At 42.8% G+C, this 114319-nt stretch overlaps 1 protein-coding gene, 1 non-coding gene and 5 pseudogenes across 2 annotated transcripts; 3 read left to right on the top strand and 4 right to left on the bottom strand.

Moving 5' to 3' along the window:
* The first annotated feature begins 14904 nt into the window (after positions 1-14904).
* On the top strand, positions 14905-15566 carry LOC129472159 (cytochrome c oxidase subunit 2-like; annotated as a pseudogene).
* Positions 15567-15805: 239 nt separating this feature from the next.
* On the top strand, positions 15806-16475 carry LOC129472101 (ATP synthase subunit a-like; annotated as a pseudogene).
* Positions 16476-27918: 11443 nt separating this feature from the next.
* LOC129472158 (sterile alpha motif domain-containing protein 1-like) lies at positions 27919-29034 on the bottom strand (annotated as a pseudogene).
* Positions 29035-48295: 19261 nt separating this feature from the next.
* Positions 48296-66168, bottom strand: LOC129472157 (fatty acyl-CoA reductase 2-like; annotated as a pseudogene).
* LOC129472691 (Krueppel-like factor 2) lies at positions 57596-59241 on the top strand (annotated as a pseudogene).
* Positions 66169-89999: 23831 nt separating the features above from the next.
* LOC129472156 (POTE ankyrin domain family member G-like) lies at positions 90000-114087 on the bottom strand. The gene is made up of 11 exons (XM_055261570.1): positions 113299-114087; positions 108562-108676; positions 108228-108401; positions 105365-105471; positions 103920-104057; positions 101066-101136; positions 95332-95402; positions 93612-93656; positions 93080-93264; positions 91947-92070; positions 90000-90446 (listed from the first exon to the last, which is right to left on the bottom strand). The coding sequence occupies exons 1-11, from the start codon at positions 113868-113870 to the stop codon at positions 90000-90002; spliced, it is 2049 nt and encodes a 682-aa protein (XP_055117545.1). The 5' UTR covers positions 113871-114087.
* Positions 102257-102363, bottom strand: LOC129472822 (U6 spliceosomal RNA). Its single transcript, XR_008654093.1, has one exon. It is a non-coding gene; the product is annotated as a U6 spliceosomal RNA (small nuclear RNA).
* Positions 114088-114319: the final 232 nt, after the last annotated feature.

Genomic DNA, 114319 nt, shown 5'->3' with positions numbered 1-114319 from the left:
AACAAGAAAGTTAAAAAAAAATTGTGCCAAGGCCTGTGCTGAGAAAGAAGGTGGACACACCACCATCCTCAGGGAGCCACTTCTGAACACTCCTGGCAGAGTTAAACAGTCACTGTCAGTGATCAGATTAACAATTACTTCATTATAATAACTGGACTTGTACCCTCCTCAGCCCTCCTCCTTTGTGAATGCAATCCAGTTCCTGGACTTGCCTCACTGCCTACAAAGAAAACAAAAACGACAACCACCTCCAAGTCCCCCACTGGGTACAACATGCGCTCTGCAGCTTGGCTTTCTGAAATCACACAGGAAGGCACCTGCATGCATGTTTTTCTAGAGACACAGCCCATGGCTTTCCTTAGGTTTCCCAAAAGATCTGTGACCTGACCCCAAAGGTTCAGAATCACTACTTTTTAAAACACCCATTTGTGAGTATGTACAGGAATGTTGTTCCTTCTCTTTTCTTCTTTGTATGTTTGCAATTGTCAGTGATGAAAAAAAATACGGTTTCTAAGGAAAAAAAATGATCCATATTCTCTAACGCGGAGTGTTAAAGGAGACCCCCCAGAGATTAGGACGGCAATGAGGGACCATGTGTGAAGCTGACAGTTGGATGCTGTCCACCAGCATGGGGCCAACACTGACAATCACAGCAGGAAGGCTTCCCCAGGAGAACTCCCTTCATCTCTAACTCCTCCCATACATGCAAACTCCCAATGACAGCTGCCCAGAATCCTGCTTCAAGGCTATAGTGGATGCCGTGGTTGACCCTTTCCTTTCCAGCCCTGACAACTCTGCTGTCACCTTACAATGTGGGGCATGGGGGTGGTATGGAGCAAACCTGACCTCAGCTCCAGGTGTGGACCCTGATGGGTTCAATTTGTCTCCCCTGCCCGTAGTCACTGGTTCAAATGATCCAGGCTTAACCTGATGAAAAGTTGGCAAAGTCCTGGACAAAGAGATTGGTTTAGCTTTGAACATGGGGCTCAGTTTGGGCCAATGGGACTTAAGGGGAGGGGTATGGGAAAGGGGGTTTTACAATGGGAAACAGGAAGTGTTTGGCATGTGAGACTGAACCTACTGCAGCCATGTGCCCATGCTCCAGGAAGCCAGACTCAGGATGAAGTCAACACTGAGACAAGCAGAATCACAAAATTCAAAGAAACTGAGGTCTCAGTGATACTGTGGAACCACTGGTCAAACTGACCCTAAACCTGTTCTGCTTCTCATCCTTTAAGTTATCTGAACCCAGAAACGTCCTCCACTGTTTACCCAGGTGGAAGTGGTTTCCTATCATTCACAAAGGAGCCACAAACAATATGAAGTCCTAACTAATACAGAAAGGACGTTTGTGTTAAAACACAAAGTTGAGGCCGGGCATGGTGGCTGATGCCTGTAATCACAGCACTTTGGGAGGCTGAGGTGGGTGAATCACTTGAGGTCGGGAGTTCGAGACCAACCTGGCCAACATGGGGAAACCCCGTCTCTACTAAAAGTACAAAAAAAGTATCTGGGCGTGGTGGCGGGCGCCTGAAATCCCAGCTACTGGGAGGCTGAGGCAGGAGACTTGCTTGAACCAGGGATGCGGAGGTTACGGTGAGCCGAGATCGTGCTACTGCACTGCAGCCTGGGCGACAGAACGAGACTCCGTCGCAAAAACAAACAAACAAACAAACCCACAAAGTTGATGCTTTTCCCTACAGCCACGCCAAAAGGAACTAAAGAAAAATATGGAACTAACGTGTATTTAGCGCATAAAAGCTCAACAGTAACGCCCTGCCCTGTGTTGATAGAAGTGAATCCAGCTGTCAGATGAGTGGCTTGGCTGGAAACCCTTATGACTGCTTCTCCTCAAGACATTTTTAAGATAGTGTATTAAAAAATACCCCAACAACTAACCTTACACGAAATGAATCTTTTCCACTAAAAAGACTTAAAAGCGGCACATTAAAGTGAATAAGATTCTGTAATAGAAAACTATTATGACCACCATTTGGGGGCAATTCATAATCTTCCTACTCCTGAACAGTTTTGCTTTTTATCCTATACCACACCCAGAATGGATGCAGTGATGAAACTAAAATTTTCCCTCAACAAACCATTTCAGTTGGGTGCATGATAAAAAGCCTGCCAATAGCCACTTTGGCTACATTTAAAAACTTTTGTACACAGGTCCCGAACCTAATTCTCAATTGGTTGGGTCTTTTTGGTTTGGGGTTTTCTCCCACATTGGGAATCTCTCTATCCTGAGACATTTTCAAACACCTGACAGTGGCCTGGCTTCCCAATGCTCCATTCTCCTAAACACGGCTGACTCGGCTTGGCATCCTGTCCCCTTCTCCCTCCTCACCAGGCAGCTAGACGGATGGTAGCCTGCGTCCTCCAGAAATCATCAGTAGCATTTGTTGAGTACCTACTAGGTACCTACTGGAGAAACATCACTAATCCTTCCAGAAATAGATTCTCTCAGCTTTATGGATATGGAAACTGAGGTCCGAGGTCTCACCTGGCAAGTAGAAGAGCCAGCTTCAACCCTGGCTTCTCTGACTCCTCTACTCAGCTCTCTGCCAAGCAAAGTGCAGGAAAACAGCTGCACAGGGAAACACCCAGGCAGCCACCCCGAGCAGCATTTTGAAACAGTCCAGATGCTCCCAGGCACAGGCAACGTGCAGAGGGGTCCCAAATGGCAATCGTGCACTTCCAGAATGGCCTCGATGTCAAGTAGCCTCACACATTAGGAACTCCTTTAAAATAAATGGAAATGGGTGGAAAACATCCATGAATATGTACATTGGAAATAACAGGCAGGACAGACACAGCACCTGTGCCGGGCTGTAGGGTGGGTGGGAAAGCCAGGCCTGGGTCCCAGCCTAAGGGGCAGTTCACCCCACAGAGATCTTGAGAAGCCAGGAGATGGCTCTGCTGCCTCCCGAGCAGGAGAGGGTTCACTGCATGCCTGGCAGTGGGAGAAAGGGGTGTGCAGGGCCTGTCGCTGTGAAAACAGGCTTGGGGCACTTCTCAGAACTGCAAAGAAGACTTTCAGCTGCTCCCCTGCCCTGTGTCTGACACGTGGCTGCTGGCATAGGGTCCAGCCTCCCCAGTGAACTCCCCTGGGACTTGCTTATGTGGTTGTTTTCCAGCGCCCCAAGGCAGCCACCTCTCCTGCTTCCTAACCACCTCCTCTTCCTGGGTCTGTAACGCGGATTTGCATGAAGGTTCCAGGCCCTCTGCCCTCCTTTCCCTGCACATTCCATCCCGGCTCCATTGTCTCCCATGATAATTACCTCTTCCCTGTTGGCAGCTCCCTGATTTCCAGCTCCAACCCCGAAACCCAGCTCCACTCTAGCAGCCACCTGCTGGCAGCTGTGAGGTGTCTTCCACTCCAGAACCCTCTCTCACCCTTTCCTGGGGTACCCACTCCTGGCTCAAACCTGATTTTTGATCCCTTGCACTTCTCTAATTCCAAATTCTACAGATTCTTCCCCAAAACCTTCTAAACGAATCCATCCCCAGATATGAAAAGATGACCTAACGGCAGGAATCAGGGGTGAGCCACAGGCAGCAGTGGCCTCCAGAATCACAGAAGGGTGCACATTCCATACCCCCCTCAGCACAGAGAAGCTCATCCACAGACAAAAACACCATGCTGGCCAATCAGGATACAAGCCACAGTTTTCAACCTCTGCTCAAAAAAGTCGAATCCAAACTCCCTAGCCTGTCATTTAAAAAATTTTCCATGAGCTGGTCTCACCTTAAATTTCAGTCCTTGCTTCTCCACTGGGAGCGTCTGATCTGGTGAGACTGGACAAGGAATTTTCCCTCATGCTGGGGGCACCATCTTTTCTTCCCACCACCTGCATCTGCCCGTTCTTTGAGGGCAGTTGAAATGCCGCTTGCTCCCTGAGCCTGCAGTGCCAGCGCTCTCCTTTGACAGCACCCATGAGAGCCACCTGGCCAGGCTGTTGGGACACGTTCCTCACTCATCTCCCTTCTCCATCAGTGGCCTTCAGGGAAAAATACAGCAGTGTGGGAACCCCACCTGTGGTGGTGACACAGGCCCCATGACCCAGGGCCCTTCACTGGGTGGGGACAGGTCCCTGAGCTCAGGGCTGCAGGTTACCTAGCTGGGTCCTGCCTTGCCCCCTTTAGAAACCATGCTCGCAGCCAAGACCCCATCCCGGGTGGAAGAGCAGCCCAGCCCTGCCCTGCAGCTGCACTCACTCCCAGCTGTTCCAGGGCCTGTGCAAAGCAATTGCCTCCTGAGCCGGGGCTGCAGCTGCAAGCACACATGTGGGAGGAAAGGAGGCGGGGGCCAAGCAGCAGATGAGGCTGTAGCCTGCAATTACAGTGGGCCAGTGGGCCAGCTCGAGTATGGCTGGGCAGAGGAGGCGGGGCTGGGGGCTGATGTGGTTCTCGTGTCTCTTGGCCTAAGAACCTACGTCTGGGCGCTGAGGGACAGGGCAGTGCCGCAGGGGCACAGAGCGGGTGTCCCAAGGGCTGGGAATTTATGCTGCTGCTAGTGTGGAGGCTTGGGTCCCACTGTCTGTAGGATGCGGGAAGGGCTGAGTGTGGATGGGGCCCACACTTGTGACGCTTCCTGAATGCCTGTATTGCACACTAAGCTCTTGCATCCAGCCCTGGACTCGGGCGTTCAGAAGCTTCCACAGTGGCACTGGGTCTGAGGAGCCAGGATCCCATCCCTGGTGCTCAGCGGCCCCCGGGTCCTTCTGCATGGTGACCCTTGGTGAGCGAGGCCTGAGGCTCAAGGCTGTCGGGGTTCTCATGGGCAGGCTGCTGCAGGGCCAAAGGGGCAGCTCCATCGCATCCCCTGATATGGAGACACCATCTTCACATAAAATCACACTCAGAGGCTCTGAGCAGATGTGACTTTGGAAAACACTTCAGCCAAGGACAAACACCAACTTCAGGAGGGGCAGCTGCCCGGGGCAGCCCAGCTTGACTCACATCAAGGCCTGGCAGACCCAGGGGGCACATTCCTCCTCTATGCAGTGGAGCCTCAGGCAACTTCCTTGGGAAGTCTCTGATGTGGGTTCTCCTGTGCCTGGGACCAGTCAAAGAGGGAGCTGCTCCCCGTCCTTGGAGAGGGTGCGCTAGGCCCTAGCATGGGGCCTGGTGCTGGCAGGGGAGGGTTTCAGAGCCAGAGGAAGGTGTGTGGGCTGAAGGTGGCAGCGCTGGGGTGGCAATGGGTTCGGCAGAGAGCATAGGGTGGGGGGATGTGGGTGCCAAGGCCCAGAAGCCAGGAGGAGGCAGGAGGGACAGTATTGTGCCTAGAACCTGGGAAGAGACAGAGGGGATCCCCAAGGTGGGTCCCCAGTTTAAAGTCGCAGGTGGCCTCTGCTGTGGCCACAGATGGCCAGGGAATTGGAAAACCCCACTGCATGGAGTTGGCCCAGGCAGGGCTGGACACCCATCGGGAGCACCCCAAGTGCAGGGTGGGTGACTGGGAGCTGGCCTGGGGGTACAGCTGCTGCCTGGCTGACAAAAATTCACCAATGGTTGCCGTGGTTCAGATGTCCCTCTCATGGCCATGGCTGGGGAACACAGTGGAGAATGGGCACAGGCTCACAGGTCAGTGAGGACAGTGCAGGTGTTGGGGACTTGAGGGAGGGGAGTAGCACTGGGCAGGCCCCTGGCCAAGCCTGGATGACGGGGCAGGTGGAAGGGCAGGGAGTACCATGTGCCTGGCCGTGCACTGTGGACACGGGGGCTTCCCTGCTCCCTTCCTGGTGGCCAGAGTGAGGATGTTCTATGCTCCTTCAAGGATATCAACCACCTCCCCTTCCTGGGACCTTGGACAAGACGCACTGTCCAGGTTCCCCCCACCGGCCTCACAGGGTCTGGTGAGTATGGCAGTGAGACAGGGCCATTCTTGGCCCAGGCTGCAGTGAGTACTCAGCCAACCTGGCCACAGTCTGGTCACTGGGGACTTGGTGTCTGCTGCCCACAGGCCTAAGGACACCAACACCCATCCCAGCCCAGGCTCCCCAAGGCTGGGCAGACGAGGTTGAGAGGCCCCTGTTCACTGGGACCCATTCTTGACAGGCTGGGCTGGGCTGTGCAGGGGCACACCTGCTCTGGGGGGATGTGGGGTGGGGACACTCCTGGGCCTGGTTCTGTTGGCCCCAAGGACAGACATGGCATCCCTGGCAACAGCTACACCAGAGGCTTAGGAGCCAAGACACAGAGCCGAGGCCGACCAGGCCCCTACTGGGGATCAGTTACAGGGGCTGCAGATGTGGAGGGACTCTCTTGGGGGGGTCAGCACCAGGGGATAGACAGGGGCTGCAGTCCCCCCAACCCCAGGCTGGGACAGAGGATGAGCCAGCCCCCACCCTTCCCTACCCAGCATTCCCCAGGGGCTGCTGTCACCCTGCACACAAGAAGCTATCCCAGGCTGTCACCATCTGACACTGCCCAGGCTCTCCCCTTGGAATCCCTGATTAGCAACTATGGCCACCTTTGTCTCTCCCACTAACCTTGGGCAGAGCACAGGGACCCTGATCCCACCTGCACTGCTGCCCACCTCCACCCCCAGTATGGTGCATAACTGGTCTGGGGGGGGATCCCAGGACGGTGCATGCTTGGGGAGCCCCAGCACCCAGGCAGTGGAATGCCAGGGAGGAGCCATCCCTGCTGGTCATAGCACGGTCACTGCAGACCATGGGTGGGCCTCAGCGCTGAGGACCCACCAGCACACAGAAGGTGTTCAGTAAATGCTGGAGGAGTAAGTGAGGGTCCACGTGGTGTGAAACTCCTGTGCCCTGGAACCCTATCCAGACTCCAGCACTGTGACATTTATTTCTCCCACCCAAAGCCCCCCTCAGTGACACCCTGGGACCCTTAACAAATGCCTTTTTCTTCCAGGGTCCATCTGGACCTCAGGGCCCTCTAGGATACCCAGGACCTCCAGGTGTCAAGGTAACTGACCACCAGGCTGGGGATAAAGGACTTTGTTGAAGGGAGTGAGATGGGGTCTCAGGAGCTCGCTCCTTCCAACCCACCTCCATTCCCTGGCCACTCTGTCATCCTCTAATTTCAGGGTGCAGATGGAATTCGGGGTCTGAAGGGCCATAAGATGCAAAGGTGAGTGGGACTACCCAGCACCTCACTCCTGCCATCGCTGCTCCTCAGCCTGCCCCTGGCTGCCCTCCAGCTCCTGAGCCCACCCTTCCACCCATGTTCTCAGAATCCTCCATTAGAGCCCCCGGCCCTCTGTCATCTGTGGGGTCATCTCACCTCCACCTTTCTCAGGGGATGGCTTTCTGAGGTTCAAAGGTGACATAGATGTGAAAGGCGTCAGGCTGAGTAGAGACGCCACACTGGCCCCAACTCCATGTCCTGATGATTCTCCACTCTGGAGCCCCCAAGCGCCAGTTCATTCCCCGGAGGCCCCGGGCTCCGCAATTCCAGTGCTGTGCATCCTTGGGGGCCTGGTCCCTGCAGGACGGCAAACCCACGATCTGCATCACGCTGGCCCTGGATCACCACACTCTCTATACCCCACAGGCTCCCTCTCCTGCAACAGCTCCTGGGATCCACCAGCCCCACTCGGCCTCACTGGTGCCCCTTTCTCCTCTGGCCACAGATCTCATCCCCAGGCCTCCACACCCACCTCTCCCACTCTCTCACTCATGGTGAGGCTGGAGCCCTGGTTCCAGAGGAGAGGATGGTCCCAAGGAGCAAAAGGAACACAATGAACTGACTAGAGATCCTGGGCTTCCCAGGGCTTGCAGGCAAGGTGATGATGGGAAGAGAGGTCTGTGCCCGGACCCTCTAGGGATGTGGGCACTAGGTCAGGGCGGGCATGGGGGGTGCCTGCAGCTGACATCAGCCAGTCAATTGAAGATGGCCATGCATTAATTATGCTCCTCTCTCTATAAATGGCACCTTCTGGCTGCTGATGGGTTGAGGAGCGTATAGGAGAAGTCAAGGAAAAGCCGCTGTTGTGAAGAGTTGATTGGAGACGAGGCACAGAGTGGCTGCAGGTCCCAGGCAAAGTGAACATGCCGAGACTCAGAGCGGCGGCAGCTTCGAAAAGGGAGTGTCAAACAGCAGTGAGACCTGTGGCCTCCAGGGCTGACTCCCCCTAGCCCTCGCCATGTGGAGGCACTGTGCTAAGGTGTCCTCTCCATCCTGTGAGGTGGGCGTGGATGGTCCTGTTCTGCAGATGAGACTCTCCAGAGGCACACGAAGGCACACCGGCAGTGACGGGCAGGCCAGGGGCTGAGTCAGGGCAGTCTGGCTGCAGAATTGCTGCTTCCAACCCTTGCTCTGGGCAGGAGGAGCCCTGGAGCATCAGGAGGAAGGAGACAGGTTGGGGAGTTGGGGTGTTGTGCCACGTGGGCAAAGGGCAGAGGACCTGCAGGGTGACTGGTCTTGGTGGATGGAGCAGGAGTGGGTGTTGGGGCAGATGGTACTGAGGTCGGCAGGTGGGCTGCAGCTGGACCACAGTGACCCTGACGACTTGACAGGGCTGCAGGCACAGGGAAGCGGGGTCCCAGCACTAGAGTTGCGGAAAATTCACCCTCTGGAAGGAGAGACTGCAAAAGGTGGCCATGGGGCAGGAGAGAAGGGGCTAGGAGTTGGGGTGTGTGGGTGCATTGCGGGATGGGGCATGGCCCTCACATGGGAGGGTCGGGGGCTCCAGGGAGTAGCACCTGGGCCTCCTCTCACTCCTAATTGCTCCCTGTCCCTCCACAGGGCAAGCTGGGTGTTCCTGGTCTGCCTGGTTACCCTGGATGCCAGGAACTCAGGGTGACACCGGTGTGTGCCCCTCCTCCTTTTCACTTCCCTGACTTTGATTCCAGGGAGTGCAGACTAGCAGAGCAGTGGGGGGCCCTCAAGAGTGTTTAGCGGCCCCCAATCTACAGATGAGAGGAGGCTGAGAGCAGCAGGGGTTTGTCCCCGGCCACCTCGTTTTTGGCAGGATCCGGGTCTCCACATCGCTGCCTGCATGGCCTCTGCTGGCCCCCTCTGCCCCTTCCCGAGCCTGGCCTCTCATAACTTCTCAATTTCCCCGTTTCTCCTTCCTCACCAGGGGCTCCTGGGATTTCCTGGCTTTCCTGGAGTCAGTAGAGAGAACGGAGCCTGGGGAAGCTGGGGGTAGGGAGAAGGTGTGGAGGGAAAGGCTGGAGGGGTGTGGAGGGGCTCTGTGGGGAGTCACACCCTGGGGGATGTCCACTCCATTCCCACCAGGGCCTGTCAAGGAAGTCAGGGCCTCGAGGAGAATGGGGCCTCATAAGTGCAAGGGAGAGAAACGGGGGGCTCAAGGTCCAAGTGGGTTTGGGTTTTTCTGACAACAACACTCCCCTCTCTAGGGTCCACAGGGTCAGTGGGGTCCCCGAATTGCCACTGGGAAGTCTGGAGCTAAGGTGAGTGGTCTCTGCAGGGCTCCACCTGCCCCCTGCCCACTGAGCCCCAGCTCTCCCTCAACCGCCTGACCTTGGCGACAACTGAGGAGCAGCTCCTCCCACTCTGTTTCCCCCATAGGGAACATCGGGGGTGAAGGCCTCCATGGGCCCCCCAGAGAGAGGGTGTGTGTGGCATGAGTGTCCTCTCTCTCCACGCTCCCAGGGAGCCTGAGTGAGCCAGCTCCTTCCTCACCCCAGCGAGGACCGCAGCTCCTGCCCCCATTCTCCCGACTCAGCCCACCTCTCTCCCTAGGGTCTTCCTGATTAATGTGTCTGGTCCTCTGCCTCCCTTTTTGCAGGCCATAAACTCTAGTCTTGTCTCAGGGGCCAAGAGAAGCCCCTTCCCCCGGGAGGCCTTCACTGTCTCACTGTAGTGACCTTGGAGCACTTATCCTGGCCTCTGCCCCAGAAATGGGCCCACCTCCCTAAGCAATGAGCCCTATTTCTGCTCCTCCTTCAGGGCCCACAAAGCGCCCCAGGAGGCATTGGGAACCTGGGTGCCCCTGGAGAGATGGTCACTGGGAAGGGGGTGAATGGACAAGTATTTCAACTGAGGGATGAAAGTTGGTTTTCTGCCAATTTTGATTGGGGAGACATAAAAGAATAAGATGTGGGGAATACCAGGATTTTTTGAGAGGGCAAATAGGTTTTTGACCTCAATCTCTTTGCAGGGGGAGCCAGGAGATTCAGGATCTCCAGGGATCCAGGGTGAGACAGGTGTCAAGCAGAGCGACAGCTCCAGGGCCCTACTTTCCAACCCCCTTCACCCTCCTCACTGCACCCCACTTTTCCTGTGACCTCTTTGAGCTGGAGCTCCTCTGAGGCCAGGAGTATCTGCTTTGGACCATACTCTGAATTAGCCCTTCCCCTCTTACCTCCAAGGGAAAGAGACCAGGGTCTCCCCTTATAGGCTGGACTTTCTGTGTCTGTCACATTGTCCCTGAGGGCAGTAGGGGGTGGCTCTGAAGGTGTCTCAGAAGTAGACGCTGCATCCCTGATCTTCAAGACCCCCCAGACCATCTGTGCCCTTCACTTGTTCTGCAGCACCCATGTGGGGAGCATGGGGAGAATACAGTAGAGTTGGGGCAGCTGGGAGAGGCGGGACCACCAGGGCCTAAAGGACACTAGGGTCAGGTGACAGCCCCAAAGGGAACCCTGCGATTTTGGGGGCATGGAGGCTGAGGCCTCTCAGCCCTTGTGAATGACAGCCCTGGGATTATGGGTGTCTGCGAGCAAGGATCTTGGAGTGTGGGGATCTCAGGAGTGGGGGGATGCCTGGAAGGGAGGCTCTGGGAATGGGATCTCCTGGGAGGACTCATGGGGTCTGGGATCCAAAGAGAAAGTGTGAAAGGCCCTGTGGCTAATACCCTGAAGCATTAGATGGCATGCAGTGAGTGCATGAAGTGGAGAGGGGGCACTTCGATAAAATCACCTTTCACCCTTCCTATAAAGTCAAAGATATCCTAGGTTTAATTTTTCTCCTCCTCCTTTTAATAATGCTAGTACTATCTTCACCTGACCTCCTGAGCGACTCAGATAATTACACCTTAGCCAGCCCCTCAGAATAGCCATCTACTTTATTTTATTATCAGGATGAGAAACCTATTCAAACTATGACTAATCGGCACGTTACAAACCATCGCCTAATTTCATATGAAGTTACCCTAGCCATCAGCCTATTATCAGTTCTACTGATAAGCAGCTCATTCAATTTATACATACTTATCACAACAGAAGACTCCCTCTGACTACTCCTACCATCATGACCCCGAGCCATAATATTATTTATGTCTATATTAGCAGAAACTAACCAAGCCCCTTTTGACCTAACAGAAGGAGAATCAGTTAGTCTCAGGTTTCAACATCGAATATGCCACAGGTCCATTTGGCCTCTTCTTTATGGCAGAATACATGAATATTATAATAATAAATTCCCTAACTACTACAATTTTCCTAGGAACAATTGTACTCTATGTATTCACCAGAACTCTATACTACATATTTCATTACCAAGATCCTCCTCTTAACCTCCCCATTTTTATGAATTCGAACAGCCTATCCCCAATTCTGCTATGATTAACTTACACATCTCCTATGAAAAAACTTTCTACCACTTACACTAGCATTCTGTGTATGATATATCTCAATACCCATCATAATCTCCAGCATCCCACCCGAAACGTAAGAAATATATCTGACAAAAGAATTACTTTGATAAGAGTAAACAATAGAGGTTAAAATCCTCATATTTCTAGAACTACAGGAATTGAACACATCCCTGAGAATCCAAAATTCTCCGTGCTACCTATCACACCACGTCCCAGCTAAATAAGCTATCAGGCCCATACCCCAAAAATGTTGGTTACATCCATCCCATACTAATTAACCTATTAGCTCAAGTTACCATCTACTTTACTGTTTCTGCCGGTACCCTTATCACAATGCTAGCCTCACACTGATTTTTTTGTCTGAACAGCCTTAGAAATAAATATACTAGCCCTCATCCCAATCTTAATTAAAAAATAAATCCCTGCTCCACAGAAGCAGCCACTAAATATTTCCTTATACAAGCAACCGCATCTATAGTCCTCATAATCGGGATTCTCTCCAATAATCTGTTATCTGGACAGTGAACAACAATAAATACTGTTAATCAGTTTTCATCCCTAATAATAATATTAGCCTTAGTAATAAAATTAGGAAGAACCCCCTTTCACTTCTGAGTTTCAGAAGTAACCCAAGGAAATTCTCCAACATCTGGCATACTTCTCCTCACATGACAAAAACTAGCCCCTATTTCAATTCAATTCAATCAAATTTTTCCATCAGTAAATACGAGTATTCTCCTATCTATCTATTTGAGTGGGCAGTTGAGGAGGACTCAACCAAACTCAACTATGTAAAATTTGAGCCTCCTCCTCAATCACTCACTAGACTGAATCATAGCAGTACTAATGTATAACCCAAACATTACCATTTTTAACCTAATTACCTATTTCATCCCAACAATTACTGCATTCCAAGTACTCAACCTGAATTCAAGCACCACAACCTTATCACTATCTCACATCTGAAACAAATTAACATGATTAATATCTATAATCCTATCAATTTTATTATCCCTGGGAGGCTTACCCGCATTAACAGGATTCCTACCTAAATGAATTATTATCCAAGAGTTTACAAAAAATAACAGTCTTATTATCCCAACCATCATAGCCATCATAACTTTACTCAACCTATATTTTTATATATGCTTAACTTACTCCACTTCAGTGACAATATTCCCCACATCCAATAATATAAAAAGAAAATGACAGTTTCCTCCCCCGACTCATCATCTTCTCTACCTTCCTCCTACCAATATCTCCACTGACACTATTTATAATCTAGAAATGTAGGTTAAGTAAGACCAAGAGCCTTCAAAGCTCTTAGCAAGTAAATTATACTTAAGTTCTGCAAAAACCTAAGGACTGCAAAATTCTACTCCGTATCAATTGAACGCAAATCAATCACTTTAATTAAGCTAAGCCCTTACTAGATTGATGGGACTTAAATCCATGAAAATTTAATTAACAGCTGAACACCCTAATCAACTGGCTTCAATCTACTTCTCCTGCTGTTGGGGGAGAAAGGTGGGAGAAGCCCTGGCAAGATTGAAGCTGCTTCTTTGAATTTGCAATTCAACATGAAAATCACCTCGGGGCTGGTAAAAAGAGGTCTTGACCTCTGTGTTTAGATTACAGTCTAATGCTTACTCAGCCATTTCACCTTTTTCTCACTTCACTTATGTTCACCAACTGTTGACTGTTATCAACCAACCATAAAGGTATCGGGACATCTATCTACTATTCAGCGCATGAGCAGGGATAGTGGGTACAGCTTCAAGCCTCCTTATTCAAGCTGAACTGGGCCAACCAGGTACTCTTTTAGGAGATGATCAAATTTATAATGTCATCGTTACAGTTCATGCATTTGTCATAATTTTCTTTATAGTAATACCAATTATAATTGGAGGCTTCGGCAACTGATTAGTTCCTCTGATAATTGCCTCCCCCCCCATATAGCATTTTCCTGCATAAATAATAGGAGTTTCTGACTCCTCTCACCCTCTTTCCTACTATTACTTGCATCCACTATAGTAGAGGCAGGCGCTGGAACGAGCTGAACAGTCTACCCCACTACCCCTTAGCAGGAAATCTAACACATGCGAGAGCCTCTGTAGATTTAACCATCTTTCCACTCCATTTGGCAGGTGTTTCTTCTATTTTAGGGGCTATTAACTTTATTACCACAATTATTAATATAAACCCCCCGCCATGTCCCAATATCACACACCCCTCTTCATCTGATCAGTCTTAATTACAGCAGTTCTTCTACTCCTTTCTCTCCCAGTCCTAGCTGCCGGTATTACTATATTGCTAACTGACTGCAATCTTAATACTACTTTTTTCAACCCAGCTAGTGGAGGTGATCCTATCTTACATCAGCATTTATTCTGATTCTTTGGTCACCCTGAAGTGTACATCCTCATCTTACTGGGCTTAGGATAATTTCCCATATCGTAACATATTATTCCGGAAAAAAAAGAACCATTTGGGTATATGGGCAGAGTATGAGCCATAATATCAATTGGCTTCTTAGGGTTTATCGTATGGGCCCACCACATATTTACAGTAGGAATAGATGTAGATACATGAACATATTTCACCTCTGCTACTATAATTATTGCTATTCCTGCTGGCGTTAAAGTCTTTAGCTGGCTAGCTACACTTCACAGCAGTAGTTATCAAATGATCCCCTGCAATGCTCTGAGCCCCGGGATTTATTTTCCTTTTTACAATAGGAGGCCTAACGGGCATTGTACTAGCCAGTTCATCACTGGATATTGTACTACATGATACATATTATGTTGTAGCCCCTTTACATTATGTCTTATCAAAATGAGCCGTATTTGCCATTATGGGAGGCTTTGTTCACTGATTCCGCCTATTTTCAGGTTATACACTCAATCAAATCTATGCTAAAACTCACTTTGCTATTATATTTGTAATGTGAATTTAACTTTTTTCCCACAGCACTTCCTTGGCCTACCTGGTATGCCTCGACGTTACTCCAGTTATCCTGACGCGTACACCACATGAAATATTATTTCATCTGTAGGCTCATTTATTTCCCTAACAGCAGTAATACTAATAATTTTCGTGGTCTGAGAAGCCTTCACTTCAAAATGAAAAGTTAATAGTTGAGCAACCATCTACCAACTTAGAGACTATATGACTGTCCACCAACCCATCACACATTCGAAGAACCAACCTACATGAAGACCTAAGTGAAAAAGGAAGGAATCAAACCTCCCAGAGCCTGGTTTCAAGCCAATCCCATAACCTCTATGACCTTCTCAATAAGATATTAGTAAAATTATTTCATAACTTGTCAAAGTTAAGTTATAGGTTAAGCTGTATATCTCTTAATGGCCCATCCGGTTCAATTAGGTCTTCAAGATGCTTCATCTCCTATTATAGAAGAACTACTTACCTTCCATGACCACACCCTTATAATTGTTTTCCTAATTAGTTCCCTGGTTCTATACATTATTTTTCTAATACTCACAACAAAACTGACCAACAATAGCACCATAGATGCCCAAGAAATAGAGACCGTCTGAATTATCTTGCCTGCTGTCATTTTAATCTTAACTGCCCTCCCATCCCTACGTATGTTATAACAAATGAAGTCAATAAGCCTTCTCTCACCATTAAAACAATTGGACATCAATGGTATTGAAGCTACGAGTATACACATTATGAAGAGTTAAGCTTTGATTCTTATATGCTTCCAACAGCAGACCTAAAACCAGAAGAACGTAGACTCCTTGAAGTCGATAACCGAACAATCCTCCCAATAGAAATTCCCATCTGCAAGTTAACCTCATCTGAAGATGTCCTGCACTCATGAACTATTCCCTCATTAGGTTTAAAAACAGATGCAGTCCCTGGACGCTTAAACCAATTTACCTTAACCACTACACAACCAGGCCTCTACTATGGACAATGCTCAGAAATGTGTGGATCTAATCACAGTTTTATACCTATTGTTCTAGAATTAGTTCCATTAAAAACTTTTGAAACTTGATCTGTATCCACACCATAATATCACTGTAAAGTTACCCCAGTGTTAACCTTTTAAAGACCAAGAGAAATCATACCTCTCTAGAGTGAATGCCTCAGCTAGATACTTCCACATGACCTATTATTTTATCAATAATTGTAACTTTATTTTCCATTATTCAATTAAAAATATCAAATTTCATCTACCATACACCCCCTTCACCAAAAATAAAGTACAAAAACATAACAACCCTTGAGAACTAAATGAACAAAAATCTGTTCACCTCATTTATTGCCCCAAGGGTTACCCACAGCAGCACTAATCATCTTGTTCCCCTCCACACTCCTTCCAACCTCCAACTATCTAATCAATAACTGATTAATTTCTATTCAACAATGACTAGTTCAACTTATCCTAATACAAATAATTATACATAACATTAAAGGACAAGCCTGATCCCTTATACTGATATCTCTAACTCTCTTTATTGCCTTAACCAATCTCCTTGGACTCCTACCGGACTCATTTACACCAACTACCCAACCATCAGTAAATCTAGCTATAGCAATCCCCTTATAAGCAGGCACAGTAATCACGGGCTTCCGCTTTAAAACTAATAACTCCTTAGCTCACTTCCTACCACAAAGCACACGCATACCACTTATTCCTATACCAGTATTCCTCAAAACCATTAGTCTATTTATTCAACCAATAGCACTAGCTGTACATCTAACAGCCAACATTACAGCCAGTCACTTACTCATGCACTTAATTGGAGGAATCACACTAGTATTATCAACTATTAACCTTCCCACAGCTTCAATCACCTTTATTATTCTAATTCTGTTAGCCATGCTCGAATCTGCTGTGGCCCTTATCCAAGCTTATGTCTTTACGCTTTTAGTAAGCCTTTATTTATATGACAATACATAATGACCCACCAAACACACGCCTATCATTTAGTCAAACCCAGCCCTTGACTGTTAGCAGGGGCTCTCTCAGCTCTCCTAATAACATCCGGCCTAGCTATATGATTTCACTTTAACTCTATTACTCTTTTAACCCTAGGCCTACTAACCAATACATTGACTGTATATCAATGGTGATGTGACATTATCCGAGAAAGTACATTTCAAGGCCATCATATGACAACTGTTCAAAAAGGCCTCCGATATGGAATAGTCCTATTTATTATCTCAGAAGTATTTTTCTTTGCTGGATTCTTTTGAGCATTCTACCATTCTAGTCTAGCCCCAACTCCAGAATTAGGAGGACACTGACCTCCAACAGGCATTTCTCCCCTCAACCCCCTGGAAGTACCCTCCTGAACACATTTCAATTACTTGAGCCCATCACAGCCTAATAGAAAATAATTGAAAACAAGTAATTCAAGCACTACTTTTCACAATTATCTTAGGCATTTGCTTCACCCTCCTACAAGTCTCAGAATACTTAGAGGCTCCCTTTGCTATTTCTGATGGAATTTATGGCCCAACATTTTGTATAGCTACAGGCTTTTATGGGCTTCACGTCATTATTGGATCAACATTCCTTACTATCTGCCTTCTCCACCAATTAAAATGCCACTTTACATCTAGCCATCATTTTGGCTTTGAAGCCACCGCCTGATATTGACACTTTGTAGATGTAGTATGACTATGCTTGTATATTTCTATCTACTGATGAGGGTCTTACTCTTTTAGTACAAACAGTACCACTGACTTCCAACCAATTAGTTTCGATGGTATCTGAAAAAGAGTAATTGGCCGGGCGCGGTGGCTCACGCTTGTAATCCCAGCACTTTGGGAGGCCGAGGCGGGCGGATCATGACGTCAGGAGATTGAGACCACGGTGAAACCCCGTCTCTACTAAAAATACAAAAAATTAGCCGGGCGTGGTGGCGAGCGCCTGTAGTCCCAGCTCCTCGGAGAGGCTGAGGCAGGAGAATGGCGTGAACCCGGGAGGCGGAGCTTGTAGTGAGCCGAGATTGCGCCACTGCACTCCAGCCTGGGCGACAGAGACTCCGTCTCAAAAAAATAAAAAATAAAAAATAAATAAATAAGAGTAATTAACCTAACGCTAGCCCTAGTAATCAACACCCTACTAGTCCTGTCACTTACAGCTGTTACATTCTGACTCCCATAACTTAATATTTATACAGAAAAATCCAGCCCCTACGAATGCGGATTTGGCTCGTTATCCTCCACCCGCCTTCCTTTCTCCATAAAATCATTTCTAGTAGCCATCACATTCCTCCTATTTGACTTAGAAATCGCCCTACTACTACCCTTACCATGAGCCCTTCAAACAAGTAACCTGACACTAACAATTAGTACATCCCTTATGCTAGTTATCATTTTAATCCCAGGGTTAACTTATGAATGAACTCAAAAAGGATTAGACTGAACTGAATTGGTAACTAGTTTAAGCCAAAATAAATGATTTTGACTCATTAGTTATGACAGAACATGTTTACCAGATGCTCCCTATTTACATAAATATTATATTCGCATATACCATATCACTTCTGGGGGTATTAATCTATCGATCCCACCTAATATCAGCAGTTCTTCTACTCCTTTCTCTCCCAGTCTTAGCTGCCAGCATTACTATATATAAATACTACTTTTTTCCTACTATGCCTAGAGGGATAATATTATAATTATTCATCATAAATACCCTTATAACCTTAAATATACATTTTACCCTAACAAACGTAGTACCCATCACCCTACTAGTATTTGCTGCCTGCAAAACCGCAGTGGGCCTTGCCTTACTAGTTTCAATTTCCAACACATATGGCTTAGACTATGTGCATAACCTAAATTTACTTCAATGCTAAAAATTATCATTCTAACAATCATACTGCTACCAATAACATGACTCTCTAAAAATCCTATACTCAGAATTAATATAACCACTCACAGCCTAATTATCAGCTTTATTGCCCGATTATTCTTTAATCAATTCAACGACAATCTATTCAACTTCTCATCAACTTTCTCCTCTGATCCCCTAACACCACACCTTCTAATCTTAAGAGCCTGGCCATTACCTCTTATAATTATAGCAAGCCAATATCACCTCTCCGGTGAATCACTCCCATGGAAAAAGCTCTATATTTCCATATTGATCTCCCTACAGGTTTTTCTAATTACAGCATTACAGCCACAGAACTAATCATATTTTATATTCTCTTTGAAACTACACTTATCCCCACCTTAATTATTATTACCCGCTGGGGCAACCAGAACGCCTCAATGCAAGCACATATTTCTTACTTTATACACTAGTAGGATCTCTCCCCCTACTTATTATACTTACTTACACCCAAAATATCCTAGGCTCACTGAGCATAATAACATTTAATACCCAAGAACTATTAATTTCCTGATCCAACAACTTTATATGGTGTGTATAATGGCTTTTATGGTAAAAATACCCCTATACGGACTTCACCTATGACTTCCTAAAGCCCGTGTAGAAACCCCTATTGCCGGCTCAATAGTACTTGCAGCAGGACTCCTAAAACTAGGCGGCTGCGGCCTAATACGACTCAACCCTTATCCTCAGCCCCCTGACAGAATATATAGTCTATCCCTTCCTCATGTTATCCTTATGAGGTATAGTTATGACGAGCTCTATCTGTCTATGACAAACTGAGCTAAAGTCACTTATTGCATATTCCTCCGTAAGCCATATGGCACTTGTTATTATGGCCATCCTTATTCCAATCCCCTGAAGCTTTACCGGTGCAATTATCCTCATAATTGCCCACGGACTTACTTCGTCCCTACTTTGCTGCCTAGCAAATTCAAACTACAAGTGAATCCACAGACGAATCATATTACTCTCTCGAGGGCTTCAAACATTATTTCCACTAATAGCCTTTTGATGGCTTATAGCAAATCTTACTAACCCTGCCTTACCCCCCTCCACTAATCTAATAGGAGAGCTCCTCGTAATAGTGGCTTCATTCTCCTGATCAAATATTACCATTATGCTTATAGGACATAATATATTAATTACAGCCCTTTATTTCCTTCACATGCTTGTCACAACACAACGACGAACACTTACTTATTATATAACAGTATTAAGCCCTCCTTTACATGAGAAACTGTATTAATATTTATACACCTTTCACCTATTCTCCTATTATCTCTAAACCCTAAAACTATTATACAGTCTATACCCTACAAATACAGTTTAATCAAAACGTTAGATTATGGATCTAATAGTAGAAGTCTGCTGCTTCTTATTTACCGAGAAAGTGTGCAAGAACTGCTAACTCATGCCCCCATGCCTAACAACATGGCGTTCTCAACTTTTAGAGGATGAGAGCTATCTGTTGGTCCTAGGAACCAAAAATATTGGTGGAACTCCAAACAAAAGTAATAATCACGTATTACCATAATAACCTTAATCTCCTTAACTTTCCAATTATTATTACCTTCATCAACCCTTACAAGAAGAACTCGTACCCATATTACGTAAAAATAGCTATTGCATGCACCTTCACCATTAGCCTCATACCCACAACAATGTTTATATATACAGACCAATAACCCATCATCTCAAACTGATATTGAATAACAATCCAAACCCTTAAACTCTCATTAAGCTTCAAACTAGACTACTTCTCGGTAATGTTTATTCCAGTAGCACATAAAATGTGCTATGTGCTATGTTATTCAATCACATAAAATGTTAGCTCAAATTTATTGTGAGATTAATAAAAATTATACTTTTGTTAAACTATTACTCTCACAAAAAGCACAAAATGATTGTGAAACTTACAGCACACATTACTGACTAGTGAATTGAGTAACCGCCATTGATTGTGAGGCAGTGACTTCTATGTGGCTTCTCCATCTCATTACTTACAAGTCATGTATAAGAGTCTCCTTTGTTCTATAACTTCTCTGACAGTTGTGATTGAAATTTTCAATTTATGTCCAGCTGGCTAATGTAAAACATCATCCTGTTCTATGTTTAATAGCATTTCCCTGATTACCAATATTAAGCATTATATATTGCCTATTCATGTTTTCATATTTTGTGTAATGTCTATATCCTTTGTTCATTATTTAATTGTGTCATTTGTATTATTCTTTATATATTATTCTTTAACACATTGCTGTTTATATGTTGGTCATATTTTACATTTTCTTCTAGTTTATGGGAAGTCTTTTTTTTTTTCCTAAGACAATCTATTGATAAATATAAGCTGTGAATATTAAAGTTATAATTAAAGTTATCAAATGTTTGAGATAAATTTATTCATTAACTCTTTATGAGTTGTTGGTTTTTTTCAGGTTAAATGAAATAACTTCATTTTTTTGTTTTTTCATGTGAAGAACTTGGTGGAGAAATTAAAATTTCAGATGCAGAAAAAGAAGCAAGAAAATTGCTGGAATGACAGGCATGAGTAGATAACAGGTGTGATGGTTAATACTGAGTGTCACCTTGATTGGACTGAAGGATGCAAAGTATTGTTCCTGGGTGTGTCTGTGAGGGTGTCACAAAGGAGATTAACAGTTGATCAGTGGACTGGGAGATGCAGACCCACCCTCAGTCTGGGTGGTCACCCTCTAATCAGCTGCCAGCACAGCTAGGATAAAAGCAGGCAGAGGAACATGGAGCTAGGATAGAGCAGGCAGAGGAACATGGAGCTAGGATAAAAGCAGGCAGAGGAACATGGAGCTAGGATAGAGCAGGCAGAGGAACATGGAGCTAGGATAAAAGCAGGCAGAGGAACATGGAGCTAGGATAGAGCAGACAGAGGAACATGGAGCTAGGATAGAGCAGGCAGAGGAACATGGAAGGGCTCGACTGTCTCCACCTTTCTCCCGTGCTGGTGCCTTCCTGCCCTCCAACATCAAACTCCAAGTTCTTTCAGCTTTTGGACTCTTGGACCTACACCAGGGGTTTGCCAGGGGCTCTCAGGCCTTCAGCCACAGACTGAAGGCTGCACGGTTGGCTTCCCTACTTTTGAGATTTGGGGACTCAGATTGGCTTTCTTGCTCCTCAGCTTGCAGACAGCCTATCGTGCAACTTCACCTTGTGATTGTGTGAGTCAATACTCTTTAATAACTCATTTTATATATACATTTATCCGATTAGTCCTGTCCCCCTAGAGAATCCTAATACAACAAGACACAGCACCTAGTCACAGTAAGAGGGGTGGACATTATTTGGAAGCAAGGACAGTTCACCCATATGAAAAGGAGAGATCACAGAATGTAGGTATAGATGTATAAAGATGAGCAGATGTAGAGACTGGAGATTTTGAAATTCTTGTCAAATGATCACTTTTTTATAAGTGAAATAGAAAATAAAGTCATCAGCAAAGAGCGAAGATGGGAAGGAGAGAAAATAAATATGAACCGTTACTCTGGGAAAGGATGAGAGTGAATGGAGCAGGGAATATTTTTTCTGGGAAACATAAAGACATGACTTTGTGGTCATGAATTTCAGTTGAAACAAATCAACCTGATTCCCTCTTATTCTATTTTAAATTTCAGTTTTATTTATTTAAAAATCTGAACATAATATCCATAATTATTATTATACAGAAGAGTTTCACTGCCCTAAAATTCCTCTGTGCTCCATCTGCTCGTCCCTCTGTCCCCCATAACTCCTGGCAACCATTGATTTTTTTTAACTGTCTCCATAGTTTTGCCTTTCCCAGAATGTCATGTAGCTGGAATCATGCAGTATGTAGCAGTTCCTGATTGGCTTCACTCAGAAACATGCATTTGAGATTGCTTTATGTCTTCTTATGGCTTGATAGGTCATTTCTTTTTAATGCTGAATAACATTTCATTATTTGATGTATTACAGTTTATCCGTTTACCTAATGAAGGACGTCTTGGTTGCTTCCAAGTTTGGCAAGTATGAATTAAGCTGCTATAAACAGTATTGTGCAGGTTTTTGTGGGGACAAGTTTTCAGTTTCTTTGGGTAAACACTAAGGAGCATTATTGCTAGATTATATGATAAGAGTTTGCTTAGTTTTGTAAAAAGCTGACCAACTGTCTTCGTAAGTGGTGTAACATTTGCATTCCTACCAGCATCACCAGCATTTGGTGCTGTCTGCCTTTCGTATTCATCAGGCTTAACCTTCATAATTTTGCTGCACCTACTTTTAAAATGAAAGTCTTCAATTCATCCCCCGCCTTGTTTCTTAAAGAATCTTGAATGAGTTCTTTAAAGTCTAAAAATTTCCAGAAAATAAAACTGTTAACTATTTATTGAGTTGAAGGTTGCAGAGCAAAGGAGTGACACTAAATTGATGATGATATAAAACCTCAGCTGAAAAATTCTAATAGCTAAAGAAGAGGTATGATATTTTCATATATAGTTCCTTCTCATTTACATGTGTAAACTTAAGAGAGTCAGGAGTATGGTATTCTTAGGAAAATCAGAGCACTTCAAAATATTGTTGTTCATAGTGTTTAGAAATTTAGACCCAACATTTTCATGATATAGACTAGAGCAGACTTAGCTAAACAGAACCATTTATTAGTCTGTTGTACGAATTGTTTTAGACATATTTATTATATTATAAACTACAAAAGGAGAATAAAATAGTGTAAAACTACTTTGAGAAGGTATCTAATAAAAATAAGATAATTATGGGATTTCTATTATCCACACTCAATTAAGACTAATATTTTTAATTGAAAAAAAGTTTTTAAAGAAGAATTCCTGAATGGTAATTCATAGTACATTACATTGGTTTTTCTGTTAAAAATACTCGAAGAATAAAAATAATTTCTTCCTGCCTCTATATTACAATCAGCATAATTGAAATAATATGCTTGAATTGTTAGTAAAGTAACATTTATGTTTTGGGATCAATGAAGCTAAGCTAGCACTAAGAATTTTATTACTATTCCTCCACTACATTTCAGAGAGTTATTTCTTCATCCTTAAACATACCACAATAATGAGTCTGCTAGGTCCATTTTAGATGATCAACCCAACCCTAAAAGAAAGATTTCTATTGGTTACACATTTCAGAAGATTGTTGTATCTTTGGAACATCTGCAGTCTCATCTTAATAAATTTCAAACAAGAGCACTGAGACCACAGCCAATAGAACTATCTAATTCAGTATTATTAAGATCCCAAAGATCAATGGCAAAGCATTGGCTATTTTCTGCACTTTGTGCAAGAATTAAAATTTGGCCAGGATTGTTGTTCATAGCAGCAGTCATGAATGGTTTTGTGGTGTTTTATGACATCTGAAGGGCTACATTGAACCTTGTTCTTATATCATGATCTGCTAAGCAATTCACCAACCATACTTCTCTACCTCAGTCCTGACTTTAGCCTCCTTAGGAGAACATTGGAGACATGATTGGTAGTAATGGCCCATTTCTTGAAATTTTTGACCAGCTATAGAGTCCATGCCAGACACACATATATGTGTGTGTGTGTATATATATAGTGTGTGTGTGTGTGTGTGTGTGTTGACTTGCTTAAAGACGTTACAGGGAAGATTATGTTTAAGAACAGTTAGAGGGAAATGTCTTTTTGAGTTTGTTTCCTAAACCCTAAGCCATTCAGCTGACCTTATTATGTCTCTTTACCTTACAGTGTAAAAGTCAAAATGTGTGTGTATAATGGGAAAGGAGAGATGCAGGAGGAGAAGATGAAGGGATTAATATCCATGAGCCTTTTAGTAAGGACCTGCCTTTTACTAGAGACTGAGCACTCCTCATACACTGTCTCATTAAACCAACTCTCCAAAATAGTATCCCTCCTGTTTTATGGAAGGGACAACTCAAAAATTTTGCATCGCCAGTAAGTGATGGAGCTGGAATTTATCTGCTGCAAAGCTTCACAGACTTGCTTTAAAGAAGATGGTATAATTCTATCTCACACCAGTTGGAATGGCGATCATTAAAAAGTCAGGAAACAACAGGTGCTGGAGAGGATGTGGAGAAATAGGAACACTTTTACACTGTTGGTGGGAGTGTAAACTAGTTCAATCATTGTAGAAGACAGTGTGGCGATTCCTCAAGGATCTAGAACTAGAAAAACCATTTGGTCCAGTGATCCCGTTACTGGGTATATACCCAAAGGATTATAAATCATACTACTATAAAGACACATGCACACATATGTTTATTGCTGCACTATTCATAATAGCAATGACTTGGAACCAACTCAAATCTCTATTGATGATAGACTGGATTAAGAAAATGTGGCACATATACACCATGGAGAACTATGCAGCCATAAAAAAGGATGAGTTCATATCCTTTGTAGCGACATGGATGAAACTGGAAACCATCATTCTGAGCAAACTACTGCAAGGACAGAAAACCAAACACCACATGTTCTCACTTATAGGTGGGAATTGAACAATGAGAACACTTAGACACAAGGCGAGGAACACCACACACGGGGGCCTGTCCTAGCATGGAGGCCAGGGGAGGGATAGCATTAGGAGAAGTACCTAATGTAAATGACACGTTAATGGGTGCAGCAAACCAACACGGCACATGTACACATATGTAACAAACCTGCACGTTGTGCACACGTACCCTACAACTTAAACTGTAATAAAAAAAGAAGATAGTATAATTCAAAGTACTTTGAAAAGGACATAGCACTACACTGAGGTTAGAAAAAATAGTTTCCCAAACTGAGATCCTTCTGTGCACTTTGTAACCCTTGTTTACCCTGGCAGTTGCAATACTACCAATTTGACCATTAAGAACATTTGGTATGTTTAAACTATAGTGGGAAAGCCAAGATATGAAACCATCACCCATGAGAATTTTGAGGCTAGAGTAATTAGAAGCTAATTTAAGATCTCCATTCAACTCTAGGACAGTCAGGGTAACTGCCAGAGAAGCTGCATGCTGGGTAAATCCTGATCCCAAAGTGGAATTTTGCCCTAGTATAATGGGTTCATATTTGATTGGCTGCATTTAGCTATAAATCGTGAGGAGGAGAAAGAGGAGGAGGAGGAGGGGAAGGGGAAGAGGAAGAAGAGGAAGAGGGAGAAAGAAGAAGAAGAAGGAGAAGGAGAAGGAGGAGGGGGAGAAACGACATCAGAAAGTAATTGGGCTAGAAGAACTTTAATTTGGAAGCAAAACACAGAATCCAGGTGAGTGGGCTTACTGGGAAAGGGTCATGCCACGTTGCTCCCACAATGGAGGGCCTTATGATGGCGATGGTTAGGTTTCTGCTCTCCTGCTGCACCGCCATTTCTCCCAAGGCCTTGCTGTAGGTGCAAGAATTGGGCGGATCTCTGATCAGCTTGGGTGTGATCTCATCAATAACAACATCATCTAACCACCTAAAAGGTAGTTAGAGTAAAAAGAATTCTAGCAGCCTATCTTAGACAATAGACCAAAAAGAAAATGTGACACACAGATAGTCAAACAAAACTTCCACCTTTTAGCCTTGGTTCTGGAATTCAGAACAGTCACACAATACCAAGTTTGAGTGCATACCTGTTCAAAGCATGCATGAGCTCTTTGCCCTCCACTGCTAAGCCCAATCCCATCAGCCAAATCCTATGCCCTCCCATCTAGAGAGATAGGTAGGTAGATAGACCAATAGAATAAATAGCAATACCACTTTATTATTACTACTAGTATAGGGCTATTAGTACTACTTTATTAGTATGACTTTAGCACCACTATTACTTTATCAATTACTTTATCAATATTATTACTTTATCTGTAGTCGTGCTAATTTGAGGTAATTACATGTAACCTCTTTACTTCCTCTCCAAGAAGCTCGTGAGTACATTTACTGCACACGTTTTTGAGTCCCAGTCCTTCTCCCAGTAGTGTGCTGGAAGCTGTGTTCAGGGAGCTTGAGGCTGTCATCCAAGGTGTTTCAGTGGCAGCCCTGTTCAGTGTTGTCCCATAGAAACCCAGTGCAGTGATCCTGAAGAGTTTAGCTTTACATTTAAAAAATTTCATTCACTGCAAATCAAACCAAAGTGACTACTTGTGGCAGACTGACAATCTCTTTTAGCAAATCTATGTAATGCATTTTGAAGGTCTGTTTAGAGTCTGTGCTAATAACTTGCTAATTATTTCCAGAGATTTCCAATGAATTCTGAAGTTGGTCAAGTGGGGTGATTATAGTACTCTGAAATTGCTTCAAAATCATGAGTATTGAATTCTCCTACTTATAATATGACATGTATCACGAATAACTGAGTTACCATAGCATCAGCCTAATCTTTCTTAAAAATATGTCAGAACTGGCCTGGTGGAGTGGCTCATACCTGTAATCCCAGCACTTTGGGAGGCCGAGGTGGGTGGATGTTGAGGTCAGGAAATCGAGACCATCCTGGTCAACGTGGTGAAACCCCATCGCTACTAAAAATACAAAAATTAGCTGGGCGTGGTGGCACATGCCTGTAATCCCAGCTACTTGAGAGGCTGAGGCAGGAGAATCACTTGAACCCAGGAGTCGGAGGTTGTAATCAGCCAAGATCGCACCACTGCACACCAACCTGGTGACAGAGCAAGATTCCATCTCAAAAAAAAAAAACCATTTGATAAACCCAAAGTCTATCTACATGTCTCTAAGAGAGCAAAACATTATTGTCAATTAAATATGTAACATTTATTCTAGCTGACAGATCTATGTGGTTAAATTATTGATACAGCGTTTTAAAAATTAAGCTGCCATTCTAGCTGGTGTGAGATGGTATCTCATTGCGGTTTTGATGTGCATTTCTGATGGCCAGTGATGGTGAGCATTTTTTCGTGTGTCTGTTGGCTGCATAAATGTCTTCTTTTGAGAAGTGTCTGTTCATATCCTTTGCCCACTTTTTGATGGGGTTGTTTGTTTTTTTTCTTGTAAATTTAAGTTCTTTGTAGATTCTGGATATTAGCCCTTTGTCAGATGGGTAGATTGCAAAAATGTTCTCCCATTCTGTAGGTTGCCTGTTCACTCTGGTGGTAGTTTCTTTTGCTGTGCAGAAGCTCTTTAGTTTAATTAGATCCCATTTGTCTATTTTGGCTTTTGTTGCCATTGCTTGACATAGGAACCCTTTTACACTGTTGGTGGGACTGTAAACTAGTTCAACCATTGTGGAAGACAGTGTAGCGATTCCTCAAGGATCTAGAACTACAAATACCATTTGACCCAGCGATTCCATTACTGGGTATATACCCAAAGGATTATAAATCATGCTACTATAAAGACACATGCACACGTATGTTTATTGGGGCACTATTCACAATAGCAAAAACTTGGAACCAACCCAAATGTCCACCATCAACCATAGACTGGATTAAGAAAATGTGACACATGAGACCGGCGGCAGCGGCGGCAGCAGTGCTGGAGGCGCAGGGGGCGGCGCAGGGGGAGCCGGGCCAGCTCGGGAGCTAGCGGAGAGCCGGCGGCCTTGCGGAAGGCGGCGGCGGCACCCCAGACCGAGCCGGCGCGGGAGGAGTTCCAACGCGATGGGATCATGGCCCGGGCTGCTGCTTTGACAGCTGGAAAGAGCGCGGAGCCAGCGCCTGGTCCGGAGGGAGAGGAGCGAGGCGAGGAGAGCGCCAGCGAGCGGGAGAGCGAGCGAGCGCCTGGGAGGGGGCCGGGAGCCAGGGGCAGCTCGGGAGAGCCGGGGCGGTGGCGGCGGCGGCGAGGCTTGGCGCCCTCTTGCCTGCAAACCATGTTTGCCAAAGGCAAAGGCTCCTTGGTGCCCTCGGACAGGCAGGCTGGGGAAAAGTTAGCTTTATACGTCTACGAATATTTACTGCAGGTGGGAGCACAGAAATCTGCACAGACCTTCTTATCGGAGATTCGCTGGGAAAAAAACATCACGTTGGGAGAACCGCCTGGGTTTTTGCACTCGTGGTGGTGTGTATTTTGGGACCTTTACTGTGCAGCTTCTAAAAGGAGAGACACTTGTGAACATTCACAAGACAGATGCAGAATCAGATTGCCAGAGTATTGCTTCGGTCACTAGCCCAGGGGACGTTTCCCCACCCATAGACCTAGTCAAGAAAGGGCCTTATGGGCTTTCAGGACTGAAAAGAGCTTCTGCTTCTTCTCTCAGATCCATCTCTGCAGCTGAAGGAAACCCGAGCTACAGTGGATCTGTTCAAAGCTTAACTTCTGTAGGTTCCAAGGAGACACCCAAAGCTTCAAACCCAGACCTGCCTCCAAAAATGTGCAGGAGGTTAAGACTAGACACCACCTCAAGCAATGGCTATCAGCGTCCTGGCTCAGTAGTGGCAGCAAAAGCTCAACTGTTTGAAAATGCTGGTTCACCTAAGCCAGTTTCTTCTGGGCACCAAGCCAAAGCCATGTACTCCTGTAAAGCAGAGCACAGCATGAGCTTTCCTTCCCACCAGGAGCGATGTTTTCCAGCGTGGACCCATCAGTGGAACCAGGATGGTTAAAGGAACTTATGAAGGCAAAACGGGACTAGTTCCAGAAAACTATGTTGTCCTCCTCTACTACTATTTAGTGGATGGCAGTATCTTCATGGTACCCATGGTAACAAATAATAAGTTCTATGATTTTATCTGACACAGATACAAGGGGATCAGACCACTAAGTGAAAACAGTCAATTTCTATCAAGTTCTTCCCCAGCAGACTATGTAGCTCCTTATTAATGGAAAAAAAAGGTTTAAAAGGTTGGCCATTCTTTTTTGGTTGGTTTACTTTAAAATTTCTTGCTTCTGAAAAATTTATTTTTGGATAATACGTAACTCTCCAGAATGTCTCTTCCATAGCAATTGTAGAGTTTCAAATACCGTATTAAGTACTATATCCCAGAAATTTGGAAACCAGAAATCTGCTGTATGGATTTTGAGGGGCGTCCTTTACTGCGTGGCATTCTCTGAGGATCTCTGAAACTGTTACTTAAAAATGTTACTGAAAAGCTGGTTACCTGCCCTTTGAGTGCCACAGTCCTGACCTGCTTGTTCTTGACACCTTACCTATTACTTCAGAGTTCCCCACTGTGCAGACTCTCAGGCATCCACTGTATAAAACTTTTTTTTTTTTAATTATACTTTAGGTTTTAGGGTACATGTGCACAATGTGCAGGTTTGTTACATATGTGTCCATGTGCCATGTTGATTTCCTGCACCCATTAACTCGTCATTTAGCATTAGGTATATCTCCTAATGCTGTCCCTCCCCCCTCTCCGCACCCCACAACAGTCCCCGGAGTGTGATGTTCCCCTTCCTGTGTCCATGAGTTCTCATTGTTCAATTCCCACCTATGAGTGAGAACATGCGGTGTTTGGTTTTTTGTCCTTGCGATAGTTTACTGAGAATGATGTTTTCCAGTTTCATCCATGTCCCTACAAAGGACACGAACTCATCATTTTTTATGGCTGCATAGTATTCCATGGTGTACTGTATAAAACTCTTTACATGCTATTATAATCTGTAAAATCGATCTCTTCTACCTTAATGTTTCTAGAATAGGTTAAATACACATACACACACACAACTATGCCTCAGAAAAGTTGTGCTTTTACAAATAAAGAGAATAGATTAGAATTAACAAGTAGGGTGAATAACAGTAGGCAGAGTCAGAATCAGAAATAAATATCAGTGAATCAAAATAAAAGAATGAAAAATATTCTGTAATAAAAATTAGCAATGTAATGTAAAAGTCTGATAAAAGGTTATCTTTTTCTTTTACCTATTACTGTTGACCTCTGTACACTGTAATAAGGTGTTGCTGGATGGAACTTCTTGGTCTAAGTCCTTGGTGACCTTAGTAGTAATAACAGCATTGCTGACACCCTAATTACCCTCTCCTGAAACAGAAGGTAGTTTTTCAATGTACCAGTCCCTTAGTCGATACTTGGTTTAAACATGCTTGCCATCATCTCGTATCCTGTTAGATTAGAACCTCTTAAAAGCAAATTGGTTTTCTTTCAAAGACCAACTTGACTCCAAAGAGAGATTCAGAATCCTACTTCTGCTGCTGCATAAAGAAATCTCAACGTTCATTTTACTTGAACACAGACCAAAGTGTTCCTGCTTCTGAGTTGTGTGTGAGCTAATTCTACGGATGTTCCATTCAGATTTAAAGCTTTTTTATCGCACAGGATGTGGATATGAATCCTAACTCTTGTATCTGATGGCAAGGTGTATGTTGTAGCCACAGTACTGGCTATGGTCTCTTTGCTGAAACAAGCTACAGAAGCACTGATTCAAGCTGTGTTTGTGCTAGAAGTTTTAATCTTGCAGATTTGTGAGGATGGCTCTTTTTCCTTCATAATAGATTACATGTATAAGCAAGTCAGGGCCATATACTGGAGACAGGCTAAAGCTGCTTTTCCCTTAAAGTAAGTTTCCTACAGATAAGGTATTTATGAGCATTGAGAAAGTCAGGACACGTACTCTAAATCACACAGAATGTTAATTCCACAGGAAGGCAATGCCACACATTGGAAGAGGATCACATTCAACTTCTAATAGTCGTTCAATAACAAAACCTTAGCTTTTCAGAAACAATGTTAAGATACGTTAGAATTGCTATATCCATACCTTCTAAACATGCAACCGGTGCACCCTAATCACTGCTTACAGTATAATCAGTATGACGATGAGATTGAGGGGGTCTACATTTATCATCTCCTGTGTTATGTGAAAATATCCCTCAGTACAAAACATTTGTGTATTTCACAGATGACTCTTGTTTTGCCATAACTCTACAAAGTTTATGGAAACTAGTCAACTGAAGGATTTTTCTGTTGTGTGATGTGTAAAGGTCTGAACAGTAAAATCATCTTTGTATTCCTGTAATGTTAACAAAATAATAATCAACATGTCAGATTGTTGGGCTTTTCTTTGCAGCTGTTTTCTAATTCAAAGTTTTTGGTTGTTTGTTTTTGTTTTTTTTAGTTCAAAGTTAATTTGTTTGCCTCTTGAAGATTAATTTGTCTAAGCTTTCTAGGAACTGCCAAACAGTGATATTCTCAAAAGGATTCAATAAACTAGTTCAAAAAATGTTCCTATCTTCTATTGTCTTAAATCTAATCATGTTCTGTGAACTGCAGTCCCAGCGTGTAACCTGGCATGATTTATCACCCAGAGTTCTCCTTTGTATTTCAAAGTTGATTTACCTCAGGAAAACTGAGGGTTTATTGAGTAACTCACATTTTTCCAGAGAAACTGGTTTGAAGTATCCAGTGCAACCTGCCAAGCTCTGTCTTTGTTTATAAACCCACTTACTGGTGACATCATTCAGGGTAGCCCCTCTCTAAAAAGCTTGAATTTTGTCTGATCTTCTCGGATGAGGAATTCTGAACCTGGTACAATCTCATTCTAATTCTTCTCTTACGTACTAAGTACTTATACTATATACCTTACTATAACTTAACAGGAAAAGGCTGACCATTTTTGGTATTCTTTCAGTGACACATTTTTCAGTGTCTAAGCTCACAGTCATTCTTAATTAACTACATGATTTTTAATATAATTTCTACTACTTTGGGTTTTATTTCCCAGGTATAGACATTGTCCTTTAAATGTTTTCTTAAGGAATTATTCAGAGTAGATTATTAACAACTTAAGGTCCTAAACGGATATACATGGGACATGGTTGTTGTAAAAAGAAACAAATCTGTAAGACACTAGGAAATTCAAAATGCTTTCAGGCTTTCTTCGAACTTTACTGCTGAATGATTTATTTGCAACTCATTATCTGGTATAGTGGGGAAGAGCCACTTATGTCTCTTTAAGCCAAGATATATTTAAGATAATAAAGATAAAATATCAATTTCACTATCTAGATTTGATTTTGACACAATGAAAAGCTGATTGGTTCATAATTAAGTGGACAAATTTTCCGTAAGTAAGAGATGAAACTCCTGGCTTGGAAATCCTGGGGGTTGACAGGTTGAAAGTCCTTGGTCTGTGGTGGGCACGTTCACATTTCAACACGAGATCTGGTGTGCTTTCCATAGCAGCTCCTCAGATTTTGTGAAAAACTAGAAGATAATTTTTTAAAAAGCAATGTTGAATACTTAGAATCGTATTTCTAATAAAAATAAGTCAAACTATTTAATTTTGATAAAGTTTCAAAACTAAACATGAACTGAACTTATACTTGATGACATAATTTCGTAAATTCATGATGAATTTCTGTCTTATTCTGATTTATTTCCTATTTTAAAAGATAGGTGTTTCTTTTCTTCCACTGTAAAAGTGTAATGTGTTCATTGTATTTGGAAAATGTGGAAAGTAGATGACTGTTCTTATTTTTTCACTTTTACAGAGGGTAATTTTTTCCACACCACAGAAGTAGAATAATCATACTTCTCATTTGAAAATTTGAAAATGTAAAAAAAAAATTAATCCAAGATCATACCAACACTTAGGGCTAAGAGTTGAGATTATACCTAATATGGTTTTGCACTGAATATATTACAAGCCTTTTTGTCATTTACTATTTGATAAAACATGATTTTTAATGCCTGAATACTTTTCTAACACTTGTATGTATTGTTGTTTATTTAGTCATTCCTCTATTGTGGAACATTCAAATTGGATCCAAGTTTACCATAAGTAATACTACAATAAAAAATACCTATATATATTTGTGATGTCTCTGGTTGTTTTCTTAGAGTGCCACCTTAATTATCTTTGTGAGAAAGTCCTCAAGAATCTTGCCATTAATTTAGATACTTTCCCCACTATTGATATGTCCCTTTAAGAGCTCTGAAAATACTTAAGAAACTTAGTGAGAAGAAAGAAAATTAATCCTCTCTCCTGATTCTTCAGTTCCAATTCTCTGTGGCCACTGGATTTTTAAAAATCCTGTTGTCCAAAGCATCTTCCATTTAATTGTTTCTGACAGCAGGGAAACTGGAAGTCAGAGGTGATACCATAAAAGGAAATGAATGAAGCAGATGTATGAATTTTGATACATACAACAGATGTCTTTTGATCACACTTCCTGGGCAATATAGTAGTAATCAAAGGAAAACTGGTAACATTTTTGGTTACTTTGCTTTAAAGAAAAATTTCTAAGCCTCACAAAGTTGACATAGTTTATTTACCCTCAGGAACACGGTAGTACTTAGGGTAAGTTAGAATCCATTCATTATTATGTGTGACTGGAGATATATTGCTTAAAAAGCTATAACAGGCCCTACTTAGGAACAAGTTACAACTGCATTTAAATCACTCCGTTTATGTCAAAATAGTTACATAGCAGAATCTAGAGGGGGTTCTTGATTAACACGAGATAATAAATATTTGCAGAATCTGATGCCTACCAGAGGAAACTCTAACCCAGGCAGGAAAGTTCTTCAGAGTAAAAATCAAGAAAGGTGAGAGTAGCTGTGCAATAGAAGTAAGCCTTGGCCTGGACCCAGACAAGATCATTGCACAAGAGATTGGTTTTGGAGGTAGATTTGGCTGAGATTAAAGTCTCAAGTGACATGAAGATAATGTTTAAAATGGATCCAAACTCTTCTTTATTGCTTGACACTTTTCCAATCAGCATTGACTTCATTCCTGGCAAGTTGGTGGAGCATGGTGAGTTCTGCCTTATTTCATACTTTATTTGGTTAGAATCTGGGGGAGGGGGCAAAGGTGCAGGTTGGTTATTTCAAATGTGCAGGCGACTTCCACCAATTTTGCAGTATAGTGCTATTACTTAAGGGAATACACCCATAAAACTGATTTCCTAGTAATTCTGCTTTTGTACATTCTTAATTTGAGACTCAGTGAGGGTGAAAGAGTTGTAGATTTGGCAAACACTGCACTATTTTCTCACATTTTTTCGATTTGCTAAAACCAGTAACAAATGTATTACCCCTTTTTTTCCTTTAATTTTTAAATCCATGGCCTTTTCACTGCCTTTACTTTCCATGTGTTGCCAATGTATCCTCCACTGTATCCCCCACATCGGGCCCAGCACTTGACACTTAGTAGGCACTCAACCAATACTTGTTGAATGAACAAGTTTAATGCATTGCAGTTTTTTTAGTTTTTAGATGATGTTGTGCCTAATGCACACTCCTTCCTTCTTTCACTCCTTCATTAATCTTTTTGTTCATGTCTTTTACTTATGCCAAGCTGTCACACTGTGTGCATGAACTGAGGGATTTATTTTTTCTTCCACAGCCCCAGAGCCAGCAAATGACTGACCTTAAACCTAAAAGTGTTAGGAGTTTGGTCAGGGTGGTGGGAAAAGTTGTAAGAAAAGGTTATAGGGAAAGACACAATTCTTGGAAGAATGGGAGGTTTTGCAAAAGCTTCAAAAGAGAATTTAGCTGAAGGCAGTTAAATTCTCTTAAGAGCAAGGGTTAGATAACAAGGGAATGTAAGGAAACTTATCCAGATAAATTGTTCTACTTATATCTCTGGAAACCAAGCTTTGATCATTCACACGCAGGACTGCTCTCGACTCGGGGGTTTGACAATGTTAATTACCCACAAATTGTGTTTGCTCCAAGCCCTTGTCATTAAATCTGTACTAAATAAATTCAAGCAGGGCCAGCTTAGGGGGCTGCACTCCTTTTGGCTGCTGCACTGTCTCATCAGCAGCGCTCAGTGGTGCAGTCTCCTAGCCACACTGTCAGGAAAAATACCTGTGTCAGCGAACTCCTTTCATTCGTCACTTGGCCAGAGTCTGTGGGACAGATCGGCATAAAACACCCATTGGTTTTCACCTTTACTCTTGCAGAATGAGTTATAAAGCCAAAGACCTCAAGAAAAGCACACTCCTTCACAGCCAGTTCAGAGGTGACAGCCAGGGAATAAGAAATAAGAACTTTCCAGAGGATGGAGCCACCACCAAAAATGATGGAAAAGAGGATTCCTCCCAGAGAGTAGATTCAGAGGCTATTTAAGGAATTTCCCATGCCCAGTGTACGGAGCTTCTCACTACTTGCTACTCAGGATCTCCTTATGCTTATACTCTAGGGACTGCTGCTTGCCTGCCTGTCTTCTCTTTCTTGCATAGCAGATTTCTTTATTTTTTTCCTTCAATTATGGTGGTCTTTTCACTGTTCTACCATGACAAGTAGAAGAACAGAGATATTTTTCACCTCTACATGGGAGGCAGAAAATTGGCCTTTTTATTCAAGAATGCCAAACCAGAAGCTGACATATCAGAATCTGATACAGAGGATAGTCTATTCCCCTTTGGACTTTGGACTTTGAACTGGATGCAATAATGGTATGAGACCCTTGGTTAGGAATGAGTGTCTTGCATGTGTGGGAAAGACAGGAAGGCAGATATTTGGTGACCTAAAAAGAAGGCCATGGCAGAACCTCATTAGTTGTTCAACAATCCTATTTTCCTTTCCTCCTGGGCACACAGCTATGTATTTTCCAGGCATCCTCGTACTTAGATGTAGCCCAGTGACACTTCTGAGGGTGGAATATGGACAGATGTGATGGGCACTGTTGTACCTGGATCATAAAATCCTTCCACATGATGTCAGTGCCTCTTTTACCCCACTGGCAGCTGGATATTGTCATCCAGAGAGTTGGATGACTTAGAAGCCATGTGCAGAAGATGGCAACCTTCCATCAGCATGGATCCTTGAGTGACTGTGGAGTGTAACGCCTTCTACCAGTTAGAACTACTGTGATTGACAAATCACATTTGTATTAAGCTACTGATTTGGGGGGTTTATCTCCTTCAGCTCCCACATTAGTACAACTCATGCAGAATGGAGAGTGACTGTGAACACATGTGGCACAGGCTGGTGAAACCTAGGACTTTATAGATGAATTTCTGATTATACTCTCCTTTCTTGCAAAAAGTTTTTTCCAAATTTAATGTTATAATATAAATGTGAATACTTTAATGTCTTTCTAATGAAATGATGACTAACAGTAGAAAAGAAAATGTAGGAATGTATACATCCTTGATAAGAGTGTGAAACTCATGTAGGCAATGTACAGAGTCTTGCTTAGGGATAATGAAGAAAAGAACATACCTGGGTAAAAGAAATGAGAGGTTACTGATAACAAAACTAATATTTATATTGCACAATATAAAACATTGTTTTATACTTAGGATTACATTTGATTTTTGCAAATCCCTGTGAAATAGCTATTATTTTTATACATAATAAAAACAAGACTCATATGGGTTAGCTAACTAGGCTATGGTCTCTCCACCAAGCTCTACTTCTCTGATTGAGGAGACAGTAGTATCTAGAGCTTCAGTGTTCTTTCTACTGCCCTATGCTACCACCTAGTGCAGATGTAAGAACATAACCTACTAGTAAGTGTTTAGACCTTTAGCAACTTTAATCATCCAAAACATAGCTGTGAGAACAAAAAGAGGAAAACAGTTTGCAAAAGACCATATTTATTACACCATGAAAGAGCCAGGTCTGTGAAATGTTGCCTAGAATTTGGGTACTAAACTCAGCAAAATGAATTAACAAATTCAGTGACCTCATTTTCTCCTAAATTACAGTAAATGGAAGATTTAAAAGATGAGAAAAATAAACCCAGAAAACTTCAGTTAACAGGGTAGAGGATGACACATTGAAAGACTGGGTGTCCATGTGTGGTAGGTAAAGGCAGGTCCTAATGGGGGTTTGGCAGGCCTAGGCACGTATTTTCTCTTTTTGTTGTTTGATTCTAAATTTATGACAAATGAAGAACGAGGCCTTTACCTAGTCTGGATCGACTTGTTATGGAGCCCATGTGAAATGAAAATGATTCATAAACAAAACTGATTCATCTCCAGCAACAGCAGAGATGACCATGAACAATTAGCCACCTGAGAATCCTCAACAATTCTTGGGGAATGTCATTAATTACATTTGATTAAAGGGTAGGGATATCCACGCTGACATACGGGTTACAAAGGCAAAGTATAATTTCTTTATGGGTTTTATTAATGTGAAACATAAATTAATAAGCTTTTTGATTTTACTAATACAAACATACCGATCAATTGGTCATCTTCAATTCAGAAATAACTAGAGTTTGAGGGTATCTTAAATCCAAAAAACAAAAACAAAAACCTAACCAGCAGCCATTTGCTGAATTCCCGAGTGCTTAGGACTCTCCATTTCTAGTCCAGCAAACATCTTCCAGCTGCAGTTTTAAACCTTTTCTCCCAGATCTTTCAAGAAACCTCTAATAGTACCAAGTTCAGCACACAAAGCTAGCTTTCTGTAAGCAATCAGTCTCATCTACCCGCCTTTACTTTAGACAGGCTCCTAAAGTCAATCTTTGAATAAAAAGCACTTTTCTTTTGTTATTAAAAGTCTGTTCTCTAGCTAGGTGTGGTGGCCCATACCTGTAATCTCAGCACTTTGTGAGGCTGAGACCAGAAAATTGCTTAAAACCAGGAGTTCGAGACTAGCCTGTACAATGTAGTGAGACCGCCATGTCTACAAAAAAAAAAAAAAATTAGCCGAGCATGGTGTCACACACCTGTGGTCCCAGCTACTTGGGAGGTTGAGGTGGGAGGATCACATGAGCCCAGGAGGTTGAGGCTGCAGTGAACCATGGTCATGCGCTGCCCTCCAGCCTTGGTGATAAGAGCAAGACAGATGTTTCAATAATGTTTTTAAAAAAGTCTGTCCTCTGCCTCAAATGGACTTTGCTGTTATATTAAAACTATTCAAATATGTATAAACCAGGTGTGGTGGCTCACACTTGTAATCCTAGCACTTTCAAGAGGCTGAGGCAGGAGCACTGCTTGAGACCACAAGTTCGAGACCAGCATAAGCAATATAGTAAGACCCCATCTCTACAAAAAATATGAAAACTAGCCAGCTGTGGCTGTGTGTGCCTATATTCCCCGCAACTCAGGAGGCTGAGACAAGAGAATCCCTTGAACCCAAGAATTTGAGGTTACAGTGAGCTGATTGCGAACTGCACTCCAATCTGGGAACCAGAGTGAGAACCTGCCTCAAAAAAAAAAAAAAAAGAAAGAAAGAAAAATAAAAGAAAATATGTATAAATGAATGTTTTAAACTGGAACAATTACTATAGCATCAAAATGTGCATTTGATATGAAAATTTCTTAAGTATTTATCCATTTCTGGTTTATAGCAAAGGCATTATTATACTTCTGTAACTTGTCTTATAGAGTCAGATAGAATCAAGCAAAGTTGGCAGAGCCTAGGCATCTACCTAAAAGAAATGCTCTCTCCCATTTCCATGAATACATTAACTCCTCCTGAGTTCCAGTGGCACTATTTCTGGAGTTCTTTTCAAGGCACATAATCCTAAAGCAGGTGTCACTTGTTAGTCTCTTTCAAAGCGTCTTGCTCTTTTTCTTCACAGTACTTTTCAAAATATTTAATATACATTTATTTCTTATAAAAGTTGTCTACTTCACTGGACTTTAAGATCTATGAGGTTAATCCCATGTCTGTTATATTTTCTACCTTATTGCCCCTGTTCTCCAGGCACAGAGCAATATGTACCTGACATATATTTGGCTCTCAATACACATTTGTCATATTTGTGTGTGTGCTTGTTCAACTTCTCTGTTTGTGTGCAGGTGTGTACTTTCTTGTCGTTTCAGGACACTTAGGAATTTCCTTATTTTGCCTCAAGTTCAGCTATGCATTAAAACTATTTTATAAAAACATATTTTATCTTTTTTTTTTTTTCAGACAGTTTCACTCCGTTGCCCAGTCTGGAGTGCAGTGGTGTGATCTTGGCTCACTGCAGCTTCTGCCTCTTGGATTCAAACCATTCTCCTGCCTCAGCCTCCCAAGTAGCTGGGATTACAGGCAACCGCCACCATGCTCAGCTAATTTTTGTATTTTTGGTAGAGACAGGGTTTCACCATGTTGTCCAGGCTGGTATCGAACTACTTGGGAGGCTGAGATGGGAGGATTCAGCTACCTTGGCCTCCCAAAGTGCTGGGATTACAGGGGTGAGCCGCTGCACCAGGCCTAACATGTTTAGGTGTTTTAGATCAGAAGACATTTTTCTGGTCCTCTATTTCAGGAGTTGGCAAACTTCTGTAAAGGGCCAGATAATATTCTCAGCTTTGCAGGTCACGTGATTTCTGTCCCAACTACTCAACTAACTCACATTTCCTGTCATCATCAGCATCACTTGAGTTCTAATCTTTTATTATTATTTAAGTGGTAGGAAATCTTCTAGCTGTCAAGATACAAAAGACCTTCAATGGGAGTGTCAGACTCTAAAAGATAAAGCTCAAACTCCCTCCCATATTTGAGTATGAATTTAAAGCTAATATTTGCTGGGCGCTTACTGTGGTTCAGGCACTATTCTAAGTGCCTTTCCTATGTTAACTCCTTTACATCACACAACCGTACGAAAGACAATGACCGTTATAATCTCCATTTGGAAACTGAGGCTCAGTTACATAAAGTTATCCACCCAGTGGTGGATAAAGGACACCAACTCAGGTCTGACTCCAGAAACCATGCTCCACTCAGAATGCTAACCCCCTGACACCCAGGCTGCTATCTCTTGATAAGTTCTGAATTATCACGCAGGTATTCGCCCTTCTCCAGTAGCCACCTTGCCTCAGAAACACATAATCTCACCCCAGCTTCAGAGAAAAGCTGATTGATCTCCATGCACTCTTACACTCTAGACAGTGACTGGCTTACATCTGAGGTTTCTCAACAAATTAGCACATGGCATAATCTCAGGACACAGGGGCTGGCCAGAAATGGACAGGTAACCTTAACTAGGCCTGATGCGATGGGAGGGAAATTTGCTGAGGGTTTTTAGAAAACAAGTTTCATCAATCTTGGGAGAAAATCTTGGAAAGGGCCAGCCTCTCTTCATCCGAACATTGTCATATTATGTGTGTAAAGCTTGAAGCTACAGCAAACATCTTATTCATCATGAGGATAAAACCAGAACAAAGTGGCAGAGTTGAGAGACTCAAAGACCAAGGCAGCCAGAGTTCTAGTTGAATCACAGCTGCTCACCACTCTAGTCCTGGATTTTTTCCACTGTAAATCAATACACCACCTTTGTGTTTTAAACCAGTTTCAACTGGGTTTTCATTCAATGGAATGTAACCTGCCTGCAGTTATTTGAAATCTTTCAAGATCTGGCCTCAGCACACCTTTCTAGTCCTTATTTTTACTTGTCTAGGGCTAAACAAATCACCCAGAGTTTCCCAAACACACCACACCGTTCATGGATTTGCAAGCGTGATTCTTTCTGCCTTCATTGTCCTTTGCTCTCCTCTCCCTGGAGAAGTCATGTTGGGTTGCAATCATGTTTTAAATGTCTGTCTCCACCACTTGATTTGGCTACATCATTTTTGTCTTTACACTCTTTGCACTTCTCATGCACTTAAAACATAATAAGCGCTCCAATAAGTGTCTATGAGATTAATAAAAAAGATGGGCAACATGGAAATCTGAATCATAATATAAACTTTCTCTACAAGATACTTGGCCTGGTGCAGTGGCTCATGCCTGTAATCCCAGCACTTTGGGAGGCCAAGGCTGGTGGATCATGAGGTCAGGAGTTCAAGACCAGCCCGGCCAAGATGGTGAAACCCTGTTTCTACTAAAAATAAAAAAATTAGCCGGGTGTGGTGGTGGGCGCCTATAATCTCAGCTACTTGGGAGGCTGAGGCAGAAAATTGCTTGAACCTGGGAGGCAGAGGTTGCAGTGAGCTGAGATTGCACCACTGCACTCCAGTTAAAAAAAAAAACAAAAAACTTAACCATTTAGATCAATGCTGTCTGGTTAAATATTCTGTGATAATGGAAATGTTCTATACCTGCCCTGTCCAATAAAGTAGCCACTAGCCAAGTGTGTCTACCGAGCACTTAAAATGTAGCTAGTATGATGGAAGAATTGAATTTTAAATTTCATTTAATTATAACTGATTAAAAGTTAAGCAGCTAGTGGCTACTATACTGAATACCACAGATGTAGACAACAAATTTTAAAAATTTTCCAAACATGGGAATGGGTCAGCTAAATGATTTTAGGTACCAAGCTACATACAAACACCTGGAGATGGTACTATTTTGACTCTAATAATTTTTTCGTTGAAAGCAATATATATATTATATACACACGCACATATATACACACATATACATATAAATATGTACACATACATATATACAATCTAGAGGTTTCTTTCCTTTCAAAAATACTTCATACCTATAACTTAAAAAATATAATTTTATCTTGCTTGTCTTTATTTTGAATTTCCAGTCATTTCAAATTTAATATGAGCAATAATATCATTTAAAAGTGGGCAAAGGATATGAACAGACACTTCTCAAAAGAAGTTGGCCAACAAACATATGAAAGAAAGCTCAACATCACTGATCATCAGAGAAATGCAAATCAAAACCACAATGAGATACCATCTCATGCCAGTCAGAATGGTGATTATTTAAAAGAGTCAGGATACAATAGATGCTGGCGAGGCTGTGGAGAAAGAGGAATGCTTTTACACTGTTGGTGAGGATATACATTAGTTTAATCATTGTGGAAGACAGCATGGTGATTCCCCAAGTATCTAAAACCAGAAATACCAATTGACCCTGCAATCCCATTACTGGGTATATACCCAAAGGAATATAAATCATTCTATTTATTGCAGCACAATTTACAATAGCAAAGACTGGAACCAACCCAAATGCCCATCAATGATAGACTGGATAAAGAAAATGTTTTACATATACAGCATGGAATACTATGCAGCCATGAAAAATGAATAAGAGCATGTCCTTTGCAGGCACATGGATGAAACTGGAAGCCATCAACCTCGGCAAACTAACACAAGAACAGAAAACCAGACACTGCATGTTCTCATTCAGTGGGAGTTGAACATTGAGAACACATGGACACAGAGAGGGGAACAACATACACCATGGTCTGTTGGGGGATGGGGGTGAGGGGAGGGAACTTAGAGGATGGGTCAATAGGTGCAGCAAACCACCATGGCACACGTATACCTATGCAACAAACCTGCACATTCTGTACATGTATCCTCTTTCTAGAAGCAGCAATAAAGAAAAATAAATGATCGCTTCATTTCAGGAGGTAGAGTTTTCCTCAAAGTTTTTCAGATTTTTATCTCAAGGGTTTGGCTTTTTATGCATCTCACTACATGTAATTTGCAGTTAATACATCAATGCCTTCTGCTCTTCTTGCTTCTCTCCTTAAAACAGTACATCCTTTTGGTTAACTAAAGTGGTGACTATTTTTTTTTTATCAGTTCATATTGCATTTTTCCACTTCACACTCTAGTATTATAACCTGACACAGAGAACGTTTGTCTCAAAAAAAAAAAAACTGGAAAAACAATGTTTTTCCAGTATAGATGAATTCTGTACTCTTGGCTTTTCCTGATGTATCCAAATTGTTCTATGTAACCAGGAAATTTCACATGCTCTTTTTCTAAAAGCCATCCATTCCCCCTGGTGGAGGTACTACTTGTGTGTGTGTATGTATGTGTGTACTATTATTCTGTAATATGGTTTACTTGTAAACCTTAGACACACATTCTTCCAGTGTCTAATTGAATTAAAGTAGTTTTTCATGGGGTTTAATTTCCAGCTTATTCAAAAGGGCATATACTAAGAGAAATGGTCACACTACAAAAGGTTTTCTCTCTCTCTCTCTCTCTCTCTCTCTAAGTAATCCACCTAACAAGCAGATATTTTATGTTTTAAGATAGCTTCTTGTGGTTTGCGATGGCTTTATTCGGGTTTTGACCAGCCGAAAAAACTAAGTCATCTCTAATACAGGTCTAAGTATTTTTTTTCTCTTGACTATGTAACCTTTGAATTTGTTTTTGAAGTCTTTCCATTATTACTCTGGTTAAATAAGTGACCATTATCTCTCAAGGATATGTAATTCTACTTTAATTAAATATTTTTAGGCTTTTTGCATCCAAACAAATGACAAACTTCCCCAGAATCAAATTTAAGTCTTTTTCACCTAAAATTGACTAAGGGATTTTCTAGTTGGGCTCCTGGGAAGTCTCAAAAGATTTGTCTCCCATTAGGCTTGTTTGACCAGCTCCCAAAATCTTCTCTAGTGTCCAGCCGTGAGCTTTCTTTCAAAACAGTATGTAGCATTTCCCTTGCTAGTAAACCCCCAATCTTCTCTTTGTCCTTCACACATATAGAAGACCACCGTGGTTTTCAGTTTTGTTCAGAACTACAATTCTGTGATTCCCAAATAAATTGTATAATTTAGAGATCCATCTTTATTTTGACTTCACTAGTGGTGATAAATTCTGATATAATATTCAAGAATATGTTTTATAACAATACTAAGTCAATTTAGAAATGCATTTTACTGTGATATAAACTCCTTAATTTTTCTCTTCCACTGACATTATGTATGATTTTGTTATTAATTTATGAGCACTTAAAAATTCTTTATTTTACATAAGGTTTATATTAGATATAATTTTGTGAGGAAAATAAAAGGTCGGTTTTCTATTTGCATTGTGCTAATTCAGACTGCACTTGGTTCTTCATGCACACTGGTATAAGCTAAAGTTTAGACAAATTATTGTAAAAACTGACACACATATAGACCATTACAGTGTTATTTGTAAAAGCACAAGAAACTAAAAGATCCCAAGGAGATTACAGCAAATGAATCTTCATATTCATTACCTCAATGAAATTAAAATTTAACTCTAGTTTCAATGTCTTTTTTTCCAAAAGACTAATTTTTAAGTGAAAGCTTCAGATCTTTGAAAGTAATAGAATTAAAGATAAAGATAGAAAAGATACATAGTTTATTTCAGCAGTTTTCTGAGAAATACCACATTTTCCAAAATATATATATTCTTATAAGAAGTGGATTCTCTTTAGGCTACTAGAATATCAATCGTCTACAAGAGGCCAATTTTCAAAGCACTAGGCCTATGTTCACTCAACCAGTCTCATGAAGCAAAAACTGAATTAAGATATTCCATTTATTTTATTCCACATCTTTATCAAGCAAAGAAACTATGGAACAAAGACTCTTTCTTGCTGAAGTTGCTGGGATTTCCATGGTGCTTAATGCATATTTTTTTAAATTGTGAGATCAAAGAACACAAATCTTGAGCCATTGTATATGTTACCTGGGTAAAAAAATTAAACTTGATCTTTTCAAATATCTAATGGAATCCCAGGCATAGTGATTTATTAAAATATGAAGTTAAATATTTAAGAGAAAATTAATCACTAATAATGAAATGAGGTGATTTTCTAAGAAAAGCAAGTATGTAATTAAGAAATCATTAGCAGACACTCTCAAAACCATTACAACATTTAAAAGCAATCAACATTACAACTCTTAGGGTGTGTTTTAAATTCCTCATAACCTAAACATATGCATTCACTAATTATTCACTTGCCATGATCAACAATGAAAGATGAGTTAGAAAAACCAGAGGTTTTAATTCAAAAATGACAATCCTTGGTACTGCAGCAAGGAAATAACTAGCTGGTGAAATGAATGACTCCACCTGGCTTTATCTCGGCAATGTTCTGAAATACATGCAATGAACAACTTGACATTGTTTGATGTTCTTAATTCTTTACAGCCATCTCTATGGGTGGTCATAATAAGATCAATCAGAAATGATCATATTATGAAACGTAAATCACTTCACATGACTTATCTGGAAAATGTGCTTGTACTTACTTGCACCATCTCAAGTTCCAACAGCCAAAAACATACACATGCTCATGGAGGAGAATTTCCTTTCTGATTTTAGAACAGTCTGAAATGGGGTGAAAAAATGAAAAAGAAGGGGGAGCTTACAAATGACAAAAATGTATATCCCAAATGAAAATTAGAATTTCTATGGAACTAGGAGCAGTAACAACAGTAGACAAAAGATAGGATGCAGATGTTAAGAAGATGTCTACAAGGGAAGCACAAGACTCCAAATGTTCTTGCTACTAAAACGCAGATTCGAAGTTTACCATCTGTAATATTCTGCTGCCAAGTACATCTGTGGCCACTGGTACTGTCTAAAATGAGGGTATATATTAAGAAATTATCAAAAAGGACTGCATAGCAGAAACTTTCCTGGTATCAAGGGATCAACTTAACTACAATTCTATACAAGTGCCAATTTCCTCTGGAGTAAACTACCACACTGGGCCTCATGTACCAGTTAGATAATCCAGGCCAGCCTTTATTGCACTGGACTCTACATTTTGGCTCCACAGAACTGAGAGAAGAAATGTATAAATAGGATAGTGATATTGCCTTTGTCTATGGGAATTCTTGAGTCTAATAAAAAAATCTGGGAAAAATCTAACTTCATGATTACACTTGGGCACATAGGTGATTAATATGAATGAAGTAACAACCATAAATACAATCATAACCACAAGAACAACAGTAATTCAAATTTTCTCACTTCATAGATGGTCTTACAATGCTTTATTGGTATCTTGTAGGTGCTCTCCCAAAGCCTCAGGTGTTGGTGATGCAAAGGCAAACACCACACTCTCCTCTGTTCCGTGTCCGCCATCCCTGTCTTTTTGGCCTCTGACTCTTCTCTATACTACTATCTATGCACTTGAGATCTTCACTGACATAGCTGGGCTCTGTATTTATTGATAAGAATATCTCTTTTCTCTTAGACTAGACATGACCAAAAGGTTAATCTGGGTTCAAAGATTAATGACAATGACCACTCAGTTTTTATTCAAGATCAATTTTATTTGTTGTAAAAACAAATATGTGTTATGTTCCAGACAAACAGATATAAGTGAGTAGACTTATGCCCTGGTGCCTCCTTGGCTCTTCACAGGATGCAAAAACAAATCCTGCCAGCAGGAGGTGGCAGGTTGCAGAGGTGGCTGGTTGCTCGTTGAGCCAGCTTGGCCTTGTCTGGCATGCACAGGCCCCGGCACAGCAAAACATTCAGGGAGTAAGAGTGTTGCACAAAGGATTTTACCAACCTCTCACATTAAGCAGCATTCAAGGATTTGCTGACCACCACTTAAGCAAATTTTGTGTTATGCTATAGCAATGAACTTACTTGTTCTATTTCTAAACAAAATATTGGGTTCACACACAGGCCTGGACAAAGCTTCCCACTTCTGAACTATTTACTGATCTTCTTATTCTCAAAGAATGCAAGATGAATGATGTGCAATACCATGGCTATGGCATGTGACTTTTCTAGACCTGGATGGTTAGTGTCCCAATATTTAACTGATTTTGGGGGGGGATGAAAATATGCCGTCAGTTCTTCCTTCTATCATCCCCATCACTACCACACATGTAATGACATAATCAGGTCACAGTGTGTCCTCAGAATCACTATTCTTAGCTGAGTATACTAAGGCCTTATATCTAGGTCAGTTCATTGTGTCTGTGTCTCCTCTAAACCCTCCTTCATCATGCCTACCTTGAGGAATTCAGCAAGTGATCATTCACACAAGCTAAAGGATTTTAGCTTTCTCTGCCATAAAGATTATTGCTAAAATACATACCATACAACAAACCAACCCACTTCCCACAAATCTTACTGACATCTCACAGAATACATATGACTTTTATTGTGTCTCTTCCTTCTGTGTTTCTCTTTCCTAACTGAACTTGGTTCTTTATCCATGCCTTCTTCCAATCCTGACATATTTTAAAACCTTTAGCATTTCTGCCTATAATATTTGGGTTTTCTTCTTTTCCTATCTTTATTTGATAAGTCCCATACAAATATTTTCCCCGTAATCATAATGTTTTCTTTCCACTTTGCTCAAGAACTGAGTTATGAGCTGCAAATGAGGTCTGTAAAAATTTGAATAAACTCTACATTGGCTAAGTTTCAGTCATTTGCACTGCTGATAAAGATGACAATTCAACATGCTGAAGACGACTTCCTCCCTTATACAGGGGCTAACACAGAGGGCAACACTGTTCATGCTTCTGATTCTTGATCCCAAGAATTGCTTTAGGCAATTATAATAATGTCTCCTCTGACACATCATATTATTCAAGTGAGACAGAGAAAGAATATGTCCTATGTCACGAAGCTAGGTGGTGACAGCTGCTTTAGCATCAGCACACTGTGTTCCCTCTAATTTCTTCATTCATCTCTAAGTAGCAGTAAATCTGGTCCTGAATACTGACTTTGACACTCAGCTTTCTCCACATCTTTCTTGTCACTTCCTTTGAGACTACTTCAGGTTCTTCCCTTAGCTTCTATTTCTGCATTTGTAAAATTGGGTTGATGAGGGTATCTCCCTTCGGTAGCTGTGACAATAAAAATGGGATCATCATGCATCCTCCTTAGCCCCACAAGTAAGATCCCAGTAAGTGAGGTTGTCATCATTACTGGATATTTAAGATTATCTACCTATTTGAAAAACCCTAGTGACAGAGTCTCAGTTGCTTTTCTTTTTGTGTGAATGATCACTTGCTAAATTCATCACCAGCAAGCTCTTTAACATTTACCTTCCTTTATTATGCTGGAGCATTTTTAATGTAGGAGGCTTCTGTGGCTTCTCACTATGACTGCTTTGTTTGTTCAAAACTTCTACAGGTTAGTATCCTTTATCTGAAGTTCCTGGGTCAGAAGTGTGTCGGGTTTCAACTGTTTGTAGATTTTGGAATATTTCCTTCTGTGTAATGAGGTATCTTGGGAATGGGACCCATGTCTAAACACAAAATTCACTTATGTTTCATACACACTTAGCCACACACACATAACCTGAAGGTCATCTTATACAATATTTTAAATAAATATATGCATGACACAAAGTTTTGAATGTGTTTTGACTGTGACCCATCAAGGAGGTAAGATGTGTGGAATTTTCCACTTGTGGCATCATGTCAGCACTGAAAACATTTTGGACTTTGAAGAATTTCAGATTTTGGATTTTCAGAGTAGGTGTGTTCACTCTGTATATATGGGTCAGATTCAGTTATCTCCTTTAATCCTTGGCTGAAGGAAGCACTAAAGACTTTGGGGCCTCAATCTCCCATATGCAGCGACATTCTCAAAGCCATTGACTCAGCTTCTCACCTGGGTTTCCTTCCAGTGAACCACAAATAGAAGTCATAGATGATGGCAGGGGCCTGGTGGCTGATGGCATTCCAGTACTGGGTTGTGAAGTTGCTGGTGGTGAAATCAGCATACGGCCTCCTCAAAGCTCTCTCAAATGGAATTGGAATTTCAAAGGTTGCCAAGACCTGGAATCCTGGGGGAAAAAAGAGAGTAAGTGCTAGAGGACAATAGGAGAATATAAGCCCATCATAGTGGAAGGTATTTATAATGGGTCACAACAATAAAGACAAAGGATTTGCTGTGTAGAGTCAAGAATCAATTTCTGAGAACAACGTAAAGATTTTTATGGTAGGCAAGTGGTTATCTGCAAAATGAAACAATGTGAATGGGTTAAGAGTTGGATCCTTTATTTGAAACATCTACTCTAAAACAAATTCTTGGGGAAACACATGTAGTCAATAAAAGGGGGTACTGCTCAGAAAAAACATAAATCCACATTTAATTCTAAGGTTATCTAGTCTATTCTGAAAGCCCCAAGACAGAGGCTAGAAACTTTATTTCCCTGGCTGGACCATTACTTTCAGAACCATTTTGAAAGTTTCTTAACATTTTATTTGAATCTTTATTAAAAGTTAAACTAAAAAACTCTAAAGGCAAGATTTTCTTGTGTTAGCTTACTTTAAATATTTCTCTGGGAATATGTCAGACTCAATGATCCACTCTGGTATCCAGGGTTTTATTCATAATAGTGTTTTTCTTTTTATATTAATACTTAGATTAAGCTTAATTAAGAACTTTTTACGTACATTTGTGAATTCAGTAGTTCTTTCGAAAAGATACTCATTTGAATTCAATTTTATTTAAGGTATGTAGGTTTTGCAAAGCATATGCCTAAGCTCATTATTTATGATGTCAGTTATTATAGTAATACAATTATTGCCCTACTTAAAAAAATGCCGGCTAAAAATCTATCTGAAAAATATAACTCCTCTTCAGAGAAGATTCTCAAGAATCATCTGGTCCGTAGGGATTTATACTTTAAAAAGATGGTAGTAAATAAAAAAGTTATGTACAGGTTGATAGCATAAGAGATTCTGATCTCAACACTGATGTTCTGATCTATATATCCATATACTTGTTCAACATTTCCACCTGGAGGTGTAATAGACATTCACATTTAACAGCTCTAAAATGGGCCTCCTGATACACCCACTGCTAACCACCCCCTTCCCAATACATACACAAACTTGCTATTTCACCAGTCTTCTACCTCTAACCAAATGCTAATTCAATTTGTTTAGTAGTTCAGCCAAAAACTGTGGGGTTATCCTTGATTCTTCTCTTTAACAATCCACACACAATTGAACAAAATCTATCAGCTCTCTGTTTGAAAAGTACCCAGAATCATAATTTCCACCTGCTCTCTCTCTGATCCAAACCACTACTGTAGCCTGGAATGTTGCAATACTGTCCTAAGTGGTCTCTGCCACTACCCTTGTCCCCCTAGTCGGACCTCCATGTAGCAGCCAGAGTGATTCTTGTAAAATGTAACTCAGTCTATTACAGGAACTTCCCCATTCGGAGCCCTTCAATGGAATCTCTTCTCATTTAGAGGCAAAGCCATGTTCTGCAAGGCCTTGCACTCTCTGCATCCTCACTCTCTCTGCCCACCACTCTGACTTCATCTCTTACCTCCCTCCCTCTCAGGGCTTCTGCTGCAGCCATACTGGCCTCCTTGCTGTCCTTGAATATGATTAAAGAACTTCAGCACTTACTGTTTCTTCAACCTGGAATATTTCATCCACATGTCCCTCTGATTTGCCCTTTCACTTCTTTCAGGTCTCTACTAAGATGACACCTTCTCAGAGAGACTTTCTTTGGCCATCACATATCAAATAGCAGCCCTCCCACAATACTATTTACTTCTTTAATCTGTTTTATTTTTCTGCAATCACTTAACCATATCTGACCAACACGGAGAAACCCCATCTCTACTAAAAATACAAAATTAGCCAGGCGTGGTGGCACATGTCTGTAATCCCAGCTACTCTACTCAGGAGGCTGAGGCAGGAGAACTGCTTGAACCTGGGAGGCAGAGGTTGTGGTGAGCCAAGATCATGCCATTGTACTCCAGCCTGGGCAACAAGAGCAAGACTCCATCTCAAAATATATATATATATATATATATATATATATATTTCTCCTTTCTAAGATTTAAGTACCATAACCAAATTTTGTGTTTTGTTTGAACCTATACAGTACCTTGAAAAGTGGCTGACAGGTAATCAGTGCCTAATAAACATTTATTGACTAAACGAATGAATAAATATCTCAGCAACATACACCTACTTTCCTTTTCCTAAATCTATATCAATCCTTCCTTTAGTCATTTCAAATATATTTATTTATCATTTAACACTTGCCAGGCACTGTGGTAGATGATGAGGTAAAAAAAATTACATATGATATATTCTTTGTCTTTAAAGAATTGGCGATCTGGTGGGAGATGTGGACAATTCATGATTACAATATTTTGCCTGAGTATTCTGCTAGAGGCCAGTACAATACGCTCTGGAGGAATACAAAAGAAGCATCTAGCTCTGCCAGGAAGGGGAGGGGTGGGGCTGGGTTAGGAAAGGCTTTCTGAGAAAGCTGTCCATATGGTAATAGCAAGCATTTACTAAAATGTTCACTGTTCTAACCACTGTACTAAGCACTTTATCTCACTACATTCTCCCAAGAGCTCTCTAGAATAGGAAAATTATTATTCTCATTGACAGATAAAAAAATTGATCTACAGGGAGAAACTGAGAGACTTTTTCAAACTGATACAACTAATAAGTAGTGGAGTCTACTAAATGGTGGGATGCATACCAGCATATAACATCTATGTGAGCATGGATTTCTGTTTAGTGATATATCGTCAGCACCAAGAATAATGCCTATTTAATGAATACAGGAGTGAGTGAATGAGCTATGATTTGAATCCAAGTGTATTAGATCTCAAAGCCCAAGACTTTTAACCATTAAGCTACTGTCTTTCTGATGTGAGGGACAAGTAGAAACTCATGCACATGTAGAAAATGCAATTTGGCAATTGAAAACTGCACTCTACATCCTCATAGGTCAAAGAAGAAATTCAAATGAAAAATGTTTAAGGATTAGAGAGTAATGATAACACAAACATCATACAACAAAATGTGTGGGATACAGCCAAAGTGGCATTTGAGGGAAATATAAAGCCATAAATGATGTATTAGACAAGCCAAATATTCGTGGGTTAAAGAGAAGAAAAACATAATCAAAGAAAACAGGAGGAAGGGGAAAAAAGACATAAGGCAATACATCTATGCAATAGAAAACAAAGCAGCATAATAAAGAGTCAATAGGCTGGGCACGGTGGCTCATGCCTGTAATCCCAGCACTTTTGCAGGCCGAGGTGGGTAGATCACCTGAGGTCGGGAGTTCAAGACCAGCCTGACCAACATGGAGAAACCCCATCTCTACTAAAAATATAAAATTAGCCAGGCGTGGTGGTGCATGTCTGTAATCCCAGCTACTCTACTCAGGAGGCTGAGGCAGGAGAACTGCTTGAACCCGGGAGGCAGAGGTTGTGGTGAGCCAAGATTATGCCATTGTACTCCAGCCTGGGCAACAAGAGCAAGACTCCATCTCAAAAAAAAAAAAAAAAGAAAAGAAAAGAAAAGAAAAAAGTCAATAAAGCCCGAAGAAGTTGGTTCTTTGAAAAAAAGAAATAAAATAAACCCTTTGGAGACTAGCTGAGAAGAAAAGAGAAGACACACAAATATTATGAATTTAAAAAGAAGCATAATTACAGATACAGTTTAGGACAAAAATATTCATATAAAAAAAGAATGTAAATACATTTTAAAACAGACAAAATCTTAGAAAAAGAGACAAATTTGCTAAAATTGATTGCAGCAGAAAATGAAGCCTGCAAAATTCTTTAACTATGAAAGACACTGAAGCAATAAAAAATCTTCTCACAAAAAATTATAAGTCCAGGTAATTTAAAGGTGCTTTTCCCAAGTTTTCGAGGAATAGATCACTCCACTATTACACAAGCACTTTCAGAGAATAGAAAAAACAACGGCACTATATGATTAGAAAACTGAATTAAACAAAATATAAAAAAAGATAACATGGCATGACCAAGTTGGGTTTATCCTAAAAATGGCAGGCGAGTTTAACATTTGAAGTCTTCTGCTTAAAATTAGCAGCAAGACAACAACACGTACTATTGCCATTTTTATTCACCATTATAGTAGAAGTTCAACAAGAAGCCTGGGCGCAGTGGCTCACGCCTGTAATCCCAGCACTTTGAGAGGCCAAGGCAAGTGGATCATGAGATCAGGAGATCGAGATCATCCTGGCTAACACGGTGAAACCCTGTCTCTACTAAAAATACAAAAATTAGCCAGGCGTGGTGGCGGGTGCCTGTAGTCCCAGCTACTCGGGAGGCTGAGGCAGGAGAATGGTGTGAACCCAGGAGGCAGAGCCTGCAGTGAGTTGAGATGGTGCCATCAACAAGAAGAATAAAGAGCTAAAGCTTGAAAAAATGGGGATAATACTGGTATTTTTGCAGATTAAGTAACTGTCTACATAGGAAATCATGAGGAAATTTTATACAATTTCTAGCAATAATAAGTTTAGCAAGATAGCTGAATATAAGGTCAATATACAAAAATCAATTGCATTTGACATCATCCACAAACAATTAGAAAATATATTTTTACAAAAGACATTTAAATTAGTAAAAAAAAAAAAAAATCAATTACCTAGGCCCTAGGTATAAATCTGATAAAAGATGCTTAAGACCTATATGCAGGAGATTAAAAACTCTTCTTAACGGACACTAAAGGAGACAATTCTGTGGAGAGATGGCCCATGTTCACCCACCCAGCTGTCTATCACTCCTTGTAGTATCACCTGAGACTATATATGCTCAACCTCCTGTTAACATGGCTACTGCTCCCAGTAGGCAGCATTTTTATCCCTCCTAAGAGTCCCCGATAGGAAACACAAATGAGTTTAATTTGAATGCAACATCAAATTAATAGTAATAGCTTCCAGAAATGCTGTGTTAGAAGGGAATCTAGAACAGAGCCTTGGCACAGGGATAACCAATGTCGTATCAGCCCACAGTGTTTGCTACAGGTGTAAGAGGGGTAGAGGAAACATGCCTGCCAGGTATTTTCATTCCTGGAAAAGCATTTTCCAATTCAAAGCCACAATGTATAAATGAGCCACAGTGTCTAGCTGCCCTGCAATAGAACTCTCAGTGTGGTACCATGGCTTACCATTGGAATATGAAGAGCTAGTGGTACCTATGTAACAGGGATAGAAGCGGTGTGTTAGTTAGTAGGTACTAAGAAATCCTACAGAATAGCAAAACTCCCTACTTTTATCTTCTACCATCATTAGATAAGTTGTACTCAAATTGATTTCCATGGTTTTTGTACATTGACCAGATTAAATCCCTTACATTCAGACAAATTAATCGTTTGTATAGTACAGGGTTTCTCAAAGAGCATTTCCCCAAGCAGCAAGAATCATCTAGATGCTTATTAAAAATACAGATTCCTCAGCATCACCCAAGACCTTGGTTCTAGGGTCCAAGGAATCTGGGTGTTGTTTTTATTCTCCCACAGTGATTCCTATTCACTTTTACAAATCACTAGTAGAGTAGCTAATGCACACCCAAGAGAAACAAGTTGCATAAATTAGTGATCAGTATTACACACTCAATAAGGAATAAGATCACCCGACTTTTCTAAATCTCACTGGTCATTGATCACGTCACACTCTCAGTGACATATCAAGAAGGGAAGGGGTGTGTGTATAGGACCCAGTGCCCCAGCAGGGAGGAGTATTTCAGTATTTTATCACTGAGAGTCTTTATAACTGCCAACTTTTGCTTTATTTCATCATTGTTTTTAAAATACAGCCAATGGACCCCCACTGCTTACAATCATGTATGTGCTCCCAATGACTGCTTTCTTTGGTAACCACAGTACATTCTAGTTAACTACCACACATTTACAATTTCCCATTATTTTGTCTCTTTGCTTATTTTTTGTCTTTCTCCTCATGTAGGCTCCAAGCTCCATGACACACTTTGTCTATTTTTTCTCTGTGTCAGACACTAGTAATTATGCAGTTACATGGCTAAAGTACTTACTCATTTTGCCCCAATTGCAGGGATTGAGGTTACCAGATGTACAGTGGTAGACTAACATTGACTTAGGTCTGGAAAATGAAATAAAAATTAAATAAATACAATAGAATGGAAAACTAATGAAAGAAAAATAAGCGAAAATAATATTTAGACAGAGTGGTTTCAATAATTCATCTGATTAAGGTAACCTACACAAGAAGACTTCCGTATTTTTTTCTTTCTTTGGGTTAATAAGCAAAATGGAAGAAGACTAGCAAAGGGGTGTGTGTGTGGGGGATGCATGTGTGTGTGAAAGAGATGTTAAATAGAAGTGACATATTATGAAGCACATATGTGTGAGTTCACATAAGAAAAATTTAATTCTGTTTACCACTTACTAACACAGCCAAATGTAGGAACAACCTGTTTTTTTTTTTCTTGGTACCAGGAACTTCCCCACACATAGTGATTGAACACTTTTGGCATTAACCAGCATTCAATTAAAAAAAAATTCTCTTATTTCATCCACTTCTGTCTCCTTTGCCCTAAAAAAGAAAGCTGAATGTTAAACTACTGAATAGAAACAAAAGCCTTTTGGTTATCAAGAGTTTTATGGTTAAGTGATTTAAATGTTTTATTACTTCGTGAGTAGCCAAGTACTAAACTGTATTTTGAAAACAACTAAATGTATATATGATGGCATATTAGGAACTCTATAAAATACTGAAATAAATACCCTCTCACATTTGGGGTCTTATACAATGAAATGCCTATATTTGGAAAATGTGCCTAATACATTAACCCTCCCCCTCATGAAATCTTTGAAAGCCCACTTGAGCATCCACACCTGTGAACTGCAGTACACCATCCTACAGCTAGTGGGAGACGGATGGCTGTATCAACTGGAATTGGAAGTAAGTCTCCCACAGCCATTGGAGTAGCTTTTATGGCCAGAAGAAACCCTTTCCCAGCCTGCACAGGAAAAAGAACATAAAATGTGAAACCAGGTCTTAAGTAACAGCTGGGGCTAAAGTACGTATCATTTTATCAAACTGATTATACTAGTGCAATAAGTGAAAACAGCTAACATCGATCCACTGCTTACCAGGTTCCTACACTAAGTCTGACTTCGTCAGCCTATTCCAGCTTCCCAGCCAAGCGCATCTTCAGCATTTTCTTTTTTTTTTTTTTTTTTTGAGACGGAGTCTTGCTCTTTCGCCCAGGCTGGAGTGCAGTGGCGCAATCTCGGCTCACTGCAAGCTCCGCGTCCCGGGTTCACGCCATTCTCCTGCCTCAGCCTCTCCGAGTAGCTGGGACTACAGGCGCCCGCCACCACGCCCGGCTAATTTTTTGTATTTTTTAGTAGAGACGGGGTTTCACCGTGGTCTCGATCTCCTGACCTTGTGATCCGCCCGCCTCGGCCTCCCAAAGTGCTGGGATTACAAGCGTGAGCCACCGCGCCCGGCCAATCTTCAGCATTTTCTTGAACTACTCATGTTCCTCACGTTCCTTTAGGGAATAAAATTCCTCATATTTATGAGAGATTAATAAACTTAGTTAATTACCAAACACCAAGAATAAACCTTCACATTTTAAAAATTAAGTCATAAGACACGTTAAGAATTGAGGTTACACAAATTTCCCATTAATGTTTGTTTTCCATTTCCTTAATTATTTTGTTTTCTGCTAGGGCTTATTAACCTACAAGCAATAGTAGGCACTAAAAGTTTAAGAAATTTTCATTTGAAAAAAATTAATTGGTGAAATTCCACAATTAATGACAAAAACTTTTTTGGCTTAGACAAATGGCCTTATTATTTACTTTTTCTTCAGAGTCTCATTTCACCTCACAGATCACTGATGTTATATAGATACAAGAGTTTAGAATTATTTATGTTAATAATTTGTTGAATTTATGAAATTGATTCTTTCTGCTCTGCATGTTTCCCACTTTAATTTGAAATGATTAGCACTTTCTTATGTTACTCAATTCTCTTTTCTTATAACTAGCTCCCCTTCTTTTGGACATAAGAAACCAATTTAGAACATTTTTTAAAATGTAAATAAATATGCAGCTTTGCATATAATGAAAACCGCTTTGGGATCACGTTAAAATAATGATGTTCTAAATCACCAAACGTTCACCCCAACTGAACTTTTTTAGGAGAAGGAGTTGAAGGCAGGTGGGAAACAGAAAGAAAGGGGCTGCTAGAAAAATCCGAAATTCGAAGGAAGGTCTTTGTCACTATCATAATTCATTGTCTCATATTTGTATTTTAATTCAAGTTGAACCTAGCTCTGGGAGGAATAGAGACAGAGTCTGAAGGGCAGTGTGAATCCCTAATAAGATTTAAACTCATTTAGATCACTGATTTCCTATTCATTGTACAAAAGAGTAAAGTGGGGTTTAGGCCCTAAATGCCTCATTGTGAGCTGTGAAGCCCACAGCTCTGCCGGATCAATCTGGACTTCAGGGAGATGCGCACTGAGGGCTGCTTACCTAGAGGAGCCACGTTTCTCCTTGTAAGACATTATTGAAAAGGCGTTGCCGGCACACGTATACCTATGTAACAAACCTGCATGTTGTGCACATGTACCCTGGAACTTAAAATATAATAAAAAATGCCTTTCCTATATTCACTGATGTTTGTATTTGAAATATTTGCTCCAATATTAGTAGTTCTCTTTCTTGTATTCATTAAGAATTATTGATGTATACCTGCTTTCCATACACACACATCAACTCTTGTATGTTTTATAATGACGAATTTAATAATCTTTGAAGATATTTTTACTGCATCCTCAATTCACTGCACTAATTCATGCAATTATAAACTGTAGAAAGGAGGAAATACCCCCATCTTGCGATAAATAAAGCAAAATCCTTGGCAGAACCATGCCCGCCTGCCCGCGCCCCGACCAGCCCTCCCTGGCAGCCACTCACCGGTGTCTGTCTTCCCAGCTCCCCGCCATGTCGCCAAGTGAATCCATCCTGCCGTCCGTCTCCACTTTGCCAGCCCTTACCGCGAGCGCTGCCTGCAGGAGCGCTGACCCCGCGCCAAGCCCGAGGCCAGGGGAACCCACGACCACCTCAACAGCGTGCGGGACTCCATTCGGTCCACAGGGCTGGATGGCCTGGGCCGAGGCCACCCCGAAGCCCCCGCCGACCCCGCCGTCTGCGTCCTATTACCCGAACACTGCACGCCGCTGCCCTAAGGCGCCCCCGAGCTGGACCCGCTGCCAGATGGTCCGCGCTGCTCAGCCGTTTTTTTTTTTTTTTTGAGATGGAGTCTCCCTGTGTCGCCCAGGCTGGAGTGCAGTGGCGCGATCTCGGCTCACTGCAAGCTACATCTCCTGGGTTCACGCCATTCTCCTGCCTCAGCATCCGGAGTAGCTGGGACTACAGGCGCCCGCCAACGCGCCCGGCTAATTGTTTTTTTGTATTTTTAGTAGAGACGGGTTTCACCTGTTAGCCAGAATGTTCTCTATCTCCTGACCTCGTGATCCGCCCGCCTCAGCCTTCCAAAGTGCTGGGACTACAGGCGCCCGCCACTAACGCCAGGCTACTTTTTTTTTGTATGTTTAGTAGAGACGGGGTTTCACCGTGTTAGCCAGGATGGTCTGGATCTCCTGACCCCGTGATCCGCCCGCCTTGGTCTCCCAAAGTGCTGGGATTACAGGCGTGAACCACCGCGCCCGGCCTGCTCAACCGCTTTCTACTGGCGCTGCCCAACCGCCTGGTCAAAGCCCAGCCCCCTGAAGCGGATGGCGGCGGCTACGGCTGCCTACCCAGGTTCAGGCCTGGACGGCGCGGCCTCAAACACTAGGGCGCCCCAGGCCTGCGGCTTCATGCATGCGAGGTCCCGGGTCCCCCCCCCAACGCCGCCCCCGACACCCGCCCCTCAGCCCCTATGGCCAGGGCGCCTCCTTCCCGCTGCCCTTCCGTGGCCCTGGCTTGGGACACCCAGCCCCGCCTTCATGAGACGCCCCCCCGCCCCCGCCCCAGCCCAGCCCCTCCACGCCCCCGTGTTTAGTCTCTGCCGGTGGCCGCCGCCGCCACAGCCCTGGGCCTGGCACCCCCAGTCGCCCGCAGTCTCGTGGTGGCGCCGGCATCCCCGCTGGAGCTGCTGGAGGCCAAGCCCAAGCGTGGCAGCCGCTCCTGGCCCGGGAACCGAAACACCAGGCATACCTATGGGGCTACAGCAAGACCTACGGCAAGAATTCTCACCTGAAGGCACATCTGCGCAGCACACAAGTGACAAGCCTGACCACTGCCACTGGGATGGATGCAGCTGGAAGCGTGCTCACTCAGACAAGCTAACGCTCCACCACCGCAAGCACAGGGCTCACGGGCCATTTCAGGGCCATTGGTGCAACCGCGCCTTCTGGCGCTCTGCCCACCTTGCCCTGCACAGGAAGCGGCACATGCAGCTCAGACGCCTCCGCCCACCTGCGCACGGCCCCCTCCCAAACTGTGACTGGTATTTATTGCACCCAGAGAACCGGGCAGGGCAGTGTGGCTACATAGGGTCTACCTCGACGACGAAGACGACACTGCCGCCCCAGCCCCCATCTTTGACGGAAGACCAGGTGGGAAAAGACCACTATCCGCCTTGATGAGTTCTGTTTTTCAAAATGGTGCAATAATTAAGTGGCATCTTTCCTCCCACCGGGTCATAAGGCTTGATGTCCTTTGAGAAATAAGGGCCTTAATTTGTACTGTCTGCAACATTTTTTATAATATTGTACATAATAACTATGACAAATATTGTATTACTGTACACAGAGTGGCAGGGCTACTTGCTTCATTTTCATAAGACTTTTGCTTGTTTTATTTTTAATTTTTAAAAAAGTTTTTTTAAATAAAAGAAAAATCCTTAATTCTCAGACTTTTCAAAATAGAACTCTTAAATAGTAATTGATAGCACTTTACCTCTGTTTTCCTGATAAAAAATTCTAAAAGAATAAAAATAACTTCATCCTGCCTCCATATTATAACCAGAATAATTGAAATAATATGCTTCAATTGATAGTAAAGTAGCATTTGTTTTTGGTTCAATGAAGCTAAGCCAGCACTAAGAATTTTGTTACTATTCCTCCACTACATTACAGTTACTTCTTCATCCCTATACATACCGCAATAATGAGTCAGCTACATCCATTTAGATTATCAACCCAACGCTAAAAGAAAGAAAATTTCCATTGGTTACACATTTCAGAAAATTGTTGTATCTTTGGAACATCTGCAGTCTAATCTTAATAAATTTCAAACAAGGGCACTGAGACTCCAGCAGATAGAACTATCTAGTTCAGTATTATTAAGATCCCAAAGATCAATGGCAAAGCATTGGCTATTTTCTGCACTTTGTGCAAGAATTAAAATTTGGCCAGGATTGTTGTTCATGGCAGGAGTCATGAATGGTTTTGTGGCATTTTATGACACCTTAAGGGCTACAATGGACCTTGTCCTTATATCATGATCTGCTGAGCAATTCACCAACCATACTTCTCCGCCCCATTCCTGATTTTAGCCTCCTTAGGAGAACATTGAAAACATGATTGGTAGTAATGTGTGTTGACTTGCTTAAAGATGTTACAGGAAAGATTATGCTGAAGAGTAGTTAGAGGGAAATGTCTTTTTGAGTTTGTTTCCTAAGCCCTAAGCCATCTCTTTACCTTACAGTATAAAAGTCGAAATGCGTATAATGGGAGACCAGATATATGGGAGGAGAAGATGAAGGGACTAACATTCGTTGAGCCTTTTATAGGGACCTGCCTTTTACTACAGACTGAGCACTCTTCATACATTGTCTCATCAAACCAACTCTCCAAAGTAGTATCTGTCCTGTTCTATAGAAAGAACAACTCAAAAATGTTGCATTGCCAGTAAGTGGTGGAGCTGGAATTTATCTGCCCCCAAAGCTTCACAGACTTGCTTTGAAGAAGATGGTATAATTCAAAGTACTTTCAAAAGGACATCGCAGTATACTGAGGTTAAAAAAAATTAGTATTCCCAAACTGAGATCCTTCTGTGAGCTTTGTAACCCTGGCAGTTAGTTGCAATACTACCAATTTGGCCATCAAGAACATTCTGGTATGTTTAAGCTACAGTGGGAAAGCCAAGATATGAAAACATCACCCATGGGAATTTTGAGACTAGAGTGGTTTGAAGCTAACTTAAGATCTCCATCCAACTCTAAGATAGGGTAACTGCCAGAAGAGCCGCATGATCCCAAAGTGGAATTTTGCCCTAGTATAATGGGTTAATATTTGATTGGCTGCACTTAGCTATAAATCCTGGGGAGAAGAAGAATGACATCAGAAAATAATTGGGCTAGAAGAACCTTAGTTTGAAAGCAAAACACAGAATCCGGGTGAGTGGGCTTACCGGGAAAAGCTCATGCCACGTTGCTCCCACAATGGAGGGCCTTAGGATGGTGATGGTTAGCTTCCTGCTCTCCTGCTGCACCGCCACTTCTCTCAAGGCCTTGCTATAGGTGTAAGTATTGGGACAATCTCCAATCCGCTTGGGACTGATCTCGTCAATAACAGTGTTGTCTGTACATAAAAGGTAGTCAGAGTAAAAAGAATTCTAGCAACATGTGTTAGACAATAGACCAAAAGGAAAATGTGAGACAGTCAAACAAAACTTCCACCTTTTAGCCTTGGTTCTGGAATTCAGAACAGTCACATGATACCAAGTTTGAGTGTGTACCTGTCCAAAGCATGCATGAGCTCTTTTCTCTTCACTGCTAAGCCCAATCTTAGTCAAATCCTATGCCCTCCCATCCAGACAGGTAGGTAGGTAGACGGATAGAATCAATAGCAATGCCACTTTATTACTACTACTAGTGTAGGGCTATTAGTACTACTTTAGCACTACTATTACTTTATCAGTACTGATTGCTACTTTATCTGTAGTAGTACTAATTTGAGGTAACTACATACAACCTCTTTACTTCTTTTCCAACAAGCTCGTAAGTACGTTCATTGCACACATTTTTGAGTCCCAGTCATTCTCCCAGTAGTGTGCTGGAAGCTGTGTTTCCTCATCCATGGTGTTTCAGTGGCAGCCCTGTTCAGTGTTGTCCCATAGAAACCCAGTGCAGTGATCCTGAAGAGTTTAGCTTTACATTTTAAAAATTTCATTCACTGCCAATCAAACCCAAGTGATTACTTGTGGCAGACTGACAATCTGTTTTACTAAATCTATGTAATGCATTTTGAAGGTCTGTTTAGAGTCTATGATAACAAATTGCTAATTATTTCCAGCGATTTTCAATGAATTCTGCAGTCTGTCAAGTGTGGTGATTATAGTACTCTGAAATGGCTTCAAAATCATGAATATTGAATACTCCTACTTACAAGATGACATGTATCATGAATAACTGAGTTACCATAGCATCAGCCTAATCTTGCTTAAAAATATGTCAGAACTGGCTGGGCACAGTGGCTCACACCTGTAATCCCAGCACTTTGGGAGGCTGTGGTGGGCAGATCATGAGGTCAGGAGATTGAGACCATCCTGGCCAACATGGTGAAACCCCGTCTCTACTAAAAATACAAAAATTAGTTGGGCATGGTGGCGTGCGCCTGTAATCCCAGCTATTCAGGAGGCTGAGGCAGGAGAATAACTTAAACCAGGGAGCAGAGGTTGCAGTAAGCTGAGATCTTGCCACTGCACTCCAGCCTGGTGACAGAGCAAGACCCCATCTCAAAGAAAAGAAAAAGTCAGAACCATTTGATAGCCCCAAAATTTATCTACACCTCTCTGAGACAGCAAAAAAATTATTGTCAATTAAACATGCAACACTTATTCTAGATGACAGATCTATGTGGTTAAATTGTTAAAAATTAAGCTGTCGGAATAGGCTAGGGTGATTTTTCTGATCGATGTGGTACATTTATTTCTATTTTATACAACAGAACATGATACTATTTTGATTGTAGAAAATCTTCACTGTTACCACCTTGCTGACACGACAAATGTTTGAACAACTAAGATGTGCACGAGGTTAAGACTTATTCAGAATCACAACTCCCAGTATTAATGCCTCACTTGATCCTGGGGTAGAACATGGGCACTGACCACTATGTTTCCAGTTTTCTTGCTTCACTTCTGAGTGCTGAGTGTGTTCTGGATACTCAAATGCCTTTTCATTTAAGTTGAATAGAGAAAGACAGGGGTTCTAGAATTAAAATCAACTTAAACTACATAGAAATATCAAGGATATTTTAATTATATGGTCACCTGGAGGCTGTGAAAGAGTGTAGGATGATTCATACACCTCTCAGCCTTAACAATAATCCTACCATTACCTCATTTCATTTCTGTGTCAACAGTGGATTGACTGACCTAAGACCATTTTCCCTCAACTGCAAAACTATACAGTTTATGAAAACCAGGTCTTGAGGGAATAGAGCTTAATTTCAGTAAGTCTGTAAAGAAAAAATTCCTAGAAAACATCAGAGCCCAAAAATGTACTAGGATTGTATGTCACATGGCTAGTACCAGTTGCTGTCATTAATGCTGGGGTACGCAGAAAGGATAATACTTGGAGGGATGGGACCCTTACAAAGCTTAGTGAATTTGCTTGTACTAGAAAATGTTGGGTTTTGGTGTTGTTGTTCTTGTTGTTTGTTGTTGTTGTTGCTGTTTTGAAACGAAGTCTTACTCTTGTCACCCAGGCTGGAGTGCAGTGGCACAATCTTGGCTCACTATAATCTCCACTTCCCGGGTTCAAGCAATTCTCCTGCCTCAGCCTCCTGAGTAGCTGGGATTTCAGGTGCCCACCACCACACCTGGCTAATTTTTGTACTTTTAGTAGAGACGGGGTTTCACCATGTTGGCCAGGCTAGTCTCGAACTCCTCACCTCAGGTAATCTGCCCGCCTTGGGCTCCCCGAGTGCTGGGATTACAGGCACGAAAAAATTTTGGTTTTATAGATTTCTAACAACACACATGGAAGAAATTTTAATATTCTATAGTTGGCTTACCTCTGCTACTCTTAGCTACACCTGTATTCCACTGTTTTATATTCTCATTCCAATTTTACTTGTGAAAATGGCAATAATTATATTCATCCTAAATTCTCAGGTTATTATGAGGGTAAACAAAAAATTCACAACTGCATTTAAGCTCTTTGATAAAACAAAATGAGCCAATAACCCTAAGGCACTCCTATTTTTAAATAAAACAATCGGAGAGCATCATATATCTGCGTACCTAATAGTTGGTTTTAAAATGTCATTTCTGGCTACATGTGGTAGCTCAAACCTGTAATCCCAGCACTTTGAGAGGCCAAGGAAGGAGGATCACTTGAGTCCAGGAGTTTGAGACCAGCCTGGGCAACATAAGAAGACCCAGTCTCTACAAAAAAAGTTTTAAAAATTAGCTGGGCATGGTGGTGTGCACCTGTAGTCCCAGCTACTCAGGAGGCTGAGGCAGGAGGATTGCATGAGCCTGGGAGTTGAAGGCTGCAGTGAGCCATAATTGTGTCACCATACTCCAGCCCGGGTGACAGAGAGAGACCCTGTCTCAAAATGAATGAATGAATGAATGAATGAATGAATGAATAAAACAAAAATAAATTATTATTTATAATACAGCCAGACAGACCATCTGCTAGCTCATTCAGCCACTTCCTAGGTTCAGACAGGAGATTAGTGTAAACATGCACATGCAATGTTTGGGCAAAGCCCTTCTCAGGACTTTACTCAATTCAGGGTTGCTGCTGTTGTTTGTTCTCAATATGTTTTTAAACAGTAAATAAGTTACTATGGATAAAAAACACTATATAAACCAAAATACATGTCTGAAATTAATCTAAATGTTCTTCAGTATACTCAAGAAGATGTTTTGACCCATGGGTCTCAAATTCTAAACTCGAATAGCTTCAGAAGAAGCATAAAGTCATTGAAAATTTCAGAAAGCAATATGTATGTCTATGTATGTACATGCATAGACACATAAACAATTTCTTCTAAAGATTACTATCAATTTTGGTTTCAAACTTATTGAATCAACATGAAGATATCATTAATAGTTTCATTATTTATGTATTTATGGAATGAAATACTAAGAAGCATAAGTACTTCCCCTCCCCTGACCCTCCAATTTTCTTATTCAACAAGTTGGCAAGCCTAGTGGTTTGTGAGGAAATCTGTTAGAGAGTAAGTAGTGGACACACTGTCTTATGATAACGTTTGCTCTTCCTCCAGTCTAAATTATATAATTCACTTGACTGTTGTAGTTATCAAGTTGTATTTGTTCATGTGTCTGTCTCCCCACTGGACAGTGAGTCCAGGAGAGCAGGGATTATGATTTTTATCTCTGTGTCTAATCACTTTTCTGCCCCCAGGAGCCAGCTGCCTTATTCAGTAAATGGATGCTCTTCCACATGGTAATCTTGATTGGCCAATTTCTGTACTATATAAGGTTTTGGGAAGCAGACAAGGACAATGATGAGACAGAGTGGATGTACTCAAAAAAAACAAGGTTGTAGGGAGAATGCAGGAAAGGAAGGAAGGGGGTATCTTTGTAGAGCAGGTAGCAAAATTGGAAGTCAAAGTGTCCAGTGGCAGTGGTGAAAAGTGTTGACCAACCTTGGTTTGATGAAGGTGGCATGAAAGTCAACTTAAACTTTTCACCGGGAAGCAGGATATTTCTGAGCCTAATGCTTATGGAGAATTGGCCTCCGATTTTCACTCCAGACTTTTATGAGGCACCCAGCCTGGCCCAAACATGAGCCAGATGCTGAATGGCCTGCCAATGGTCTGCCAATGTGAAAATTATTCAGTTTGGTTAAGAAACAATTTAATCATATTCTGGTTTGTATCTGATGCCTGCTAATATCAAAGTATACAGAATTTTCAATTTTTATGTCAGCTACTTAGATATCATTTTGAAGCTGTGCCATGATGAAATTAAAAGCACAGGCCGGGCACAATGGCTTATGCCTGTAATCCCAACACTTTGGCAGAGGTCAGGAGTTGAACACCAGCCTGGCCAACATGGCAAAATCCCATCTTTACTAAAAATATAAAAATTAGCCAGGCATGGTTGCCGGTGCCTGTAATCCCAGCTACTTGGGAGGCTGAGGCAGGAGAATTGCTTGAATCCAGGAGGCAGAGGTTGCAGTGAGCTGAGATCATGCATTGCACTCCAGTCTGGGCAACAAGAGCAAGACCCAATCTCAAACAAACAACAAAAAAGCACAAGTGCTAGAGTCAGCTTTCACCATTCCCCTAGAACAGATCATATTTTTCAGTGTTAACAATGTGTTCTATAGCAGGAAGGCAAGACTACTGTCCAATGTCTCACCTCCTTTCATATCTCCCGGAGGGCTGTGATGAGGGCCACTGCTGCTGGCTGTGGGGGTCTCCATTCCCCTGCCTCTCACCCCTGCACCCTCAGGGCACATGTCACCTTTCCTTTTTTACATGGCAGACTAGCTGTGTCTTCTGGTGCCCACGTAGCTTCAGAAGTGTGGTTTTTAGTAGGTACAGATCTACTAGGAACTTTCATTCAATTAAAGCTTCTAGGAACTGAAAGACAACAGGAGACAAAGAGAGCAGGAGAAAGAGGAAGCATGGGGTATTAGAAGATAAATGATCCTCATTTCAAATGCAGACTGCTTAATGAAAAATCTCCTTAAGGCACTATTTCCCAAACTTGCCTGGTTATCAGTGTGAATTACACAGGGCCTCTGGGAAAAATCCAGACTCCTGGGTGCCATTTTAGAACCACTAAATACATCTGCAGAGGTAAGAGTCTGGATAATCTGTATTTTCAATATGACCTGGAAATTCCAACAGTCAGGTAAGTTAGGGAATCACTAATTTAAAAGAAGTCCACTCCATCAACTTAAGTCATTAAGATTTAAATATATCAGGATTAGCTTTCAAAAACACATTGCTTCTTGGAGTAAACATTTCAACAGAATTGAATTTTAAAATTATTAAACCCCCTAATGCTATCCCTCCCCCGTTCCCCTAGCCCCCCACCCACTGACAGGTTCCACTATGTGATGTTCCCCTCCCTGTGTCCATTTGTTCTCATTGTTCAACTCCCACTTATGAGTGAGAACATGCGGTGTTTGGTTTTCTGTTTCTGTGTTCGTTGGCTGAGGATGATGGCTTCCAGCTTCATCTATGTTCCTGCAAAGGACATGAACTCATCCTTTTTTATGGCTGAAGAGTATTCCATGGTGTGTATGTGCCACATTTTCTTTATCCAGTCTATCACTGATGGGGATTTGGGTTGGTTCCAAGTCTTTACTATTGGGAATAGTGCTGCACAAAAACATATGTGTGCATGTGTCTTTATAGTAGAATGATTTATAATCCTTTGGGTATATACCCAGTAATGGGATTGCTGGGTCAAATTGTATTTCTGGTTCTGGATCCTTGAGGAATCACTACACTGTCGTCCACAATGGTTGGACTAATTTACACTCCCACCAACAGTGTAAAAGCGTTCCTATTTCTCCACATCCTAATGTAGCACTGAATGTAGATGAGCAGCTAATGTAGATGAGAGGTTGATGGGTGCAGCAAACTACCATGTCATGTGTATACCTACGTAACAAACCTGCACGTTCTCCACATGTATCCCAGAACTTAAAGTACAATAATAATAAAAAGATTGAAAATTTAAAATGTTAATACAAAGTTAGGCTTTAGTTATTTGCAAAATACACTGTATTTTCAATGTGAAGAACAAAGGGTTACTGTATGTATTATCAATAAAGTTATATAGTTTCTTACAAAAATAACATTAAAAATGGAAAATTCTAAAAGAAAAATAATTAAATTTCTTTTAGGATAATTTAAAAATGTATCTGTCAGTTGTAACATGAAAATTCTCTTACATTTATACATCCCACATTCTAATAAAGACTAATTTTTATGAGCAGTAAAGAAATATGTGTATGCGTGTCTGTATAATTATAGGTATATATCTGTTGCTGTGAAAATATCTCTTTTAGAGTCAGAAAATGTTTGGTCCCAGTTCTTACTAATAATATATGATCTCACTAAAGATACTTAAATTCAATAAACTCAATAAACTTTACTCTTACTGAGGTGAGAATGAGAACACAGGCACAAGCCATGAGCTGGGGTTCCTCTGGCACAGGCCTCAGTGACCCTACCTTTAACATCCTCCTTTCATTCACTTGAGCCTGATAAGAAAGGAGTCTCTTGGGAGACTGTAACAGCAAGCATACACCTTGGGGCCAGACAGCCCACGGTCAAAGTTGAACTCCACCACTGTTGAGCTGTGTGACTTTGGGCAAGTGACTTTTCCTCTCTGATCCTCATGATCCTTTTTGGTAAAAACAGCACAATGACAGGTCTACGATGATTGGAGGAGCTGAAAGAAAAATATGTGTCTTAGTTTACGTTTCCTGGAAGTAGATCCTGAGGCAAAGATTCAAGTATAAAAATTTTATCTGGAGATGACCCTAGGACAGTAATTCTACTGCCAGTTCTTCCTTAGGATACTAATTGCAGGCAACACCAGTAGAGGAGTGGGGAACTGAGAAAGGAATGGAATGTAGCAGTTAAAGGGACCTTCATCAAGAAAGTTTCCACTGTGGGCAGCCAGGACTCAGCCCTGCCAGGTACCTCTGAGAGACAGCATAGAACATGTGCCTCAGAGTCATCCCACCCAGAGCAAGGGAGTTGGGGTATTTATCCACCAATACACACCAGTCACTCCTCAGGGCTTCTTCCAAGGGCATGATTCCTCCAGAATGCCCTGCCTGCACTGCAAGAATGAGACCTGGAGGGTCAATGGCAAGAGCCCTGACAGCGCCTCCAGCAGTGAGCAGGACCACAGCCTGGCGTGTAGAGTTTCAGTCCCTCAGTGACCCCAACACACACACATACACACACACACACATTCTTTCTCTCTCTCTCTCACACACACACACACACACACACTCTCTGTCTCTCTCACACACACACCATACTCCAACACCAACAGAGAACATACATACATACACATACATGCATAGATGACTGTTACCCACTTAGATCCTGGTGAATCCATGGATAGAAGATAAGGTGGGAATCAGAGAGACAGGCGAATTTAAGGGGAGTGAGGGTCTTGGGAACAAAATGCAAATATAGGCAGAAAATCAAGGTGGAAGAGTGGTCTGGACACCAAATGCCTGCTGGCTGGCACCTGCGCTATATACACTGTCAGTCATTCTCCAAGCAGCCTTGTGGGGTAGAAGGAATTCCCCTCAATTTACAGATGGCAGAAATGTAGTTCAGAAAAGAAAACTGATTTTACTAACTGATTTTACTGCTTCTGGGTTCTGCTCTTTTTCTTGCTAGGCAATCATGGCAGAATTGACAAAAACATTTTCCCCCTTCACCAACTGGAGCAGAGCCAATGAGAGGGGCTAGGGAACAGGCCATGAGGCCCTGCACCCACCATTCAATGTCTTCAGGATTAGGACTCTTGCATCATGGGCTGGCAGCACTCCCAATGTCTGGGTGTTTTGTGAGGTTGTACAGGATCCAGTAGAGGCCACTGGCTCTGCTGTCATATCCTAAGAGGAAGCCAGGCAGGCTTGTGTCTCTTGGCTGCTTCAGCACCAGAGGATGAACAGCGCCCATACACCGAGGCTTTCGGGAGAATGGGAGGAGGGAAAGGAAGGGCAGAATGGAGTGATGTAGGGTCCATCCGTCATGTCCCTGGATGGAGAGACCCCTGTTCCCACAGTAGTCCTGCACCAGGACCACCACCAGCACTCATGAATATGCCAGCCTCCATTTATATGTCCTCGTCTGACAACTCCTTCCCATTTTCGTCCTGGAGGCAAGACTGAACTTGCTAGCTCTGAGGGCACCTGTGTGTAAACCGAGACAGTTCCTGAAGACCTTTCATCCAAGCAGAATCCCTCCCTTGCCATCTCCAGACCTGCCCCACAAGCTCCCTCCCTGGTCTCCTGGCTCTTGTTCACTCCTTCCAGGCAGCCTCCTACAGTCATCTCTAAAACATAGCTGACTGTCACTCCTTTATCCAGCACCTTCCATGGCTCCCCAGAGCCCTCCAGATCAAGTTCAAATTCCTTGATCAGACACTTGATCTCAAGCTCCATTCTACCTCCTGAATTAAGATCCCGGAGAAGCCCACCTTGCTCAGCACAAGTGCATCAATGAAGTCCGAAGCCTTGAATGTGGCCTTGGCCTTGAGGAAATCATCAACACCCTGGCTAGTGAGGGTGCGGCGCTGCTGCAGGATGATGGTGCCTGAAGTTGTGCACCAAGTCACAGGCCCTGTAGAAGCATCGCCCCTCAGGAATGGGTAGTACAGGAAGTCCAAGCACAGGCAGATCTGCTGATGCCGTTACACTAAGAGGGCACTGAGCTCCTAGATGTCGGCAATATATTCACTGGCATTCCTGCAGGGTGACGCTGGGGAGAGGAAGCAGCTCCATAACACATGAAACTCTGGAAGCTCTTCCCAGCCAAAATCTCTGGACCACATTACACCCAGAAATGGGTGCCCTCTGAGCACACTTCTCTCTGCCTCCCACTCTGAGCCGCCTCCTGGCCCCACATGCCCCAGCCTGGACCAGGGCTTGGAGCCCAGCAGGTGTTCAGTCCATGGTGTTGACTCATTCCTGGCACAGGAGAGCCCTTGGTAGCTCTGTGACTCCTCCTGTGGAACCCCCGACTCTGCCTCAAGACCTCCCTATTCCCATGGGAAGACCCCAAGGATTGCCCCACCTGCCCAGGGATCCTCCAACCCCATAGGCCTTACTTGATGCCTTATCCCTCCCAGAACATGACATGTTTCTCAGAAGGTGACTTATTTCCAAGGCCATCTGTGGATGTTTGCTGGGGACCTCTTGCTGTTCTCCTTTATGATCTGTAGGGCAGGGCCAAGAGGAGAAACCAGCCCAACCTCAGAACAAACAAAGACTTACTGCCACAAATGGCAACCACCAGTCAGCAGTGCTTCTGGGAGGAAAGGAGGTTTCATTCTGCGCAAAGCTCCTTGTTTGGCTTCTTTCTGAATCTGGGGAGGGGTAGGTACCAAGCCCAGCTTACCTGTGGTGTCTACATTACCATCTGTGCCTAGGATGTGCAAAGGGCCCCTGCTCCCACTGCAGGGTTGATGTTCCCTCCAGCTGGAGACCTGGGCTCCTGACACCGCCTGGCCTGTTTGTCCTGCTCTGGATCAGCGTGGAAAGGCTGTACCTGGTATTTCCCTAGGTCCTTGGTTTCCACCATCTAGACACCCAGCAGGAGTGACCATGCCCAGCACCACACCTGAAAGGGGACTCCCTTGTAGAGCAGCCCAGACATCTACAGATAGAAGAGTGCTCGATGAGACAGGCCACAGGGGTCCCCAGGGAGGATCGGGGGGTGGAGGATTCTGGAGGTTTCCAGCCTTGGGCTCTGTGGTTCCTCAAAGAGGTTAGGTATACCTAGTATCAGGCCTCCCCTCCCACGATTCAAAGAATGGATGAGTGCCCAGCATCAGGAACTCTGTTCTGGGCCTATGTTTTCATTTAGGTCACCAAGGGACAACCCCTAACCCCTGAGCTAGGGATGGTCCAAGCTCTGGCTTGAAATTTTCCTCCAGCAATGTGATGCTTACAGGGACAGGTAGAAAAGCTGGTGACCAGCCCTACTGTCCTCTGGGTAAGCACAGTGTGCCACCCACCCTCTGAGAGGCAGGTGGTGCCAGGCCACAGCACTGGGTGCCTGTACCCATGGCTCTGCAGACAACAGTCATGGAGGTCCCTCCCTCTCCACATTACCTTCTTGCTGCTCCTAGATTTCTTCTAGTCGTTAAGCACTTTGAGTCATTTTTCTGTGCATCCAATTTTACATTTTTGCTCTGAGATGAAACATGATAAAGTATGCTGAGCTGCCAGGATTCCTGGACGGGACCTTGCATGCTGAGTCTTGGGCTCCAGGGCCCCGATGGGACTGAACCAGGAGGAGCCAGGGAAGGATAAACATTGGGGCTGAGCCCCTATGACCCAATGGCCATTGGTGGCCTGGCCTTATGGTCCCAAGACACCTTGTCCTCAGGCCAGAGACACCATGGGCTTTGGTCGGGTCCCAGCCTCCCAGTAGTGTCCTGGCACTAGCAGGGGCTGACCCCTGAGCCACAACCACAGTTCTGGGTTTGGGGTTTGGTAAAACCACCTCAAGGACAGAGTCCTGGGGTCAGGTTTGGCAGGAACCATGGTGCCTCCCAGAGATGGTGTGTCACTTTCACTCGCCACGGAATGTGCACACAGGCTGTCCCCCTGTCCATCCCATCCTGCTGGACAGGATGGAGGAAGTCAGGGAACAGGCAGGGTGGACAGCTGGGGTGCAGGGAGAGGGAGGTACATGCTGGGAGGTCAGACCCTGCGAGGGCTGTGGAGGCATCAGGTGGAGTGGGCTCCAGGTGCACCTTCAGTGCACTGGGCATGTCTCAGGCCAGGATCCCTGGACCCTGGATGTGTGACGTGGTCACTCTCTGGGGGACTGCTGTCAGGTCCCAGCCACTCATCCTGGGCAGCACTGTCTCATCCCAGGACTGGACTTCCTGAGTCCTAAGACAAGACAGTGCTGCCCAGGCCTGACAGCCTGGGAGGACCTGTTAAGTCCTCCATGCCTAGACCAGCCTCCCAACAACAGGGACAGTCTCTTATCTTCAGCTTCAGGGCACTGACTGATCCATCTCACTCTAAGCCAATCAAGGCAGAGCCGAGGCCCTGCACCAGGCCAGGAGCCAGTCCCCTCCCCAAATGGGCCTGAGGGAAGCACCATCCCTGTCCCAATCTGCCACAAGTTTCAGCCCAGGAGACACATGGGGAAGGGAGGACAGGGCCTCCCTGCTCGCTGACACTGGAAAAGTGGGACCTGGGAGAAGAGGGAGCACAAGGCTGGCAGGGGGTGCCCCAGGCCCATGGAGAGCTCAGGCTGCACCATGGGGCTGCCCCTCCTGGGTGGAGGCTGTGCCCTCTACAGGATCTGAGAAAGTCCAGTCCTGAGATGGGACAGCACTGCCCAGCGTGGGTAGCCGGGGCCTGAGAGCAGTCCCCCAGGGAGTGACCACATCACCTGGCTGGGGTCCAGGGAGCCTGGGGTGAGACCCACCCAGCGCACTGAGGGTGCACCTGGAGCCCATCCCACCTGACACCCTCACAGCCCTCACAGGGTCTGATGTCCCACCATGCACCTGCCTCTCCCTGCACCCCACTGCCCATCCTGCCTGTTCCCTGGCTTCCTCCATCCTGTGCAGCTCATAGACTGTGACCATCTCTCCAGCCACTCTGGCCCTTTCTTTACCTTTGTCCTGTCAGAATCTCTGAGCAAGATCTCCCAGGTCCATCCAAAAACCTGCTTTGTCCACTTTTGACTGGGCCATTGGGCACCACTGGGCCATCCCAGCAGTCCACAGGGCCCTCGATAACGCACAATGCACCTGGCTTCTCCAAGCAGCGCTCAGCAGTCCCCACTGACCAGGTTCCTGCTGACCAGACCCCACACATCAGGTCTTCCCTGACCACACCCTCACTGATTAGACCCCCATCACCAGGACCCACTAACCAGACCCCCACTGCCAGGCCCACAATGACCATGACTCCACTGACCAGGTCCTTACTGACAAGGTCTCACGGACAAGACCTCACTGACCAGGACCTTACTGACAAGGCCTCACTGACCAGGACCTTATCAACAAGGCCTCACTGACCAGGACCTTACTGACAAGGCCTCACTGACCAGGTCCTTACTGACAAGGCCTCACTGACCAGGACCTTATTGACAAGGCCTAACTGACAAGGCCTCACGGACCAGGTCCTTACTGACAAGGCCTCACTGACTAGGTCCTTACTGACAAGGCCTCACTGACTAGGTCCTTACTGACAAGGCCTCACTGACAAGGCCTCACTGACCAGGACCTTACTGACAAGGCCTCACGGACCGGGTCCTTATTGACAAGGCCTCACTGACCAGGTCCTTACTGACAAGGCCTCACTGACCAGTTCATTACTGACAAGGCCTCACTGATTAGGTTCCACTGATCACGACTCCAATGCCCGGCCCCACAGATGAGGCCCCACTAACCAGGCCTCCAGGAAACAGGCTGCTACTGATCAGGCCCCTACTAACCAGGCCTGAGGTTACCAGATGCCTCTGACTGGGACCCTAGTGAGTAGGCCCCACTGAACAGGCACCAACTGCTCAGGTCCCTGCTGACGAAGTCACCCCGTAGACCAGTGATACAAAAGCCACCACTGACCAAGTCCTCTCTGACCAGGTCCCCACTGATTAAGTTCCACTGACCAGGCTGCCCTGATCAGGGCCCCACAGACAAGGGCCTCAATGATGAGGACACACCCACCAGGCCCTGCTGACTAGGTCCCATGTGACCAGTCCTCCACTGAATAGCACCCCTTGACCTGGTCACCAGTGACCCAGCCCACGCTGACCAAGCCACCACTGAGCCCAGCTGACCAGGTTGCCACCAGTCAAGCCCCACAGCCCAGGTTTGCACTGACCAGACACCAAACAACTGGCTGCCAATAGGTCCCCACTCGCCAAAACCCCATTATTAGATCCCCCTAATGAGACCCTCTCTAAGCAGACCCCTGCTGGCCAGGCTCCCACTAAACAGGCCTCACTGACCAAGTCCCAACTGACTAGGTCCACTGAGCAGGCCCACACTGATCAGGCCCCTCCTAACCACACCAGAAGGCCAAGCGGAAATGAAATGTTTCATATGTTAGAAATAGGAGCAAGACAGAGAAAGAAAAGAGATGCCACAGCCCATTATACAACCAGATCACATGAGAACTCACTATCAGGAGATCAGCATCAAGAAGATTAACCACTGGTGAAGGATCCACCACACACACCACCGCCCACTGTTTCCAGGCAGAAGCCTCCTGCAGAGGCAGAACCTCTTGGGAAACTTCTACTATGGCAGTGCAGAAGGGAAATATGGGCTTGGCTCCCCATACAGGAGCCACCATCCTCCAGACCCCAGATTCATAAGCAACCAACAGCCCACACCCTCAGTATGGAAAAGCACTCAACACCAGCCCAGCCCATGAGAGCAGCCATGGGGGCTAAAGCCTGCAAAGCCACAGGAGCACTGCCCTAGTAGAGGTTTTCCACGAGGATGTGACTCTGCAGCAGGCTACTCCCCCTCCCTAATACCCACCATCCTCTCACCACCCTACTGACAACCCACTCCTCCCAATACTACCCACTTTTTTTCCTTCCAACCCCAACCCCCTCCCATCCATCGTTAAATCACCTTCCACCAGGCCCCATCTCCAACATTCAAGATTACAATTCCCATGAGTTTTTGTAGGGAAACACAGCCAAACTATATTATTCTGACCCTAACCCCTCCGAATCTCATGTCCTTGTCACAGAGCAAAATACAATCATACCTTTTCAAAAGTTGCCAAAAGTCTTAACTCATTCCAGCATTAACTCAAATGTAAAAGGTTCAACGTCTCATCTGAGACAAGCCTACAGTCCCTTTTGCCTATGAGTCCCTGAATTTAAAAGGGTGTTCTTTTCTTTCAAGATACAATGATGGTACAACCATTGGGTAAGCTTTCTCAGTCCAAAGGGAAGAAATTTCCCAGCAAAATAACACAGATGGGACCACAGGCCCAATGCAAGTCCAAAACCCAGGAGGCCAGTATCCATTCAATCTCACTGCTCCAAAACCATGAAGAGAACTCACCATCACAAGGACAGAAATAAGGAGATTATATCTAATCATTTGTGAAGGATCCACCCGCCACCATCACTTTTCACCCCTCACCCCCAACATAATCTCCCCATTCTCCCTATCTCCCACCTTCCAACTCCCACTCTCCACCATGATTAAATCACCTTCCAGTAGGCCCCAGCTTTCACATTCCCCATTACAATTCCACAAGAATTTTGGCAGGGACACAGGGCTAAATTTTGTTATTCTGTCCCTGGCTCCCCAAATCTCTTGTCCTTCTCACGTTGCAAACTACAATGATAGCTTCCCTACAGTCCCCCAAAGTCTTGTATCATTTCATCATTTATACAAATGTTCAAAGCTTAAAGTCTCAAGTAACACAAGGCTGCAGACCTTTAGGCTCATGAGCCTCTGAAATATAAAGAAAGTTAACTACTTCCAAGGTACAATGCTTATACAGGCACTGGGTAAGCATTTCCAGCCAAAAGGAATAATTTTGTCAGAAAGAACAAAACGCAGAAAGGACTTACAGGCCCCATGAAACTCCAAACACAGAAGGCCAGTCATTCAATCCTACAGCTCCAAAATTACCCTTTTTGAAATCTTGTCCCACATCCAGGGCACAGGGATGTAAGGGCTGGGCTCCCAAGGCTTTGGGCAGCACTGCACCTGTGGCTTTGCAGGGTTCATGCCTCCCGACTGTCTTCATGGGCTGGGCTGGTGTTGAGTGTCTGTAGCTTTTCCCCACTGACGGTACAAGCTGTTGCGGAGTCTATTAATCTGCGGTCTTCATGATGGTGGCCTCCAGCGTGGGGGATCCAACCCCATATTTTCCTTCTGCACTGCCCTAGTAGAGGTTACTTATGAGGTTCTGCCTTTTTGCAAGGCTTTTGCCTGGACACCCAGACATTTCCATACGCCCTCCAAAATCTATACAGAGGATCCCAAGCCTCTAGTCTCCTGCTCTGTCCAACCAGTGGCTTAACACTATGAGGAAGTTCATGAGAACTCACTATCACGAGGTCAGCATCAAGAAGATGGTGCTTAATCACTGGTGAAGGATCCGCCCCAACCCACCTCCACCCCCTACTGTTTCCAGGCAGAAGCCTGAGGCAGAGCCTGAGCCTCCCGGAAAACCTCTACTATGGCCGTGCAGAAGAAAAGTATGGGCTTGGAGCCCATATGCAGGAGGCCACCATCCCCCAGACCCCAGATTCATAGACCCATCAACAGCTTGCACCTTCAGTATGGAAAAGCTACCGGCACTCAACACCAGCCCAGCCCATGAGAGCAGCCATGAGGGCTACACCCTGCAAAGCCACAGGTGCACTGTCCTAGTAGAGGTTTTCCACGAGCCTCTGCTTCTGCAGCAGGCTACTCCTCCTTCCTACTACCCCCACCCTCCCACCACCCTACAGCCAGCTTACTCCTCACCACCCTACCCACCCCTTTTTCCCTCCAACCCCACCCACCTCCCATCCATGATTAGATCACCTCCCACCAGGCTCCACCTCCAACATTCAGGATTGCAATTCCACATGAGTTTTTCTAGGGAAATACAGCCAAACCATATTATTCTGACCTTGACCCCCTCCCCCGAATCTCATGTCATTCTCACAGAGTAAAATGCAGTCATGCCTTTTCAAATGTTTCCAAAAGCCTTAACTCATTCCAACATTAACTCAAATGTAAAAAGTTCAAAGTCTTATCTGATACAAGGCCACAGTCTCTTCTGCCTATGAGTCCCTGAACTTAAAATGGAGTTCTTTAAAGGTACGATGATGGTACAGGCATTGGGTAAGCTTTCTCACTCCAAAGGGAAGAAATTTCCCAGAAAAATAACACAAATGGGACCACAGGCCCAATGTACATCTAAAACCCAGCAGGCCAGTATTCATCCAATCTCAAAGCTCCTAAATCATGAAGCAAACTCACTACCAGAAGGACAGCATTAAAAAGATGGTGTTTAACCATTTGTGAAGAATCTGCCCCCCACCTCTGCCTTTCCCCACAACCCCAACACAATCGCCCCCCATGCTCCCCACCACCCCTACCTTCCAAATTCCACTCTCCACCATGATTAAATCACCTTCCACCAGTCCCCACCTTGAACTTTTCCCATTACAATTCCACATGAGTTTTGGTAGGGACACAGAGCCAAATCATATTATTCTGTCCCTGGTCCCCCAAATCTCCTATCTTTCTCACATTGCAAAATACAATGATACCTTCCCTACAGTCCCCCAAATCTTAAATAATTCCAGTATTTACTCAAAGGTCCAAAGCCCAAAGTCTCAACTGAGACAAGGCTACAGTCCTATCTGCCCCTGAGTTTCTGAATTATAAAGCAAGTTAACTACTTCCAAGGCACAATGATTGTACAGGCAATGGGTAAGCATTCCCAGCCAATAGAAAAAAAAATTGCCACAAAGAAAAACAAAACACAGATGGGACTCACAGGATACATGAACATCCAAAACCCAGCAGGCCAGTCATTCAATCTGACAGCTCCAAAATCATCCTTTTTGAATTCTTGTCCCACATCCATGGCACAGGGCTGTGAGGGCTGGGCTCCCAAGGCCTTGGGCAGATCTGCACCTGTGGCTCTGCAGCATTCAGCACCCACAGCTGCCTCTCATGGACATGGATGTTGTTGAATGCCTGCAGCTTTTCCACACTGAGGGTGCAAGCTGTTGCTGGATCTATGAATCTGGGGTTTGGAGAATGGAGCCTCCCTCTGAGGGGGCTTCAACCCTACATGTCCCTTCTTTGCTGCCCTAGTAGAGGTTTTCCATAAGCCTCTTGGAAAGGCTACTGCCTGGATACCCAGGCTTTTCTGTACATCCTCTGGAGTCCAGACAGAGTCTCCCAAGCCTCTAGTCTCTTGCTCTGTGCACCTGCTGGCTTAACACTATGTGGAAGCCATCAAGGCTTGGAGCCACCTCTGAAGCAGTGGCCCAAGATGTACCTGTGCATCATTCAGCCATGGCTGGAGCTGGGGCTGCAGGGATGCTGGCAGCAGTGTCCTGAGGATGCACACAGCAGCAGGGCCATGGAGCTGGCCCAGGAAACCATTCTTCTCTGCTAGAACCCAGGGCCTGTGACAGCAAGGGCTACTGCAAAGGTCTCTGAAATGCTTTCAAAGCCTTTTACCCTTTCTCTTGGGTACTTGCACTAGGCTCCTTTTTGTGCAAATACTCTAAGCCTTATTGAATTTCCCCCCTGAAAATCAGCTTTTCTTTTTGACCACTTGACTAGGCTGCAAATTTTCCAAACTTTTGAGCTCTGCTTCTCATTTAAATAGAAGTTCCAACTTGAGGTCATTTCTTAGGTCACACATAATAACACAGGCTGTTCGATGCAGACAGGCCACCTCTTGAGCTATGCTGCCTAGATGTTCATTCCACAAGATACATCCTAAATCATCACCCCCAAGTTCGTCGTTTCACAGATCTCCAGGGCAGGGTCACTCTGCAGCCTCTGTTGGGCCAATCAAATGCGACTTTGGCTCCTATTCACAGGAAATTCCTGATTTTCCTCTGAGAACTTTTAAGTCTGGCCTTCACTGTCCATCCTTCTGTCAGCCTTCTGATCACAAGTATATAACAATTCTCTACAGTGGTCCAAGCTTTTCCTCATCTTGCTATCTTTTAAGCTTTCCCAACTCTCCCAACCTCTGTCTTTTTCCCACTTCTGAACCTGCTTCTACATTGTCAGCTATCTGTGCCACAGCCTGGCAATGTGGTAAAAGAAGAAAAGTCCATTTTCAGGGAAAAAATTCACACAGGCTTCAGATATTTGCATGAAAAGAAGCTGAGTGCCGCTTGCCAAGACAATGGGGAAAAGGCCTTGAAGGCATTTCATAGCTCGACTTCACAGTACTAACTTTCTGTATGATCAAAAAGAAAAGAGGTTTCATTGGCTCATGGTTCTGCAGGCTGGAAAGGAAGCATAGTGGCTTCTGCTTCTGGGAGGACTCAGGTGCCTCCCAATTATACTAGAAGGCCAAGGGGCAAGGAGATGTTTCATACAGCAGGAGAACGAGCAAGACAAACAAAGGAAAGAGGTGCCACATCCTGTTATACAAGCAAATCTCATGAGAACTCACTATCATGAGGTCAGCATCAAGAAGACGATGCTTAACCACTGGTGAAGGATTCCACCCTGCAAAACCACCTCCCCGTTTCCAGGTAGAAGCATGCTGCAGAGGCAGAGTCCCTTGGGAAACTTCTGCGAGGGCAGTGCAGCAGGAAAATATGGGCTTGGAGGCCCAAAGCAGGAGCCACCACCCTCCAGACCCCAGAGGCGCCCTTGCAGAGGTGGCTAGTTGGTCTCTGAGCCAACATGGCCTTGCGTGGCATGGAAAGGACCCATCTACTGACATGCTACTCTGAGAAAGCTTCTTCCACCTTGGCCCAAATTCTAAGTCTGGCCAGGGCCACAGAAGGCAGATCTACTGGGTGGTAATCCTGGCTGCTTTCTGCACTTGAATATAAAGTCCTCCCAAAGACCTGTGGTCCGCCTCTTGGCAACCAAGAAGCCTGCAGTGCCATATGACCCGAGGCACGGACTGGAGCCCCAAAGGCAGCGCACACCCTGCTCCTGAGCCTGCTGCTCATTTCCTCTCTGTGGCTCCATTTGTGGCACAGTAGTTGCACTGAGGCTTCTGCATGCCAGGCAAGGCCAAGCTGGCTCAAAGAGGAACCAGCCACGTCTGCAAGGGTGTGCCAGGAGCAGCTGGACCAGCCACCAACCTCACTAACTGCCGGACATGGTACATCAGTTGTTCTACCCTAAAGGTAAGGCCAAGAGGCAGAACACAGGCCGTCTTGAGGAGGGCTTTATGTTCAAGTGCAGAAAGCAGCCAGGATTGCCACCCAGGGGACTCAGCCTTCTGTAGTCTGCAGTGCCATACGAGCTCTGAGGCATGGACTGGTGCCATCTGCTTTATAGAAAAATTAACTTAAGATCCATTAGAGTTAAATGTGCCATCTGGTTTTCCTCAGGCCTCTGCTCCATCAGCCCTCAGGTGGCAGCCACTCAGGCTGTTGTAACCTGGTCATCCCTGCTTCCTTGAGTGAGTAAGGTTGGTGGCTGGTCCCACTGGTCCAGGTGCACCCTTGCAGAGGCGGCTGGTTGCTCTTTCAGCCAGCTTGGCCTTGCCTGGCATGCACAGGCCCCAGGTACTAACACGCTGCTCCGAGTGAGCTTGTCCTGCATTGACACAAATTCTAAGTCTGGCCAGGGCCACAGAAGGTTAAGTCCCCTGGGTGGTAATCCCGGCTGCCTTCTGCACTTGAACATAAAGTCCTCCTCAAAACGGCCTGTGGTCAGCCTCTTGGCAACCAAGAAGCCCGCAGTGACATACGACCCGAGGCATGGACTGGAGCCCCAAAGGCAGCGCACACCCTGCTCCTGAGCCTGCTGCTGGTTTCCTCTCTGTGGCTCCATTTGTAGCACAGTTGTTTCACTGAGGCTTGTGCATGCCGGGCAAGGCCAAGCTGGCTCAAAGAGCAACCAGCCACCTCTGCAGGGGTGTGCCAGGAGCAGGTGCACCAGTCACCCACTAGTGGCCAGACATGGTACATCAGTTCTTCTACCCTAAAGGTGGGCCACAGTGCCATCTGCTTTTCCTAAGACCTCTGCTCCATCAGCAATTAGGTGGCAGCCAAGGCAGGACAAGCTCACTCGGAGCAGCGTGTTAGTACCTGGGGCCTGTGCATGCCAGGGAGGCCAAGCTGGCTCAAAGAGCAACCAGCCACCTCTCCAAGCTCTGGCCAGGGCTACAGAAGGCCAAGTCCCCTGGATGCTAATCCTGGCTGCTTTCTACACTTGAACATGAAGTCCTCCTCAAGACGGCCTGTAGTCCGCCTCTAGGCAACCAAGAAGCCCGCAGTGCTATACGACCCAAGGCATGCACTGGAGCCCCCAAAGGCAGCGCAGCCCCTGCTCCTGAGCCTGCTGCTCATTTCCTCTCTGTGGCTCCATTTGTAGCACAGTTGTTGCACTGAGGCTTCTGCATGCCAGGCAAGGCCAAGCTGGCTCAAAGAGCAACCAGTCACCTTGCAAGGGTGTGGCAGGAGCCAGTGCACCAGCCACCAACCTCACTTGCTGCCGGACATGGCACATCAGTACTTCTACCCTAAAGGTAGGGCCACAGGGCCATCTGCTTTTCCTAAGGCCTCTGGTCCATCAGCCATCTGGAGGCAGCGTTCAAAACTGGCCATCCCAGCTTCCTTGAGTAGCTGAGGAGGCTGGCTGGTCCCCCTGCTCCTGGCTCACCCTTGCAGAGGTGGCTGGTTGCTCTTTGAGCCAGCTTGGCCTTGTCTGGCATGCACAGGCCCCAGGTACTAACACGCTGCTGAGTGAGCTTGTCCTGCCTTGGCACAAATCCTCACTCGCTGCCGGACATGGTACATCAGTTCTTCTACCCTAAAGGTAGGGCCAAGAGGCAGACCACAGGCCATCTTGAGGAGGACTTTATGTTCAAGTGCAGAAAGCAGCCAGGATTGCCACCCAGGGGACTCAGCCTTCTGTGGTCTGCAGTGCCATACGAGCTCTGAGGCATGGACTGGTGCCATCTGCTTTATAGAAAAATTAACTTAAGATCCATTAGAGTTAAATGTGCCATCTGGTTTTCCTCAGGCCTCTGCTCCATCAGCCCTCAGGTGGCAGCCACTCAGGCTGTTGTAACCTGGCCATCCCTGCTTCCTTGAGTGGGTGAGGTTGGTGGCTGGTCCCACTGGTCCAGGTGCACCCTTGCAGAGGCGGCTGGTTGCTCTTTGAGCCAGCTTGGCCTTGCCTGGCAAGCACAGGCCCCAGGTACTAACACGCTGCTCCAAGTGAGCTTGTCCTGCATTGACACAAATTCTAAGTCTGGCCAGGGCCACAGAAGGCTGAGTCCCCTGGGTGGTAATCCTGGCTGCTTTCTGCACTTGAACATAAAGTCCTCCTCAAGACAGCCTGTGGTCAGCCTCTTGGCAACCAAGAAGCCCGCAGTGACATATGACCCGAGGCATGGACTGGAGCCCCAAAGGCAGCGCACACCCTGCTCCTGAGCCTGCTGGTGGTTTCCTCTCTGTGGCTCCATTTGTAGCACAGTTGTTTCACTGAGGCTTGTGCATGCCGGGCAAGGCCAAGCTGGCTCAAAGAGCAACCAGCCACCTCTGCAGGGGTGTGCCAGGAGCAGGTGCACCAGTCACCCCCTAGCGGCCAGACATGGTACATCAGTTCTTCCACCCTAAAGGTGGGCCCCAGTGCCATCTGCTTTTCCTAACACCTCTGCTCCATCAGCAATTAGGTGGCAGCCAAGGCAGGACAAGCTCACTCGGAGCAGCGTGTTGGTACCTGGGGCCTGTGCATGCCAGGGAGGCCAAGCTGGCTCAAAGAGTAACCAGCCACCTCTGCAAGGTCTGGCCAGGGCTACAGAAGGCCGAGTCCCCTGGATGGTAATCCCGGCTGCTTTCTGCACTTGAACGTGAAGTCCTCCTCAAGACGGCCTGTGGTCAGCCTCTTGGCAACCAAGAAGCCCGCAGTGACATACGACCCGAGGCATGGACTGGAGCCCCAAAGGCAGCGCACACCCTGCTCCTGAGCCTGCTGCTGGTTTCCTCTCTGTGGCTCCATTTGTAGCACAGTTGTTTCACTGAGGCTTGTGCATGCCAGGCAAGGCCAAGCTGGCTCAAAGAGCAACCAGCCACCTCTGCAGGGGTGTGCCAGGAGCAGGTGCACCAGTCACCCCCTAGCGGCCAGACATGGTACATCAGTTCTTCTACCCTAAAGGTGGGCCACAGTGCCATCTGCTTTTCCTAAGACCTCTGCTCCATCAGCAATTAGGTGGCAGCCAAGGCAGGACAAGCTCACTCGGAGCAGCGTGTTAGTACCTGGGGCCTGTGCATACCAGGGAGGCCGAGCTGGCTCAAAGAGCAACCAGTCACCTTGCAAGGGTGTGGCAGGAGCCGATGCACCAGCCACCAACCTCACTTGCTGCCGGACATGGCACATCAGTACTTCTACCCTAAAGGTAGGGCCACAGGGCCATCTGCTTTTCCTAAGGCCTCTGGTCCATCAGCCATCAAGAGGCAGCATTGGAAACTGGCCATCCCAGCTTCCTTGAGTAGCTGAGGAGGCTGGCTGGTCCCCCTGCTCCTGGCTCACCCTTGCAGAGGTGGCTGGTTGCTCTTTGAGCCAGCTTGGCCTTGTCTGGCATGCACAGGCCCCAGGTACTAACACGCTGCTGAGTGAGCTTGTCCTGCCTTGGCACAAATCCTCACTCGCTGCCAGACATGGTATATCAGTTCTTCTACCCTAAAGGTAGGGCCAAGAGGCAGATCACAGGCCGTCTTGAGGAGGACTTTATGTTCAAGTGCAGAAAGCAGCCAGGATTGCCACCCAGGGGACTCGGCCTTCTGTGGTCTGCAGTGCCATACAAGCTCTGAGGCATGGACTGCTGCCATCTGCTTTATAGAAAAATTGATTTAAGATCCTTTAAAGAGTTAAACGTGTCATCTGATTTTCCTCAGGCCTCTGCTCCATCAGCCCTCAGGTGGCAGCCACTCAGGCTGTTGTAACCTGGCCATCCCTGTTTAATTGAGTGGGTGAGGTTGGTGGCTGGTCCCACTGGTCCAGGCGCTCCCTTGCAGAGGTGACTGGTTGCTCTTTGAGCCAGCTTGGCCTTGCCTGGCATGCACAGGCCCCAGGTACTAACAGGCTGCTCCGAGTGAGCTGGTCCTGCCTTGACAAAAATTCTAAGTCTGGCCAGGGCCACAGAAGGCTGAGTCCCCTGGGTGGTAATCCCGGCTGCTTTCTGCACTTGAACATAAAGTCCTCCTCAAGATGGCCTGTGGTCTGCCTCTTGGCAACCAAGAAGCCTGCAGTTCTGCATGAGCCCTGAGGCATGGACTGGAGCCCCAAAGGCCGCACACACCCTCCTCTTGAGCCTGCTGCTCGTTTCCTCTCTGTGGCTCCATTTATAGCACAGTTGTTGCACTGAATCTTGTGCATGCCGGGCAAGGCCAAGCTGGCTCAAAGAGCAACCAGCCACGTCTGTAAGGGTCCTCCTGGAGCAGGTGGACCAGCCACCAACCTCACACACTCATGGAAGCAGGGAATGCATGTTTCTACCATGCATTTCACTACAAGTACATTTCCCCTGAGGTTGGTGGCCTAAGTTTTCTTCTACGTTTTTTGCTTTTAGATTTTACGTTTAACTCTTTTATCCTTCTTAATTTTTGTATAAAGTGTAAGGAAGTGGCCCAGTTACAGTTTTCTGCGTATGGCTAGCCAGTTTTCCTAACACCGTTTATTAAATAGGGAATCCTTTCCCCAGCGCTCGCTTTTGTCAGTTTTGTCAAAGATCTGGTGGTTTACATGTGTGGTGTCATTTCTGAGGCCTCTGTTCTGTTCCATCGGTCTATATACCTCGTTTGGTACAAGTACCATGCTGGTTACGTTACTGTGGCCTTGTAGAATAGTTTGAAGTCAGGTACTGTGATGCCTCCAGCTTTGTTCTTTTTGCTTAGGATTGTCTTGGCTATGTGGACTCTTTTTTGGTTCCATATGAAATTTAAAGTAGTTTGTCTAATTTTTTGAAGAAAGTCAATGGTAGCTTGATAGGGATAGCACTGAATCCATAAATCACTTTGGGTGGTATGGCACTCAGGCACAGAAATGTCCTTGTGTTGGGCAATACCATTCAGGACATAGGCATGGGCAGAGACTTCATCACTACAACACCCAAAGCAATGGCAACAAAAGCCAAAATAGACAAGTGGGATCTAATTAAGCTAAAGAGTGTCTGCAGAGCAAAAGAAACTATCATCAGAGTGAACAGGCAACCCACAGAATGGGAGAAAATTTTTGCAATCTATCCATCTGTCAAAGGGCTAATATGCAGCATCTACAAAGCACTTAAACAAATTTACAAGAAAAAAAACAACCCCATCAAAAAGTGGGCAAAGGATATGAACAGACACTTCCCAAAGAAGACATTTATGCAGCCAAAGAACACGTGAAGCAAAGCACATCATCACTGGTCATTAGAGAAATGGAAATCAAAACCACAATGAGATACAATCTCACACCACTTAGAATGGCCATCATTAAAAGATCAGGAAACAACAGATGCTGGAGAGGACATGGGGAAATAGGAATGCTTTTACTCTCCTGGTGGGAGTATAAATTAGTTCAACCATTGTGGAAGACAGTGTGGTGATTCCTCAAGGATCTACAACTAGAAATACATTTGACCCAGCAATCCCATTACTGGGTATATATTGAAAAAATAATAAATCATTCTAATATAAAGACATATGCACACCTATGTTTACTGCAGCACAGCTCACAACAGCAAAGACTTGGAATGAACCCAAATGCCCATCAATGATACACTGGATAATGTGGCATATATACACTATGGAATGCTATGCGGCCATAAGAAAGGATGAGTTCATGTCCTTTGCAGGGACATGGATGAAGCTGGAAACCATCATTCTCAGCAAACTATCACAAGGACAAAAAACCAAACACTGCATGTTCTCACCTACAGGTGGGAATTGAACAATGAGAACACATGGACACAGGAAGGGGAACATAACACACCGGGGACTGTTGTGGGGTGGGGGGGAGAGGGGAGGGATAGCATTAGGAGATATACCTAATGCTAAATGACAAGTTAATGGGTGCAGCACACCAACATGGCACATGTATACATAGGTAACAAACCTGCACGTTGTGCACATGTACCCTAAAACTTAAACTATAATAATAACAAAATAAAAAAATTTTTTAAAAAGTTTTTAAAAATTTCCAACTGGATTTTTGTTTTTCTGTTTTTTGTTTTTTTTTGTGTGTTTTTTGTTTTTTGTTTGTTTGTTTGTTTTGGTCTTTTTGCTTTTTTGTGTTTTTTTTGTTAGTTTTTTGTTTTGTTTTTTGGTTTTTCTTTTGCAGCCACAGGAGTTTTAGCCAATTCAGATGCCTTGATCCCCACAATTTGGAACATTCCTTTGGATTTGACCAAGTCAGGAAGAGATGGGAGAAAAGTGAAACAGCAACAATAAAACCCCAAACATAAACAAAAAGAGTTAAGCAAAATAAACAAATGCACAATTTATATGATTACTGAGTGTTCTAATGGTAAGGAGAAATTAAAAGGAGCTGGTGGGTAAATCTTAAATTTTAGTCATTAAGGAAAAATTTTAAGACCAAACTCTAATTCAGCTACTTACCTGGAAATAAGGCTCAGGCTGGTGATCGTTCTCTGCCATCATAGAAGCTGGCAAAAACTTACCTTCACCTTCCCTGTCAGAAGCAAGCTGAAACTCAGGAAAGGAGGTGCCTGCTCTCCATCGTCATGGAAGCGGGAAAACTTGCCTTCCTTGTTGGAAATCAGTAAAACTTTAGAAAAGGAGTTGTAGAGCAAAATCAACCTTACATCTCAACCAAATTTTGGGAGATCAGGGACCCTCTGCAGGGAAAAAGCTCCACAACTTCAGCAAATTATTCTATTGGTTTGGGCAATAAAAATAGCCCAGGTTGGTATCAAGCAATAATGAGATTTATCAAAGGTCAGGACCACCTTTGTAATGTCCTTCTCTTTTTTTATCTTTTTGGTGTAGTCTGTTTTGCCAGAAACTAGGAGTGCAACACCTGCTTTTTTCTGTTTTCCATTTGCTTGAAATATTTTTCCTCTATTCCTTTATTTTGAGCCCAGGTATGGCACTGCATGTGAGATGGATTTCTTGCAGATGGCATACTCCAGTGCGTCTTGGTGCTTTATCCAGCTTGCCCCCTGTGTCTTTCAATGGGAGCATTTAGCCCATTTACATTTAAGGTTAGTGATGGTATGTGTGGATTTGATCCTGTCATCATGCTGTCAGCTGGTTATTTTGCAGACTTGTGTATGTGGTTGGTTTTTAGCATCACTGGACTGTGTACTTCAGTGCATTTTTGTAGTGTCTGGTGATGGTCTTTTCTTTCCATATTTAGTGCTCCCTTCAGGAGCTCTCGTAAGGTAGATCTGGTGATACCGAATTGCCTCAGCATTTCCTTGTCTGAAAAGGATCTTATTTCTCCTTCACTTATGATGCTTAATTTTGCTGGACACTAAATTCTGGGCTGAAATTTCTTTTCTTTAATGGCAGTTGATGTGGGTTGGGGTGTGTGCTGCACTCCCGTGTGCTGTCAGGGCAAGTAGAGCAAAACTCACCTGTGTAAACACACACAGCAAAGTGATGTAGGAAGTTTCCATATAAAGGGCTGCAGTATGGAGAGGTAATGTGCAGGCTGGTGTGTGGCTGTAGGGGCCACCTTGCTGCAGCTCTCCACTGATATGGTATGGTCGACTAGCATGGAAGCTATCTATGGTGTGGGCATCCGAGAGTGCCCTGTAAGCAGGTGTGGCCAGGCTGGGGCCCTGGGAGAGGCAAGCAGACTAAGGAGTGCTGAGATGAGACCAGCCCTATCTCATGTGCAGGACTGCCCAGCCTCCAGAATCAGGTTTCAGAGGAGAACTCTCTCAAAAGTGAACCCCCAGCACAGCACAGCTGCTCTACATAAACGTGGCTTGACTTCTTTTTTAAGCAAGTCCCCTTTTCTAAAACAGGAACTCTCGGACCGGATCTCTGCTGGGCAATCTTGCACATGAGATGTGGCTGGTCCGACCTCAGCATTCCTAAAGTGCTGGGATAAAGTGTCTCACAAGGGCAAGTGGACCCTAGAGAGAAATAGCTGTCCCTGCCCTCTGGGCTCCACATCACCTGCCTTACTGCTCCACCACTTTGCTCATCTCCTGGGTGCTCCATCCCAGAGACATGTGAGTTAGCGATCACTTAGTGTAATCAGCCCAGGATGGAGGGTCTGTGCTGTGGGCCCAAGCCAGGGTTCCCTGTCTGGTGATGAGTAGTGGAGTGTGTGTGGTACCCATGGGAAATGGACTGGCTTGTTCTTTGGGTCAATTGTAACTTACTGAAGGTGTTGATATGGCACTTAGGGTCTTTGCTCCCTTGATATATCTTCTGAGGGTAGCAAGGGCAGTTCCACTGTAGAGGCAGTGGCAGAAAGGATTTCATTTGCTCCTGGAAGCTCTGTCCAAGGAACTGCTGAGTTGCTACTGGCTTGATAGGTCTGGTGGTGGGCTGGCTAGACGCCCAGGCCAGGAGGACCTGCCCATCAAGTAGAGAGTCCGGCCAGTTTTCTGGAAGGCTGCTGTGGTATGCTGGGTGTCCCCTCCAGTCCCTAATTGCCCCATATTTTCCAGGGAAAATGATAGCCTGCCTCTTCCTCAGGGAGCTCTGTACCACTGAGGTATGAACCTGTTGCCAATCTGAACACACCTATAATATGTGGCTGGAGGCAAGTTGAGAAGTCTTACCTAGTCAGGAGGAACAAGAACAGGGACTTGCTTTAAAAAAAAAAAAGTCTGGCCACGTTTTTATACAGCAGCTGTGCTGTGCTGGGGGTTCACTTCAGCCCCTGGTCACCTCAGACACTCTGAAGCCCTAAGGCTGAAATGGCTGGGTTACCCAAACAGCAAAGATGACAATCTGGTCCTCCCGCTGGGAGCTCTGACTCAGGGAGGCCTGAGACCTCTGTCGGCCAGAGAACAGCAGTCAAGGTAGCCAGAGACCCTGGGTGAAAGACTTCACCCGCTGACTAGAAATGTGGTCGGGGACTGATGTAAACAAGAGTCTGGCCACGTTTTAGTAGCGTGGCTGTGCTGTGCCGAGGTACCTCTTCCACCCCTTGTCAGCTTGGGCTCTCCAAAGCCCACAGGCCAGAACGGCTAGTCACCCAAACAGCAAAGGTAGGGGCCTTCCCCTCTCTCCGGGAGCTCTGTCCCAGGAACATTTCACATTTCCATTGGCCAAGGAATGCTGGTGGGGGTAGCTGGAGGCCCCAGTTGGGAGGTCCTGTCCAGTGAGGTGGAACAGGATCAGGGGCCTGCTTACAGAAGCAGTCTGGCCATGATTTGGTAAAGCAGCTATGCTGTGCTGTGGGATCTCTTCTGTCCCTGGTCGGTTTGTATTCTCCAAAGCCTGCAGGCTGGAATGACTAAGTTGCCTGAACGGGAAAGATGGCGGCCTGCCCCGTCTTTTCGCTCAGAGTTTTATCTTGTTTCATGGAGCTTAATTTTTAGCCTGTTGATTTTACTGTCTTCATTAGACTTGTTGAGGAAGATAAATGAGAATTCATTGTCTTCTGTAAATAAACCTGTTCATGTCTTGTTCTCTGGAAAGAAGTCTCTTTCAGCTCTCTGGCTTTGGTCACAATCATGTACAGCAGTAGCCAGTCTACAATGACGTAACTGAATTTCCATTTCCAGTGTTTCCTTGTTGTGTCTTACATTGTCCAGCTCAGAACTGAGAATTTTATTCTCAGTTGTCAACCTGCTAAGCTGTCCACTGTACTGAAATACTGTGCTTCCTCATTCAATTTTTTTAAGGTATGCACTTTTATCCAAGCCTTCATACACCCCAAGTTGGGGTACAAAAAAGGGGAGCCACGAAGGCTGATCATTCAAAATAAAACAAAATTAAAAAGTATTAAGGCGAAGATTCAAAAAATTTTGCATTACGTAATTTGCACGAAAGCAATGCTATCACCTCCTCTGTGTGAACTCGGGAGAGGACTGGGCCACTCTCCACTGGATGAGTGGCTTTTAGCCCAGTCGTCCCAGTTGGCGATGATGCCTTGCTCCATGGGGTACTTCAGGGTCAGGATGCTTGCTCTGGGCCTCGTTGACCACATAGGACTCCTTCTGACGCATGCCCCCCATCATGCCCTGGTGCCTGGAGTGCCCCACGATGGAAGGGAAGACAGCCCGGGGGGCATCGTCGCCCGCAAAGCCGGCCTTGCACACGTCAGAGCCGTTGTCAATGACGAGCACGGCAGTATCATCATCCATGATGAGCTCACTCAATTGTAGAGCCTTTAAAAGATTATCAGTCTTTTTTCTCACACTTTCAATTTCCTCCAAATATTTCTCTTCTCTTAGCTGGCTCTGATGTTTCATTATGTCTAGCTTCAGTCTTAGCATGGCAATTTCTTCCTGCAACCTACTATGTTCATGCAAGAGGTCTTTTTCTTTCTTATAACGAAGAGAAAGCTAAGTAAACAAAGGGAACTTTTAGTTAGCACTCAATAGATTGACATATCATGATTTCTTCTGAAATTAAAAAATAACGTGTATTTGTATAATGAAAGAATCCCCAAAGTGGATATTTAACTGGAAAAAAATTGGACAAAACTTCAAACCTAAAAGAGTGTAAATTCCTCTAGTGATTTATTTTTCATAGTCTTTAAACACATATTTAAACTTTTAGGAATCTGCTCCTGAATTCCTAAAAGTTTAAATATTTATTTAAAGACTATGAAAAATAAATCACTAGTGGATTTTTAAGAATCTCAGAATTTAAAAAGCCTTTCTCTGAGTTACAAAAAACCCAGAGGAATAAAATATCAGATTGATACCTTTGACTATATTTTTAAGATTAGCTTTACACTCTGATATCTAACCTATCAACCACACCATCCTAAGAGCCTTAGCTATGCATATATATTTGGACAGAAGCAATTTCTCAAAGTTCTTTAAGTTTCTTTTACTGAAGAACGTTTTACCGATATTCTACATTTCTAATATTTTTATACTGTTATAAGAATTACATTTATTTATAACTGTTAAATCTAAGCACTGTACCCTTCTACACTGTACACATCTGTATCTAAGCATTGCACTTCTACATACAATACTGAACTCATTTAAGATAACGATTCTTAAAAGGAGAGATCAAAAAATATATAAACGATGCAGGATTTTCCCCAGGTCTTCTGATGCTACTTCTAGTGATGCTCCACAAAACCACAGTTACTTCTGTGGTGTAAATATATAAATACAAAAGAAGCCTATTGTTTCAAAATACGAATGGTAAATACAACTTATAAAGATTTTCTTAGAAATCATGAGATTATTTGCCATTGCAATAACTTTCATTTCCTCTTTATAATGTTGGAAACAGTAGTAAGTGTGAAATAGGGGAAATATACTATTTCTCTAGGAACAAAATACTTATCAATAAATGATCACTAAATGTGTATCATGGCATGTCATTGTTTTCAAGCCTCTTTACATTGAAATGAGAAACTACTTGGAGCAAACTGTTCCTCTCCGCGAAAGGAAGGATAATGACATCCACCACGTGGCCTCTGACCCAGCTATACATTTCCTACTTTCCTATCAGTGAAAATAATCAATTGACTTCTCTATTAACATTTTTTAAAAAACTGATGTCCAAAAACTAGAAAATGTGTTTTTCGTAGCAAAACTTATTTTTGATATGGAAAGATCATCAATTCTTATGAAAATATCAACTGCTTCTCCTTTGGACTGAGGCCATTGTGCAGGTCACTACTTGACTGTTGCAGGCAAATGGAGCTGAATTAAGAACATGGCTTCATCCTGTATGTACACATACAGATATATGACGAAGGATATATAGAATACATACACACATATATATGACTTAAAAATCCTTTACATTTCCAAAATACGTAGTTTTTTAAAAATATATACACGTATAAAAACATTTGAAAATAACTAAAAAAATACCTCAGAATTCATTTTCTTTTCAGCCACTTCTTTCTGCTTTTCTTTATGAATCAGAATCTCATCTTGTAATATTCCAGTGTTCTGTTCTTCAGAAAGTTGTTTCTGAGTATCATTTTGGTCGTCACTAGAAGAAATTTTAATTTTCATGAAATACTGGAGGTGTCCCTAAAATGATCTACAGGGCAAGATGGCGCCATCAGATGTCATTCACACAATGTATATCTGCACATTATTCCAAGACAAGGCAAAGGGGTCTCACATCTGTTAACCAGATGTCCCCAACCATGCTGGCACCAGGGACTGCTTTTGTGGAAGATGATTTTTCCAAGAACCTGAGGTGGGGGATGGTTCCAGGATGATTCAAGTACATTACATTCATTGTGCACTTTATTTCTATTATTGTTAATATATAATGAAATAATTATATAACTCACCAAAATGTAGAATCAGTGGGAGCCCTGAGCTTGTTTTCCTGCAACTAGATGGTCCCATCTTGGTGTGTGTGTGAATATGCTACTAAATTAATGTTCAAAATGTATTTACCAACAGTGTATGAAATGTCTTTTTCAATGAAACCATTTCCTTTGCAGCAACACGGATGGAGCTGGAGGCCATTACCCTAAGCAAACTAATGCAGGAACAGAAAATCAAATGCCACATATTCTTACTGTTTAGTGGGAACTAAACATGAGAAATCATGGACACAAAGAGGAGAAAAACAGACACTAAGGCCTACTTGAGGGCGGAGTGTGGCAGGAGGGAGACGACCAAAAAACTACCTTTCGAGTATTTTGTTTATTATGTGGCTGATGAAATAATCTGTGCCCCAAAGCTCCATGATACAGTTTACCTATATAATAAACCTGCACACGTACCCCGAAGCTAAAATAAAAGTTCACTGAAAAGAAAATGCCTTTTCCCTCACACTTGCCAATACTGGTTATTTTTCAAATAAATTAATGACTGGAAAAAAACAGTAACTCATTGTTTGCTGATTTTCATTTTTCTGATTAATAGGCAAGGGCTGAATATCCTAGTAAAAGTATAAAATTTGTTCATCATGAATATTACCCAAATTAGGATTAGTTTGACAGCACATAGTTACCTCCTGTTCAATGCTGCCATAGGCTCACCTGTGATACTCTTCATTCTCAGTGTCAGGAAATTGCTGGCTTTCAGGTGTTCTGCTCTTCCTTGGAGGAATTAATCCATCATCACCATTGCCAGCAGCCGCACCATGAGTCAGGTTTTCCGGGAATCCCACATGAATACTTCCGTGCTTCTTCATTCCTTCTTCGATAGCCATGAAATTTTCTAGCTGGAAAATACACAGAATAAGAAATTACCTACTTTAGCCACATTATCTATTGATAATCAGACTAAAACCGAGAAAGATAAAATGATTGGTCCAAAGCTCCTAAAGTGGCATTACCTAGCATTTTATGGCACCATTCGGGATTATTCCATAAAAATGAAAGAATATCTCTAGGGTTTGTATCTCTTTAAAATTCAATGTACAGAATTCTGAGTTAAGTATTAAATTTTTCACTGATGATTTATGCTACTTACATGATAGGATCATGTATGCCTACATTTACTACACTTTGTTAAACAACATAACGTAAAAATCTAGTTCAACAGAAACATTTGAATATGAAGGTATACCTCTCTATCACCATCCTTATTTATTTCTGGTTCTTGAGACATTTTCTGCAGATGCAAAAACAGTAGGTTAATTTGCTTGTTGTATTTCTGTGATGTCTCCTCTTTTGGAGCACATGTTTTTAAAATAATTTTATTCTTAAGTAATCAAGTATGGACAATAAAAATCAGAAAATAATTAAAATTAAATTTAAAATAAATAAATAATAATTAAAATTAAGAATTAACTTTTTAATCTATGTTTAGCTACTGCCACATCACTGGCTTCTAACATGTGAAAAATAATTCACCTTAGACAAAGGGAGAAGAAAAACATGAACCAGCAAACTTAACTTGGTCACCATTTGTTTGGACTAAATTTGTTATGACTTAAATCTACCAAAAATGAATCAGCAGAAGATTTGTAGTGTTGCAAAATCTTCCTCACTTGAAAAGAGTTTACCTCACAAAACCCTAACTAGTGAGCCCCTACAGTGCACTGAAGTGCTTTTCTAAAAGATTCCTAACTGGATTGTAGGCACCCTTTAAACTATTAGGAGCCGAAATCAACACCAAACAGAAAGAAATACAAATTCTCAAATTTTAATTGAAATTATATACTGTAATGTGATAGTGTTATGTATCCAGATTATCTGCTTAAGCCCAGTTCTAATATATTCTAATGTTTACTAATGACAGTAGATAAAAAATTTTAATCTGTACTGATTTTCTGCAACTGAAAGAAATTAGAATGTTATTGTGTTTGTGCACTAACACCAAAGGTCCCATTCAGCAAGATAAGATTCTTGTAAAAGGCAGTTCGGTTGCTTTTATGACCTGGTTCCCTCCCTGAACAGAAACGCTGAGGTCAACAAGAGACCACAAGGCAGAATATATCTTTAACCTTGGTATCAGTGACTGACAATATAAAACTGCAGATTTTCAATCACTGGCCATGATTACTCTTTAACCATGAATCCAGCTCAGGGACCATCAGTGTTACATTGTTCATAATTCCTATTGCTTAATAATATGATTCAATAATCGACGTTACTTTATCATGTTACGGTGTTGTAAAAATAAAAGAACAAAGTTCTGAAATTTGTTTTTGCCTCTATTCCAAAAGGAAAGATTAGCTGTAAGCTAATCAAGAAGGCAAATAAGAATACTTGAAAATAAGAGTATTTTAAATTTTATAGTGGGTTATGTTCAAGTTAAATATCAAATATTAAATTAGAATCTATTGATTCTTCTGTTAATAAGGTTGCTGATTTTATTACGATAAATTTTAAGAATCTATTAAAATATTCTTTTTTTATTTTTTTTGAGACGGAGTCTTGCTCTGTCGCCCAGGCTGGAGTGTAGTGGCGGATCTCAGCTCACTGCAAGCTCCACCTCCGGGGTTCATGCCATTCTCCTGCCTCAGCCTCCCGAGTAGCTCGGACTGCAGGCACCGGCCACCATGCCCAGCTAAGTTTTTGTATTTTTAGTAGAGACAGGGTTTCACCGTGTTAGCCTGGATGGTCTCAATCTCCTGACCTCGTGATCTGCCCGCCTCGGCCTCTCAAAGTGCTGGGATTACAGGCGTGAGCCACCGCACCTGGCCAAAAGATTCTTAAAAAAAAGAATCTATTGATTATCAAAGCCTAGTCTGAAAGGTAATTTCATTTGGACTATCTAATATTGTTAAGGCAAAAAAAAAAAAAACGTTAAACCAAAAGTTTAAATTTAAAAGTTTCCATGCCTCTGGCTGGCCATTTTGACTTCCTTTAAGCCTTTGTGACTCTTCCCCGGATGGCAGCTTTAAGTCTTGTTCTGTTGAAAAATCCATATAATAAGTTAAAATCAACCACTTAGAACAGTTAAAAACTATTGCCTTTTAAAAACAGGTTAAAGACAACATTTCATTTCATAAATTGAGCGTTTAATCTTTCATGAAATTGTCATTTATAAAATAATTCTCAAAAACTTCAAAAAATCACTTGGGGAGACACCAGATGTCAGCAGTTTGAAGACACACAAACATGTCAAAAATTCCCTCATAAATTCATCCACCCAACATCAATGAACAAAACCACCATAAACACAGCTTTAAAATACAGTAGAAACATATAAGGTGAGGCCGGGCGCGGTGGCTCACGCTTGTAATCCCAGCACTTTGGGAGGCTGAGGTGGGCGGATCACGAGGTCAGGAGATTGAGACCACGGTGAAACCCCGTCTCTACTAAAAATACAAAAAAAAAATTACCCAGGCATGGTGGCGGGTGCCTGTAGTCCCAGCTACTTGGGAGGCTGAGGCAGGAGAATGGCGTGAACCCGGGAGGCGGAGCTTGCAGTGAGGCGAGATTGCGCCACCGCACTCCAGCCTGGGCGACAGAGTGAGACTCCGTCTCAAAAATAATAAATAAATAAATAAATAATAAAAATAAAAATAAATAAATAAAAATTAAAAAAGAAACATATAAGGTGACACAGCATATTGTTCTCCACTTCCTAATAGTACCTTATAAATGATTTCCAAAATCACTGCTGACACCTTTATTACTGTACAACATCTTCCTAATATCTAAAATGTTTCCCTCCACTATTCTGACAAATTTATTTTCTTTTTTTTTTTTTTAATGAGCCAGGGTCTTGCTCTGTCGCCAGGCTGGAATGCAGTGGTGCAATCAGCTCACTGCAACCTCCCACTCCCGGGTTCAAGCGATTCTCCTGCCTCAGTCTCCTGAGTAGCTGTGATTACAGGCAAGCACCACCACACCCAGCTAATTTTTGTATTTTTCGTAGAGATGGAGTTTCACCACTGGACAGGATGGTCTCGATCTCCTGACCTCATGATCCGCCTGCCTCGGCCTCCAAAGTGCTGGGATTACAGGTGTGAGCCACCACACCTGGCCTTATTTTGATCTTTTGAAATAATCCTATGTGAAGTCTTCCTTGATTCTGCATGTCTTTCCCCAAATAAACAGGTACCTCCTTCCTTGAGGCTGCCTTAGTACTTTACTGATTTTTCTACTGCATCTTTACCCCCTAAACTGTGCATTATTCCTCCACATGTCTGTCCCCTCTGCTCCAAGACTGCAGGGGAGAGTCTTACACATCATCTTTGTAAAAACAGTCTTTGCTTTACTCAGAAATTTTTTATTGAGTCCTGCTAAATACATACTAGGCGTTACGGTCTAAAAAGAATGAAAATAAAGCATGTCAGGGATGGCTTTTCTAGAACACATGCCTAAGAAGAGACTTAAATATTGAGGCTAGCCAGATTAAAAGGGGTAGACAGCAGGAAAGGGTGACAGCATGCCAGGCAGCAGCAAGAGCGGGAGCGAGGCCTGAAAGAGTGAAAGTATTTGCCTACAATAGAAGGATGAGTGAGTAGGACATTACCAGCAGCTCAGTAATGCCAGAGAAAGGGCACACAGGGAAAAGGGCTAAAGATGGAGAGTGGGGCAGAAATCAGATTATGAAAGCCTTATGTGTAATTTTAAGATGCCCAGACATTAATGTTCAAGAGTGGTCCCTGGACCTATCTGCATTAGATATAGATCACTTTAAATGCCAAAACCAATATTCCTAGTGAACAATTATTCATTAAGACAAAGTGACACATAGCTCATGTGGACACAGCTGAGATGATACTATGTAGCAAATTCTCAATAATTCCCATGAAAGTCAATTCTATAATGAAGTCATACAAATTATAATAAATCAATAAATATTTGGTTTGGGAAGATGCTTTGTAAAGTTATAGTGCATATGAATACAACTAAGAGTTGTGAATTCAGAGCTGTGACAATACAGCAAAGAAACCACATTGTGTTTGAGTCAGCAATCTTTAGATTTCTATCCAGTCTTCCCATCCAGTCCATAAATTCTAAGTATAATCCTGGTACTCACTCTCAAGTTTACATTAAATACTATCCCATACAAAAAACCCTCTTTCTCTTACTTCTTTTAATTATTTATATGTTGCCTTGTTTAAAGGAAGAACACAAAAATGCCCTGCTAAAGGGATTCTGTTTAGCTGCAGGCTGCAAGAGGGAAAAACACAAAGCAGGTTTTGCAGAAAATGATTTTTTAGAAGTCAGAACTATGACGTGAAGTCAAGCAGGGCACTCTAGGACTGAATTTGCTGTGCTTCCTTCATACGCTCCTTGCTCTTTCTTTTCTGGCAGCTGTGACTCACACAGGTCATGGAGAGTATCATTCCCTAAGAGGAACAGCCATGATATGCATCTTTATCTATTAAGCTCATCTGTCCCAATTCTGTGTTCTGTGGATGCTGACTTTCAGTCACGGATGGTGATACACATGGACATTTATCATCAACTTTCAGATTCTCGGATCTTTGACAAGTCTTATTGCTGAGAGTCAAACTAGTAGGATGCAAATTATAAATGCTGATTATCCAATTACCTACTCAAAATATCCTACACGAATATTCCATTAAACATGCATAGAAAAACATTAGTCATTCCTGCTGACCTGCTGCTCTTTGCTCTTCTGTATTCACCAGAAAATTTCCTACTCCTTCCTCACGTCCAGGTTAAATACTGGTGTACAACCTGGAAACCTGTATATCATCTGAGATTTCTCTCTGTCCCCCAAGCCTTTCTCATTCAATTATCACTAAATCATATTGACTATACCTCTCTTCTGCCTCCGTTTTGCATTCCCACTGCCACTGGGAACATAAACATTTACAAAATGGCTTTTATTTAAAAGAAAACCGCAACTATTAATGTTATTTCTTACATGAAAAAAAATTAAGCCAAACAAATGAAAAAGGCATAACAAGGGCCAACACATTAAAATGAGTAACTGAGATTACTAACGTTATTTATTTCACCATGGATGGGTGAAAGCCTTATAATACATTGATACTAGTCCAAGGATGTGTGACATGGAAACTACAGCTGACTACTGCAAAAGCTTCCTTTGTCTCCTGGTTTCTTTACATGGTAAAGAACCTTCCATCAATCCCAGCAAATAGGTTACAGACCAAATCCAATCTGCCTTATGCCTTTGTAAATAAAGTTTGATAGGAGCTCAGTCATGCCTGTTTGCTTACGTATAATCACGATTTCACGCTACAAAGCAGACAACAGCAGGGTTAAGCAGATATGACAGAGACCACATAGTCTAAAATATTTCCCACCTGGTCCTTTACAGAAAAAGCTTGCTAGCCCGTTTTACACCGTAACCAGAATGCCTTAATACTCAAATTTAATCTTGTGACTCCCCTGCTCAAATTTCTCCAATGAGCCCCTGCAGCACACACTGTTGGCTCCCTATCAATAGCCATGCCTTATCCTTTCTTGCAGAAGAAACACAAGTCTATTGGGATATTTATTATCCCAATCCCTCTCCTCAGCCTCAGAAAGAGAAATGTTTATTCTAAGCTAATCAGGTATTTGCCTTCCCAGTGCCTGGTTTGGGAATGAGCATGCGGTGTGACCCAGCCAATGAAATGCTACAGGAAGCCCCTTGCATGCTTCTAAGTTTTCTCCCTGTTTAAAAGACACATGTGAAGAAAAGCAGCCCTCGCGATGTTGTGTTGGGAGAACAAGATGTTTGGAGCTGCTGCGGATTAGCCAACCATGAAAGGAGACGTGAATAAAACACCGCCAACAGCACAGCTGAAAGAGGGACAAGTGGGATCACTAGGATATCAATGAACAAACAAAACAACTCTGGTTCCTACTGTTTTAGCCACTGCTCATCTAGTATTTGCAGTCCAAAGCATTCTACCTGGTAAACTTCCCATGGCCCACAGGATAAGACCTACTCATTTCTATAGTATTAAAAAGTCTATCATAAACTTGCCTTAGCTAAATATTCACCTCATTCCCAACCTCTCGTATCTCACACTTTTGGTACTAGCAAAAGTGAATTGCTCAGAAACCCTGCAAAGTTCACTCAAGCATCTTGTCTTTTGCACTTGCTGCTCTTCCTGCCAAACAGGCAATCTCATTAGATGTTCCTTCTGGCAAACACACAACCTTGCTGCATGTTCCTTCTGCCAAACATTATTCTTCTGCTTCTTTACCTAGAAAAATTCTTCTTTCTCTGCATGCTTACCTTAAATCATACCTACTTTTTTCCAAAATTTTCATTCCTCATTACATATGTCTGGCACATAATCAATATATAATAAATCATAATTATAAGCTTCCAGTGGGCATCTAGCACACAGTAAGCACTGAATAAAGTAGTAAAATAATGAAAATGACAATGATAATAACAAGCTCCTGTCTGTATTTTTGTTTGTGTTCTTTAGCATCAGAAAAATGGTTAGTATCTAAAAGACATTTGATAGTTATTTGTTAAGCGGACAAGTGAAAACATAAATAGAAATGTTTTCTTTGTAAATTCTGTTGAAAAAGCACAGAAATGGAGACAGCTCCACTACGAGCACCTTAAAGATCAAAACTACATCTATTCCATCTTTGTCTCCTGCAACATATAAAACCTAACTTACAGAAGCTCTTTGATAAATAGATGGCTAAATTAAAGGTGTCCTCATACAGTTTAGACTATACAATGTATTAGGTGTCCACAACCAGGTAGCATACTAGCATTTTTGTTAGTGTGAAACATTTTTCTACTTTTATTATAACCTGCTAAGCCTAGAGTTGGGCAATTTGTATATTTATTATGACAATCTTTTGGCAAATGGTAGCAGAGCATCTTGTTCTAACAAAATTACCGTTATCATGACAATTAACCAGCAGGTAAAACACATCTTGTACCAACAAAGTAAATATATCTCTTTCCAATTTCAAATGAGGAGGAATGAAGTCAGTAATAGTGAGACCTTACTGGGACAAGCATATGTAACATCACTTGTGCTTCAGTGTTCTTTTGTGATCAAAAATTCCTTACTTTTACTTTTTTATCTATGGTAGAACCACCCAGAGCAGGGGTCTTCAACTCCCAGGCCACAGACTCGTAACAGTCCATGGACTATTATGAACCACATCACACAGGAGGAGGTGAGCAGTAGGCAAGCCAGGGAAGCTTCACCTGTACTTACAGCCACACCCCATGGCTCCTATTACCACCTGAACTCTGCCTCCAGTCAGATCAGTGATAATATTAGATACTCATTGGAGCATGAACCCTGTTGTGAACTGCCCATCCGAGGGATCTAGGTTGTGTGCTTCGTATGAGAATCTAATGCCTGATGATCTGTCACTGTCTCACTTTGGCCCCAGATGAGACCATCTAGTTGCAGAAAAATAAGCTCAGAGCTTCCACGGATTCTACGTTATGGTAAGTTTTATAATTATTTCATTATATATTACAATGTAATAATAATATAAAGTAGCACAATAAATGTAACATGATTGAATAATGCTGAAACCATCCCCACCTTTCCCCAGCCCATGGAAAGATTGTCTTCCACAAAACCGGTCCCTGGTGCCAAAAAGGTTGGGGACAACTGACCTAAAGTAATTCACTGTCACAAGTCTTACCTGGATTGCTGTTTTCAGAAGAAGCTTTTAGCATCTGTTTTTCTTTGTAGTCAGAAAGTAACTGGCAAATTCTATGTATAAAAATATAATAAACCAAATTACTAACTTAATACTGATATAAAAAATACTTACCAAATGTAAAATTCTTAAGAGTATTTCAAACAATATCAGAATATCAGAACTTAACAGTATTATCCCATCCACTTATGAGTACATTCTGCAAACTTCTCTTTAAGCTTCTAATTAAAGAAGAAAAAAATGTAGGGTGAAATACTCATAAATCGAGGGCATGTGACCCAGTAAATTAGGTTGCATTAGCATGACATAATAAAAAGTGTCCCAACTCTGCATAAGTCCTAGCTCCATAATGAACAGCTATTTGTTCTTGGACAACTTGCTTCTCTTAGGCTCAATGTCTTCTTCAACAAAGTGAGGACTTTGCTGCCTTATTTCCCTAGGTTGTTATAAAGATTTAAGGAGATAACATTTTTTAAATGCTGAGAGAAATAGTAAAGCAATGGAATAATCTCTTCCTAAACTTTATGACTAAAATTATCTTGGAATCCCAAATAAAACCCAATGCGTATTTTGTTCATAAGTTCTAATATGCAAATGTTGTAGTTTTCAGAAAATGTTATTGAGTCCTAATTTTGCCTCTTAGTTGTCCTACTCCTTATGGCTTATAATTCAGGGCATCTCAACTATGTCATAGTTTGTAACTAAATTTATTCATATATATCTCATTAAAGTAGATAATGTGATTGTCCACTATTACGGAGTTGATCAATCACACCAAGGGCAGAAAAACCAATGGATGTTAAGACCTGGTTTGGACCAATGATCCTTCTCTACAGACTCAAACTCTCAGCCAGCAGATGTTTGTGAGGATAATGCTTTATACTGATGTTCAATTCCAGCTGACATGGGAGACCAAAAGTCTACTTTTATTTTTTTTAGTTTCCATGAAGAAGTTGCAAGTTGACATTGTGTAATTTTCGACATACATACTAACGATGTATTTTGCACCGAACACGTTATTCAGCTCAAAGTCATCTCATAGACCATCTTACATGACTATTTTTGCAGTGCAAATCACAATTTCAATATTTTGGTGGCACCCATTTTGCTTTGATTCACACTGGTTCCTTAGAACTAGTCAGCAAATAGTCAAATGACCTTCCAGTGACTGCACAAAATATGGAATGCTTCAAAGATTTGTGCTGCCTCCTTATGCAGAAGCCATGCTAACCTTCTCTGTATTGTTCCAATTTTAGGATATGTGCCGCCGAAGCAAGCACAAAGCCCTACTCTTACACATGATTAGTGATGAGTCATGGACAAGGCTTGGCTCTGTTAAGTCCAACTAACCTACTTGAGATTCTGAGAATTCTCTTCAATGGCTTCCTGTGAGCTAGAATTTGAAAATATTTTAAAATCTTGAGCTAGAGATGGAAGTAGCTTGGAGGATTTTCATTATCATGTAAATCAGATCACTCAAGGGGCCAACCGCAGCTGGGAGCCACTGCTCAAGGGAAGGTTCATATGGGATTTTCTACTGCCCAAGGTTCTATACAGGATATAAAGGTGCCTCACAGTACAGATCTGGTAGCAAAGAAGAAGAAACAAACACTGATCTCTTTCTGCCACATTATTTGAACCCCTCTGACCCTTTAGAACAAGCCCACCCAATACCTGCTAGAGAAAAGACCAACAACGGCCTCAAAGGATCTCTTACCATGAAGGTCTCCGCTAATTCTTGGCTAAGATGTGGGTTCCACATTAGGTTCTGAATATGGGGGGAAGGGCCAATTTGCTCACTTTATGTGTAGTTTATAAAGTCAGGATGCCCAGTGGCCAGAGCAGGGGGCTGGTGCTTTGGGAACAATGGCTGAGCATATAAGCATGGGTATGGGAACTAAAAAACGTTGTACTTCAAAGTCACTGTATGACTCGCCATGAAGACTTGAGGGACCTGAATCTACCGATTCATCTTAAGGCAGCAGGACCAGTTTGAGTGGCAACAATGCAGCAACAGAATCAATGGAAACAACAGAATGATTGCAATGTCCATTTTTTTTTCTCCTCCTCCTGACTTGATAAAAGGGACTGTCTTCCTTGGATTTAGTGAACCCCTTCGGTTCCTGAAAAATTCAAGGAGTATATAGGACATAGTCCCCAGAAGACAGTACAAGACTTTCTGATAAACCGGACATTTCCAGGCCCAAATAACTAATCAGAAAAATCAAAGATGTGACACTATTTTTTATCCCATGCATAGGTGTTACACTTGGATGAAATGAACAATGTTGGGATCTCTAAGGATAAAGGTCTTAAAAGTCTTGACATAAAGAATCCTGCACCCGGCCGGGCGCGGTGGCTCACGCTTGTAATCCCAGCACTTTGGGAGGCCGAGGCGGGCGGATCACGAGGTCAGGAGATCAAGACCACGGTGAAACCCCGTCTCTACTAAAAATACAAAAAAATTAGCCGGGCACGGTGGCGGGCGCCTGTAGTCCCAGCTACTCGGAGAGGCTGAGGCAGGAGAATGGCGTGAACCCAGGAGGCAGAGCTTGCAGTGAGCCGAGATTGTGCCACTGCACTCCAGCCTGGGTGACAGAGCGAGACTCTGTCTCAAAAAAAAAAAAAAAAAAAAAAAAGAATCCTGCACCCATTGGTACTTCTAACTTGTCTTGCTTTTTGTCTGATTTCTGGCTGATGCAGGGGACTAACTCACTGCCACTCTAAAACTACCTGAACCAAACTATGACATCTCACTTGATATGTAAGATGCAACTGTTATAATTATTTTAAACCTCAATTTAGCATTAACTAGCCTTTTAATGTAAACACTTACACATTATGATGACTAGAAACAGCATACTCTCTGGCCGTCTGTCCAAATAGATCTTGAGAAGATACATCAATACTTTGCTCAAGTAGAAGGCTGACTATACTTGCTGATCCACAACATACAGCAAGTATGAGAGCAGTTCTAAAATGACAGAGATAGGAACTGTAGTAAAGTTATTTTAAAAGCTAACTTCATATACGTTACCAATTTAACTTCTTGCCTGTCTGTGCAGAATCAAACATTTACATGCACTAAAAGACATAAGCATCTTCAGTGCTCAAGTGTTCATCTTTGTAAAATACCACCAAGGTTAACAGGAGGGGACAAAACAAACCCCTCTTATCTCAGTGGGGTATTGCATAGCAGAAGCTACTAATTTAAAGTCCTTTGACGGGCAAGAAACAATGTTAGGGCCACTTATCTGAAGTGAACAAAGATTTAAGTGAAGATTTTGTCACAGCTTCCCTAGACTGATATGCTGTAATAGAAAATCAGCTAGGGGGTAAAATAAATAAGAGCTCTCTGCATGCTGAAAGCAGTAAGATTAATAATAATGGTAAGAATAGTAGTCACAGGAGTTTCAGTTAATGATGCCAATAAGCATGTGCTAGGCACTGAATTAAATGCCACATATATCTTTCTTTCTTATGCACAGCCAACTTTGAAGGATATATTCTCCTATTTTTCATATATGACAACATATTTGGTGGTAAATAACGTTCCCAAGGTCACACACCTAGGAAGTAAGAAAGTTAGGAATTCAACCCAGTATTGTGTGAATCCAAAGTCTAGCTCTTTTCTCTTTATCACCCACCTACGGCTTCCCTTCATTAAAGGAAAAGTGTATCCACTTAAAACTATCTTCACTCCCTCTCTCCATACCAATTAAAAATAAAAACATCAAAATACACTGGAAATAAAAAAGGAAAAAAGCTGTTGAACCCACAGTATGTGGGAACAGCAATTAATTGTCATGTAGGGATAAGCTAACAATATTCTTCAAAGAAAGCAACTTAAGGCAAAGTCATTGAAAAGACAAAAGGATTTTCTACCCCTATTTATGTTTAATACAGGGTATTTAGTGGAAAAGCATGTAAGACACAGAGGTTAAAAACTATTAGAAAGCGTTAAGAAGTTCAATACTGACTCACAACTTTAACTGAAAGTTAAAGTTCAAACTTCATAATATTAATATGAAATCCCTTTAGCTAACATAAGATCATGTAACCAAAAATGTCACATAACAAATAACATCAGTCAATATAATAAAAGATGAATCCTACTAAAACTGTTCTTTATGTTGCCCAGTCCAAATAACTGTTTTTCTACCTAACTGATTTGTGTTCATACTGATCACTATATCCCAGTAAGTATAATCTTATTAATTTAATATTTATGACTTGAGTGACTGCTATCTAGAACACACAGATTAAAAGAAAGAACTATACCTTCCATATATATCCAGTGCATTTAAATTAGCTTTTTTCTTGATTAAAAATTTCACCACTTGCTGTTTTTGTTCATGTACACCAAGTAACAGTGGTGTGAGGCCAAGCTGCAAAACAATATAAAGCAAAAACTTATGTAATTCAAAAAAGTACATATTCCTCAACTGAAGTAGAAACTTTATATAAGATCTTATGGACTTACATGCATAGAAAGTAAATAAATTGTAGTCGCTTCCTTCTCACTCTTCTGTGCTTTCCCACACACTGCTCCTTCCCTTGGAAACACCCCTTCTCTGCCTCACCACGTTAACTCTAATCAACTCAAAAACTCGCTTTAAACATTTACTGCTTCCAAGACTCTTTACTTCTAACCCAGCATTTGGTATGGCATTATTGGATGATAATATTTTTCCCATCTAAACAAAGAGCTTCTTGAGGGCAGGGGCTGTATCTTTTGTCTGTATATCCTCAACCCTAAGACAAATTGTGTATAAAGCAAGAATTTGCATGTAAAATATTTCTTTAGTTTCATGTTTTACCGAAAGTTCAACCTCCAACATGCAAAAAAAAATTGCTATTAAAACTCATACTGCCCATTTGAAAAAATTTTCCAACATTTATTTATTTAAAATCTATATTTAATTTTCCCAGATTGTTAACTAAATCATCAGTTCATAGGACTACTGAAACTAAATTAACAGAATTCCTATCTGTATTCTTAGTAACTCCATGGTTTTAAGTGTTTAAAACTGCCATGCTGATTATGCCAAAGCTCTACATACTTGAGACGCACTGGATAGTCCATAATACAACTTCAATTGGCAAAAAATGGTTTAGAATTTGCTATAATTCTAATTGAGAAAACTCTGCTCTTAACGACTTACTGACCTAAGCACTTCAATGACTGAACAAAGAGACACAAAATGCTGAGAGGGCCATCCTCTACTTACTGAAAGACTACTCACAGCAAATTTCTAAAGACTTTCTGAATGGCAGTGAATAACTGATGGTAGAAAGGAAAATGTGTTATTCTGTAACCTGATAGATACTACCAATAATATTCATTTTAATGTCTCAACCACAGAGATAAAAGACAGACTAGGCCAGGAATGGTGGCTCACACCTGTAATCCTAGCATTTTGGGAGGCTGAGGCGGGTGAACCGCTTGAGCCCAGGAGTTCAAGACCAGCCTGAGAAACATGGCAAAAACCTCATCTCTACTAAAAAAAAAACTGAAGTTGGAGGGCCATCTGAGCTTGGGGAGGTCGAGGCTGCAGTGAGCTGTGATTGCACCACCGCGCTCCAGCCTGGGAAACAGAGTGAGACCCCATCTCAAAAAAAAAAAAAAAGTCAGATTAACGTTACTGGAAAGGAAAGATTTAAAGAAATCAGCACATATCCAACTGCAACTCTTCTAGAGCCACCTTAAGTTTCTGAGATATAAGAATTTACATATTACATTTCTGTATTCAGTGCTTCTTAAGCAGGAGTGTATCCAGATTTTGAGAAAATTGTTGTTGTTATTGTTGTTGTTGTCGTTGTTGTTGGTCTCATTATGTTGACCAGGCTAGACTCGAACTCCTGAGCTGAAGCGATCCTCCCACCTCAGCCTCCCTAGCAACTGGGACTACAGCCATGCGCCACCATGCCTGGCTTCAAGGAAACATTTTCAAATATACATATCCAGGCTTTATTAGACTTACTGTATCAAAATCTTCAGGAAAAAGCTAGACTTGTTGATTATTTAAACATTTTCCTCAGGTTACTGGGATGCACAATTCTAGCTGAAAGCTAGTGTAATAGACAATTACTTCAGTCTCATTTCTCACCCACATGACCAATTCCCTTTCTCATTTGAAGATTTGGCCAAAAAGAGTAAGGAGGAGGAGAGAGACCCATTTGCTGAAAACACCACATGATTGTTCCCGGTAAGAGAAGAGCAGGGTCTAGTCAACTCAAAATCCAACTTGATCTTGTTACTTATTTATCTTCCACCTTCTCATCCAGACACTCTAGATTTGAAAGCAGAGCTGAGACTCTAATTGGCCATTTCTACCAGAATAGGATACTAAGTCAGTTAATTACTTGATATTCCCTCTGCTCAAGGGTTTCCCCTTACATTACACCTATTCACTGCCAATCTGGTTCCTCAGAGGCCTCCTAAAATTGATCTCTAGGCAGTTTACAACCCGCTAACTCCCTCTCCCAAACTGAAAACTGTCATTCTCTAAAATTGAAGAGAACCTTGTCTCACCATACAAAGGAAACAAATGAATCAACAACAACAACACACACACACACAACCTCTTCAGTCTTTTCCCTCTATTACCTAATTTCCAAATTGGCCCTGATATTTCGGATTGCTCTTTTTCCCTTTCCACTTCTGCCCCATGAGCAATCAGAAATATCTGAAGCCTTGCCACTGAGAGGTGCATCACCTCGTCTCTATTACTGCTTTTTAGGAACTTGCCAAAGGAGCAGGATCTCTATTCACTGAAACATGTTTAAGTTTTCTTGGAGTTTTCACGTAAAACCTATTTCAGGGCAAATTTTGCCATTTTACATTCATTGGGGAAAAAAATCCTAGGAGGGAAAAATTGAAAAATAGTAAGTATTACCTTTTATAAATTCAGTGTTTTCAAAAAAAGTATTTACCACAAGTGCATTAAAAAAAACTGTACCCTCTAATGCTTCTTTGAAAGTTACAATATTTAAAATAAAATCTTAGATAATTAGTTCATTTCAAAATATTTTCATTCAGGTTATGCTTGAGCTTCCAAATACGGAAAACTGGCCCGTACACAGGTCAATGTTAAAATGAATGCATTTCAGTATTTTGAAGATAAAATTGGTAGATCTATACCTCGTTTCTTGATTCGATATCAGCACCGTATAAGAGCAGTGCTTTGGCCATTAATTTATCTTCATTGTAGATAGCATAGTGCAGACTGGTATTTCCATACTCATCTGGAATAGTTGGATCAGTGCCATGTTCCAGCAACATTAATGCACATTCATCTTCCTGGCATTGTACGGCCTGTCAGTATTAGACCAAAAACAAATTACAAATCCTAGGAATTCAAAATAAACATTCCACAGCTTTCACCAACTACTTATATTTAAAGGAGAAAACTCATTTTTATGCTATGTATTGAAATCAAACCCACCTCACGCTGATATAGTTGGCTACTGCATACCTTTGTCAGAGCTGTCCTCTTTTTGTCATCAAGGACATTAAGTTCACATCGTCTGTCCAGCAGGAGTTTTACTACTTCTGAATTCCCACTGGCAGAGGCCAGATGTAGAGCAGTCCTATGAGAGTGAGAAGACTTTTTAGGAAATTGTAGTGCACCAGCTACAGCCGTATCAATGATTTACGTAATTGCAAACACTGAACACCCCGCTATTACTCTGCCTTCAAAACAAACATTTAACTTTCCCATGAAAAAACCACACTATTTATTATCTCTCATTACTCGCTGTATTAATGAAAGAGCAGCCTATATGAATACAAAGAGCATAGCCCTTGGATGACATTCAACTTGGGCTGGAATCCTACTTGAAGCTCTGTCACTTCCTGGCTGTTGCTTAGCCTTTTGGGGTCTCAGTTTCCTCGTCAATAAAATAGGAATGAAAATAGTAGCTTTCTCACAGGAAACCACTGTAATTCTTAAATGAGACTCTGCACAAAAGATATAGAATAGTTCCTAACAACAGCTCAATAATTGTTAGATATTATAATTTTTATTAATACCACTAAAGAATTAAGTGAGATGATACAATTATACCTACACTTTCAGGTATGTTTTAAATATTGCAGGTAACATTGTATTTTAGTGATTCTAAGATGATCATTGTCTCCATGTTGTCTCCACTGAGATACCACCTACAATTCATGATTTACTATAATTGGCGGCATTCAAATAATTCTCTTATTGAGATATAAAATAATGGGGCATCATATAATCCTTGGTGCCTTACATTAAGAAGAATATGTTATAACAGGTCTGGGGCGGTTCCACTCAGATGACCAGCATTTAGATGAATTTTAGTTTTTAAGTACTATGGAATAAGAGAGCTGAGGTGAAAACAACAACAAATTTCTAAAATAAACCAATTTTTACTTTGGTTTTCAATAAACTTTAAGCCAAAGAAAACTTGGAATTGAAATGCATAGCATGGGCTTATTTTTTTCAATACTTAGATTTATACAATGTATGTACATCAGATATTTCCAATGATTCATATTAGGATTTAAGACTGTTATAAATTTTCTCTTTTTAAAAAGGATTTATGAAACTATTTGTGGAGCTTTTTTCAACTTTTACATTCAGGGGTACATGTGCAGGATGTGCAGGTTTGTTACATAGGTAAACGTGCACCAAGGGGGTTGGTTGTACAGACTATTTCATTACCCAGGTGTTAAGCCCAGTACCCGTTCGTTCTATTTCCTGCTTCTTTCCCTCCTCCCACCCTCCACCCTCTGATAGGCCCCGGTGTGTGTTGCTTCCCTCTAGGTATCTGCGTGTTCTCATCATGTAGCTCCCACCTATAAGTGAGAACATGCAGTATTGGGTTTTCTCTTCCTATGTTAGTTTGCTAAGGATAATGGCCTTCAACACCATCCATGTCCCTGCAAAGGACATGCTCTCGTTCCTTCTTTCATGGCTGCATAGTATTCCATGCTGTTTATGTACCACATTTTAGCACTTAAAACAACTAAAACAGTCTTTACCCAAGACTTATAAATTTTCAAAAGGGCAGTTAAGGGTTGCCTTTTACTATTTTCTACCTTCAGAAATGCTTCTGTTTGAAAGGAGGGAGGAAAAGCTTCAATTGAGATTAAGTCCTAATGCCCCAATTTTAAATCTCTCAGCTTGCTTAAGCCTAGCAAGTAAACATGAAGTTTTCAAAGATGGAAGGATCCCGAGAGATAGTAGAATATGCCTGCCCCATAATAGGTGTCTGGCTTATGTCTGATGACTAAATGGATTGAAAAAATGGAAGAACACAGCTTGGGAGTTCAATATTTTTAAAGAAAACTCCTGTAGAGTAGGGCAATACATGTGCAATAGTAATAATCTTTTATATTTGCTATTTTAATTTTCATAAATATATAACTCAAGTAAAATGATTAATTCATACTTTTACATATTAATCTATATATAATGAAAAGGTAATTATGTAATAAAATGTATATACAATAAAATCTACAGGAACAGGTAAACACAATCCCTTTACTTCTGAAGAGGGTAAAAGTTCACAGAAGATAGCTAACCACAGAAATAAAAATAAATAATAGAATGTGAGAAATTATTTGCATCTACGCAAGAAGCATATTCCTTCTCTTCCCAAGGATTATTTCATTACTAATGAACCTTAACTAAAACTTCAGATGTTCACTGCAGAAATCACAGATAAGAGAAAGGGAAAAACTTCACTTACAAATCCCCAGAAACAAGTTTGATTATATTTTCTACATATTTTCGGCTAACACAAGAGCAGATTCTGTTCGTGTATACGTGTAACAAACTGGTTTTTTTCTCACTTGATATAGCAAAGTACATCTTTGCATGTCGACATATCTCTGTATCTACTGACATCCTCAATAGTTACATATTATTCCATCCTATGGATGCACTGAAATTTGTTCATGAAATCTTTATATGGGTTCTTCTAAATACACTGCTATTTTAAACAATACTAAGAAAAACAGACATCTATTTGGTAAAGATATTTCAGTATAATGGAACTGATGAGTAAAAAGCATAACATTTTTAAAATGTGGTTCTTACCAATAAAGTGTCTGTTTGAAAACCTGCAGCAATTTAAACTTTAAACAACTATATAAGTACCACTGTTCTTCATCCTCACAAACTTTGTGGATAGAAAACAGTATTTTTTTTTTTTTTTTTTTTTTTTGAGATGGAGTCTCACTCTGTCACCCATGCTGGAATGTAGTGGCATGATCTCAGCTCACTGCAACCTCCACCTCCCTGGTTCAAGCAATTCTCTTGCTTCAGCCTCCTGAGTAGCTGAGATTACAGGTGTGTGCCACCATGCCCAGCTAATTTTTTGTATTTTTAGTAGAGATGGGAGCTCACCACACTGGCCAGGCTGGTCTCAAACTCCTGACTTCATGATCCACCTGCCTCAGCCTCCTAAAGTGCTGGGATAACAGGCATAAGCCACTGCACCCGGCCTTTCATTCCTCCTCTAACTTAAATAGAAAACAGTATTTCATTCCTCTTCTAACTTAATTCCTTCTTCTACCAGGAACGCTATCTTTTCCTATGCGCATAGGTCACTGGTAGATATGCAAAAAAGTACTTTGCTCAATTTTAAAATGTGCTTATTTTATTATATCTGCATATATAGGCCAGGCACGGTGGCTCACACCTGTAACCACAGCACTTCGGGAGGCCAAGATGGGTGGATCACGAGGACAGGAGTTCAAGACCAGCCTGGCCAAGATGGTGAAACCCCATCTCTACTAAAAATACAAAACAATTAGCCAGGCATGGTGGCAGGTGCCTGTAATCCCAGCCACTCAGTAGGCTGAAGCAGAGAATTGCTTGAACCTAGGAGGCAGAGGTGGCAGTGAGCCAAGATCGCACCACTGCACTCCAGCCTGGGCAACAGAGAGAGACTCCATCAAAAAAATATATAAATAGGCATTTGTGTTTTCTTCTGGTATGTTTCTCTTTTCATATATTTAAAATTTTTAATCTATACTCTTATTTTTGTGATATAAACATCTAGATAGTTTTCTCCAAAAATGAATTATGAACAATCCATCTTTTTTAAATAATAAAAAACATCACCATTATCAAGTGCTAAATTCTTACATATATTTGGGTATTTCCAAATTTCCTATTCTGTTTTATTCATTGATGTCTTTTCAGCCGTTAGTAAACAATTTGTGGAAATAAATAACATGCACATTTTGATATCTGGAAAAGCAAGCCTTTTACCATTCTGTTACAAAAAAATTTATCACAATAATAAAAGACAGCATGTGGAATTTAAAAATGCTAAAACTGCTATTTTTATTTGGCTTAGGTAAAAGTGATAAATAGAAAAAGCTCACATCTTTTTTTTTTTTTTTTCTTTTTTTGAGACAGAGTCTCGCTCTGTCTCCCAGGCTGGAGTGCAGTGGCGCTATCTTGGCTCACTGCAAGCTCCGCCTCCCAGGTTCACGCCATTCTCCTGCCTCAGCCTCCTGAGTAGCTGGGACTGCAGGCACCTGCCACCGCGCCTAGCTAATTTTTTTATATTTTTTAGTAGAGACGGGGTTTCACCACGTTAGCCAGGATGGTCTCGATCTCCTGACCTCGTGATCCGCCCACCTAGGCCTCGCAAAGTGCTGGGATTACAGGCATGAGCCACCCTGCCCAGCCAAAAAGCACACATCTTAAGAAAATTCGATCTTCCTATTCGAGCACAGGAACCATCTTCCCATTTCAGTTTCCTTCTAAGGTTCCTCAGTAAAGAACATATTTACATAGTGTACATTTATATAAAACCCATACTGGATTTTATTTGAAGAATATTTAGCCCTGAAGTTGATGTGTTATGGGGCTTCATTCTTAGTTCTCAATACACACTTTTCTATAACGTATAGAACATTGTTTTAAAATCTGTAGATTAAAAATAATCTGCTGCATCGACAATTTTGCGAGTTAAATCACTTTAAAACAGTCTATTAGTGTTCTACGAGGAAAATTATAATTTGATTGGAAATCAGCTAAAGTTTTGTTTTTGCATTGCAGCTCATAAAGGGGCCTGGGCCCTGACCTCTCTGAGGTTTCCACAGCCAGGGTGGTGTGAGGCCTGCGGAGGCGAGAAAGCCAGGTCCCCCTCCTCCCCCGCCAGGAGGGTATGTCCCCATCATCTCCCCACGTCCCACCTCCTCCCAGCCCGGGCCTGGTTACCTCTTTTGCTTGTCCTTCTTGTTCACGTCAGTGTCCCTGAGCATGACGATGAGATCCTTTCTGGGGACTTTACCCCACCAGGCAGCTCTGTGGAGCTTGTCCAGATCTTCTCGATGGACGTGGTACCTGGGCTCCATGAAGGCGCTGTCATCGTAGTCTTCCCAAGCGCCCACGTTGCTTCTGGGTGTCTTCACAGCGGAGTCATCGTGGTCTCCAGAAGCGCCCACGTTGCTTCTGAGCGTCTTCACAGCGGAGTCGTCGTGGTCTCCAGAAGCGCCCACGTTGCTTCTGAGCGTCTTCATAGCGGAGTCGTCGTGGTCTCCAGAAGCGCCCACGTTGCTCTTGCCTCTCCCCCTGCAGCAGGGGAAGCAATGGCAGCACCACTTGCCCATCTTGCTTCTGAGCGTCTTCATAGCAGAGTCATCGTGGTCTCCAGAAGTGCTCACGTTGCTCTTGCTGCTCCCCCTGCAGCAGGGGAAGCAGTGGCAGCACCACTTGCCCATCTTGCTTCTGAGACCAAATGGCTTCTTCACAGAGGAGGCAGCCGGCATTGAACCAACCTCAGCCACCATCTGCTTTTAACAGCCAGGAGAGGCCAGTAGTAGCGAGCAGATCGCGTCTACCAACCAGTTTCACCAACTAGCAGGTAACTCCGGGTTTCCAATCTGTTTGAAAAGTCAATCCCAGCCAAAACCTGCCAACCCCAGCAGGGGAGGCCAGCCCACCCCACTCAGGGAAAACCCACACCCACCCAGGGTGACCCCACGCCCACCCCAGGAAGGGCCACCCCCCCCCAAGAAAACACCCGGCCCACCCAAGGGAATGCCAAACCCAGCAGAGAAAAGGTCAAGCCCAGTAAAAAAACGTGAGAGAGGAAACGTCAACCCAAGGAGAAACCGTCAATCCAAGGAGGAAAGGTCAATCCAAGGAGAAACTGTCAATCCAAGGAGGAAAGGTCAATCCAAGCGACCAACGCAAAGCCAAGCCGCTACAGGCCAGCCAAGCCGCTATGCGCGTGCGG

This window comes from Symphalangus syndactylus, chromosome 22 (assembly GCF_028878055.3).
Source record: "Symphalangus syndactylus isolate Jambi chromosome 22, NHGRI_mSymSyn1-v2.1_pri, whole genome shotgun sequence".
Taxonomy (NCBI): domain Eukaryota; kingdom Metazoa; phylum Chordata; class Mammalia; order Primates; family Hylobatidae; genus Symphalangus; species Symphalangus syndactylus.
The sequence above is the reverse complement of the archived record's forward strand: the minus strand, read 5'-3'. Positions and strand labels throughout refer to the sequence as shown.

Bases quoted from the DNA above. Each gene is read 5' to 3' on its own strand.
- LOC129472156 (XM_055261570.1), bottom strand. From the start codon at position 113,870: ATGGTGGCTGAGGTTGGTTCAATGCCGGCTGCCTCCTCTGTGAAGAAG. The intron at 105,472-108,227 runs GTATAGATCTAC...ATTGTTTTGCAG, and splicing joins ATATCGAATCAAGAAACGAG to CTTGGCCTCACACCACTGTT. The intron at 93,265-93,611 runs GTATACCTTCAT...TGTATTTTCCAG, and splicing joins ATAAGGATGGTGATAGAGAG to CTAGAAAATTTCATGGCTAT.